This window comes from Dendropsophus ebraccatus, chromosome 10 (genome assembly GCF_027789765.1).
Source record: "Dendropsophus ebraccatus isolate aDenEbr1 chromosome 10, aDenEbr1.pat, whole genome shotgun sequence".
NCBI lineage: Eukaryota > Metazoa > Chordata > Amphibia > Anura > Hylidae > Dendropsophus > Dendropsophus ebraccatus.
Genome location: NC_091463.1, coordinates 22,967,585 through 23,089,480, shown reverse-complemented (window position 1 = coordinate 23,089,480; position 121,896 = coordinate 22,967,585). Strand labels below are relative to the sequence as shown.

Below are 121,896 nucleotides of genomic sequence, written 5' to 3'. Positions count from 1 at the left end.
AAATCTTCCGTCAGAGAATTTAAAACTGGGGGGGGGGGGGGTCAAACCTGTGGCCCTGCAGCTGTTGCACTACTATAATCCCCTTTGAGCCTAAACAGAAGCTTTTGTAGTTTTGAAAGAGCTGGAGGGCCACAGGTTTGACACCTGTGCTTTAAAAGAACACACTACATTGTGTTATACCTAGTGCAGGGTCTGCAGGGGTGGCGCTTGACAGAAATTCAAAGAATCCTTGTTATGCTCCGCCCCCTCAGAGCCTGCACTAGAAGTAACACAGTATAAATTTTGCCTGGACTGTTCCTTTAAAATACCATGTTCAGAGCCGTATGTGCAGTTGGCACTGGGCTAGGGGGGAGACCCAACGACATTATTGTAACTGAAGTTAATGTAACGTTAACTAATACAAACACTCTTTTGCACGTTTATGAGCCTCTCCTACAATAAATGGTTGACTGGTAAAGTTCACACAGCAAATCGGTCGTAAGACCCAGATGTCTTGGTTGTGAACCAAACTTAGGTCACCATAGGGTCCGGGTATTGTAGCTGTAATACAGATGTTAAAATTATTCAGCATTACATTGGCATAGGTATAGTGTGCATGTATGATACGTTTAGCCCTTGCCATACACGTTCTGTATAATAAGGAAGAATATTACCTCTACTATCGTTCCTACCGAGGATATTTTCAGACATCGCTGAAGTGACGTTTAACCCTGTGTTACCTCCTATGGTGTTATATACACAGACTGAATTTGGTCAGGGGGCTTGCTGTAGAGGCATTTGGCATAACAAGGATGGTGAATATGGCACTATACACACATCTGTGTTACTATGCGTTTCCTCCATGTTATGGCACTTTATTAGGAACATACTGGCTTCATTACACTCTGCCCCTTTTTACTCCCACGATCTCCGGTAAAGGCTCAAAGGGACATGTGAGCATAGAGTCTGGAATGACGATGAAAGAAACTTTAAAATGGAACCCAAGGTCCCAGAAAAAGCAAAAGAACAACTTAAAAAAAGTGTTGCTAAATATTATTAAAATAATTATAATACATATTAAAAAAAGAGAAAGTGCCGGTGATGGGTTAGAGTAAGAATGAGTTCAAGAGTGCGGAAGCATCTGGTGACCTAGGAAGGAAGTGTTAATGGGTCAATCCAGCCATCCGACTCCTTCCTATGTAGGTGATGATGGGTCGGTCCAGCCCCATCCTTCTCAGCTGGCCCAGAGGAGGTTAAGTTCGTCATTGATCCTCTGGGTCCTCCTTTCAGGTCCTTTGTTGAACATGGAAGTACTATGGGTGAGTCCAGCCCTCCCCACGTGAAGCCAAGACAAACAAATCTAGCCCCACGCTCATAATATTCCCCTGTTGACGAACGGTTAAGTCTTTTTTCCACCTCTCTTATTGATCTATAAGGAGGGGGGTGTAGTGGATCAATCCTCAAGTGTCTCCTAGAGGGTCCCCAGTCCCATCATTCTCTTCTTCCGTCTCAAGAAGTAAGTCTTTGCAGCTGTAATCTTCTCCTCGACCGGCACGGGACAATGCGCTCACCCAACGACAATGCAGCTCCTCGGTTTCTGGGCTGAAGTAGAAGCTGAGCTGGCTCTGACTGATCTTGAATACATGCTTGCGGTCAGAACGCTCACATTGTTCTGTTGGGGTCACTTCAAAGCCAATCAGAGGGATGCTTCGCTGAGCCTTCACATCCTGTTAGAGAAGATACAAGTCAATATTCTAAAAATATCCATACACATTGTGCTCTGCATTCTCACTACAGTATCCTGGTGCCCACATTATACTGACCTGGGGTGCACCATAGATATAGAGAACCAGGGGCTCATTCTGCGGGATGACAAACCAGCCCTTGTGCCAGCTCTTGGCTCCTTTCTCCATATAATGCATATAACTACACATTACACTGTGCTCTGCCACCACTGATGCCTGTTTCTGCAGGGGCAAACATAATAATAATACACATTATTATACTTAAAGGACATTCCCTCAAAATAGATAACCTAAATGGCCACTCATCTCCAACAAGCTCCCTCCATGTGCCTATGTGATTCATAACAGATCTGTAAGCCATTTTATTAGCCATAAATGTTTCTTTACCCCAGTACAGCAGCTCTAAAATCTTGGCCACTAGGTGTCTCCCTTCCCTGTAATCTGCTGTCCACAGCATGTTGTCATGGGAATTCTGTCTCTAGTAACAGCTAAATGAGACCAAATGACAAGAAATGGGGTGCTCGGCTGCCGTATGCTATGTGCAGGAGAGAAGTAGACTCTAAAAGAGTCTGGTCTGTGCAATTTGAGCCGGTCTGCCTGTTAGAGAAGCAGTTACGTCCCATCCCAGTCACTGACAGGCTAAGCGAGCAATCCATTTTTGGTTGAAAGTGCCTGAAGTGGCTGATGGATTGCCCGCTTGACCAGTCAGGGACTGCAGTGGTGTCCCGCCCCAGTCACTGAATGGCTGAGCGGGCAATCCATCAGCCGTTTGTGATGCTGCAGCAGCAGGAGACTGGCAGGGGCACGTGTAAGTATACATTATTTATTTATTTTTTTATTTATTATCTCACACACACACCCTGCCTGCACAGGATTTCTTTTATTTTTGCCTGGCTTCTCCTTTAAATGTGATCCACTCTACTTCTCAAAAGGTAAATCAAGGCCTCCCTCTCTCCTGTCACAAACCATAAAGTGCAAGACAACAGCTTCTTGTGTTAATACTAGTATTCCTACTATATAGCCACAGTGCTTCAGTGTAATCCCCCTTTGGCTTGTCACCCGCAGTTTAGTCCTTTTCTTTTTTCACTTTCTCACATAGCACCTTGCAAACCCTCTACATACAATCTAGGACTGTTTTGTGTAAATCATCCAACAGCACTGTGCCAGCCTGTTCTGTCCATCAGCAATATGTCATGACACAGCAGTAAGGAGTCTATGTTGTGCTGTAATTGTCCAGAGAAGTAAGGGTAAGGAAGTCCATGTATGTACGGCTGGGGACACATTACGTTTTTGCAATCCGTTTTTTTTTTTTGCAAAAAAAACGGATGCATGTGTGTGCGCATCCATTTTGATCTGTTTTTCCATTGAATCCACTATAATAAAACGGATCAAAATGGATCAGTTTTTTTTAACGGACACAAAAATGAGGTTTTTGTGTATGTTAAAAAAAAATAACGATCCGTTTTAATCCGTTTTTTTTTTAAATATTGGAATTCAATGGAACAACAGATCAAAACGGATGCACACACATGCATCCGTTTTTTCCATCAGTTTTGAAAAAAACGGATGAAAAAAAAAAACAGATTGCAAAAACGTAGTGTGAACCCAGCCTACTACAGGTAAACAGCTCAGCTATTCCCTACAGTGGCCTCATTTATAAACGGGTGTGAAAGCTTCTTGTATGTAACAGACTACATTTCTACCACTGTAGATAAAAGAGTAAAAACTCAGCAGATCCACCATGTACAAATAGCCGAATAGACCATGCGTACCTCTAGGATGGACTTCCTCCTTTGTGGTGTATGGGCATTATACCCAGGACTGGACGCAGAACCATGCAGGGCACTGTAACAATCGACACAAACACGATTTGTTCTGTTATTGTCATAGACGAGTCTGGCTCGAAACTCGGAGCACTTCCCACAGACAACCTGTGATAGAAACAGATGTTATAACTTAAGAATTCAACAGTAAAAAATAACAGTGAAAAAAAAAAGAATTTATCAATCTAGATTGTAAGTAAAGGACTGGAGTCTGCAAGTGTGCCAAAAAGGAAGCAAGATGGCCTGATGTGATAGGGCTGTGAGGTATCCGGCCTTGTATTGTGGGAGGGAGATTGTCTAGGGCACAGATATCAGCCAGAGTGCTGCCATAGACAGTGTTATCAGGCCCATTAATAGTACTATCACAGCCGGCAGAATGGACCTTGTACAGCGCAGTGCCAGCCATCCACAGTAACACCAGTACAGTGTAACAGTATAATCTGTGAGGGCATAGAACAGGCTCATGAATACACCTCTGCTTTCCTGGTACAGTGGTTGGTGTCACAGTCATTAATTTAAAGGGGTATTCCCATCTCAGCAAGTTATGCCCTACCCATAGGATTGGGAATAACAAGCAGATCGCTATAATTCCGACTGTTTTGACCCTGACTGATCCCAATAACTGGAACATAATTGTCCCGGAATGAATGGTGTGAACCACGCCTGGGCTGCCACTGCTCCATTCATTGTCTAAAGGGCCACTGACTGGACATTTCCAAATGTTCTACGGTCTCATAGACAATGAATGAATGAATGAATGAATGAAGTGCTGGCCATGCAGGCACGGTTCACACAATCCATTATGGGGATGATTATGTCCTCAGGATGGTCGGGCCCCCACCAATCTGCTTGCTATCCCTTATCCTGTGAACACTTTTCACAGCAGAACTTACATGGCCGCATGCTTTGCAGTGATGCCTCCTTTTGGTTATAGAGTTGAAAGCTTCTTGGCATTTCATGCACATTGTCACCTCCTTCTCTCGGATTGGAGTGGGGGCTCGCTTGCCCAAGTCTGTGTTCTGTATGACAAATTGAAAAGCGTTATATGACAACCACTTCTATATCACGGACACATACAGTAGCCTAGTGTAATGTTTTTAGACCCTCATGCCCCTGGCTTGATGCTAGTTACCGGTGAGTTTGGTGGAGTCTCTTCATCTTCCCGATGAGTGGAGTTTAGCAGTTTGTAAGTCTCCATTGTCTGCTCATGGCGACTCATTGTAGCTTCAATTGCCTATGAGATAAAAAAATACATATTGGAATATTAATCCGCTTGTCCCTAGCCCTGGATATAAGGCCTAAGAAGCACACAATTCTAAAACCATACAGTATATTCTCACCTGGATCCAATCTTTCTTCTCTTCTTCGGTTCTATAGAAAAAATCAAATTATAAAGAATAAGAAGTCTGGCAGTGGGGTATACCTTGGTTACATAACCATAATAGGCTGGGGTCACAAGCGATGGGCACCTCAATTATAATCTCTATCTAAAATACTAGAGCAAATTGTGCAGCTATTGTCTGGTGAAATTCCAGCGGCCACACCGGAAACTCGACAGATCCCATTAAAGCCAATGGAGTCTAGCATGTGCAATGGATGCATCGGCGCTATTCTTACTGTCCTTCTGCTCCAATGAGGGAGAAGAACAATGGATGAGCCAAGCCTGATTCATATGTGGCATACAGATCTATCCTTAAATCAGTCCTACCTGGCCTGCAGCTCCAGGGAACGCTGTTTCCCAGACACAAGGAACGTCCTGGTGAGGTTGGGACTGCTGCTGTGCTTCAGCTAAGTAGAAAAAGACGACATGTGAGAAGCACTGTATCTTTGGGACAGTATCTCCATATACATCATACATCATACACATACCTCCATCCCCTCCACGTCAATCCTTGCTCTCACACTATACTTCTGACCAATGAGACGCAACTTTGGGACACAGTACAGCAAGCGGTCATTGAACTGTGGACAAGTATATTAGGATACCATTAGAATAATTGACGTTTAATGCTTTAAAACTGTCTCCAACCATTTCTTAGTGATATCTCGCTTTAGGTTGGATAAGTGGTCTTGGATACAAAATAAAATCCCTTCACTAAACTGAGAATGTACGGGTCATGGTGGAGCTCTATGACCTGTATAAAAAGTACAAGACTACTGGTGACTTTGCATCTTACAGTAGTGAGTCCAGCTGGTGCAAAGCTACAACTCTCAGCAGATCCAGAGAGTGAGAGTTGTACTGGAGAGCCACATTGGTTTTAATGCTAACTAGCACATTTCTTACTGCTAGCTAAAGCATTAGGGGCAATGATGATCCTCTATTAACCATTTGCACACTAGACACTCACCAGTATGAGGTATCGGTCCTGGGTGGTCCCGTTCTTTGCCGACAGTTTAAGTATATGTCCCTCTTTGATCAGTTCATTCGTGGGGCTCACAATATCTTCCTCTCCGCCCAAGAGTTCATACACCTTTAAGAGCTTGTGCATCCTTTCCTGCAGGTTAGAGAGAGAAGAGATGATGAGAGAAGTCTTAACCTGGATATCACCAGTCCTCCTGACCTTCCTACTTCACATCATGGTAACCAAGAAGCCTACACAGAGCAATGCATGATTCTGCTCCGTCCTAGGTACCACAGGTTCCAGCATACAGGACTGGCTTCTATATAGTGACACCTCTATATAGGAGAATTTCACAGAATCCAAGTGACTCTTTTAGGATAGAGGAAAAAGTTCTATAGGACTATAGAAGAAGAAAAAAGAATCACTCCTAGGGATCACTCACCATTTTTCTTATAGCTGCATTAGAATGCTCAGCCGCTGTAGCAATAAGATCCAAGGATTCTGCAAGGAGAAAAAGTGAACCTGTAAGATCTGAAACTTACATTGAGGGGAAAAGGCCAATATATATTCTGTCAACTGCTGAAAAACACAACAGGGACAGGACAGGGCTAAATTAGCAGGGTGACCATCCTTTTACTGCACAGTGAGTAGTAGGGTATGCACTCTGCTAACACTAGAGGGCAGTGTGACTCCATCTGAATGTATACAAACTAAGAAGAACACAGGGAAAAAAACTAGAAAAACTAGGGTTCACAGAGGAGGAGAATTCACAATACATAAAAAAAAATAATAATAATAAGGGTGTGCTAAAATTATCATGTAGGAATGGCGCGTTTTATTTCGCCTGGGGCAAAGATTCCGTGATGCCCAACTTCCAAAAATACATACATACAAATACCTGCATGCTGATGTGCATACATGATTCTGTCTCAGCCAAGCGTGCACATTTTTCTCTTTCAGAGAGGATATGGGACTACACTGCTGCCGGGAATACTGTAGTACAACATACCCATATCCATGCTGCATTACACTAACATCTGTTGGGAAAGGGTCATGAGGGCCTCATACACATGAAGTTGTTGGCTGATATTCACCTAATATGTATGGCCAGCTTAAAGGTGCCCTTACATCTTTAAAAGCTGACAGCAATTCTTCCTGAAACCCCATACATATGCACGCTCAGTTTAGATACGCATGCATGTGTTCTAAATAGGGAGAGGGTAATAAGCCTTTGCCAGACATCCCTAGCAATAGCTAAAAGCATTACTGTCACAAAGACATGTTGAAAGTGACATAAGAATAGGTTATTACAGCAATATAAAAATTTTTTTTATAAAGGACTTACGTACCCCTTTAAGGGCCAGTTCACACTAAAGAATCAGCGCTGAATTTTAGCGCCAATTCCTCAAATTCAAAGGAATTTGCGCTCTGCAGTTCACGCAGCGGAATTTCACGCAGAAGATCCGCTTTCCGCCAGAAGAATTTACATGTCCCATTGAATCCCATTAAAATTAATTGAAAAGTGAGTTTCTGCTCTGAAATTTTTCAGCATGGAATACTCACGGAAATTCATTGCAGAATTGGAAAATATGAATTTGATTAAATGAAAAAAAGAATTTGCATGGAATTCCGCCAGAGATGATTCCGGGAGGAAGACTTTCCTTGCGGATTCAGAGCTGATTCCTCAGTGTGATCTGCCCCTAACAGTCCTAAGAATCAAGGATCAGGCACTGAAATCCAACATACATGCCTGATCCTTCTTTCGTCTGATTATCTGCCATCGAAAGACAGTCAGGACATCCCCTATACACATAAGACACTTTACTTGTTCTACCAAAATTGTCATGTTTCGCTGACTGTGTACTATAGCCTTTAAGGGTGCCAAACACAGAGCTTTTTGTAATACTGTTTTTTTTTATTTTTTTTAAATCCAGCTCCAAAAGTGAATTCAGCAGGAAGGAGATGTAGTGGCTCTTTAATATTAAAAAAAAAAATACATTTTGAAGGTATTTGGCTTAAATAACTGAATAAAAGAAATCAGCCAAAGAGTCAACTCATACAGTCGATTTCCATCTACCCCCACCTGTTCTATTAGCCCGGAGGGCAATAAATGGAGGGAAGCGATCAAAAGATTTGGGCTTCAAACAAGACCCTCATGTAGAAGGTAGAGAACCTGTTAAATTCTTATGGGACATGTAGTTCCCCAACATTTAACTAAAGTGAGTGTGGAACGCAGTGAATGCGGAGCCCTGTAGTTAGTAGGACATGTCCATGTGACATACTTTCTGCATCCCTCCGGTCTCTGGAGTCCTCAGACAGTTTCTGGAGGTAATCCTTCAGGAGAAGCTCATAACGTGGAATCCTCTGGACAGGCTCCAGCATGTGGTGTTGTAATGTCAGGTTACCACAGGCCTCCTCCTTCTGAAACACAAAGCATATCAAAGACTGATCACATTGTCTACATGGGCTCCAAGCAATATTCAGAGCACAATCTTTGTGTATAATACAGCCATTCCCTATAGGAGACTAGGGCAGGGAGGTGACTACAGCAGGCTACGGCCTGTTACACAATAGTCCTGCCCCATAGACAACCTATAGATTGGAGTTTAGTATTGTTGGCAGGCTCCAAGGGCAACTGTGGAGGAGTAGGGATAAAAGTACTTATGGAGGATGCATATGACTGGGGGGAGGGGGAGTTATGCATTAGGCTGGTTTCTGGGATACACTTTTGCATCTGTATTCTGGCTACAGGTCCCATCCCAACTTAGTTTACAGACCCCACTAATGATCTACAATCAAGTCTGTAGACATGTGCATGGTCTGCAATTTACTTAGGGTACAAACACACACACACCGTATACGCAGCAGATCTGCAGCAGATTTGATGCTGTGTTCAGTTATATAGATCTAATCTGCTGCATATCGCAGCAGTAAATACGCAGCGTATACGGTGTGTGTGTTTGTACCCTTAATGCGGTATGGCACATACACACATCTGTCACTATAAACACATACATACATGACAATCATGATCAGCAGAAGGCTTCATGCATGTTACTGGTTGATTCATTGGGAAGCTGTCGCATGAAAGGAATGTGTGATGGGTGGGACCTTTCCAATCAACTGGTGTCAGAAAGTTATATAGATTTGTCATTTACTTCTATTTAAAAATCTCAAGCCTTACAGTACTTACCAGCTGCTGTATGCCTTGCAGCAAGTGGTGTATCCTCTCCAATCTGACACACTGCTCTCTGCTGCCACCTCTGTCCATCTCAGGAACTGTCCAGAGCAATAGCAAATCCCCATAGAAAACTTCTGCTCTAGACACTTCCTGTCACAGACAGAGGTGGCAGCAGAGGGCAATGTGTCAGAATACACCACTTCCTGCAGGACATACAGCAGCTGATAAGTACCGGAAGACTTGAGATTTTTTAAAAACAGAAGTAAATTACAAATCTATATCATTTTCTGACATTAGTTAATTAGACAGAAAACATTTTCCCCGGAGTTCCCCTTTAAACCGTCCATCTAAGATGTATAGGGATCTCCAGGGCCTCTCCTGCCTACTCCATAAAGGATAACCAACCTTATAATTGGGTGAAACACTACAACAAAGGGTGAGCTGACAAACTCCTTTTGTTTAACTGACAGATAATGTCGGTGGTGATAGGGGTTGGGCATGATGAAAAATCATCATCCGACACCTTTGTTCTGGGAGAGATAAGCCACAGAGAGAGCTCTCTGGCTGCAGCTTTGCATCTTACCCTTTCCTGTGTATGGGATGGGGGCCATTTGGGACAGATAAGTGTATTTAAAGCGTATGGGACCTTTATAGCCAGAGAAAGCTTGTGTTGGTCACTACGCATAGTCAGTAACCACAGAACTGGACGTTGCTATTGACCACAGAAGAGCAGTGATCCATGGTGGTCACTCATTCACTGCTGGTGCTGTTGCTAGGCAACACCTTGAACAAATTCAGAAGTTTATTAAGGAGTCTTATGGACTTGGGGGGTCTCAAGTCTACATCACAGTTGCATGTATTCTGAAAGGAAAACCAGAAACGCCCTCAGATACATTGCTTTCTATATTTCAGCAAGACAGGAAGTGTGAATAAATTATAGTGTACATGTTATTGTGGGAACGGCAGCTTTGGTTTACAGGGCCTGAGGAATTTGGCCTCACCCACCTACGTGCCGCAGGCCGCCTCTCATGGTCGTCCTTCTAATTATGTGATACGCAGGTGATACTTACCTCATTACCATGTGAGGCGACGGCAAAGAGTGTCGCAGTATGAGGCCGACTGATCATAGAGCAGCCTAAATAACCTGTCCCCGGGACATCCAGCTACACGGGTTAAGAGGAAGTTCACAAGCTCCTCGTCTTTACAAGGAGCCAGAAATTCCTTCTTCCCCCTCCAGTCTCTGCATCTGGTAATTATTGGTCATAAAATAAAAAAGGGAAGAAAACTCCCTCAGCTGCAGCCAGATTTATTAATGCAGCGTGCATCTCATTGTTTGATATGGGGGACCATAGATCATCATGATGGCTTGGCAGAAGACGCTGCGTATGGGCTTTAATACAGACGACTGGTTTGGGCCTTTTTAAATTATATGGAAAAATGTATGATAATTACAGGCAGCCGTCAGGAAAAAACGTAATGAATGTCTAACTCTGCGCAAAACCGGAAAATATTGGGCTGACTACAGTTAAAGGGGTATTCCACTCAAACATAAATTTTCCTATGTTGCTGCCCATGGTAAAACTAACAATTCCTTCCATACTTGTTATTAACTATTTAGTCTCCTTCCCCCAGTTCTGAGCTACTGCTTTCTGCTAAAGACACAAAAATCTGTGTATAAGCTTTTCTGTCAATCTCCTACCCCCCGCCCTTCTGAGACAGCTGGCGTAAACAAGTGTCTGACTGGCTTTATCTGCAACATTGTAGGATGGGAGGATTAATCACAGTGGGTTCATCAGCAACTTGACCTCAGAATAACCTTCCCGGCACTAGGCAGTTGCAGATAAAGCCAGCCAGGGACTTGTTTACACCAGCCATCTCAGAAGGGAGGGGGGAGGAGACGGAGAGAAAGGCTCACACACAAATTTTTGTGTTTTCAGCAGAAAGCAGCAACTCTGAACTGGGGGAAGAAGACTGAATAGAATGTCACCATGGGCAGAAACAGAGTTTAATTTGTAACAGGTTGTCAACGGCATCAGCATGTCTATCACATAGCACAGAGCTAGGAGAGAAGATTCTTAGCACGCACTTCCTCCATCTCATTCTAGCAATTACTTGAGGCTTAAACATCCAGACTCACACCGATTAAAACGTTTGATGTGTTTCTAAAAAGACGTCAAAGTTTTTTAAAGTGACAGTACTCATTTAAGTTCTGCAAACCTCCTTTAAACCCTGAGACCCTAAGAACTTTCCAACAGCGCAAAGCTGGAGCAAAGACATGAAGGTAATGACCAATAATGAAATATTATAACTATAGTGGAACCTCCCTCTAAATATTATTTAAATGGCCACCATGCTGTATATAGTACAAATGGTAATAGCAGATAATCACCAGGAGATGTAAAAGCTGGAGCCATGCTTCATTTCTACAAGTAAGACAAGGCCTTTAATGTTACTTAGGTTGGAGGAAATACACTATTTCTTGAAATCATCTATGGAGTCTATTGATTTGAAAGATTCTGGGAAACATAGTTCTGCAGACTGACCTGCACTTCATGGATGATGCTTTTGAACTGGGATGAGCGCTCCGTCCAAGTGTTCACCAGTTCCATGGCTCTGTCGAAGTTCTTAACATACTCGCCATACATCTTAAGGAATGGAGCCAACTTCTGTAGAATGTCCCCAATACGAGGGTTGCTGTCCCTGAGTGGCAGAAGATATTCAGAGTTTTTAGACTAAGGAATATTGTGTCTCCAGCTACTGAAAAACTACAACTTCCAGTATGCTGCAGGTTTTTGTTTTGCAACAGCTGGAAGGTTGCTTTGTGACAATCACAAAATCTACACTTAGCCCCCATCCTAGTAACTTACCACTCCTGCATGCGTTTCTCCAGTTCAGGAAGAAGGAACTGTTGGTGAAAGCAGTAGATGGAACAGATATTGGAGAAAATGCCCATGACTACTTCACCGGGAAATGAGCCCTTTGTAGTAGCCTCCTCCATAAGCCGAGCGCAGAATACCTGGAATTGAATAGGACCAGTGAATTTGAGATCTCCATCACTATGGTGTCAACGGTGCTGTCAATGGAACACGCTACCTCCAATAAATACTAATCTAAAGGCCTGCATGCACAAAAGCAATCTTAAAAGGACATGCCAATTCATTAAGGGTTAAGTTTTATCGCCTGATATTGTTAGCAGCTTACTCCCCTCTTCCCATTGAGAACATACGCACGCTCATCTATGTTGAGCATGCATGCACAGATATGGAGGAATCAGCGAAAGAAGTGTTTGACTAACTGTTATTGAGTATTGGCTTCACAGACTGGAGATAAGTGGCTTTACAGACATATCATAGCATTTATTCCCAAAAACGTACAAAGGTAAAATCTAAACTTGACTGATCCTTTTTTTCTTCAAAAGGCAAAAGTCAAGAAACCATTGGGCAGTCACCATAAACAGGAAATTTCTGAGGCCTCTGTGGGTAAATGTGCTTCATTGGATTTCTAGGAGCAAACATACATTGGCAACTTTCCAAGATAAGTCAATGTAGAGGTGCCTGCACTTGCCAGTATAGGCAGGAATACATAACTAATAAGCCTACTATGGGCTTCATGGGGGTTAGATACTACTCCTGCTCCCCAATGTGCAATGTGTCTACAGCAGACAAGATAGAGGATGGGAGCCAATGGTGACACTGGTCTTCTTTATGGGAATGGGGATGAACAATTCCTCACCTTGTCCAAGAGATGTAAACGGGACACGTACGCCTTCTCCGTCTGTAGTAACTCATTTGCGATGTTATAAACTTTCTGGCGGGCGGTGAACTGTAAGAAAGTAGTAAGGTAGAAAAAATATTATATATACATATTTTTATGTGTATATACCAAATACCAAAACCAATCAGTTATAATGAGGGTCACATATCCTAGCCATCAGCCACATATAACTTTAGAAGACCATAGATCTCCAGTTTTCATGATACGTGTGATCAGTCGTACATGACCGTCCATCAACCTTATACATCATGTCATAACACAAGGTAATGAAAGTCACTTTGACCTTTTTGACCTGCAGAATCCATCTTTCTTGTAAAAGAAGCCTTATGATAATAAGCTCTGTTATAGAAACGCTCATAACACAATCCCCTATATATAATATGTTATATAGGTTTTTCCATCAAAGTCAAAAGTTTTGATTGGTCGGGGTCTCACTAGAATAAGCTGGGAGAAGCATGATAAATTGCTCTGCCAGATAACATGGCACATGGTAGGCTAAAAGTACTAGAGAGGCCATAAGACTGATGTAGAACTTAGAAGTATATCATCACTGGTTCTTTTACTGATCCACTTTTTGCGTGGGTTGAATCTTTGGTAATTGCCCATGAGTCAGTATATGACCTGACCTCTAGACACAACACTCACAGATAACAGTGCTGGCTCATTCTGCTGAATTAACAAGCTGCTGTGTTGGCGTCAGAGTATCTGATAGAAGGCGGGTTTACTGCCGTACCAGCTTACCCAAGAATGACTGGCACTATAGGTCCTGAGCTCGATGCAGGAGGGTATAAACCAGATCTATTAATATCCAGCCTTATGAGTGTGCCATTCTGTACAGTTCTATAACCCGACATACCTCATTACTCATTCTTTCTAGTGGCCTCTCCTCCGCTATTGTGTTATATGAAGATAAATCACATATCTACATGACTCTCTAATGAGATAAAGGCCTTGAGGGAAGGCATGGCCCTGAGCCCTGTGTTATGCCAGCAGGACCGTGCCCTTGTACTCATACAGGAACTGGTACTATGTGTCTGCATTAGTTGACATGAAGTTCTGCTTTTACATTTGTAAGTGATCGTCATCTCCCAAGATCTGACAAACTGGAGCATTGGGCCCATCATCCATACAACAGGGCCTGCCAACGCTTATATATGGTGCATTAAAGAAGACCAATCTGCTCCCTGACCTGCTTAAGTAACTACTCTACTAGTCTAGAAGATCTTTACATAGAGCTGTGCACTGTACTGTTATTCTGTTACCCCTCCTAGAAATGTTGTATAGCAAATTGACGACTAAGTGTTATGACCCTATTAGGTAGCCCAACAGCAACGTATTTACCACTAGGCACCCGTGGTCCATGCCTAGGGCACCAGGGAGCAGGGGGGGGGACTTTTTCCTAGTCCTAGTCAGTTTTGCCAGTAAATCTGGTGACTTTTTGAGGGGGTAAGGGGGGGGGATATGATCAGGTCTAGTACGGCGGTATTGGTCAGGTCTGGTATGGCTGTGGTAAATGTGATGCCCGGAGCTATTACCGACCAACCTACCAATCCTGTGGAGAGAATTCCCTCAGACAATATGCAGACGGCTCTAATCATTCAGCGTGGAAATTTATGTTTTAAGCAGTTAAAAACCATGAAAATGTGATTCAGACAATGTTTCTACATGTAGAGAAATGCATGTGGCCGAAACCAGGCTCCTCAAGATGGGCGTCTTCAGGTTTAGTGCCTAGGGCAGCAGCAGCTGTTAATACAGCCCTGTAGCCCAACATGCACCCAAAGTGAGTACCATTTTTTTTAAATCTGCACATCTTTAAGAAGCCTATCACAAGGTTTGACTACCATGAGGGAGAGAAGCAAGAAAGATTGTAGGCCCTGTGATACCTTATCCAAGGCCATGTCCCAACACAGTCTGACACTGTCCTATCTGCAGACACACCACATCTGAAGACACTTCAGAAGATTTATTTAATGGTGATTACAAGCAAACATGTCCGGTGGTGGGTTAGTCCTCATTAAAGGGAAACCAAGCTGGTTAGAAGACTCCATCATGCTGCTAGGTTTCCATAAACGCCAGAAACCCTGAGAATTAAGGTAATTTTCTTACCCTCATCCTCAGCGCCATTTTTGTTAAATCTTCAGTTTTATAATTATGTAAATGAGGCGGTTTGGTGCACTGGGGATGTGGGACTACCACTATCAGGGCATAGATCTGCCCTGCCCATCTGCAGTCTCCTTGTGAATTTAGAGGCGGTGTTCAGAAGTCAGGCCCCTCTGGCACTCATCACTGCCGAATAATTATTAGGAGGGGCGGGTGGTGGGGCAGATCAGTGCTGTAGGGCTGTAGTCCCACCCCCAGTGCACCAAACATCCTCATTTACATAATTATGAAACTGAAGATTTAACGAAAATGGCACTGAGGATGCAAGTAAGAGAATAACCTTTGTTCTCAGCATCCAGAGTGTCATGGAAACAACAGCTGGTTTTATTATGGAAGCAGCCATCTTGCCTGATCTGTTTTTACCAACATTTTACAGCAAGCCCCATGGACGTAGGCAACAATAGGCACGGTCCTGATGACATGAATAAGAAACAATGCTCTGTGACCTTTGAAAGGGGCATTATGGACTTTTGTGGAAAAGAAGCATACATATATATGAAAAGATATTTGAATGATATGAATAACTTCCCCTGGGGAAAAGGATTTGCATTGTGGGAAATATTCTCTTTCAGAATTTCCACAATTTTCTAATTCTCAGACAATAACAATCGTGGCATTTAACTCTAATGTCTGAGAAAACCTCCCCGCGGGGAAAATGTAGTGTTATATGGCAGCCATTCAGATGAACGGCTGCCATGTTATAGAGAAATAGATCAAGTCCACCAGAGCGGCTCATGGTTCTGGCTATTAAATAGTGGTGTCTTGAGTGGGAGATCACCCCACCTTTATGATGACCACAGGATACCCCCTAAGGCACAGGATCTCTGTAGGATATAGGGTAGAGGGCAATACTGTATTTGACTATAAGCATTATTAAAAAATAACGATGAGACGTAAAGTTAAGAAAAAAACAAAACACAGTTTCATAGTTTGGAATTAAAAGAAAAAAGTGTAAAGCATTCCAGCCACAATCCAACATGACACATGCTGAGTAGCTGTTTGTATGGCGCAGAACACAATGACCTCATCTTACCTCACATGGATCCAGTCTTCTAGGAGTCAATTCTTCTTCTCCACCACTGCCGTCCTCCATGTCGCTGTCACCCTCAGAGTCCCGAGGCGAGCTGTGTTGTACTGTAATATGAGGGGTCTCCATCTCTTCTCTCCCACCCTCCTCCACCTCTCCAAGGAAGCACATCTCCTCGCTTGTGGATGGAGAACTGATACTGTCAATGCCACTGTCCCTGTTGGCCAGTTTCCCCAAAGAGTCCTGCTCCCCCCTTTCCTCCGCATCGCCGCCTTCTACGACAAGTCTACGTCTTCTCTCCAGGCTGGCCTGTGATGTCTCTGGCTCTAGTAAATCGAGGAGTTTGTTCCCCAGATCTCCCATGCTATAGCCAGGGTGCAGCGAAGGCGAAGGGGTGCTGGTGATTTCAGGGTCAGTGTCGTAGGACGGACTCGTGCGTTCAGCAGGCAGGATGATTGGCTCCCTGGAAAATTGGAGATACTTATTGATCTGGTTGGTAAATAAATCTGCATTTAAATAGCTAGGCCTGACTATCACATCTGCTCTGAGCTGCCAATTGTCTGATCCCTACATCTTGGGCGGATTCTTATGTTAAAAGTAAATTTCTTTCTGCATTACTGACAGCTAGTTATAGATCTCATTTCCATTAATAGAATGATTTAACATCAGTATTGCATTCACTCACCTTTCAAATTTCTCAATCAGGGAGGTAACTGCGGAGGGTGTCCCATCCTTGTTCTCTGGGCGCAGGGGCACCCTTGCAAGGCGGGGATCTGCAGGCAGTGGACGTGAAGGGGGTGGCGGAATATGGCCAGGAGGCCGGGGTCTTCTCACGCTCTGGAGGTGTGGGGGCTTTGGAGGAACTGCACAGGAAGTTGAGAGATAGATGTAAATAAAAGAACATTGCATGACGCAATAGGCATATAGCTGATGCATAATATATATTATACATACACACACACTATATTATGTACCTAAACTGAGAAATTATAGACAAGGGTGTACATACACAGGGGCAACCACTGTATGTGATTGTGATGGGACCAGGGATGATGAAGAGGAGGTGTGAACTTTGAAGGCTGTCCCTGCTTTTCCTGTCTTCAAGGCATAGAAGGAGAATTGTCTGGTTCTCTTGTCCAGCATGACAGGCCCATTCCTGAGATCATTTAACCCTGATTGCAATAAGCAACCCCATAGAAAAGCAATGTAGCAATGTAGCTTTATGGCTGTGGACATCACTGCAGGTTATAAACCTTGTGCACAAAGAAAATCCATATACCCAACCAGTGAAGTGTATTGACGGCTTCTCTATTACTGCTGGCAGGCACAGGAATATAAATGCGCATTTTAAAAGAAGGGACAGCATGCCCTAGATTTTTGTCATTTTACCAGAAATACAGACCCGGAAAAGGCTAGAAGTATTACAGCTTCTTTGATAGAGCTGTCAGGGAGAGCGAAGGGCAGGCCTACTGTTTTTTTCACACTGTATAGAGATATATATCAGGTGGCCCCTGATGATTGCTGCCACTTAGCGATATCTGTCATAAGCAGCCTCCCATAAAGGGGTATTCAAAGTTAAAAGAACCTATCCCCTATCCACAGGATGTGTGATAAGTTCTTGGAATACCCCTATAAAAAAAAGGATATACCAGCTGGTATGTTTTTTTTCCCCCCCCCCCCATTCGAAGGAGACCGCTAGGCAAAGATGAGGCTTTCCTGGCGACCTGGACTCTATTAATACATTAGCTGCATACACTGGGACATGGGCCTCCAAACAACGGCCCTCCAGCTGTTGCAAAGCCACAATTGCCATCACGCCCTGACGGCTAAAGCTTTGGATTTGGCTGTCCAGCAGGGGTGTGGCTAGGATTTATGGGGCCCCATAGCAAAAAAAATGTACAGGCCCCCCCCCACTATATATATCTATATCTATTTGGTAATGTGGCCAATGAATAAAGTCTCTTGTGGCAGAGCAGAGAGCCAATCGCTGCTTGCTCTGTCAGTCCACTGCATTTAACTATAAGGGCCCATTAGGAGTGGTTAAATACATAGGTGCAGGAGCAGACTACCTTCTGTTTAACCCCTTTATGTACTGAAGTGTGTAAGCGACATAAATCTCACCTACATGCAGCAGCACAAAAAAGGGTTAAAAGCAAAAGAGAAGGAGATGGCTCGTGCACTGATAACCCCTGACCTCTGCAGGGCTTAGGAGAACAGAGGTCAGGGGTTATCAGAGCAGTGAAGCAGAGATGGCCTTGTCTTCTGCTTATTAACCCATTTTTATGTTGCAGCATGTAAATGAACTTTGGATCACTTACACAGCAGTACATAAAGGGTTAAGCAGAGGGACACAGGTTGGCTCTTATCTTCCCTGTGCATCCCCGGGCCCCCCTCCTGCAGGGGCCCCATAGCAGCCGCCTACCCTGCCTCTATGGTAGCTACGCCTATGCTGTCCAGGCATGATGGGAAATGTAGTATTGCAACAGCTGGAGGGCCGCAGTTTGGAGACCCATGCACTGGAAGATTCCTCTACATATATAGATCCCATTGGCGATGTGAGCGCAGTCTTGTACCTATAGTACATTAGATGTGTATCCCCCTCTCCCTACAGCATTAACCATAGACCTTGGGCACTTGACACTTAGAGATCTAGTTATCTAAATATTCCCACTTCTCAGAAAAATAATCACAATCCCAAATATAATCTGAAATCATTGCAATGAACTGCAGGGGACGAAAATGCCCTAGAAGTATCAGGCCGGCAGTCTAACTAGATTTAGGGTTTATCCCATTAGTATAATCACATCCTGATGTCGCCCATGTTTAGCAGTCTGTCCCAGAACACAGCTGCCGGAAATGCCTTCATGTGTGACAACCACATCATTTCTCCCTCTTTCTGCAGTATTATACAGTACTGGGTTGCAGCTGCTGCAGAACATCATAATGCAAACTTTTCTGCTAAGAGGGGACATCACATCAGTCTTCAGGTCTCAGATCACATCTGGACGTCACGTTTATGGCTTTTGTTTGTTCCCACTTCCTCTCTACAGATCTATACGGAGCTCACCTTCAGGCTTGGTGTGTGGGGGGCGCCTAGGAGCTGCTGGTTTGGAACTGGGTTGATCTGTAGGGATCCCATTGCAGTCAGCTGGGGTTCCAGGGTCAGATCGCAGACGCTGGGGTTTTTCTGGGTGCACTGAGATGTGAGCTGGCTCCAAGGAGAGGCTCTTAACAAGCGCTGGATTCTTGGGCTGGGGCCCTGAAAGAAAAAAAAAAAAAAAGGATGTGGTAAAAATCCTTAAGCCATGAGGGGGTGAATCACAGACAGGACAGGAGAGAATACAATATTATAAAGCTGGCAAGACTTTTTATACGGCATATAGACATATCCTGCACACAGAAGATAGCACAAGAGAGGAGGAAGTCATTGCCAGCACCTGCCTATCAGTCTGGGAACTATAGCTTATCTTACCACCAGGGCCGTATTTACCACTAGGCACCCGTGGTCCGGTGCCTAGGGCAGCACCTTGCAGGGGGGCAGCACCAGGGAGCAGGGGAAGGAAAAAACTATTTTTTTTGTTTGTTTTTTTTTAGTCTCCCACCTCCTGTTCAGACTTGCCAGTAAATCTGGCGTCTTTTCCAGGGGGGTGGGGAGTATGGTGGTATTGGTCAGGTCTGGTAAGGCCAATCGGTGTGTGAAGATGGGGCGTCTTCAGGTTTAGTGCCTAGGGCAGCAGCAGTTGTTAATACGGCCCTGCTTACCACAGTCCTCTGGGACCTATTCCACGGGACGAATATCGTTCGCATAATCGTTAACTATAAACGATCCAAAAGACCACTATTGCGAAAGACCTAAAATCATTAACCCATTTACATGGAAAGATAATCGTTACTTATGATCGTTCTTGCGGTCGTCTTGTCGTTGCTATTGCGTTCCCACTACTTCGAACGACCGAACAACGTCTTATTCAATGCGAACGATTTGCGAACGAGCAACGATAAAAATAGGTCCAGGTCTTATTAAAGATCAATGATTTCTCCTTCGGTTGTTAGTCGTTAACTGCTATTCAACCGAACGGTTATCGTTTAGATTCGAACAATTTAACGATAATCTGAACGATAATTGTCCCGTGGAATAGGGCCATATGTCTATCCCAGTCCTGTGGGGCCTATAGCTTAGTCTATCCAAGTCCTGTGGGGCCTATAGCTTAGTCTATCCCAGTCCTGTGGGGCCTATAGCTTAGTCTATCCCAGTCCTGTGGGACCTATAGCTGAGCTTATCCCAGTCCTCTGGGACCTATAGCTGAGCTTATCCCAGTCCTCTGGGACCTATAGCTTAGTCTCTCTCAGTCCTGTGGGACCTATAGCTTAGTCTATCCCAGTCCTGTGGGACCTATAGCTTAGTCTATCCCAGTCCTGTGGGACCTATAGCTTAGTCTATCCCAGTCCTGTGGGACCTATAGCTTAGTCTATCCCAGTCCTGTGGGACCTATAGCTTAGTCTATCCCAGTCCTGTGGGACCTATAGCTTAGTCTATCCCAGTCCTGTGGGACCTATAGCTTAGTCTATCCCAGTCCTGTGGGACCTATAGCTTAGTCTATCCCAGTCCTGTGGGACCTATAGCTTAGTCTATCCCAGTCCTGTGGGACCTATAGCTTAGTCTATCCCAGTCCTGTGGGACCTATAGCTTAGTCTATCCCAGTCCTGTGGGACCTATAGCTTAGTCTATCCCAGTCCTGTGGGACCTATAGCTTAGTCTATCCCAGTCCTGTGGGACCTATAGCTTAGTCTATTCCAGTCCTGTGGGACCTTTAGCTTAATCTATCCCAGTCCTGTTGGACCTATAGCTGAGCTTATCCCAGTCCTCTGGGACCTATAGCTTAGTCTATCCCAGTCCTCTGGGACCTATAGCTTAGTCTATCCCAGTCCTCTGGGACCTATAGCTTAGTCTATCCCAGTCCTCTGGGACCTATAGCTTAGTCTATCCCAGTCCTCTGGGACCTATAGCTTAGTCTATCCCAGTCCTCTGGGACCTATAGCTTAGTCTATCCCAGTCCTCTGGGACCTATAGCTTAGTCTATCCCAGTCCTCTGGGACCTATAGCTGAGCTTATCCCAGTCCTCTAGGACCTATAGCTGAGTTTATCCCAGTCATCCTAATTCACAAGTACAATGCTGGAACCACAGTGATCGCTGACACATATAGATATGCATAGCTATATACAAGTCATTCAGGGTCCGTAATGGAAGTTCCTCATGTTTGTCACCTAGTTACGCCAGTGATACCCATCTTTACTGCCAAATTTCATCCATAATTGCTATGTGTAAACGCTACTTAAGTATAGTTTCCATCTAAAACAATAAAACCCAAAATAGGTCATTGAGTTGTTCTCATCATCAAGCTGTTGAAAGTTCTACTCAATGCCTCATTATTATATGCGTCCTCAATGGGGAAGATGGGTGACAACTAATAAGGCTGGGTTGCCACTGTATTAGGGCTGTAATTCGGCATAACAGAAAAACATGTGGCAACATATATCGTGGCCCATTGAGTTTAATGGGGAAATAAAAAGTTATGTTCAGGTACTATACCAAACACTGCAATTTGTAGACTGCTTTCAGTCCTGTCTATAGGATAGGAGATGACAAGCTAATCCATGGGGCCCAACTGCTGGAACACCCACTAATCCCCAGTACAAACATTGCTAAACTTGGTCGGAATCCCACCGATATCCACCTGCAGATAGGGGATAACTCGGGAATACCCTATTGATACGCCCACCGCAATATACATCACCATACCTTTTTGACTATATTTCATTGAACTTACAGCCTGAACGCAGTGCGAATCCAGCCTTAGGCCATTTACAGGCAAGAGTATTTCTATCATTTATGTCAGACTATATAACGGAGCCAATGTTAATCTATGGGGAAGGGGGGCGGCTTTAAAAACTTGAAAAAATAACTTCTAAATTTCAGATCTTTATTGTGGAAGTATATGAATGCGCTTGTGTGAAACAGTCTTTAGTCTGTCATGACAGAGCCCATAAAGGTTGGTACCCAGCTTTCCTAGACCCCAGACTTCCATGTAATACATCCCTACAAAAAGTCACTGTATATGATCATTATATGATGGATATGGCTACGGACATAAACCAACCAATCAGCGCTCTCAGTGGTCATGCTGGGTCCTGCACTGGGCACAAAAGTGTTAATAGTGGTGACCGTCCCCTTTAATTACAGGCCAGGGTTCTTATTGCTGGTGTCAGCGCTTAGAGAGGCTTAATGAGATTTACAATTAGTTTCAAGGGTCACAAAACTTTGGTAGTCCGCCAGTCCCGCCATGGCCAATTGTTTTTCCCCCAACATATAAGGCACATTTATGCCATTCAACCCCACTTAATCCACAAGATATTTTTAACTTTATTTCCTGGTATCTCCGGTATGCTTGCTGCTGCATTTTATTCTTTATGTTCTAGGCACTCCACCTATAACATGTGAGTGCAAGTTATAATTGGCAAAAATTAACCCTTCAGTTCAGTCAGTGACCTATAATGCCATCGACCAGTATATGGTCCAATGTCCCACCGTGCAATAAAAATGAATATATGTTTAAAGGAACACTAACCTCAATGTTGGTTGCTTACAAGTACAAGAAGAAAAAAAAAAAAGCTGCTGCTATCATATCTGCATCTATATGTGAATTCCTCGGGAGGATGTTAGATAAAGCAGTGGTCATGGGGGCAGAGGATTCCAAGACTTCCTGTCAGTAGTTCCAAAGAGTTATCCTTTCAGAGGGCTGATAACAGAGAACAATAGCTGACATTCAGTTGCACGGGGACTGGAGATAACATAAGAGTTTACTGTCTAATTAAAACCAGAGACATTGGTGACTCAAGGGAATCCCATATAGACTGGTTTATACAAGCCATGCTGATGTCATCACCATATAATTGGAGTTGCCGGCGATTAAAGGGTTAATCCCGCATAGACTGGTTTATACTGATGTCATGACAACGTGATCTCGGTATACGGATACTGAATCAAGTCTTCCGATCAGGTTAAATATATATATATATATATATATATATATATATTTTTTTTTTTTTTTTTTGCTTCCTATTTCCCCTATTCTACAGATTTACGGATTTTTTTTTTTTTTAATTTCCATCATATAATTCTTCCTGATTTGTATTCCATGCGGCTTCCTTCCAGTCTAAGGGCCCTATTCCACGGGACGATTATCGTTCAGATTATCGTTAAATCGTTCGAATCTGAACGATAATCGTTCGGTTGAAATGCAGTTAACGATTAACGACCGAACGAGAAATCGTTGATCGTTTAATAAGACCTGGACCTATTTTTATCGTTGCTCGTTCGCAAATCGTTCGCATTGAATAAGACATCGTTCGGTCGTTCTCAATAGATACGAACGCAATAGCGAATAAATAGCGAAGAGAAACGATCGCAATTACGATCATAAGTAACGATTATCGTTCCATGGAAATGAGTGAACGTTTTCAGGTCTTTCGCAATAGCGGTCGTTTGAGATCGTTAATCGTTAACGATTATCCAAACGATAATCGTCCCGTGGAATAGGGCCCTAAGGTTATTTTACCACAGCCAGCGTCTACAGGATACAGATCACCATTAACGACATGGAGTGACTGGGAACATACAAAGTATTTTGGGATTTTTAGGGGAAACCAGAAGTTTCCATGATACTTTCCTTTTGTGTCTGTTTCAGGTAACACGTAATACACGTAAACCCAGTCTGTATCCTAATAGATTTGTATGGTGACAACATAGACTTTCGGTTCTCTATGAATAAAAAATTCAATATCAGACTAACTAATATATATATATATATATATATATATATATATATATATATATATATATAAAAAATCAGGACACTGGTATCCATACACTTCCCTAATACTTCCAGCAGTCTCTATCCACCAGACATCCATATATTGGCTCCAAACTCTATATAAGCATGCAATGAAGAAGCAGGGCCTGGGAGTGACTCCAGATTATACCTTACCAGTTCAGGGTAAATACAGGTTTGGCGTCAGGCCCTTTGGTCTATTCAGCAGCGGTAACGTTGCGGGAAGATGACATACACCATAGAATTTCAGACTAAATCCCCACAGCTCCGCCGCTCATACCTGTCTCCTTGCCATACACCTGGAGTCTCTAAGAAGCTAGACTCAGCAGCTGTTTCTGGCAAGCACTAGAGGAGGGAGTGGTGAGAGGGCAGGAGGTATTCCATAGTGCGAGAGGTTGTGAGTGACAGCGCGGGAGGGTGGGGGTTGTACTGAATGAGCCGAGTAGTTGGGAGATGACAGAGAACAAACACACAGCTGTATGTTTAGCGAGACAAGGGAGCGGAGCCACCGCTGTTAGGCTACGTACACAGAGCAAAAGGAGCGGATTACGCAAGGAAATATTTCCGCCTGAAATCAACTGACACTGAATTCCGAGCAGAATATAAGCAGAATGCAAGCAGAATCCCTGCGTATTCTGCTAGGAAAGTGTTCAGCTCGTAATCAGCTCTTGACAAATTCAGCGCGGAATACTCGAGGAATCCGCGCTGAATCCGCATGCATTCAGCGCTGAAATTCAGCGAGTATTTGGTGAGTAAACTAGACTATACCAGAACATATACTAGAATCCTCCTCCCCCCCCTTTTCCCCATTTCCGCGCTGATTCAGCGAGTAATTTCCGCTTGTATTCCGCTTGTATTCCGCGCTGAATCCGCGCTGAATCCGCGCTGAATCCGCGCTGAAACAGAAAATCAGAGCCCCATTGATTTGTATAGGCTTCCGCTAGCGGAAGAATGAACATGTTCATTCTTCTGGCGGAAAGCGGATTAGTTCAGTGCGGAAATTCCACTGTGTGAACTGCAGAGCAGAATTTCCATTCAACACAATGGAAATTAGCTCTGCACCTATTTTAACGGCTGAAATTTCAGCGCTGATTCAGCGCAGAAATTCAGCTGCTTTTGCTCAGTGGGAACGAGCCCTTAGGCCCCGTTCCCACTGAGCAAAGCTAGCGGAATTCCGCGACGGAATTGTCCGCCGCGGAATGCCGTTAGCCTCCCGCTCATAATGGGACTCTATGGGAGGCGCGCGCTCCTGCCCTGTCCGCGCTGAAGAATGAACATGTTCATTCTTCAGCGCGTATAGAGCAGCAGCGCGCGCCTCCCATAGAGTCCCATTATGAGCGGGAGGCTAACGGCATTCCGCGGCGGACAATTCCGTCGCGGAATTCCGCTAGCTTTGCTCAGTGGGAACGGGGCCTTAGGTCTACCTGCCTGGAGTAACTAAGGTTCACATTACAATATTTTATTTAATTCTACTGTATACAAAAGTGTAGTCTACTATGCTATTATATACAGTATAGCAAAAAATGTAAAGATATAAAAAGCAAAAAAATAAAAAATAAAATTAAATATATATATATATCACAGGATCTGTTCCCACTGTATTTTTGTCAGTATTTTGCAACCAAAACCAGGAGTGGATTGAAAAAACAGAAAGGCTATGTTCTCACACTGTTGAAATTTAGTGGATGCCCGCCATTTAATGACCAATAATTTCTGTTACTTTAAAACAACGGCCGTTATTTGCTGTTAAATGATGACCATCCACTGTGCGAACATAGCCTTTCTGTGTTTTCAATCCACTCCTGGTTTTGGTTGCAAAATGCTGAGCAAAAATACTGTGTGAGAACATAGCCTTATAGGGGTACTCCAGTGTAAATCTTTTTCTTTCAAACCAACTAGTTTCAGAAAGTTATATAGATTTGTAATCTACTTCTATTTAAAAGTTTTCCTATACTTATCAGCTGCTGTATGTCATACAGAAAGTGGTGTATTCTTCACAGTGCTCTCTTATCACTGTTCATGTCAGGGACTGTCCAGAGCAGTAGCCAATCCTCATAGAAAGCCTCTCCTGCTCTGGACAGTTCCTGTCATAAACAGAGGTGGCAGCAGAGAGCACTGTGCCAGACTGGAAAGAGTACACCACTTTCTGCAGGACGTACAGCAGGTGATAGATATGGAAAGACTCAAGATTTTTAAATAGAAGTAAATTACAAATCTATATAACTTTCTGAAACCAGTTGATCTGAATAAAAAATATTTTCACTGGAGTACCCCTTTAAGTGGTATTCCCATTTGTACAACTTATTATCCACAGTATCCACAGAATAGGGCGTAACGTTAGGGTGCCAATTATTGGCCAGGAATGTTGCTAGAAAAGCTCTTTGGGGGACACTCGGCCTGGGTAAGGGTCTGTTCCCACTGAGCAAAAGCGGACGAATTTCAAGCTGCGTATGCCGCTCGACAGTGATCAGCTGAGCAATGGTAAAACGTCCATTCCTCAACTGATCACATCTTTTGTACTGCGGCAAAACCTGTGCGAACAGATGTGGGGCCAAGGATACAGTTATCATTCTAGTGGCCCGGGCGCGCGATTCATCATGCCTTCTAACGACACTGCAAATGAATGCCCAGCTAATCATTGGTTCTCGCAAGGGTGGGTTCACACCTTCCATTCATAAACGGATCAAACCATTTGCATTTGGCTTTAATAAACATATGATTTACATCAGTTTTCCTCAGTCAGCATCTGTTTGTATATCCATTAATATGTCTTCCTGGGTTCTCTCCTATATTGCACATGCTCAGTAAAAAAAAAGGGAGGTTGACGGATAAGGCAGAGTTCACACTGCATTTTAACGTATGCATTTTATGGGGAATAAAACGAATGATAAAAACTGAAGCAGGTGTATGCCAATCCATCAGGATTAGAGATGAGTGAACCGGGTTCGGGTTCGAGTCCATCCAAACCCGAACGTTCGGTATTTGATTAGCTGGGGCTGCTGAACTTGGATAAAGCTCTAAGGTTGTCTGGAAAACATGGATACAGCCAATGACTATATCCATGTTTTCCACATAGCCTTAGGGCTTTATCCAAGTTCAGCAGCCACCGCTAATCAAATGCCGAAAGTTCGGGTTCGGATGGACTCGAGCATGCTCCAGGTTCGCTTATCTTTAATCAGGATCCATTTAACAGTGACTTACATTATTTTAAAAAAAAACTTTAAAACGCATCAATTTTATTTTATTAGCTTACACAAAAACAGGGCTGACCACATTTTTCTGTAACATAGTTAATAAGGTAATAAAAAGAAAAGAGTCCATAAGGTTCAACCTGCAGAAACCGTGTTGATCCAGAGGAAGGCAAAACCCCCTATGAGGCAGATGGCTATTGCCCTAGGGTTGAAAAATTGATACAGTGAAACGTATGCAAAAACGCAGTGTAATCCTAGCCTAACTCGCAGATGGACATGAACGGAAATGCCTTCCGTTTAGATCCGTCATCACTGACTATAATGTAAAAAAAAAAATGGGTGTTCCGTTTTTTTGGAGGGACAAAAAACAGTGGGAACACTGACGGACTTGATGAAAACGGAGCACAATAAGAACCCATTAAAATTATTGAGGGGGGGGGGGGGGGGGGGGTGTGACAGATCCGATAGAGAAAAAGAGAAGCAGAATTGTGGTGGAGTGGTAAACTCTGGTGTGAACACAGCCTAACAGGGACCTTGAAGTAAAAGCTGCCGCACCATTCATTGTGTATGGGGCTGCCGAAGATAGCCAAAAGCTGTATTCATCTATCTCCATTGGCTCCATAGAGAATAAATGGAGCCACAAAACACATGCGTGGCCTGCAGCTCCATCTAGTTGGGATTTTCTGGTTTTTTAAGGGGCTGTGTGTTATATCAGCTGTGTCCACAGGGGCGGGTGTGATATATCTCTCATAAATGTGTTATATATAGGAGGGAGGAGCAAACAACAGGGGGATTTTTTGCGCTTAGCTTTCATTTTACTGAAGCAATATGGGAAATGAAAGCTAAGCACTGATTGGTTGCTATGGGCAACAGGGAGACATCTTGATAAATCTCCCCCTAGGCCCCATGTATAAGAACTAGTTGCTACAGAGTGCTGCTGCCCATGGCAACCACATTCCACCTTTTTTCAGTGCAGGTGGAAGAGGCGATCTGATTGGTTGTCAGACTTTGCTGCAAAAACGATTGTGGCCCAATAAGAAATCTAAATCTGTACCAAAAATTCATCATAGATATAAGTTCTTCAGTAATGTTGAGCGAACTTCAGAAAAGTGTCAAAAGTTGCCATGTGGCCGAAGCCCAACACTCGTCATTCAACTCCTGGCATCTGGAGAAGTTTGATGCCACCCTAGGGCTGTTCGGCCATGTTTTCTGGGACTCCCTAGGGTGACATCCAACTTCTGCAGGCTCCTAAATAACCGCTAGGGGAATACACTTAGGGATCATTTACACATTCCGTATATCCGGAATATACATCCTGTATATACATGAATGATAATGCCTGTATATACGGACTGTGCACGAAACGTGTGAATGACCCCTAAGGCTGTGGCATTTTTTGCCTACTCTAAGTTGGCGCTTTTTTAGGCAGGTTGTGGCTTTTTTCCTCCACTGTTTTTTACACTCTTAAAAAGACGCGTTTATATGCGTGTAGGTTTTTGTAGCACTTACTTGCGTTGCTAATCATTTCGTTCAAACATGATCAATGGGTCACATGATTTGCAATGGAAAAATTTCATAATTGTTTTTTTTTAAGTGTACCTGTCGTTTGTAAAAACTTTTCACATGTCATAAAGACATGTCAAATGTTTTGACTGGTCTGGGTCTGAACACTCTACCAATTGGGAGAACGAGCGTGGTCCTCTCCCGGCTACCTGTCACATGATATCAGTCTCCATAGATTTACATAGGCAGACTGACCATGTGACAGAGCCGGGAGAGGACCGCACTGAGCGCCGACTTCTCCCGGCTCAAAACTTTTGACGTGTCTCTATGACATGAAAAAGGTTTTTACAGACACTTTTCACAGACACTTAAACCAAGAACTTACTTAATACTAAAAATAAACATGCTAAAAGAAATAAGCAAAAAAACCTAAATGCAATAAAATAGGAAAAAGCGTTGCCATTTACAGGGGCAGGTCTTTAATCCGCAAAATAATGTATTTGAAGGAGACCTCATTGTTTAATACTGCGTGCACATGGTGATACTCCCGTGATCGGGATCAGCAGGGATTTACTTTTCAGAAATGTTTTCTCCTTCTGTTCCTTCACTGGAACTACCCCTGTAAGTACACAGCCGGGTGATCATTGTTGGCACGTCCGTCTGACTGGAGCCATCTTCTTGATGTGTAAACCCTATAGGTAGAGGCGGATGTGTGTTTGACGAGGTAATGGGGCAAATAAATACATGTCCCAGTATGTGAACAACACTACTTCCATGAATAGTGATCTGTACAGAGGGTCCCGACTACTACGATAGGGGACAGGTGACAGCACAGAAAAGCCTGATCTCCAGACATAGGACATAATAAAGGAAAAAACACATGGAAAAAAACTGAGAAAAAAAGGGAGGGAGAGCTGGGAAAGGGAGGGACGGCCTTACATTCCTAGTCCATTACCTGTCACTATGAGCCAGACAGCTGCATGTGACGCACGCTTCCTCACCCTGCACACCTGAGACACCGGGACTGTCTGCCTTCACACCTAGCAACCTGCCGGCATAAACCTGTACTGTACAGATACAGTCGGCCATACATAGCTTGGAGGAGCGCCAATATTGTGGCTGTGTCAGGTATTGCAAATCATCTCTACTAAAGTGAGTCAGATCTGCAATACCTAGAACATCCTTTCGACAGGAGTGGCGCTGTTTCTCATAAACCCACTTTTAAAAAGGACCTGTTCCTACTACTGTTCTAGAGTGAGCTAGACAAGTGACATCTAAGCTCCTGGTGCTTTCAGTGCCTGGCGGTGAGAAGACCAACGCGTTTTAGCTCATCATAGGATTAGTAGGATAGCTTATCTGCAGTAGGATTGTCCGAAAATTATGCAACAAATTCATTGACTTATAATGGGCTCTATGGAGCACGACTCTCTTTTTTTTTAACGCAGAGCGAGGGGAGGATGCACTGCAGCTGCAGGTCCTCTCTCCCCCCTCTATTTCCGGTTGGTACAGGTCGGAACACTCAGACATAGATCGATCAAAACTTTTGACATGTCTCTTTCCAGTCTGACACAGTGCTCTCTGCTGCCACCTCTGTCCATGCCAGGAACTGTCCAGAGCAGTATAGGTTTTGTATGGGGATTTGCTACTGCTCTGGACAGTTCCTGACATAGACAGAGGTGGCAGCAGAGAGCACTGTGTCACACTGGAAAGAATACACCACTTCCTGCAGGACATACAGCAGCTGATAAGTACTGTAAGGATTTTTTTAAAACAAATCTGTATACATTTCTTATACTTGTCTACTTAAAAACATTTTGCTTTCTCCAGAGTAACCCTTTAAAGAGGAGGAACAGCCTTTTTTCTGGGAATGACCTCCATTTCTCCCATCATGATCCAACAGACAGAAGCACAGACCTTACATAAGGCTACACATAATGATACGATTCCCCAAGAACAAGCAGCCACAGATTGTCTACAAGCACAGTCACGCATGGCAGTGAAGTTCAGGTGTAAGATGTATATATGGCTCCAGGCTAGATAAGGATTGAGTCTGAACATGGATTTACAATGGGCTACATGTCAGGGCACAATAATATTATTATAGACAATGGGCGACCATGCGGCCGCTATAAAACTGTCAGGCAGATGAACAGGTGACGGTAGTATGACTCCTCCAGGTCAATGCTGCCATTTTCTTGTAGAGATTAGTAGTTGGTCACAGTGGTCGGACCATAATGCCACATTGTATGTAGTCAGAACTGTAACCTATAGAGTTTATAAGGCCAGGTACAAGGTGTCCAGGTGATCCAGTCACAATGGGAATGGTGGACGCAACCATCTGGATCTGTATCATTCTGTGTCCCACCAGGTGCCCTATAGACTGCCAGACATATGGACAATGCGGCATAGCTGCCCCTCTGGTGTGGTTATGTCCGACCAAGGAAAATCTAGACATGTCTGAACCCGGCCTAAGGATTTCTGCAAATATTTCCACCTTGTGTCATCACCGCTGGCATTGTTCTCTGCAGTGGGGGTGTCACAGAACAGGTAAAGGAAAACCCCAAGTGGCACCAAGGAAATGGTCACTGAATACTCCTAGGTTAAAGGGGTATTCCAGTAATTACTGAAGGGCTGGATTCTTAGTTACATGAATACAGGGATATTGAAGAGGTGGATGTGAGACATCATGCAGGAATCTGAAAAAGCTGGGTAGTCGCTGAGATTATACCAGTTGTCACCCAGCTTTCCTAGAGGCAGATGTAAGTAATAGATGAGCTGGAAAGTGTCAGCTGTGCGGAGGGGGAGCCCATGTCAGGGGTTTATAGCTGTATGGGGCGCAGTCCATGGCCGTCAGCAGCAGCAGGAGGGAGGAGGCTCCTTATAAGGAATCTGGAGGAGAAGCTGTTTACTCTGTGCAGGGAATGCAGGACAGTCATGGAACCAGTGCAGACAGGCAGCTGCCCCCCCCCCCCCCCCCCCCCCCATTAACCCTTCCCATGCTGCACTGGACACCACTTCCTTATAATGAGATACATGTGTGTAACACTGGTGTCACCCACAATGAGATACATATGTGTCACAGGATGGAGGAGGGGGGGAGGGGGCAGGGGGGGATCAGGAGCAATACAATTAGGTTATGGCACAACAGGGTGTCCAGCCCATAAAGTGCCAACAACTGGGCACTGCCCCCTGTGCTTTCTCATACCCCCTCCTGACACTACCTGATTTAACCCTTACAGCCCCTCTGTTTGCCCATACCCCCCAAAACTGCCCAATTTAACCCTTTACTTATTTATACTCCTGATTAACCCTTACAACCACCTCTCCTTGCTCATACTGCTGGAACTGCCTGATTTAACCCTTACAGCCCCCTCTCCCTACTCATACCCCTATATACCTGATTTAACCCTTTCAGCCCCCTCTCCTTTATTACCCTCTCCCTACTCATACCCTTATATACCTGATTTAACCCTTTCAGCCCCCTCTCCTTTCTTATTACCCTCTCCCTACTCATACCCTTATATACCTGATGTAACCCTTACAGCCCCCTCTCCCTGCTCATACCCCTATATACCTGATGTAACCCCTTACAGCCCCCTCTCCCTGCTCATACTGCTATATACCTGATGTAACCCTTACAGCCCCCTCTCCCTGCTCATACCCCTATATACCTGATGTAACCCTTACAGCCCCCTCTCCCTGCTCATACCCTTATATACCTGATGTAACCCTTACAGCCCCCTCTCCCTGCTCATACCCCTATATACCTGATGTAACCCTTACAGCCCCCTCTCCCTGCTCATACCCTTATATACCTGATGTAACCCTTACAGCCCCCTCTCCCTGCTCATACCCCTATATACCTGATGTAACCCTTACAGCCCCCTCTCCCTGCTCATACCCCTATATACCTGATGTAACCCTTACAGCCCCCTCTCCCTGCTCATACCCCTATATACCTGATGTAACCCTTACAGCCCCCTCTCCCTGCTCATACCCCTATATACCTGATGTAACCCTTACAGCCCCCTCTCCCTACTCATACCCTTATATACCTGATGTAACCCTTACAGCCCCCTCTCCCTGCTCATACTGCTATATACCTGATGTAACCCTTACAGCCCCCTCTCCCTGCTCATACTGCTATATACCTGATGTAACCCTTACAGCCCCCTCTCCCTGCTCATACTGCTATATACCTGATGTAACCCCTTACAGCCCCCTCTCCCTGCTCATACCCCTATATACCTGATGTAACCCTTACAGCCCCCTCTCCCTGCTCATACCCCTATATACCTGATGTAACCCTTACAGCCCCCTCTCCCTGCTCATACCCCTATATACCTGATGTAACCCTTACAGCCCCCTCTCCCTGCTCATACCCCTATATACCTGATGTAACCCTTACAGCCCCCTCTCCCTGCTCATACCCCTATATACCTGATGTAACCCTTTCAGCCCCCTCTCCCTGCTCATACTGCTATATACCTGATGTAACCCTTACAGCCCCCTCTCCCTGCTCATACTGCTATATACCTGATGTAACCCTTTCAGCCCCCTCTCCCTGCTCATACTGCTATATACCTGATGTAACCCTTTCAGCCCCCTCTCCTTGCTTATACTGCTATATACCTGATGTAACCCTTACAGCCCCCTCTCCCTGCTCATACCCCTATATACCTGATGTAACCCTTACAGCCCCCTCTCCTTTCTGATTACCCTCTCCCTGCTCATACTGCTATATACCTGATGTAACCCTTACAGCCCCCTCTCCCTGCTCATACTGCTATATACCTGATGTAACCCTTACAGCCCCCTCTCCCTGCTCATACTGCTATATACCTGATGTAACCCTTACAGCCCCCTCTCCCTGCTCATACCCTTATATACCTGATGTAACCCTTACAGCCCCCTCTCCCTACTCATACCCCTATATACCTGATGTAACCCTTACAGCCCCCTCTCCCTGCTCATACTGCTATATACCTGATGTAACCCTTACAGCCCCCTCTCCCTGCTCATACTGCTATATACCTGATGTAACCCTTACAGCCCCCTCTCCCTGCTCATACCCCAATATACCTGATGTAACCCTTACAGCCCCCTCTCCCTGCTCATACTGCTATATACCTGATCTAACCTTTACAGCCCCCTCTCCTTTCTTATTACCCTCTCCCTGCTCATACCCCTATATACCTGATGTAACCCTTTCAGCCCCCTCTCCCTGCTCATACCCCTATATACCTGATGTAACCCTTTCAGCCCCCTCTCCCTGCTCATACCCCTATATACCTGATGTAACCCTTACAGCCCCCTCTCCCTGCTCATACTGCTATATACCTGATCTAACCTTTACAGCCCCCTCTCCTTTCTTATTACCCTCTCCCTGCTCATACCCCTATATACCTGATGTAACCCTTTCAGCCCCCTCTCCCTGCTCATACCCCTATATACCTGATGTAACCCTTTCAGCCCCCTCTCCCTGCTCATACCCCTATATACCTGATGTAACCCTTACAGCCCCCTCTCCCTGCTCATACTGCTATATACCTGATGTAACCCTTACAGCCCCCTCTCCCTGCTCATACTGCTATATACCTGATGTAACCCTTACAGCCCCCTCTCCCTGCCTGCAGACCTCCCATAACCCTTTCCTTGCTGCAGCTCTTCTCTCTATTAACCCTGTCCCTGCACAGTGAGCCGCTTTAACCCCTCAATACGCCCCCCCCCCCGTTACTGCCGACTTTTCTACATTAACCCTTTGACTGCCGGCAGGATTGTATTAACCCTGTGGCCACGTGTCCGCGTTGTGCATGAACCCCCCCTCCGCTGCCGTGATTGCCGCCGCACTCCGGGGCCAGACACACAGGCCCGCCCTCCCGGGATGACTCGCCTCCTGGCTCCGCCCACAGCCTGTCTGATCAGAAAACAAGGAAAGTCCCAGGGATCGGCGGAAGTTTATCCGCTGTCCAGCCTGGGGATCGGCCGCACCGAGCTGATGGGAAGAGACGGTGTCCGGTATAAGCGGAGAGGCAGCCCGGGCACGATGGGCGCCGCCGCCCTCCTCCTCCTCCTCCTCCTCCTGCCCGGCTGCTGCAGCTTCAATCTGGACTCGGAGAACCCGCTGGTGCAGTCCGGGCCGGAGGGCAGCTACTTCGGCTTCGCTGTGGACTTCTTCCTCCCAGATGGCAGCTCGTCGTTCCTGCTTATTGGGGCCCCTAAAGCCAACACATCGCAGCCGGCCATCAGCCAAGGGGGGGAGGTGCAGAAGTGCGACTGGAGGAATGCCAAGTGCCAGGCTATTGTCTTCGACTCCACCGGTAATCGATACTATGATATCAATGACCCCATAGAATTCAAGTCCAACCAATGGTTTGGGGCATCCCTAAAGGCCAAAGATGGCAAGATCCTGGCCTGTGCCCCCCTGTATCACTGGAGGACTCAGCAGAGGAAGCCGGAGCGGGAACCCGTTGGGACGTGTTACTTAAAAGATGGAGAAACGATAGTAGAATATGCGCCCTGCAGGTCCAACGCCAAACACGATGCCCAGGAGCAAGGATTCTGCCAGGGCGGATTCAGTGTGGATTTCACCAAGGGCGACCGAGTGCTGCTAGGAGGGCCTGGAAGCTTTTACTGGCAGGGGCAAATCATCTCCGACACCCTGGAGGATATTGTAAAGAGTTACAATCCCAAAATCTACAGCACCACCTATGCCAACCAACTGGCCACACGTGCCGCCAGCCCCCAGTACGATGACAGCTACTTGGGTTACTCGGTGGCGGTCGGGGACTTTAACGGAGACGACATCGAAGACTTTGTATCAGGGATTCCCAGGGCTGCGCGAACGCTGGGCATGGTGTCCATTTACGACGGGCGCAGTATGGCATCGCTGTACAATTTCACCGGTGAACAGATGGCCGCCTACTTTGGCTATTCGGTTGCTACCACTGATATTAATGGAGATGGCCTCGTGGACTTGTTTGTTGGTGCACCTCTTTTCATGGACCGAGGTTCAGATGGTAAACTTCAAGAAGTTGGACAAGTGACTGTTTACACCCAGAGCAAATCTGGCCTCCAGGTCCTGACCAAACTGACTGGGTTCGATCTGTTTTCAAGATTCGGTAGTTCTATTGCCCCGCTGGGCGACTTGGATCAAGATGGTTTCAATGACATTGCGATTGGTGCACCATATGCAGGAGAAACTAAAAGGGGCCTGGTGTACATCTACAATGGCCGAAGCTCCGGAATGAGTACAACACCATCTCAAGTACTCGAAGGTCAGTGGGCATCTAAAACTATGCCGGCAAGTTTCGGGTACTCGCTAAAAGGAGCCACCGATGTTGACGAGAATGGTTACCCCGACCTGGTAGTGGGTGCCTTTGGGGCTGATAAGGCCATACTATACAGATCTAGGCCTGTTATAACTGTGAATGCAGTATTGGAAGTGAACCCGTCACTCCTAAATCCTGATAGTAAGACGTGTAACCTTCCCAGTGGGGTTCCGGTCTCCTGCTTTGATGTAAAATTCTGCCTGAAAGCCAGCAGCAAAGGCAATGTACCCAAAAACCTGGCGTTTAAGGTGGAACTCCTGCTTGACAAGCTGAAGCAGAAGGGGGCTGTAAGACGGGCGCTGTTTCTCCACACAAGGCAGCCCACTCATTCTAAGGACATGACTGTGGTAAATGGTGGCGCCATGCGTTGCGAAGAATTACAGGCATATTTGCGGGACGAGAGTGAGTTTCGAGACAAACTTACGCCCATCACAGTCTTCATGGATTACCAAATGGATTACAAGGCGGCTGCTGATTCATCTGGACTAATGCCAATCCTAAATCAGTTTAACCCTGCCAATCTAACCAAACAGGCCCACATACTGCTGGACTGTGGCGAAGACAATATTTGCAAACCAAACCTCATTTTGTCTGTAGAAAGTGAGCAGAAACAGCTATATATTGGAGATGACAGCCCTCTGACCCTGCTGGTTGATGCCCAGAACCAAGGTGAAGGGGCCTATGAGGCTGAACTTTTTGTCCATATCCCACCCCAAGCTGACTTTATTGGGGTTGTTCGAAAGAATGAATCCTTGTCAAGGTTATCCTGTGCGTTTAAGACAGAGAACCAGACAAGGCTTGTGGTATGTGATCTCGGAAATCCAATGAAAGCCGGTACAAGGGTGGTAGCGGCCTTGCTCTTCAGTGTTCATCAGCTGAACGAGATGGATGACACTGTCAACTTTGACCTCCAGATACAAAGCTCAAACCAATACAACAATACCAGCCCCAAAAAATCATTACAAATAGCTCTGGCCGTGTTGGCAGCAGTTGAAATAAGAGGAGTCTCCACACCAACTGAAGTGTTCCTACCAATCGCCAACTGGGAACCCAAAGAAAACCCAACGAAAGAAGAAGAGGTAGGCCCACTTGTCCAACACATCTTTGAACTTCGAAACAACGGACCCAGCACATTCAGCAAAGCAATCCTCAATATTCAATGGCCTTACATGTACCAAAGCAACACCTTATTATACATTATTCAATATGAAATCGATGGCCCCATGAACTGTACTTCCGATGTTGTTATCAACCCCCTTAACCTGGCACCATCCAGCTCCTTGGCAGATGATATAAAGAATGTCACCCGTAATGAACGCAATCGCCGCGATCTTCCACAGGTGGATGGAGATTTGCAGACCCTGAGGTGCGGAACAGCAAAGTGTCTCAAGATTGAGTGTCACGTGGAACGTGTCGAAAAAGGAAAAAGTGCAATTCTATACATCCGATCGAGACTGTGGACACCAACCTTTATGAACAGTGAGAACCAAAATCATTCCTACTCCCTAAAGTCCTCTGCCGCATTCCAGGTCTTGGAATTCCCGTATAAAAACATGAACCTTCCTGATATAAGCAATTCTACGGAGGTCACTACTAACATTCTATGGGTTAACCAGTCATCCGGGGCCCCGGTACCCATCTGGGTCATAGTACTTGCAGTATTATCAGGTTTGCTGCTTTTGGCTCTGATGGTCTTTATAATGTATAAACTTGGGTTCTTCAAACGTGTACGTCCTCCCCAGGAGGAAATCGAGAGGGAACAGCTTCAGCCTCAAGAAAATGGTGAGGTAGCCACTGATGCGTGAGGCCATCATTCCTTTTCTCTGCGAATGATGTTTGGTGTCAATCATGGAAAATTTTAAATGGCTAGACCAATGTAGTGAGTCATTGAGAACTGAACAAAATGTTTTGTATAGGTAGTTTTTATTAATGGTGGTGGATCCTAGACTGGGCTCCATTCTAATGAATATTGCTTTTCATCATGGCTGACTCCACCATACGTAGGACAGGACCACTCTTCTACGTAATGGTAAAATACAGGTTGTCCATCCCCACTATAGGTTATATTAGATCCTACATATCTCTGAGTTTTGGGGTCAAGGAAAAAAATGTGAATGTTACAAAGTGTTCATGTAGACCAGGCATGTCCAAAGTCCGTCCGGAGGGCCATTTGCGGCCCGCGTTCCGAACTTTTACGGCCCCCCAGGTATCCAGCTTGCTATTATCTGCCTGTGTTATAAAGCATGTAGCATGTAAAATGGTCGGCCCTCGCACATGTTCACTTCATCAAATTTGGCACTCTTCGAAAAAAGTTTGGACATGCCTGATGTAGACGAATGTAAGAACCCCCTACTTCGTTATATAGATGTCGTAGGGTTCTTACCTTGGTCCACTTGCATCCTCATGACTGAACTTTACCTGGCCTACCTTGGTCATATAGCAATGTGGTTATTTTATGTATCTATTGCTGTATTCAACAATACAAATAACTATGCTTAAACATATCCAAGGAGACCAGGTAACATACCTACAGCCATGTGGTCCTCCCTAGGAGAACTATTATGGGAACTGTTAACGTTACATTGCATGAACTTTCCTATGCGCCAGCATTCACATACATCCCAATAACACTGGGATAAATGTTTTACATACTTTGAATACTTTCTATTAGTGGGTGTGATCTGGAGATATATTAACCTCCAAAAGTAACCTTTTTTTTTTTTTTTTAGTTCTGCATCTGTTGTAGCAACAGAAATGGAGTTGTAAAATGGTATTTTTTTTAGGTGGTCCTAAAATATGGATAGTTTGGGGGGGTATACTGGGTGATGCTATTAGAAGGGCCTAAAGTGTTAGTGATTAGAGATACGAAAACCTCTAGGACTCGGGTTCATCCCGAACCCGAGCTCCCTGCATTTGGTGGCTAAAGAGGTTGATGCAGCCCTAAGGCTGATGGGAAATCATGGATACTGCCATAGGCTATAAGCTGTATCCATGTTTTTCTGGACTCCCTAAGGGCTGCATCCAACTTCTTCAGCTACCAAATGCAGAGAATTCAGATTTGGACGAGGTTCGCTCATCACAAATAGTGATCTTTAGAGAGTTGTAACACCAGCCACACACATTAAATAAATGCCATCTGAACCTGCCGATTTCGGTAGCACTTGACAACTGTCTAATGTTTGGCGGCCTCTTGGTGCTGCAGCAATGGAAAACTTTGAGAGAAGGATCAGGCATGTTGGATATGCAATGCCCAATTCTTTTCTTAGGAAGTTATCTGGCAGCGTCTTTTTCCTGATTGAGAATACAATCTGAGGCTGGGTTCACACTATGTATATTTGAGGCTGTATTTGTGAGGCTGTATAGCAACCAAAACCAGGAGTGGATTGAAAACACAGAAAGGCTCTGTTCACATAATGTTGTAATTGAGTGGATGGCCATCATTTAATGGCAAATATTTGCTGTTATTTTAAAACAACGGCTGTGGTATTGAAATAATGGCCGTTATTTACTGTTATATGGCGGCCATCCACTCAATTTCAACATTGTGTGAACAGATCCTTTCTGTGTTTTCAATCCACTCCTGGTTTTGGTTGCTATGAGGACCTGACATGAGGACCAAATACAGCCTCAAATATACATAGTGTGAACCCAGCCTAATATTGTGTATGTGTATTAGGGAATTGGGAGCGATAGCTGTCAGATGAAAAAGGTGCCATCTATAGCCTGAATTTACACTTGGTAAAAACTCTATGGTTGATCAGTCACACTACTGTAGCTTCACGGCTCATGCATATGATATGGCATCTATAGAAGTCTATGGCTCCATACATTTCTGTAATACATGTATGTCGACACCCAAGGCTTCACACAGAGTGCCTACAGCTTAGTATAATGAGCACACTATGGGCACTCCATTTGGCGCTGTACATGCCTCATGCACATCTTGTGCCATGTGAATCAGGCCTAAGGCCTAAATCATACGATTAGATGGAGATGATTTATTACAGAACACTGCTTTATTCAGCCATGGACAACATGCAGTTTTATATAAATTCCCTTAATGTATACACATGGTCTTATCCTGCCTAGTATTAGGATTTTATATATTGCTTGACAATGCCAACAAAGATTTAGCTCATTTTCAGTTTTAATATACTACTAAAATAATATATAAAAAAAATCACAAAAACTAGAAGAAAAACCTTTAAAAATATTAAGTGCACTTTTGACATTTTTTTTTTTTTTTAGATAATTTTTTTTGTAACTAATGAAATATTTGCTGATAGATTTATTGAGCATTTGTGTGACTGGCTTATCACTGCCAAAAGACATTCGGGGGAAAGTCATCCGCAAATAAACTTTTTGATAAAAACCTTTACTTCTTGTAATATGTTACTGTATGGTTACTATAATGCATGTAAAAATGTACGGTGGCAATGGAGAATTCTGCCTTATGGGGTTCTTAGACTGCTCCTTTAAAGGGGTTGTCCAAGCTTAGAAAAACATGGCTTCTTTCTTCATGATACAGCACCTCTCTTGTCTCCAGTATGGGTGTGGGGTTTTGCAGCTCAGTTCTATTGAACTGAATGTAGCTGAATTGTAATACCACACACAACCTCAAGATAGGGGTGGTGCTGTTTTTGCAAGAAGGTAGCTGAGCAGTTTCTAAATCTTGATAACCCCCTTAAAGGACAAAACATGGCTGCTTTAGTGCAAATTGCACCTTACCTGTCCTAAGGTTGTGGGTGGTTTTACAACAGAGCTCCATTCACTTGAATGGAACTGAGCTGCAATAGCACACAGATCCTGAGTGGATTTTTTTTTTCTTTTTTTTTTTTTGGGGGGGGGGGGGCATTGGACTTCCATGATCTTAATTACAAACACCAAACACTTCCATTACCACGGCTCCATTTATTGTCTGTGATAGCTGCCCGGGATAGCTGAGTATAGCACTTGGGTATCTCTGGCAGATGCCATAGAGGATGAATGGAGCATTGACCATTCTATTCTGATGGGAGAGTCAAGTTCCCGTTCTTGAGATCATGGGGGGTGTCCGGGATTGTATGCCCCCCCCCCCCCCGCCCCCCATCCCATCAGGCAGTTATCCCCAGTTGCAACCTATGGACAGGAGTGTTACTCCATGCAGCCATGTCTTTCTAACGCTGTACAACCCTGTGACAATCTAAAAAGACCCAGGGAGGAGAAAGCCTCTCCTGTCTGTACCGTTACTTGCTCTGGGAAACCTAAACTACATAAATGTACCTAAAATGTATTTCATTTAAGGATGGACTTGCCCTTTAATACAGTGTATGTAAATACAAATAGTAGGGTTGCCTATGGTAACCGATGACATGACAACTCATATTTCTAATTTGGAAAGAAACCTAAGTGGTTGCTCTGGGCAACAGCTGCATTATGATTTGGAATGGGTTTTGTGTGAAAAATAGTATAATAACTTATAGGGGTTGTCCATAACAACCAGATTCTTACTGTTTCCCGTGTTCTGGTTGACTGCTATTGACAGCTCCTCTGCTTCTGCTGTGTTAGGCCGAATTCATACGCGAGTGATGTGACCACTTCATCAATGATACGGGTTGTACTGAACCACATTTGGATCACCATAGAACCCCAAAATGATTTAAAAGGGGTAATCATGGATTAGATAAAAAACACACCACCCTTGTCCTCAGGTTGTGTGTGGTATTACAATTCAGCTTCATTTACTTCAATAGGAACAGAGTTCCAAAACCGCACCCAAACTGAGGACAAGAGTCATACCGTTTCTGCAAGAAAATCCCTTTAAGTGGCACCCAAAGGCAGCATTATAGACGTCTAAATCAAGCCTTAGCTTTTCTGCTTACAGTGAACAGTTTTTTTGCCTTGCAAAAGTAGAAAGGAAACTGCAAATGTCATCAGTATTTGTGGTTTTGCAACGTTCTGAGGTCAGCCATGTGCTATGTATAAACGCTGAACATGTAACTTCTAAGAGAAATTTCTTTTCTTTTGTAAATTTTTATATAATGGTACTTTTTTGTTTCGGTTAAAAAAAAAAAATTCTCTAATCTATCATGGCCGACTGCGATTGTTAAATAGCAAACAGCTTGTCATATAGGTGCCAGCATCTGTCTGATCCACTAGATATTGGAAAAGTGAGTTCAGTACCTAATGGGGAAGATATATTAGTTAATTGTTGAAGGGGACCTGTGAAGCCTGCTTGACCCCCCAGGTGAGCTCCTTATACTTACCCCTTCCTCGAAGTCCTGGATCCCGTCCCTCCGCCGAGAAATCCCCGTCGGAAGGCGTGCACGCACTCACCAGAGATGAGTCCGACACCTATAGAGAATGACTGGAGCAGTTATTCTCTATCGGTGTCGGACTCATCTCTGGCACGGGAATGGCTTCCGACGGGGGCTTCTCGGCGGCGGGACGGGGTCCGGGACTGGGACTTCAAAGAAGGGGTAAATATAAGGGGCTTCACCTTGGCAACCGGGGTGACAGGCTTCCTTTAAGGTTTCAATATAATTTCGGAAAAACTTTGCCAAAACTGATCATTTTGGCAGGACCAACTGACTGTCTAGTGTGTACGGGGGCCTCACTACTCTCTCCGACAGATGTTGTCTGGGGAAAGAAGGATTGGGCATGTTGGACTTGTCCGAGAGGATTCTGGCAGTGACTAGCCTCTGCTTTATACATTTCAAATACATGAATGCTTGGCAGAGCCAACCATTCATGTGTAGGGATGAGCACATCTTGAGCATGCTCAAGTCTGATCGTTCAGCATTTGAATACCGTGGCTGAAGAAGTTGGATGCAGCCTATGGCTGTATCCATGTTTTCCCAGACACCCTGGACATCTAACTTCTTCAGCCACTGGTAATCAAATGCCAAACAATCAGACTCTGCTTGAGTTACGCTCATCTCTATTCATGTGTAAAGAGGGATCAGATCATGAAACTAACGCTCGGCCTACGTTTAGATTTTTTTTTTTTCAATATGAAATTTTCCTTCTAAGTGGTTGCCTAGTGAAACAAAAATTTTTTTGTCATAATCTATCCCTTTAAACCCTTGCTTGATCTGTGGCCTCTGTTGAGTATTCCAGGCTCCTTGTATAGACACTTGGCATGTGCCAAAGAAGTTGGCGTGATCTGCCAACAAAAATCCCTCTAACTTAATGTGTTCCTTCCAGACAACAAATACATGAAATCATGTGAACCCCACCTCTGGAAACCTGGGTGACAACTTTTTAGAGTGTTGACGTTAAAAACAAAGAAGTATTTTCTACCTGTGTTTTTTTTTTCCTCATGGGATTGCGCAATTAAAAAGTTCCAGATACCTAAGGCGATATGCAACAATGGCCGATTCTCACTTAAAGTAACATTGCTAGTATTATCTTAGAACAGAGTCTGTCTTAAGCGACTAGTGACGGGGACTGAGCTATCCAGGGGACAGCAGAAACAATGGCTCCTTCAGTGGTTGTTGTTTTTAGAATGTAGGTATACGCCATTTAATCTATTGTTAGCACTATAGCCGGGAAGTATTGGGCAAAGTGCCCTGAAGTGATAGGAATTAGCTGATATACTAATACTCAGTGACTGACATCACCCATTGGATTTTTGTGTGCCCACCCCATCTGTTCATCATGGCTACTGAATTATCGCTTGTGTCTTCTGGATGGAGGACCACAGCGATCCTTAGGGCATGCTCATCTGAATCTTCTCACACACTCTTTGCTGACCTCTAAAACTTGTAAAACTAATGCAGAGGAGTAGACACTGGTGGCAGCCAATCAGAAAGCAGCTCTCACTCTCATACAGGAGGTCAGAAAATGAAAGACATGACCTGATTGGTTGGTTGTAGGGGGGGGGGGGGGTTGATTGGTCTGCTTTAGCTATTACTTTTAAACTTTAGGCTTTATACACTTTTTGTTAGTTTTCACGTCTTTGAATACTGCACTGATTTCCATATATTTTCTTATTGAATGACTGTTTTATAGCGGTTTTGGATAATAGTTACATTCCCTGTGATGCTTGACAATTTGTTTAAAAAAAATTTAAACATTTCAATAAATTTTACACCTAAAACAAGTTGTCACGTCTCTTTGACTTTATTTTTTTTACACTATAAAAAGCGTCGGCTGAAGATCATGACGGCCGGTACTGCAGTATCGGCCAGATGATCTTCATTTGTTCTGAATCGGGATGACGGCGCATTAGTGTGCGCCCGCATCCCAATTCACCATAGCCGACAATGGAGAGTGCGGCCGGAGCCGCACTCTCCATTGTGTTACTTATCAGGCTTGTGTGGCTGCACAGAACTGACATATTCAATGAATAGCGGCCGCACAAAACTGACATGTTTTTTGTGCGGCCACTAGTCATCCCAAACAAAGTGTATACTATATGTTTACACTCCATTTATGATTCCATAGATGTCAGCACAACGTAAGTTTCCCATTAATCACGGCTGCTGTTGTAAATCGGCAACAGCGGCCGTGTTTAATAGGAAACTTACGTTGTGTGAACATACTGTTCCTACTAGGTAAAAAAAAGGGCAAATGAGCATTTTTTCCACCTATTTTTACCTAGTGGGAACATAGCCTCAAGTGAAGCTTTTCTGGATATATGAAGGGATTGCATACAGGACTGCACAATGATAAATGCTCCAGCAATCAAGGGGCGTGTTTCTTTCAAAATTCTATGGGTGCCATTGGAAACACTAGGAGATATCCAGTCTGTTGTTAGTCATGTAACCTAACTGCTTAGATATAGATAAGGGTTAGATATAGATTGGGTTAAGGTGACCTAACACCTTCAAAAACTATTGGCCGTTCCTGTGTTCTCTTTTGGGAAGGGAAAGCAGCAGACAGACAGCTCTGGCAGCTGCTTATCTCTGAGAACAAAGGGGTTGGGAAGTAAAATTCCATCCCACTTGACCCCTATATCAACTGTCAGTGAAGATTCCATACACTTTATACTGGTAGACAAACCCACTGCCATAAGTAAAAAGTGTATGGGGACCTTTACACTCCTGTTGGGTGATATTTTTAGTGGGACTTACAACTGTATGCCACAGAAAACAAAGATTTTTGCTTTTCAATGCAGCAGAGGCTGTGGCATAACGGCTCAACATGTACCAAAAAGACACCCTTTTGTTAACTGCTTAGCTAGTAATAGACATGTTGGGGTCATTATAGGTGGCCCGTTATGGGGTCGTCTACAGAAGCAAATAAGCACCAATCGGTGAGATCGGCATTCGTTTGCAGTGCCTTCACATGGCACAACTAATCAAGCAGTCGGGCCACACAAACTATCCTTGTATCGTTCCTGTGACCATTTAAATACGTTTCTATCGGCCACACACCCCGTTTACACAGGAAGATGTGCAGCCAGTAAACAATGATTTTAACGGTCTCTAAATTCAAGGCTAATGGCCGATACAACAATCTCAAGCACCTTGTTAGCCCACTCAAGGTTACTTAGGTAGACATAACAACTGCTTGAGTGGGTCCGAAGGTCCCTTTGCCACATAAGAAGGTGCTCTTCAGTTTTTTAACACATTTAGCTTTTGGTCTGAAAAGTGAGGCTCAAAACAGATACAGTACTAATATACTGCCCCCTAGTGACAAGAATCTGAACTATGAGCTTCTTGTGTATAAGTATAAATGATGAACGTTCAATTTACAACCCCTTGAAGAAAATTATAGAATCCCCGCACTTAAAAGAACACTCATCTTTTTTTTCCCTTCATAGTAAATCCACAAATTACAGAACATTCTGGCTTCATGGAACAAATAATATTGTGAGTGTCTTCCAGCTATTATCATGTCCAAGACATACTCTACTGACGGAATAAGGAAAGTGTCCACAATTCCTATGTCACCTTGCGCACTGACTGCTAAGGTGATAATCCCGTCTGGGAACAACCACCATCTTCTGCCACACTCTGTCTTGGATTACCATCTTGTGGGAGTTTCACTGACTCTCTTTCTTGTTGGGCGCCATGTTTTCTTGCCATTTGATGGATGTTTCATGAATAGTAGATATTATTGCTATGAGGTAAGTGGGCATTCTAGAATTTTTACCATGGGATGTACACATTTTGCATTGGGGTTAGGTTAAGCCTCTGCAGGCAGTGTGCCATTTCTAAAGGAGAAGCTGATGACCTTTATTATGCCAACTACTGGGATTATGGACCCCCCGGGACATGAACAGGGTTTGATCTGAGCGTTTCCTTTGTGTAACTATAGATCAATAGTACAGAATATAATAATGAACATACAACTCTCTCGGGCAGGGGGTCTCTTTATTGTCTCTCTTGTAGCCCTTAGGCTTCTTCCAGAGTCACTATAGCTCATTATGGCTATTAGCAGAGGAGGGTTGTTATATTGTATACTAATTACATTCTTGCCATTATGACTCAGTAGAAATTACCGTATTTAACATTACAGTCCTTGGAAACAATTCCCGGGGATCAGCCGCTGCAGGCTAGTTGTATATACAAAATCTAACCAGAAACTGCTGTCTACCTCTTCTCAGATGGATTTTACCCAGTTCATACACACATACAGTAGGTCAAAATGCTTATCTATGGTGGGAAGGTTACAGAGGGTCACACTGTAGTCACAAAGCCTCAATGACTACTCCAATACTTGTCTACAAACAAGTAAGTTAGACCACACACAGGAGATAACCGTCAGGAGCAGCTGACCACCAAATGCGAATGATTTTCTCCGATGTATTGAACTTCACATATCAATCCCTTTGTTCTCAGGGAAGACACATGTACTCTTAGCCGAGCTGTGCGTGAATGTATGTGTGTTGCTGAAAAACATAGTTGTGTCCCAAACAAACATTAGACCAGCTTTAAACTGTGATTAAAGGGGTACTCCAGCGAAAATCTTTTTCTTTCAAATCAACTGTTGTCAGAAAGTTACATGGATTTGCAATTTAATTCTATTTAAAACTCTCCAGTTTTCCAGCACTTATCAGCTGCTGTATGTCCTGCAGGAAGTGGTGTATTCTTTCCAGCGTGACACACTGCTCTCTGCTGCCACCTCTGTCCATGACAGGAACTGCCCAGAGCAGTAGAAGTTTTATATGAGGATTTGCTACTGCTCTGGATAGTTCCTGTTTTACACAGAGGTGGCAGCTGAGAGCACTGTGTCAGACTGATAAGAATACACCATTTCCTGTAGGACATACAGCAGCTTATACGTACTGGAAGACTTGGGATTTTAAAATAGAAGTAATTTACAATTCTATATAATTTTCTGAAACCAGTTGATTTGAAAGAAAAAGATTTTTGCCGTAGTACCCCTTTAAGCTCTCATTCACACATTGGTTTTCTCCAGGATCAGTGATGTCCTGGAGACACCATCAGTGTGACAGCATCAGTGATCACCATCAGATTTGCGGATCTGCAAAAACTGAGCAGAGGGTACTAACAGGCCACAGGGTGGAGCCTGTCTGGGGCTTGCTAGGCAATACTTAAAGGGAACCAATCAGCCAAATCGGGCTGATATGGTTTCCTGAACTGCTGTATACAGCTCCTGCAGCACTCGTGGCTTGTATCGGCCGCAGCTGCAGCAGGAGCTGTATACCCGAAAAAAGCAGTTTAATCACCTGGGCGCATGACAGGCAGCTGCGGGGAGGTAGTAATCTGGGCGGCTAGTCACCCATCTCTGCTCGGAGGGATGATTGAAAGGCAGAGAGACCAGTAACAGACCTCTCTGCCTGTCAATCATCCTCTCCGAGCATGCTGACAGACAGAGATGGGTGACAAGACACGGGCGGGGAGCCGCCCAGATGACTACCTTCCTGTCTCTGCCTGTCACGCGCCCAGGGGATTAAAGCCCTTTTTTTCGGGTATACAGCTCCTGCTGCAGCTGTGGCCGGTACGTGCCACGGCTACTGCAGGAGCTGTATACAGCGGTTCAGGGAACCATATCAGCCCGATTGGTTCCCTTTAAGTGAAGAACGGACAGCACACAGACGGTGCATCTGTGTGTCATCCGTTAACAACTGACTCATTGAATTCTATTGGAGTTTCTGTTCTGCAAAAACGGATCATATAAGTGCAGGTCCTACTTTTCAGCGGTCATAAAATGGATGTGTGGAGAACCACACTGAAATCAATGCATCCTGATTCTCCGACAGAAAAAACTGACGTGTGGATGAGGCCTAGACAGACCGTATCCGGCAGCACAGTAATAGAATACAAATGTTAATTTCTAAAGTCTTTATTCCATGACAGCGTGCGGTGGGGGCTTGGAAATTTTTGCAGAAGTTACCCCCCCCCCCCCCCCCCCAAGAGATTCCATTGACATCACTATATTAGAAAATTATTCCTGCAGTAAAACAGTCAGTGTTTTTCAGCATTTTACACGTGTGATCGCATAGGAGTCCTTTGGGGGACCCAATTAAAACTTTTGAAGAGTCAAATGTTGTTCTAGACTGGAGTTGCCCTTTAATTGTACTTTATTGTACAGCAGAGGTTCTCCGCAGGATGGTGCTGGAAACAGCTGGTAGTTTATTTGTTAGAGACAACAAAGTGATTCCAGTCTGTCCAGAGGTAGGTGACACAGGAGCCAGCGGGTCATAGAACGGAGAATGACGGAAAGCTTTGCCTGCTCTGACCCTTCTTTTGAAATTGGGATAAGAGTGTGGAGCAGGGGCGGATTAACTTTACCATAGGCCCCGGGCTGTTCACCAAGCCTGGGCCCCCCCACCCCACTGTAACTATGGCGGCACTAGCCTGGCGTTCATAGTACAGGATAGATAATGTCATGATGTTCTGATTTGTGCAAAATTGCCATAAAAAAACTGTGATTTTTTGCTAATCATGGCGGAAGTGTAGCCAGGAGACAGTACACCACTGAAAGTATAAGTCTTTTTGGGTGGTCATGGGCCCCCCAGGAGCTCAGGGCCCCTGGCTACCGCCCAAAACGCCCCTATTATAATCCACTACTGGTGTGGAGTCACTGGTGGAGATTTTCCTAGAACACAAAACTGAGTAGACTATAGCCATGACAGTGTGAACAAGCCCTAGCTCCTTGCTGTCTTGTTTCCACCAGGTGGCACTGTTTTATAGAGAGGATGTATGGACAATAGGTACTGTATATATGTCCCTTAGGACAGAGATCTACTTATGGTTCTCCAGCTGTCCAAGGAGCTTGTGCAGAATACTTAGGGTCCTATTACACGGAACGATTTTAAACGGTTAACGACTAACGATAAACGATCGCAAACTAGATTGTTTATCGTTAACCTAAAATCGTTCACCATGTTACACAGAACGACGGCCGTTAGTTACGACCATTACTACGATCGTTTACTCCTTCTGATCCCAGCAAAACAATGAACAATGTGCAATTACACTGAACGATTAGTGAAAAAAATGAAGAACTTGAGCGAACGAATGTGGAATTACAGCAAACGATTAACGATAATTTTAGGTTCAGATCAAAATCAACAATCAACGACACACAAACGATTTTTCGATCGTTGCCTGCAATTACACTGAACGATTATCGTTTAAATTTGAACGATATAACGATTTTTCGCACCATAATCGTCCCGTGTAATAGGGCCCTTAGTTTTAGCTGAAGACTATATATGAGTCTCCTCAGCTGCTGCAGAACCTCTAAGCATCCAAATCCAATATTGACTCGCTGATATGATACAACATCGTCCTCTGATAACTGAACAAAGTCTCCTGCTACAACAGGTTTCCTGTGTATTGATCTCAAGGGGCCGGGGTTCTAGGTGGGGGTATGGGGGGGGTGTTTACTTATGTCTCATCCATTGATGAGTAACGTGTTTACTCACATCACGTCTATTGATGTTAAACCGTGTTCTGTAAGCCCGCAAGACTCCCTGAGGGTGGTATTACACGAAGCGATTTTTTTCTATTAACGATTAACGATAAACGATCTCCAACGATCGCAATAGCGGTTGCCTAATAATCGTTCGTTTTACTACACGGAAAGATTATCGGTTATATTGGAGCAACAAAATTCAAGAACACTCCCCTTTCAATTTGCGAATGAACAGGGAACGGCTAACGACATCTTATTCAAACGAACGATGTGCGAACGATGTGTAAAAGACAAACGATAAAAATAGATTCAAAACCTATTAAACGACCAACGACCAATCGTTCGTTGTTTAATCGTTGTCTACTATTACACTTAAAGATAATCGTTCAAATACGACCGATTGAACGATTATTCGAACGATAATCGCTTCGTGTAATACCACCCTAAGGGTAAATGCAGACTAGATGGTTTTGCTGCAGTACTATGTTATGAATATCCATGATTTATCATGATTCTATAATTTCCTCTACACACAATGGAAATCTGCAAACCAGACAATTGCTGCAAATTATCATCAGCAGCAAATGCTGCAGACTGGTGATATGGATTTGCTGCTGAATATGTGAGTACCAAATCTGCTGAGCGTGTCTTTAGGCTTTATGCACTGATTCCCAGAACAGACCTTCCTGTGTTACCTATGGAGGGGGCTACTTTTCCCTCCTAGAACAATAGGGTGTACGGCAGCCTCCCAACTCCTCACCTACAGATGATGTCAGTGGACAGTAGGATCTCTTCTGCTTGACCCTTTCCTTCATGGAAATCATCTGTTGGTAGAGTCAGGAGGCCCTCATGCATCTTATACTATTAGCTGAATCTGGTGGTGGTGGTCTCAGCTGACCTTAAAGGGGTTGTTCACCAATTTTTTTTTCCTTTCAAATCAACTGGTGCCATAAAGTGCCGGAGATTTGTAATTCACTTCTATAAAAAAATCTTAAGTCTTCCAGTACTTATCAGCTGCTGTGTGTCCTGCAGGAAGTGGTGTTTTCTTTCCTGTCTGACACAGTGCTCTCTGTTGCCTCCTCTGTCCATGTCAGGAACTGTCCAGAGCAGCAGCCAATCCCCATAGAAAACCTCTCCTGCTCTCCAGACTGGAAATAATACAACTTCCTGCTGGGCATACAGCAGCTGATAAGTACTGGAAGGCTTGAGATTTTTTTACTAGAATAAATTACAAATCTCTGGCACTTTATGGCAGCAGTTGATTTGAAAGAAATTTTTTTTGGTGCACAAGCCCTTTAAAGGCCCTATTCCACGGAATAGAAGGCAACGATCAGCCGACATTGTTCATGTTGGCTGTTTGTTGCTGTTGTTTGACTTTCAATATGTTGAAAGACAAACGACTGTGAGAGCAGCGATCTGCTGCCCTCGCTCCGTGGAATAGGAACGACGGCAGCAGACCGCCACTATCCTCTATGGGATGTCCGGACGATCTAGTGGGGAATGAGGAGCAAACGGGTGCGGACGGCGCTGTTTGCTCCTCACAGTCGGTCCGTGGAATAGGGCCTTTAGGGTCGATAATTGGCCAAATCAGCCCGATTTGGCTGGTTATCGCTCCGTGAAAATGGAGACAATGATCAGCCGATGATCGGGTCTTAGCTAATCACTGACCGAGACGGGACAGCGTCATGGCCAGTCAGCAGGGTGTGCAGAGACACGGCAGGGGTACATGGGGGGATTGTAGAAAGGTAAGGATAATCTTTATTATTTCTATATAGCGACACCAAAGAACTAGCAAGGGCTGCACGGACATCGCCAAAGATGTCCATGCAGCCCTTGCCGCATGATCATCGAACCATCTAACAGGCTGTGTAAGCGTGTGCTTATTGGCTCATGCTTACCCTGCTCGTTGGGCTGTTTAATACGGCATATAAACTTGTATGGGCACCCTAATATGTGTGTGTGTGTGGGGGGGGGGGGGGAACCTTCTCTTTTACACAGGAATTTGTACAACCAATGACCAATAATTTTTACGATGGGTGAAAATGACCTGATCAGCTGACGAATGAATGTTTGCTTAGTTGTAGCTGACCCTATCACACAGGGCAATATCATTCTATTTTGCCAACAATAGCCCCATGTTCATAGGCCCCTTACTCTCCTCTCCCCAATTAGAACACATGAAACCTCCGCTGAGCCATGATGCACATGCATGGAGGTATTGTGAAAGGAAGCTGTATACTGAACTAGTCTTCAGCCAACAGCTGTCTGTAATGTATGACCAGATTTACCCTCAGGCTGTGTTCACACACTGCAGATTTTGTTGCTGCGACTAAAAATTAGTTCCCTGATGAAACTTACGGAAATCCGTTGTGATGAATGAGACATCTGCTGTGTGTGAATCTAGCCTAAGATGTGTAAACTGGAATTGTAATAAACACTAGGGGGGAAATTATCATTCGTGACTTTTTTACACCTGCACTTTCTACTTTATCGGCATAAGGCCTGATACCGGGTGTGGAAAAGTCACAAATGATGATTTCCCCCGTAGTATTGTCACGTAATGTATGATAAATCTGCACTATTTTGTCATGTGGCTGGATCCTGCAGGTGATCAGCTGATCAATGATCCCCAGCTAGGGGGTTTATGTATTTTCCCACTATGGTCCTAAGTTTTCTGTATTTAATCCTCCTGATATTAATTTACATAAAATTCTATATAAAATACTAAGAAGCGAAGGTTTATGTGTTCCATGTGACGCTCTCTCATCTCTCATCATCTTGTACACGTATAGCAGAGCTGACTTTATCATTGGCAAAACTGGACATCATGTCACGATGAGTTATCCTTGTGTTTACTGCAGACGGACTGGACTTAATAAAGGCGACCAGGATTCTGTGCAGATCTTTATAGCAGCACTGTCTGAAGGTTACAGGTAGGAAAATAAATGTTCCCCTTTAATGAGGGTTGGCTGTAACACAAAACATATGTCCTATAAAAGTCTGCGTGAGAATTGCAACCAGAAAAACTAACCATACACATAAGATTAGAAGGGTAATCCGGGATCATTAAAACATGGCTGCTTCCTTCCAAAAACAGCACCACTCTTGTCCTCAGTCTGTGTATGGTATTGCACCTCAGTGCAAATGAAGTCAATACAGCAGAGTTGTAATACCATGCAGGACCTGAGGACAGGAGGGGAGCTGTTTTTTAACCCTGAATAACCCCTTTAACATTGTCTAAACCTGATTTCAGCACAACCAGCTAGCTATCTAATATGTATTGGGGCCTTCCAACTTTCCTGATCCGGGTAAGAGAACAATCAGCTATGTTGCATTTCAGCAGTCCCATAATTTTATACTCATGGGAGACAAGCCAGTCTGTCAGCAGTTTACTCTTCCTTTCCTATCCCATGCATGCTCGGTCAAGCTGAGAGTGCAAGAGTATGGGCGGGTTCAGGAGAGGACTCTTGGCTGAACAATCTGCACTATAGAACAATCTTAATGGAGATCTCCAGCCGAATCAGTGGGAAGAACATAATAACCAAGTCACACTTACCCGTCCCCATGCCCCTCAGCACAGCATCACCGTCTCTCTTTCAGCCTCTGGTTTTCAGATTCTCCTGGCTTCACGTCCCGGCAACAAGTACCTGCTCAGCCAGTGTGAGACTGCAGCTGTGTCCTGCCTCAGTCACCGACTGGCTGAGCAGACGAGCCGGGACGTGATGTAGCTGCAGGGTCTGTGAGCGGTGATACTACACTGTGGGGGCATGGGGATTAGTAAGTATGACGTCTATGATTTTTAGATTTGGCCGGAGTTTTCCTTTAAATTCTTCCCTATTGGAAAATGTTTCATGCCCCTACAGGGCCGGGCAATTACCAATAGATTGTGGAGGGCTGGCGGATCATGTGAGAAATGACACATTGGGCTCTGCTCCATCTGTAGGTCATGGCTGTGTACAATATAAAAAAGGCCCAGAAGGAAGCAAAGGACAAAAAGTAAAACGCTGTGCAGGTGAAAGGAAGCTAAAATAACACATCACCACTATAGGCCATGAAACCACAACATATTTTTCTTTGAAATGTCATCCTTTGTTTCCCCTCGGTATACCAGCCGTTCAGCTTGCATACCCGTCCCGCCATTTAAGGAAGCCTGCTGCGTCTGGTCGCTGACACGCCACGTCCTTTATCTCCTGCTCTATGGCCTCATGTCTGCTTCCTCTGAGGAACACACTGCATCTGCAGAGCCTGACGTTGTCTTGTATTCTTTATAGAGAGAATGTATGGTGTAGGTGCTGGCATTGACTGAATGGTATCACAGGTCCAATAATGCAATGGCGCTGGCACAAACAAATCATCTTTATACAATGCCAAGGGGCAGCCCACAGGTTGGTCTATGAAGCTACAAGCTGATAATATTGCTGGGGTCCCAGCTTATAAACTAAGGAGGTAGCAGCGCTTGGTAAAGGAGCTGACACATTTTGATAAAGATGACTAACTCTAGCGCTGTGTTGAAGCTGCCATTGGCATGGCTTTACGACGCATGAAAATTTAGGGTAGAATTCACCTTTAAACATACGGACTCCTATAGATGGGTTAAAGAGGACCTGTCACCCCCCCGTGCCGGGGCAGAGCCCTGCCGACCCCTCGGTGGAGACCCTTATACTTACCCCTTGCATGAAGTCCCGCTCCCGAGATATCACTGTTGAAGTCCAGCGCGCGGTCATCAGAGATGAGTCCGACGCTCATAGAGAATGAATGGAGCCATCATTCTCTATGGGCTTCAGACTCATCTCTCATGAGCGCGCGCTGGGCTTCCGGCGGCGATATCTTGGCAACTGGAGTGGGTCCAGGAGCGGTACTTCATGCACAGGGTAAGTATAAGGGTCTCCACCAGGGGGTCGGCAGGGCTCTGCCCCGAAGAGTTTCCTAGGTGGCAAATAGTGATTCAACTAAAGAGTCACAAGGGGGTCTTCCAAAATATTGATAAGTCTGCTTTCTGTCACTCTGAGACATCAAAAAGTTCCTCCAAAACGCCTCATGTTCTTATTATAGAAACATAGAAGATTGTCGGCAGAAAAAGACCACTGGGTCCATCTAGTCTGCCCTTTTAGTATTTCCATTCTTATTATCTTAGGATAGATATTAGTGTATCCAAGGCAGGTTTAAATTTTATTAAATTATTATTATTATTATTTTGGCATCATGTATGAGCCATAGATGTAGTGCTTGTGCAGTTGCCACATGTTTAGTGTCAAGGACAAGTCTCCTTGGTGATAAATGTATGGCTCCTGAAAAGAGCTGTATAGGTTGTATTTCCAGCTATGGACTCCCCCAGTCCTCAAAGGTTATCCTTAGGGGCATGGCAAGAGGTGGTGGTTTCTACAGGAAGAGCAGAAGACAGCTCTCTTCATGAGTGAGTCAAATGGCTGAACATTGCATTACAGTACACTGAATCCAGGACTGGGTCGGGTACAGTACCTGAACCAGGGAGTATTAGCTACATCCCACCCCTGGCTATATGTACATGGAACACAAAACTGTATGCAAGGAGCCTGTGCAGCGTCCCATGGAGTCACTGTGGTTGACATATGTTTGGTCATCTGGCATAGTTTATTATCTGCCTGGTTGGGCTTGATCTAAAATGTTGCTTGCAGCATTTCATGATTTAGCAGGTTGACAGGTGGTCAAATGTCCAACACCATGTCCAATGTAACCAAGAGAGTACTAAAGTGGATGCAGAGTGCAGCACATTCAGCTTACTGCATTTGGTATTATCATTTGGGGTATTACAGGATAATGTGCTGCAGTATAGTACCCGTGTACAGCACATTGGAGACATACAGGGGTACACTATGAGCCCACTTACATGAATGGGTGACATATTACAGATGCATGGTACCATGTATGTGAACCCTCAGGCTATGTTATTTTTAGTAATAGAAGTAGTAGGCTCTCTAGCGTAACTCCCCTTAAATTATCCAAGTTAATATAATAATAAGGGGAGTTACGCTAGAGAGCCTACTACTTCTATTACTCATATTTGCTGGTTCTTGGTGCCAACCAAGTAGTGCACTCGCTGTACACCCCTCTTCCTAACAGTACTGTTAGGTTGAGTTCTTACACTAGAATATTTCACATATGTTATTTTTATGTTTTGTATGCTATAACATTTTTAGGTGTAAGTTTCTACACTGTCATTTGCTGACACAACATTTTAATAGGGGGGTGGAATTATTGCTATGGGAATAAGGGGGGGTAGGGGATAGGTAAGGGTGAGTATAGTGGTTTTAAAGAAAACTGTTTAAAAAATAAACTTTTGACATGTCACACCAAGTTTGGATCTCTAGATATAGCTGGGAGAAGCATGCAGTGTCACACTTCACTCCCCAACTCCCCTTATAATGGAGACCATCTTCTGCCATCAGGGCCGGACTGGGACAAAGCTCTGGCATTTCAGAGCACACAGCTCCACATGCTATTGGGTGCTCGCTTCAAAATCCGGGACAGGTGTCCTGAATTCCTGGAGCACTGGACAGTCCACCACAGGCCTTCTGAGGACCGATACCTCATAACCTGGTGACTCCTAACCCTTACGATTGGGGGAGGGAGTCACCATGCCAGGAGCAAGATGGGACCGGCCCACAGAGGGTACCAGTCCATATGGCATTTGTCCGGAATGCCAGATGGCCAGTCTGCAATGAGTCAGACACACAACAGTACAATTGACTTGCAGATGGTATTCAACTGGGAAAATCTGTGCACTTTCCTCAGCCTGCATGTGGATGTGTGCATTTACCCCTGTACTGCGCCATTTTGATCTGTCATCACGTAATATGGTAGACACAAAAATATGCAAACCCTACGTCAGAATCACCTAACCTGTTACCGAAGATCCCGAGTCTTCAGAGACTTCCTAATGGAGCCCTGCAGACATAACTAATAGACGGATCTACTGCCCCCTGGGAGGGTGAGGAGTGGCGGTGTAATATTTTGGCAGCGCCGCCGATCCTCCGCTTCTCTTGGAAGCTGCAGCTGTGCACTGAATTAATTATTAACTCTTATCTTAATTATTAATCAGGTGATGAGTAATTCTCAGAGATCAGGCAGCGAAGCGAGACGTCTACAGCTTATTTAAGCCTGCCTCACCTCAGCGCCATGTAATTGATGTGCAGGTAAGGATTCTGGGTAATATGGTACAAATTAGTAGGATTACATCTCTGTAATTGAAATAAAAGATCTTATTCCGAAAAAAAAGACAATTGTTATTAGAGAGGTGACAATGTCAGGCCTCAGGCTTATGTACCGCATGACAGGTGGCACTGGTCCATCGGAGGATCCTAGACTAATGGGGTCCACTAGAAGAGACCCGGAAATGTGAATGGGACTGATGACTACTGACACGGCTCAGTGACACTAGTTGCTGTTCTAATAGTATTTATGTTCTAGGTATCCACAGTTAACCATGTCCTATGCACACCATCTATTATCTACATCTATACATGCATCCTAAATTACATCACTGAGGGTTGTGGATTTCATAAACCTTTCATAAAAATCTATGGAAATACATGAGATGACAGCCAAGGAGGCCCCGTGTTGGGATACTTTTGTACAACACATAAAAGGGGGTCCCAAAAATCTATTCATGTCAGCTGGACAACCCTGTTATACAGAAATATTAAAGGGACTGTCCTGTTGATAGGACAGATTCGTCAGGGGATCAGGGCGGATGAGTATTTTTTTTTCTATTTTGTAATGAAAGCAGGCCATACACATGATACTTTGATCAAAGTCCTATGGAATGATTCATATGTGTGATTGTGTCAAACGCATGCCAGACTAAACTAGCAGATCACTGACGTTTCTGCTGTCAGCCATCGCAATTGATCGTAGCATATTTACACGTCGTTTACGGACAATGATCTGCCAAAATCGTCTGTTTTGGCCAACTTTAGGCCCCATACACTTTAGTAAGCTGAACCCACTATTTTAAGGAGACTAGCAGACTGTCTATTGTGTATACAGGCCTACTACATTATCCCTATGGGCTAGAAAAGGATTGGGCATGCTAGATTTTAACAGCCCAATCCTCTTGTTACTGGTAACGGTGTCTAGCAGAGTCTTACCTCTCTTCTCCCCATACAGAACACATGTACGCTCAGATGAGCTGAACATTCATGTACATGGGGTGAACGGAGGTGATAGCTGTTGACAGTTATATAGGCACTAGAGATGAGCGAACCGGGTTCGGGTTCAAGTCGATCCGAACCCGAACGTTCGGTATTTGATTAGCGGGGGCTGCTGAACTTGGATAAGGCTCTAAGGTTGTCTGGAAAACATGGATACAGCCAATGACTATATCCATGTTTTCCACATAGCCTTAGGGCTTTATCCAACTTCAGCAGCCACCGCTAATCAAATGCAGAAAGTTCAGGTTCGGATCGACTCGAGCATGCTCCAGGTTCGCTCATCTCTAAAAGGCACCTTTACACAATTTTATAAAAGTAATCCTTCCACATGGGTACACAAACACTTTACTATGACTGTATTGTCCGTAGGACTAAATGTTTGCATAGGGAAATTAGATACGATTCTTTGAAATGTCGACATGGACAAACATTTTAAGAGGTGGCATTCGGGGAAATCCAATCTTTTTCCAGACTACAGTAAATTTCAAACACATATGTAGGAACAATGCAGGAAATCCTGCAGGGATACAGGACGTGGGGTGCATGCATGCACGTCAATACATTTTTTTTTTTGCTATAGGTTGCTAGAACCTTGGTTAGTAAACATCTACCCGCCTGAACTCAACTTGCCCCGTATCAACTTACCTTTCAGGTTACTCTTATCCATATACATGTCCAGGCGTCAACTGCAACAGGTATAGAGGTGTAAATCTCCTAGGTCTGAGATAGTCCTAGAGGTTTCCAACCATCTCTATAGGTGGATGCTTGAGAAAGCATATAGATTTAGCCATTTACGTGTCTAGGTTGTGCCTAGCTTAAGGGTCATAGACACCCTAGAAAACCATATTCCTCCATAAAGCGGCTATGGACAGACCATTGGGAACATCTTCAGGTGTCCCTCTGCAGCATCAATGGGAACAAATCCTCGGATCTTCTTGACTGATACATGGCTCCATTCCAGATTCTCCTATCCGTCTTCAGCTTAGATTTCCAGATCCCAAAAGTTGAAAGAGTACAGTGCCCTCATACCTCCTGGTGTAAATCCTCTTAGTTCCTTCGCTTTAGTCTTGGATTCTCCATAAGGATACACTTAAAAACTCCCCGAGAAGGTTCCGTTAGGACTCAAGCATGTGATCCGGGACAATCTTCCATGCATCAAATCCAAGAAGAGTAAGTCACCGTCCCTTGACAGCTCGGCAGGCTTCACGTCTAGCTGGCCGGTTGTTAGGAATCTGACAGGGACAGGATATGGGGACATTGGCTTGTATCCCAAAATCTTCCCAGGAATCCTTGGTAGTGCTGGGAATCCAGGAACTCAGTCAGAGAGCTTCCTTCTCCTCCTCTTCTGGCAGGACTCAGCCCCTCTAACAGATTTTTCACTCATTTTTTTTAACCCACTGTAATTTTAGCTGTCTTTAGCCCTCCCCGGCACCACCCCTCCCCATTCAAAATGCATTGCCATGGCTACTAATTGAGGCCTATAGGACCGTGTTAACAAATGAGGGAGCTGCAAGTCTGAAAGGCGGAATCACATCTTCAGAAGGAGGAGGAGGGGGAGAGGAGACCAAAGAGGAGGGATGAAGGAGGAGAGAGGGGAGTGGAATGGAAAGCACACATGAAAATAGAAGAGGAGGAGGGAGCAAGAAAAACCTGGGCAGATCAAAAAAGCAACAAAAAGTCAAACAGAAAAAAAAAAGAATTCAAATTTTCTGGCTGATAAGTTTAACTTAAAATAGGATAAATAAATAAATGAGCAGGTCCCTGTCCCAGGTGATATGGGGAGCGGGCTGACAAGTCTAATGTGACTAATGGAATTGCAAATGACTAAACGAGACAATACAGCCAACCCCATAGACATGGCTTGTCAGACCTGTTCATCCCCATACGCAGCCGGCACAGAATTTGCAATCTATATGTAAATTAAATGTATGTACACTAACAAACCATCTGCAAAGTAGATTATGGGACTAGCAGCCTGGTTGGGTGGGTGACATCATGTGTACGTATAACTACTGAGTCAGTACATAGGTGTAATCATAGCTGCCATAATTCTGTGATTAATCATTATTGCAACGTGGAGCACGCTAGGGTTCGTGGGAAGTAAAGCTGTATTTAAAGTTTGTCGGATCCTCTGATTTTGGTAGGGCAAATTACCGTAGCTTTCAATCCTTTTTGTCCTTGGGGAGATAAACAATGGCCAAAGGTGTCTGGCAGCGGCTCCCCCGACATTCAGAATGCATACACAGTCTTTGAATTATATGGGGGAATTAGAAAGGGCATCATACATCTGATATGTATGGCCAGCTTAAACGCTTCTGTACACCACTAGGACAAACAAGGGTCCTCATAGATTACCCCATTACTGCCCAATACGAGTGCCAAGCCAAGAGGCTTAAAGGGGTTATCCAGCGCTACAAAAAAATGGCCTCTTTCCCCCCTCTCTTGTCTCTAGTTCAGGTGTGGTTTGCAATTAAGCTCCATTCACTTCAATGGAACTGAGTTTGAAACCCCACCCAATCTGGTGACAAGAGAGGGAGGAAAGTGGCCATGTTTTTGTAGCGGTGGATAACACCTTTAATTATTTTTAGTGCAGGACCGCACCAGTGGATGCTGGGTCACTTAGCTACATCATTGGCCACACATCCCGTTTAGGGATCCACTAACAATGATTTTTAGAGCACAAACCCAGCGACCACCTGACCAATGCGGTAATAGTCGTCCCTTTCATGCACAGTGTACAAGGATCTCAATTCATTCATTTAAAGGGGTGTTCCACCTCCACTGACCTCTAGAAAAGGTTTCCTAGTCCCCCAATACAGCATGTGTATGGGGTAGAGTTGCATGGTGTCCTGTCCAAGCGTGTCCTTCTACTCTAGTGTCAGTCCTCACTGTAGTCCTGGTATTATATTCATGAACCAGGATACTCATTTCGGAATCAGAATTTTCTAAAAATACATGTTAGCTCCATTAGCTTTTCCTCTACCAATCCAGAGAACTTCTATCCCTGTGTAGTAAAAATCCCTTCTACTAACCAGTAAATGCTGCAGGGAAGCATGGATAGATTTCCTATTGTTCATGTAAATCTCGTTACTATCACCGCCTGGAGTCCCATGATGCTCCGGGGCTAACAGCCGAACGTTATGGGTGTAATGTGGCTTTGTCTTTACTTTTGAATGGCATCTGCATCTTACCTTTGAACTCTGAGTTGTACGCCCTGCAGCATTGTGGGCCACTGGGTGATAGCAGATATCTTAGCGACTACTACTACTACTATTTTCCACCCTCCTCAATCATTTCAGCAGTGACACTTCCTCTGCTCCCACACACTGCAAGCAGCTACTGCTTTCTGTTATCAGCCACTTGCAATCGATAGTAAATGCCAAAGTCCAACCTTGCAGCTCAGTAAACAGAGAACAGCAGTGTCCTTACATTGTAAATACTAGAAACAGATAGAGGTTTGCTGTGACCAAGTCACACTGTATAGGGCGGTCACATAATGGTCACGGTGTGACGGCCGCCATCTGCTAACAGGCAGCTTTGTGAGAGACAATGACAGCGGCCATAAGGGATGACACTCAGCTTCATAAAGACCCAGAATGGCCTATAAATCTGCATTTGCTCTTTTTATGCTTGCTCTGTCAGCATGGTGTCAGTCTTTACTGTCATACTGGTATTGTATTCATAAAATGGCATGATTAAGATGAGCGAAGCTGCTAATGCAGAATATGGAGTATAATAGGAAGGAAAATAGGATTTCTATCATCCGTTGAGTGCTACATGATCTCCAAGACCCATATAAATCAAGTTAATATCCAGAACCTCAAGCTGCTCCTCTATAGTCCGGGCACAATGAATGTGTTCAGACGGCCATATGTCACAGTCCTGGCTGGAGTCTCAGTCTGTCTGATCTAATATGAACAGGGACAGGCTGTCTTTTTGGGGTATTAGATACAATGTGTGGGTTTGTGCTGTCATAAAATTTACCTTTCATTTATTAGTTGATTAGCACCGTGAGGTGTGACTGTAATAGGTTCATTGCTCTTCTCTGTGCCCACGCAGTCCGTTAGTCCTGAAGATAGGACATAGCTTTATTTTATGGGACAACCCCCTTTAAAGGGGAGATTAAGCCATTTTTTTCCTTTCAAATCAGCTCCTGTGAGAAAAGTATTCAGATATATAATTTAATCTTAAGTCTTCCGGTACTTATCAGCTGCTGTATGTCCTGCAGGAAGTATTTTTTCCAATCTGACACAGTGCTCTCTGCTACCACCTCTGTCTGTGTCAGGAACTGTCCAGAGTAGTATCAAATCCCCGTAGAAAACCTCTACTGCTTTGGACAGTTCTTGACATGGACAGAGAGCACTGTGTCAGACTGGAATACATCACTTCCTGCAGGACATACAGCAGCAAACTGCACTGAACTGGAGACAAGAATCATGTTGTCTCTGGAAGAAAGTGGCCATGTTTTTGAAGTGCTGGACAACCCCTTTAAGAAGTCCCTGTCCATGACCAAACACCATCATCTTCCTATATCTCTATAACCCAAATCTATGATCCATGAATGGCTGTCTACTGGAGGAAGCAATGCAAGCAATTTCCTCCTCCAGCCTATTACCCCCGCACCACTGGGCCTAATCCAATAAACACAACAATCAGCAGCGCTCACTTCCACCTCTCCCAGCTCGTGCCTCTTTATTGAGCGGACTTGTTAATGTATCTGACTAAATGCACTAACACCCAACATTATCCTCAAGACTCGTATCCTATTTCAGCGTCTCCACTACCGGCTCCCTCTGCGGACCTGCGGTTAGAACAACACAACCATCAGATGTTTAATACGCCATTACGTTTAATTGAATCAGCCCACGAAAGTAAATGCCGCCGTTATGGGACTCGCAGCTCCAGTGCTAATCTGCTCAGCGAATGTACAAGAGGTCAAATACAGTCCTGCAGATTGTGCCGATAAGAGTCTGGGAAAAGGTGTTGCCACTGCCCCCAAGACTTCCTTCCCTAATACACAAAGCCTTGTTCCTTTCCCCCCTCGGGCCTGTCATTTCAAAGCATTGTTCTTTATCGGGCTGATCAGCAAGGCCTAGATGGTGGCCGGCACAGGGTATTGATTGGTGCGACCGCAAAGTCAGCAACAAAGGAGGATTCTTTATTTTTGTAGCTGAAGGGAAACTCCACTTTATTTTTCTTAAACTTTTATTGGACCCCTGATGTTCCACAACAAGCACCGTGGCCTCGGCCGCCACACCTACCTGCACACCCTATACAAGAATAGGGAAGAATGTCAGAAAACATTGTAATTCGGACGCCAGCTTTTTCAAATGACAGGCACACACGATGAAAGCAAGACGCCAGGCACAGAAGCGATGGCAGGGGTTGTCCATCCTGACAGCTTGCAGGGCGGTTAAAGGGGTACGCCAGCAAAAATCTCTTCGTTCTCTTTCAAATCAACTGGTTTCAGAAAGTTATATAGATTTGTAATTTACTTCTATTTAAAAAAAAAAAAAATCTCAAGTCTTCCAGTACTTATCAGCTGCTGTATGCCCTGCAGGAAATGTTGTTTTCTTTCCAGTCTAACACAGTGCTCTTTGGTGCCATCTCTGTCCGAGGCAGGAACTGTCCACATAAGGAGAGATTTTCTACGGAGATATGCTACTACTCTGGACAGAGGTGGCAGCAGAGAGCAGTGTGTCATACTGAAAAGAATACAACACTTACTGCAGGACATACAGCAGCTGATAAGTAGTCAAAGACTGGAGATTTTTAAATAGAAGCAAATTACAAGTCTATATAACTTTCTAAAACCAGTTAATTTGAAAGAAAAAGATTTTTGCTGGAGTACTCCTTTAAGCTTTTGAGAAGGTTGGGGGTGCTCATCCCGGAAAGTAATAGCACAAGTCTAGCCTATATTATCACCTATAGTGAGGGACCTACATCAGGAATCTCCACCCACCATAAGGCAGACCATACACATCCGCTTAATATTATTCAAACCTATCTATTTTGGTGGACGACCATTTATCTAATGTACAGAAATAGCAAAATTCAACATCTCTAACTTATGGAGGACGTCCTGTTTTCTTCAAATGGAGTGAACATTGGACAACAGGCATTTCCTGAATAAAAGCATTTAGTTTAAAAAATCGCCAATAGGTGGCGCTGTAGCAGTAGTGGTATTTTATTTGTATGAACTGGGGCTTTTACAGATACATGAGTGATCAGCTATTATTTCTGCAAAGCCTGGTCTCCTTTCTCCCCTTATCTCACCCCATGGGACTTCTGCTAATGTGATTTATTAAATGACCAAGTCTAGCATGACAAACCTGGATCACTGTCAGATCTGAAAGACGGTAGTGATTAAAGGGGTTGTTCACCTTTTTTTTTTTCTTTCAAATCAACTGGTGCCAGAAAGCCCCAGAGATTTGTAATTTACTTCTATTAAATAAATCTGAAGTATTCCAGTACTTATCAGCTGCTGTATGTCCTGCATGACGTGGTATTCTTTCCAGTCTGGAGAGCAGGAGGGGTTTTCATTGGGGATTTGGTACTGCTTTGGACAGTTCCTGACATGGACAGAGGAGGCAACAGAGAGCACCGTGTCTGAGTGGAGAGAATACACCACTTCCTGCAGGACATACAGCAGCTAATAGACTCAAGATTTTTTAATAGAAGTAAATTACAAATTTGATTTCATTTGAAAGAAAAAGATTTTGCTTTAAAGCTGAGAATATGGAATGAAAAGTGTTAAGCTTAAGGGGGACATATTTAACATTTGTAGTGTGATTTTTGTAGCTACAGCGCCACCTATCGTCTACTTTTTGGATATGAATTTTTAGATAATAAATGGAAAGTGAATAATCTGAAGTGCCCAAACCAATGTTGTGACCCATTCCTTCACATGACTGGTGGAGGTCACAGAGGTCAGACCTAAAGATGCTAGATTTGCTTATAATGGTGCATACTCTGGATACTCTTGATCCACTTCCACTGTCTGGATCAGCAGGGTTTCTGGATCACCATGTTTATGGACCCACATTACCCAGCTGTTCTCTATGCAGAAACAGGCCCAGGCCAATGCAAAATATTTTCTACCATTGCTGCCGCCGAATATCTGCTTCTATAACAACTGAGGAAGCCGTCCTGAAGCCTGCTAGATAATAAAGTCTGATGAAGAGAAAAGATCACCTTGCTTTCAACCATCCAAAATTACGCTACAAATCAACTGCGGGAAAAAAACTGAATGTACTCTTCAAGCTCCATTAAGCTTCCATATAATTGGACATGATATAAAGGTGTTCAGTGCCCCGGTATCAATCCATAACTAGTTAGATGTCCTGGTAGGAACGCTATAAAAGCTAGATGACAGCGCTGTGGAAGTTGCATTGCACCTAGTGATGAGCGAATTTGCCAAACGTTGGGGTTTGGCCGAATCCGAACGCCTGGTATTTGATTTCCGGTGGCTGGAGAAGCTGGATGCAGCTGTATCCAGCTTCTCTAGCCGCCGGCAGTAAAATACTGAGTGTTTGGGTTTGGCCGAAGCCAAACGTTTGGCAAGTTTGTTCATATTGCAGGTCAGTTGTAGTACCACAAACGACCTGAGGTCAGGCATGTCAGCCCACCTGATTGGCGCTCTTTTTTGTCCTCGGGGCATGTAAAAGGTCCCGAACAGTATACACAATTCTCTTGCTACTGTTAAGGCAAAATATGGCCATTGGATTAATAGGATTTGACAGATTTAACGTTACAGATCCACATCTATGGTGACTGGCAGAGGGTATTAGGCAGCTTGGATTTAAGCCAGTCTGATCCTTTTATTTACCCTTCAGGATAATTGGCGCCAGTGGTGTCCTATAGCCACTCATCCCTATCATAGAAAATACACGCTCACTCCCCGAGCATACGGAATTTGCATTATTTGGGTGGAGAGCCGTAGAAGTCATCATGAATATTACATGGATCTAGGTCTACAGTGCAGCTGACGTTCACATTTATCACTGCAAATATGCAGAGAAAACATTTTTCGCACTCTGCACATAAATGAAAACAAATGGGAAATAGTCAGCACGATAGATAAAGCTGTGAATTCTGCCTGGATGACTACATTAATCTGCCAGATGACTTCAGCATCAGCAAGGCCTCTACTAACAACTCCGAGAGGGGCAGACAGGTCACACTGGTGCATCATGGTGAAGAATTGAAAATGTCTACTCATAAGGAAAATAAAAGCAGTCTGAGCAGACCTAGGAGAGCAGCCTTTGTGTATGTTACTTCACTCCATGTGTCTGCTCCCCCTACCCCATTTCCTGTCAGGTCCCTCCTCACATTCTTATACAGGGACCTCCTCTACAGCCTGTTACTATATTTAACTCCAGTGCCTATGCCGCTGCTCCAATCCTGACTGTCTGTATCAGGACCTTGTTCCCTCAGGACCACATTTTGCAGCTATATTGCAGATAAAGCTATCTTATCCTGAAGAAGGTGGCTTATGCACCTAGAAACATGGCACCCAATTTTGCGCTGTATCCTACGGTAATCTGTCCGCTCCGGATCTGCAAATAGTGTTATAACTGGTGTAGAGCAGAACTGTAGATTGATATATAGCTGTGCACTAAAGGATTCAGCACATCGAATATTTCATTGATGGAAATGTCTTCTCATTCCAGGCTTAGGAGTCCAGTGGGCGGTGACTGGAAGCTATTTTTAGTACTCTAATCCTAAAAGGGCTGTCAATCACAGTAGAACCACCCACTGGACTCCTGAGCTGAGAATAAGTATAGATTTAGATCACATTTAGATCCCACAAAATGATATATAGATTTGCCAGCTATAACATGCTCCATGAAGATCAGACTACATTTTTAATCTGACCGGTTCCCTTTAAAGGGGTATTTTTATTTTTTATTTAAAGGATAGGTAAAAACAAGCTGGTTGGCAGGCATCCAATCCGCGACCTCCACTGATTCTGCAAATGGAATGGAGCCCATTAAAGATGCCTTGTCTAAGCACTAGATTCAGAAATGTTTGGTGGCCCCATAGAGAATGAACAGGGCAGTGGCCTCACACGTGGTGCGCTCCATACACTCCACTATCTCCATTCATTACGGGGTGCACATTCTTGTTATTTGACTGCAGGGACCCCCACCAATCAGCTTGCTATCGCCTTTCCATAGTATATTTTAAAAGGGATATTACATTCAAACATAAATTTTGATATGTAGCTGCCCATGGTAAGACTAGCAATTCATACTTATTATAATCTATTTAGTCTCTTCCCCCAGTTCTGAACTTCTGGTTTCTGCTGAAATCACAAAAAACTGTGTGTGAGCTTTTCTCTTCATCTCCACTTTCCTCCCTTCTGAGACAGATGATGTAAAAAAGTCCCTGTCAGGCTTTATCTGCAGCATTGTAGCTTCTTTGTAATGCCAGGAGGGTTAAGGTTCTGAGTTCAAGTTGCTAATGAACTCACTGTGATTAATCCTCCCAGCATTACAAAGAAGCTACAATGCTGCAGATAAAGCCTGCCAGGGACTTTTTTTTACATCATCTGTCTCAGAAGGGTAGGGGGAAAGAAGGGGAGAGAGAAAAGCTCACACACAGATTTTTGTGTTTTCAGCAGAAAGCATCAGCTGAGAACTTGGGGAAGGAGACTCAATAGATAATAACAAGTATGGAATAAATTGTTAGTCTCACCATGGGCAGCAACATATAAAAAGTTATGTTTGAGTGGAATACAGGAATACCCTTCAAGACTGGGATGTGAATAAAGGAGATGCAAAAGTAGGAAAAACACCTTTGTCCTGGAGCTTGATAGGACTCAAAGGACTCTCTGTCACATAAGAGACCAGGGTTTGCATACAGGCTCAGAAGTTTCACATTAGACTTTTGCTTTATGTTAATGATTCTTACTTTTTTTTAACCAAAGATTTTTGGTGTGAGGATGTACAGTGTAACCCAAAGCCTTGTCTGCTCAATTATACTGGGAAATGTAGTTTTGCAACAGCTGGAGGGCCACAGGTTCCCCATCCCTGCTCTACGCCATGCATGTTCCCAAAAATGGCCTATGGGGAATAGTTGTCTTCACCAGGTCCAAAAAAGTGACCTAGTTCTGATCATTTGGGGGATCTGAGCAATGGATAATCTATATTTCCCACTGCTCTCTGTCTGCCTTTTTATTTCCAAAAATGTTCCATTACCCAACTACCACACCATTTGGTTATGACCCTAATTCTGAGCTGATCTAGTGAAGTATGTAGATGTTCCTCAGTAAAATCAACAACACATCGACATTACAGTCATTTTCATCTAGATTATCTTTTATTTGCTGCCAATGATCCAAGTTTTTAGATTTAGTCCCTAGTGTCTTTGACCCCAGTAATAGCAGCTGGAGAATACAGCTGGCTCCATATGCTACTATCAACTCAAGGGATATGGCCATTTTACAGCGACTCTGTACCCACAACCTGAGCCCCCCAAACCACTTGTACCTTCAGATAGCTGCTTTTAAGCCAAGATCTGTCCTGGGGTCACAATCCCCACAATCTTGTGAACGATATATATGTGTTAGCTCCAATTCATTCTGATACTGTTGGATAGCTGTTAGGACAAGGAGACACATTGCACCTTTATATATCTGTTTATGCTTCCAGAATGTAGAAAAACGCTTTTACTCTCCAATGGAAAGTCTTAAAGAGGCGTTTCCAAGCTCCTCGTGTGCTGTAAGCTATGATGCCTCCTCACTCCTCCTCCCATATCCGATCCTGTTTGGGGCTCAGCTTACAGTCGATTGTCAATCGAGTAGGGTTAGCAAGGAAGCAGCATAGCTTACAGCACACCAGGAGCTTAGGAACACCTATCTGACACTTTGCATTGGAAAATAAAAGCGTTTTTCTACATTTTGGAAGCACAGACAGATATATGAAAGGTACCATGTGTTTCCTTGTCCTAACAGCTATCTAACAATGTCAGCCGTTTGGAACCTGAATTACAGCTGACAGATTCCCTTTAAATATCCCTGATTTACTAAAATTGACTAATTCAAGACAGAGTAGAGTTAGACTAGACAGTCTACCAATGTACCAGTTTTATCACAGTAACTCAGGCTTTTAATATATCTGGCACATCTTTACATTGCCTTGTCTAAAGGCTGTATTCCACAGGGCCACTAGAGGAGCAAATGAGCGCTGACAGCGAGCGGCGGCAGCGAGCAGGTGAGACCGGTGGGTGGGGTTTGGCGCAGGGGGGTTGCCCGGGTGATCACAAGATCGTCCGGGCAGCCCATGGCATATAGCAGCAGTCTGCTGCCGCTGCTCCTATTCCATGGTGCGACGGCAGCAGATCGTTGCTATATGAGTGGTATGTCGTTCAACATGTTGAAAGACAAACGACTGCAACGATCAGCCAACATCGTTCATGTAGGCTGATCGTTGCCTTCTATTCCACTGGACGATTATCGGCCGAACACCGCCGATTATTCCGCATAATAAGACCTTAAGTTAAGACCAAGTATTATTTGCCACTGATTTAGCAGATTGGTGTTCATTTATAGAGACTATTACATGGCCCTATTATTGATGGTTTGTCTGTGCGACCCCTTAATTCACCAGGAGATGTGCCTCTGACATAAGATGATCAGTCCGCTAACCAATGTTTGCTCCTTTGTTTTCCAGGTACTAGGACACCTTCTCCTCAGCAGTCTCACCCAACTCATCACCACACGGAACAAACAGTGCATATCACTGCTAACAGTGTACAAGGGAGATCAAAACAATTCACAATCTGTCGCTGATGGCATTCTTGCATATGGTATAATGGGGGTGGGGGGGTGGAGGTGCAGAGGTAGCATCACCCAGCCCTGGTGCTTGGGAGGCCCAAAAGCCTTGTACCATATTAGTTGACACCAGTATTATGAATGGTGCATGGTAGGTTGGTCCTTGTTACATATTCCGCCTTTGACTACAATAGTGTATGTGTCGTAAATCTGATCTGACATCCCAGATGAATGCGCAGTACTGACTGTAGCATTTCATGCTTTCCATAAGTCAACATTTTAGTGACCTGAAAAAAATTGCTTACATTATCAAATCCTGCCTGTAGAGGTTACCTTGCAGAAAGAAAACTAATGGCGACCTTGGCGTCTGAGATAATGCCGCAGGTCAACGGTTGCCTATGTGCTTGGCTGCACGCTACTATCTGCTTAGTGCGCTGCCTTATCTCTGCTGTTGCTAGGATACCTTCTAATCGTAGCAGTCATGAGAAGAGCTCGTAGACGGGCATAGCAATAACCCTATATAAATAGGCCCTGATAAAATGCTGTAATAAAGACCTGGGACGCCCTAAGGTGAAGAAGCAGGGGGCATCTCTAAAGGGTCTTTATTTAGCAATGCAGTAATATATAATTCTCTACATTGGATAAAGCAGTCAGAAGTAATCAATGGCAGGCAAAAAAGTGGGAAAAAAATCAATGATAGTGCCCAGTTTCTTCTACTGCCAAGTAAAATTCTATCCAGTCATTGTCTGGCACCATACAATTTTTTTTTTTTTTAAAGTATGGGCTGTTCGGCAGGTGATGCAGTTATTGTCGTAAAAAACTACTTTTAAACCTGAAGCCCTATGTCAAATTGGAGTGGCCTAGAGTATCCACCGCCCCCTCCATCCCTCCTCCCCACCCTCCTTATCACGATTTCTCCTATTCATCACCTGTCTGAACACTGCACAGGTGCCTTAATGATCCAGCACATACGCAGTGTTCAGACAGGTGATGAATAGGAGAAATTTTTCTAGGGGCATTCCTTATGATGAAGAGGGCGTGGAAGAGGGACAAATGGGCATCGCAATCCTAGGCCACACCAATTTGACACAGGGCTGCAAGTTTAAAAGTAATTTTTTAGGACAATAACTGCATCATCTGCCAAACCGAACCCAGGACAGGATTAAAATCAGCTATCTATAGGTACAAATGGTCGCTTTAACAAATAACTGGCTGAGGTGGGCCACCGTTACAGCCAGTGATTGGCTAAGAAGGCATTTCCAGCACCAGTTTCTGAAAAAAAAAACAATTGTGACCCCCTTACGGCTGCTAGTCAAGACCTCACAGGAAATTGTGTAAATATTGTAATTCAATGTTAAAGGATACATATCAATATATACAAAAACAAAATCTCACATATCATAGCAAAGATCAAGTCAGATGTTTTTATCAGTGGGGGGGCCTGGTGCAGAGACCTCCACCAATCGATGAACATGAATGGGCAACAGTGTTATATTCTACAGTTCCATTTACAAGATATGAAACATTATATGGCCGGTCCTTTAGATGGGGGTATCAGATTGACCTATAGAGCCATTCTTGTGGATCAGCACAAGCTTGTGGGGACCACAATGGCCTCTCTTCTTTTTGACAATGTCCAGTCACCCATCTTTATTTGCCTAGGCAGCCATTCTATTCTAGAGTCTGATAAACCTTGATGATCTGTAATGATGGCTTTATTGTTTTTCATCCAGCAAAATATTTGGACGAAGTACCTATTTACCGATAAATTGTTGTGTAATTCTAAGTGCAGCCATCATTTATTTGTCAATGGTCATGAAGGTAGTAATAAAACTCGGTAATAAGTATAAAGATTTTAATAGGAGTCTGTAAGACATAAATATGCGGTGCCTCTATACTTAATGTGTCTGCAAATGCCATTACACACTCCTATAGGTATCTGTGGCCTCAGAACCAGGACAGGGAAAGCGACCTTTGCTGCCAGCTCTGCATTGCTCTATCCAATAACTTTTTATTTCTCGATGTGACATATGGAAAGTATTACTGGAGCAGCCGCAAAGGAAAGAAGAGCTACTTGTGAGCACATTTAGATTCCTGTGTTAAAAAGCTGAGGGAAGCAGTTCTGCAGCAGGCCTGGGGTTACGGGCAGGAACACACCTTCACATTCACAGGCCCCATCAGGGTGCATTTGTGTGCAGAGTTTTTAGAAGTTGTCGCATCTGTTATATGGGAAGCTGCATGCTGCATATAAAGACACAGATTTACTGAAGCTTAGTGTTATCCATGACACAATCTCCATGGTAGCAACCGGCCTTCTAAAGGCTAATAGGAGATTAATTATATAATAATGGTAATTAGAAACCTTACTTAGAAAAAAACATTAGCGGCTTTGATCCTGGGTCCTAGAACTAAGAAGTATAGAGAAAAATAATTGCATTTAGGTAAATTAAAGGGGTACTCAGGAGAAAAAACAGTGGCCCTAATTTTTCAAAGGGTATAAAATATACACTGTGTAAACTGTACACAGCAACCAATCACAGCTCAGCTTTCATTTAACCAGAGCTGAAAGCTCAGCTGTGATTGGTTGCTGTGGGCAGTTTTCACCAGTGTATATTTTACACCCTTTAATAAAATTCACCCCTTGTTTTTAAATAAACTGATGCCAGAAACATACAGATCTGTAAATGACTTTTATCTCAAGCCTTCCTGTACTTATCAGCTGCTGTATGCCCTGCCGGAAGTGTTGTATTCTTTCCACCAGTCTGACACAGCGCTCTCTGCTGCCACCTGTGTCTGTTACAGAAACTGTACAGAGCAGGAGAGGTTTTCTATGGGGTTTTGCTACTGGGCTGGACAGTTCCAGTCATGAACAGAGGTGGCAGTAGAGAGCACTGTGTTATAGACATAGAGCAGTCATTGTCTTAAAAACATAGGGAGATATTTATCAAGCAATTTTATAATAGCTAGACCCTGACTGCTTATTATGGGCACAAAGTCTCATAATCATGCTCAGATCATATACCTGTCTGGGCATGCTGGGAGACAGCCAACCAAGAAGCTTGAGTTTTAACTATTCTCATGACTTGGTGACCATCAGGCTATGCAATGGCTTTATGTAGCAGTCACGCAAACACACTGTATACACATGCTTAAGGTATGTGATTACTGACAGATGTATAATAGTGTGTGATAGTCAAGCAAACAGGCTTCCCCTTTGTAGGCCCAATCTTGAATTTCTATCTCTCTATGTCAGTTCTGTACATAGAAGACAGACAGCCTTATTACAAAGACTATGCACATCTATAATGATGCTGAGCTTTACCACTCAGGACAGAAGGACCCTGTATTTCTTTTCCCCATCATGCCCATCCCATAACCTTGGCACAGTTCTTCAATCTTTTTTGGTTACACTGCAGTTCATCTGGAGTGGTAGCTGAACTCAGAAGTGTTCGGCCCTACAGAGAATGAAGCGCTCTATTAATTGTGAGGAAATGGCCTCACCATTCTTGGGATCGGTGGGGGTTCGGGTGGTCAGACTCCCAGTCAGCAACGTGTTATACTCTTTAGGGGCCTTTAACGCAGGGTAATTATTGTCTGAGCAATCGGCTCATGAAAGAGCAACTGCTCATATGTCAGCTCATCACTGGGATCATTGGGTTGGTCATCCACACATATCACTGTGTAAACAGGTAATGTGTGACCAACAATTACGTAAATGAAGGGCCATATGAATCATCTGGCAATTGTTCATGCAGCCCTAGCCTCACAATCACTAGATAAATGAGCACCGATCTGCTAGATCAGCACATCAGGCAGGGGTCTGCCCATCCTGAAGGACTCTTAGGGCATGTTCACAGTAAATAAGGTGGAATTCCGCGGTAGTGAGTTTCGACTCTCGCCTTGACATGTCAGTTCTTGCACAGAGAGCGGCGGGAGTGGAGGCGTGCAAGCCCTTTCATAGAGAAGCTATGGCACACTGAGGAAGGCGGGATTCCGCATCGGAATGCTCCGCCATGGAATTCTGCCTCATTTACTCAGTGTGAACATACCTTTAGGTTGCAAATTGAAGCCACAACCGATATGAACAGAGCTGTGCCCTGTAAACAAGAACATTATTTATGTATGTAGGGGCCCACCACCTTGAATTTCCTATCTTCCAAGGTGACCAGATCTTTTAGTAGTGTTTCCTCTCAAAGGTTATGCCATTGGAAGTAGTGCAAAGCTGGCAGGAAAACATTTCTGTAAGGTTGGACCACTAGTCACAGTACACCGCAGAGGCTGCCGTCGCTAGAAACTGATGGTTTAAGACAGACCACCATGGCTTGCTGATTCATGTGGATGGACCTCAAAAAGGGATAGGATATGTTCCAACCATGGAAAGACTATTCCGTCTCCATTACTATAATCTACCCCCAGGCCCTGTGATTGCACGATGTACAATGGGAAGTTGCACAGCTGACATAGAAGATATCATTTTAAGCTTTACAAAAACAGACACACTATTTCGAGAAGTTGTTGCAATACATACTGTACATTAGAGCTGAAGTTATTCTCAAGGGGGTAACTAAGGTTATCATAGAAAACATTACTAAATCGTAGAAAAGGTTGGAACAAACTCCAGGCAGATGTAGCTGAGAATTTTATAGTCTTGTGATAAACTCTGTACTAAGAATAGATATGAAATAGTAAAAATGGGCAGAATACACTGTAAAGATTCCTTTACTTCAAGGGTAGTCCAACTGGCGGCCTACCAAGCCTTTCTTGTATCTCCTGGCCTCCTGGAAAGCAACAGAGATCATAGTGGGTGATGGGTTTTCTGACCTTGTTTTACTTCTGTAGCTATATTCAAGAAGGAAGGATGTTGACTGATTAAATCAGCCTTATATAAGGTATGCTGAATTAACACGAAGAGGTTCCCAATTGTGAACATGAGAGCAATGTCTCACTGATGTCAACTGCAAAATGACCCAATTAGACTATGCCCTACAAGGCTGCATTCACACGTTCCGTTTTACAGCCCATTGCTTTCTATTGGGCTATTCAGACGTTCCGTGATTTCATGGATCCGTGATTCGTTCCATTTAAAAATAGGACATAACTCGGAACGGAAGCACGGAACGGATTCCCCATAGAAATCAATGAGATCCGGATGTGACATCAATCAATGTATTTAAAATGCTTTAAAACAGATCCGTGAAGAAACGGACAGAGATGAAAAACTGACTTTTGCACGGATCACGGAGGTAGCTATCAGACCACAACCCCGGACCAGGAAAATTACTGAACGTTTGAAAGCAGATGGTTGTAACCAGTAAATAGAGATGAGCAGAACTCGTCGATCGTTCAGTATTTGCATACTGGTGGCTGAAGAAGTTAGATGCAGCCCTAGGGAGTAAGGGATAAATGGATACAGCCATAGGCCATAGGTTCATGTTTTCTAACTTCTGACACCAAATTCAAATGCTGTAAAACTCAATTTAAGCATGCTCGAGTTGCGCTCATCTTAACCAGTAACCATAAAAGGGGTTATCCAGCACTACAAAAACATGGCCACTTTTTCCAGAGACAACTCAGTTCCACTGAAGTGAAAGGAGCTTAATTGCAAACTGACCTGAACTGAAGACAAGAGTGGTGTTGTGGTGGTGTGAAAGAATGTGGCCATGTTTTTGTAGTGCTGGATAACCCCTTTAAAGGAGACCTCTCACCCAAACACCCGGGGCAGAGCCCGCGCGACACCCCCCCCCCCCCCCCCCCCAGATACTTACCCCATCCTGCAAGCATCCTGCCCCGGGTGCCAGGGTGAAAGGTCTCCTTTAAGTAATTCAGTCAGTATTCTCTCAATATCAGTTTTATTCAGGAAATCAATGGGTTCTAAAAGGGATAAAACATAGACCAACCTTTAAAAAAAGGGGGCTTTTTATGCCCTCAAGTCAGTCTGCCCTCTATTTTCCTAGGATGAAAGTCCAGATAGGTGCCTTCACTATAAAGTCTACTAATAAGTCTTTACAGATATGGTAGACTCTAGCAGCTAGGGAATTACTATGGTGGGAGCATGTAGACGTGAGCCCCTACTGATATATATATGTATATATGTCTAAAAGCTCTTAACACTCGAGGCATGGTTGGGCCAATGAAACTCCGATTTGTGTAATTTTGGATAGCTGGGCCTATTAAATAATCAAGGAATTATTAAGGAGCCAGCATACCAATGCATTCTGATTCTATAGCATTCTTATTGATTTTAATGGAGCTAAAGTCTAAATGCCCAATTGAGATCCTAATTCCCTAAAATCTTGCTGATTTCTTTGCTCAGACATGGTGAAGGGTCCCAATAGTAGCTTGATGAAAACAGATTTGCAATATAAACCTTGCAGCAACAAGATCCTGGCCTCCAGTCTTGCAAGCCTTTTGGTGAAAGAGAAGGGGATAAGGCTTTTCTTCCTACTTGGAGGAGAATCTATGGAGTTGCACAGCTCATTGTGGACATGTACTTTCCTGCAGTCACAGACTCTCTGACTGGCTTTTGGGGTCAGTGCACCATGACACATGCTGCTACATGTTATCTCTATGCTGCAGGGTCACTAGGACAATGTCAGTGATGTGGAAAGTTGGATGAGGGTCTTTGGTAGAGATCATGGGAAAACTACACAACCCTTTAACCTGAAACACAGTTAAGCTATTTAGGGTCAGATGGCTTTAATCCATTACTTATCACAGACCCTCCAAGTGTGCTACTCAGGGTACAATGTCTGTAGGTCAAGTATTCTGCATCAGGCACTAATGGGGGCACCTGACAGCTACATTTGCAAATAGGGCAGATGTAGAATAGGGCAAATAGGGCAAATTTGGGGGTCACACTTTTGAATGAGGCAGTTACAAAGGGTTCATTTGTGGCTGACAGACTTATGGAGGTGTTGGATGAAGCACTTATGGGATATACCTATGGGTAAAGGCCCTATCACACCAAGAGATTATCGGCCATTACTATCGGCCGTTACTACCAATAATCACTTGGCATAATAGCTAGCACAATGTCGGCTGATCCTTGTCTTTCAACATGTTGAAAATGTTTTCTACGATAACAACGGTCTGCTGGCCATAGCTCCATGCAATAGGAGCAGTGGCAGCAGACTGCCACTATCTCCTATGGGCTTCCCAGACAATCTAAGGATCAACCGGGGAGCCCCTCCCACAGCTTCCCGGGGCCCTCCACTTGCTGTTGGCCCATGTAATAGCATCGGCAGCAAGCAGGGAACAAGAAGCATGCAAGCTTTGATCTTACAGGTCAGTGCTCGCTTGCTCCTGCTGATCAACCCATGTAATAGGGGCTTAAGGCAGTTGTTGGGGTTATCGGAGGCTGAAACACTTAGGGGTTACAAGTAAGGGATCGCTTATCTATGGCTGAAGTTCTTATGAAGGCATACTCATGAATAACGTACTTCAGGGATCATGGTGCTCACCTAAAGTTTATAACACTTATAAATAAATTAGCTATGGGACTCATCTGTGGCTTAGATTTTTTTTGGGGGGTGGGGCGCTAGTGTTGTCTATGCGTAAGACTAAATGAGACAGTTATGGGGGAACCCATGTGGATGAGGCAGTTTTAGGACACCCCTATAAATGACACAGTTATGGTGGCCCCCCTATGGATGAGAACGTTTAATGGGGACCGATCTATAGCTAAAGCAATTATTGGGACACCCTTATGGATGAAGCAGTTATGGAGCTCATCTATGGCTAAAACACTTATTGGAGCACCCTTATGAATGATGCAGTTATGGGGCTCATCTAGGTGTGAGTAATGCACTTAGATTGCAAACGGTGATGTTTTGTTTTACTATGATAAAATGGACCCCTTTACATATATTTATTCTACTGCCCCATTAGTCATTGCAGTTTCAGAGACAAGCAATATGGCTGGCACGGCTATCTGAGGCCCCTGAAGTGGTAGTACAGTACATCTTCCCTTACCTGCACCAAGGCATAATTGTGCAGACTTCATTGCTATTTCTAGATATAAAAGCCGCCATTGTGAGCTGAGCCTGTCTCATCACATCCCATCTTTGCAGAGGTTTCTGCTGTATTCTTGAGAACAGAAGAGTGCATCTGCTCTGCTGAGCCCGGCCTTCTTTTAATCTGACAGAGGCAACTGCTGCATTGTCTTTTATCTGGAGATAAAACAAACGGTAAACTATCTGGCAGGATTTATATACCGCCATACATGGCTGTACAAGCACAGCAGACACACAGCTTATCTGATCAGCGGATACACACAGAGATTTTACGCTTTTGTTAAACTGTGGGAAAGTGACGTTAGTAGCAGATCTGTGTCGGAGTCTAATAATAATAATCATCATAAATGTTCCACTAAATTATCAAAAAAGTCTACACTAAATACCAGCACAGTATAATGTTATACACGGTTATGGTCTGGACTCCCTCCCTGCTTCTTGTAATGTTTTCCATTGCCCATTATACCAATGGTGTCAAACCTGCAGCTCTCCAGCTGTTGCAAAACTACAATATCTACAATATCAAAACTACAATATCAGCTTCGGCTGTCCAGGCATGATGGGAGTTGTAGTTGGAGCTGGAGGGTCTACATTAGAGATGAGTCAACCTTGTGACTCTCCCGAACCTGAGCGTGCAACATTTGATTAATGGTGGCTAAAGAAGTTGGATGCAGCCCTAGGAAGTCCTGCAAAACATGGATATGACTATGGCCTATGACTGTAGCCATGTTTTCCAGGTAACCTTAGGGCTGCATCCAACTTCTTCAGCCACCAGTAATCAAATGGCGCATGTTGGGGTTCAGAGTAACCCAAGCGTGTTTGAGGTTCACTCATCTCTACCCTACATCATTGTAAACAGGAGAGTCCCTAAAGATTTGTTTCAGCCGTATAGAAAATGGCACGAGTGTTTATGAAACACTACTATAAAGTAATTTCCAATTAATGTCTCCATTTAGATATCATATACTACTACCATATAGTGCCCATATAACACTGCAGTATGTAGTTCACACAAAACTCATATAAAGCATCCAAATAATACCATTATAAAGTAACTAAATAACTTGCCCACATTTCCCACACCAAGCCACACATAGTATTTTTAATAATACCGCCATACGCAACCTACCAAGACTGTACAGTATCTAAACCACACTCCTGTAAGCTCACACAATGCTGCCATATAGTTCCCATATAATACTGCAATATAATTGATAGGAATTGAGTCTCAGTGCTGCAATACTGTAGTCTATATGGAAAGCTGTATACACAGTATGTGCCCACTTGTGACATGTCTAAGTGAGACTGCATTCCCATTCCCCATGACATCTAATAAATTCTAAATGCAAATATTTTGGATCACGGCCTTGGATCGATAGAGATCCTGCAGCTCACTCCTTAGTTACCATGGCAACCGTAGTAAGTAAATGATAGAGCAGGCGCTCGCTGGGTTTCAGCACATCTTCCAGAAATCTAATGAGGGACCTTGTATGCCTGATCTGAGTTTCACAATTTATTCCCCGTTAGGTATATGGTATTAAGGATAGGGGATAAGTGTCAGATCTCTGTGATTTTAAGAACAGGGACCCGAGTCATGGACAGAGCCTTGGACAGGCGTGCCGTCACTCTATTCATTGTCTATGGAGTACAGATCTTGGCTATCCTCAGCAGCTTCATAGACAGTGAATGGCGAGGCAGTGCACATGTGCAGCTCACATATCTGTTCCAAAAACAGAACTTAGGTCCCTATTTTTCTATCCTGGTGCTCAAGCCCCCTCCCCTAGCAGAAACTAAACTTGTGTTAGAAGGTGCCAGTGATTTGTAATTTACTTCTATCTAAAAATTTCCAGTCTTATAGTACTTATCAGCTGCTGTATGTCCTCCATGAAGTGGTGTATTCTTTCTAATCTGGCAAGCAGGAAAGGTTTTCTATATGGATTTGCTACTGCTCTGGACAGTCCATGTCACATACAGTGGTGGCTGCAGAGAGCACTGTGTCAGACTGGAAAGAAAACACCACTTCCTGCAGGACATACAGCAGCTGATGAGTACTGGAAGAGTACCCATTTAAGCTAGGCATATACAAAGTCACCCTCTTCTTGGTCAACCATATAATGTGTATAAGAGCCTCTCCCTGGGCCTTCCTCCCTCTCTCTAGATGGAATGCATGCAACGCTCAGGAAAGCTGAGTGTCCATTGGTATGGGGGCGATTAGGAGAGATAGCTGTTAGAAAAGATGTGAGGGTCATAAGTCACCCTTTGTTGCAATGTGGACTCCAAAGTCACAAAGAGAGACCCAAACCCGTTTAAGTGGGTACCCATTGGAAAACCAATAAGAGAGGGCCCCATGACCAAGATCAATAGGTCCCCATTATGATGATGGATCTTAGGGCAGAAGGACTTGTTTTTTCTACAGACCCATTCCCTTGACCCTTGGGTCAATTTCCCACCATCTTCTTTGCAAGCTTTACAGTTCCAATGGCTAAGGGATTCCTGGACAAGTTCTCACCACCAACCAGAGCCCCATAGCAGCTGCATAGGCCTCCTTTATGGCACGACCAGTCTCTCCATCGCCCAGGGCCAGTGGCAGTCACTGCCGCCATCGCTGTATCTAAACACTCTGCCCAAGGCAATGTATTTTGTACATATCCCCCCTGACTCAGTAGCCCCCAGGTTATGGCCCTTGGTTCTGTATGCCCTTGTTAGTGCTATGGTTTCAGTTCTAACAGGACATTATACCAATACCATAACCCCTCAGCAATAGCATTTACAGCGCAGTATCAGCTCGGATCCATTATGCAGGTCGTACAGCAGGATATTCAATTTAAGGTAGAATTTCTCTCTAAAACAAAGGCTTTCGCTTCATCTTGTCAGTGTTTCTCAGATAAGACTGAATCCCTCAGCAGGTGACAGTAAGAATTTCCTTGCACCAAACAGATATGAAATGGCTGCTATTTACCGTCACACAGCTTGGCGATTCTAGATATAATCGTGTCTCCGCTATTTTGGCTCTGGCTGCTGAGGATCTGAAATCAAAGCAAATAAAAAAAAAAGCCAAGTCGTCTCCCAGAGGGGAAGCATAGGTTCCCGAAATAGCAGGCGAAAATTACAGGGCAGCTCGTAGAGATGTTAGCGTCAGCGGGCACACTACACACAGCCGCCTGCCTGCCCGGCTCTGCTGTGCCAGCACGTGCTCCTCTAATCAGCTGAATCCAAATGAATGGAAGGTTCACTACAGCGCCCGGCCATTGACACTGCATAATAAACCGTCTACACTGCATGACAAGCAGAGGAGGTGTGAGACTGAAATGCGTCAATCACATTATTTAATCAGGTCTCTATAGAGATAGGGGTCATGCACACTACTGTATTACAGCTCTGTACAACCTCCAGCTGTAATATGGTGCCTAGATAATTTGTTTAAAAAAACCCTTAGATCTGGTACAATTGTGTCCCATCTGCACGATCCTCTGTGAGCAGAATACATCTGCAGTGAAATATAAAGTATACTAAAAAGCCACAGAACTTTATTTATATTAGACCAGACAGAGATGGGGCCAAATCAGAAGGATAGATTGTCACTTGCATCCTCTATTGGATCAGCAGGATATGGTTCGGGATTATTTGCGTCTGATGACCGGTCAGGCTGTGGCCGCCCTCCCTGCGTGACCGCTCGTGCTGTGATGTGGCCGGTATGGGCTCTCTGTGGTTAGCACTGCTGGGAGTTTGTATGATTTTTGCAGTGTTTGCGATGGTTTCCTCCAGTTTCCTCCCACAATCCAAAAACATACTTAAAAACTGGCCCCAGACTGCCGGTTCTGAACACGGCTATAGAATACACTGCTACTACGCTATATAAATTAGGTTTTGTCCACATCTCGTTTTGCACATATGTGTAAGATGTACCTCTGATGTGTCCTCAAGCCCCTATGTATGTAAGCCAAAAGGCATTTTTTTGGCTGGTCCACTTTGAGGCTGAGTTCACACACAGTATATTTCAGGCAGTATTTGGTCCTCATGTCAGGTCCTCATAGCAACCAAAACCAGGAGTGGATTGAAAGCACAGAAAGGCTCTGTCCACACAATGTTGTAATTGAATGGATGGCCGTCATTTAATGGCAAATATTTGCTGTTATCTTAAAACAACGGCCGTTGTATTGAAATAATGGCAGTTATTTACCGTTATATGGCGGCCATCCACTCAAGTTCAACATTGTGTGAACAGAGCCTTTCTGTGTTTTTAATCCACTCCTGGTTTTGGTTGCTATGAGGACCTGACATGAGGACCAAATACTGCCTGAAATATACTGTGTGTGAACCCAGCCTGAGTCAACATAACTTTTTTTTCCCTCTAAGCTTTCTTACATAAAGGCACAATATTAGTTTTTTTTCCTCAAAATGGGATCCTATGGATTAACATGTCACATCCTTCCATTTGATCTATACATTGTCAGCTCTATATCTGCAATAGAAGCTCACAACGAGATGTGAACCAACAATGCATATATGAACCTAGCCTAAGGCCCTGCTAGAGGAGTCTGGCAGCGGCTTTTCTGCTACCTCCAAATCTAGAATAAATGCACATTTGGGTATTGGAAGAGATAGCTTTATATTTGGCAAATGAAGGCAGTACTTTTCCTGAAACAGAGACAGAAGGAGGTTTGGTTTACGCAAAGCCTGGATGTTTTAGAAAGGGATCGGTGGGGCATAACATGTCCTGCACTTTGAGATTGATGCGTTAGTGTGATAGGTGGCATCCATGCCAATGCAAACTGATATGCCACTCAAGGAGTGTGGTATGTTGACATCCTATAGGCTCTCAAGGGGTGGCCACCATTGTATTAGGGCACTGCACATTATTGAGATGAGCTCCTTGCTAGCAGAGTCATCGTCATTAGTGGAGCGCCTGCTCTGGCCAGAATAAATATTACATAGTTGTCCATTCATCTGGCCACACATGGCTTACCCAGGCGATGGCAGCTGATCACTGTGGACTAAAGAAGCAGGACCCAGAAATCTTTAAATGTCTGTATTTAATATCAACCTAAGACGTGTACAGGAATGGCCTTGGTTTTCAAATCTTCATCCTACAAGTTACTGAAAGAGACGTCTCACCCACAGGCCGGCCCGGTGGAGAGTTGCCACATCTTCCTGCAGTGTCTGGGCTCAGCATAGACCACAAGAGACCAGAAATCCTTACTCCAGCGGGTTTGCTGACTCCTTGTCCAGATGTTTCCAGCCCACGCTATATAAACACAGCCCGGCCTGAACAATGCAGCTCTCAATGAAGACCTTCTCTCTGACACAGATGAGTGGTCACGTACGTATACTCCAAAATTTCCAGCAGTGGCTGCAACTCACCGGGAAAATGCATAGATTGCACGGATATTACTAGCCGCAAACATACAGATGGATGCGAGGGCAGGATGAATGCCCAAGGGTGCATGGAAGAAGGCAATCACATAAAAGCAACCAGACAGATGTGGCCTGAAATGATGATGAGATGTAATGAAATGGCGGTATACTGCTCAGTATTGATCGGTTGTTGGATAATTCTTTACATTTAATTAATGGTGGAAATCCCAGTAGTTCAATACAGTGCAAGTATTAATAATGAACACATAGAGATGACGTGGGTATGGATGCCACCCAAGAACTAAAAACGCAACGCCAAGTGACCCCTACTGTGAAGGAGACACCAGGTTATCGTGATGCAAGAGAGATGCACTATATTCAGACTAAATGGAGACAACTATGGAACAACTTTTGCTCTTCACATCTAGTTGCATCAGAGGGGATAAGGGGATGAAAAGTTGGTGTTGGTTACTTAGAGACCCCAGTGTTGCAATGTAATTTGGTCCACCTGAAGGTATGATAATTTGGACCCAACTTCCAGCTATATATGGAGGGATTGGGATATATAGGTGTCGGTCATGCTAAAGACCTCCAGTGATGCAATGTAATTCCTTCGGTGCACCTTAGGGTATGATTATTTGGGCCCAAGCTCCAGCTCTACAGAACATGTAAACATCCCATCACAGGATTGATCATACATCCCCATCACAAGATGTATCATCAATAAGATCTAAAAGGTTATTGATAAATCATCCAATAAGAAATAGACCGGAGTTGATAGTCAGCTCCAAATGGGTCTGTCTTCTGCTGGGCATTTTGGCCCATTACTGTGTCAGGGTCTGGGCCAAGAATACAAAAAAAAAAGCTACATAGGTAGTTTGATAATATCCAGTATGACCAATATAAGAGACCATAATTATCAAGCCATGTAATAGGCTCAGTAAGCAAGCACCGATTAACAAGATCAGCACTGTTTTACTCAGCTGGTCTGGTTGTGTAAAACAGCCCTAAAGCCTTATTCACATGTCTGCAGTGCTTCCATAGTGCTCCACAATTCACAGAGCACTGCTTTGAAGACAGTGATCCGTGCCGCAATTGTGGGTCCACACTTGGACTTATCTTTTTTTTTCAGTATAGTTCACGGCCCCATAAGCATGTACGGCTGTGTGAACATAGCCATTGAAATGCATGGGTCCTAATTTTAGAAAGTAGGACACGTGAATATGGCCTAAGACTGTAATTTCATAGGCTAGTCTTAAATATATCCCTGCCCATGTGCTGTCACACTGGATTTACCAAGAGGTGCCCCCTTCTTGATAAGTCCAAAGACTCCTGAGGCTCCACGTATGTGACTTTTTGTTGATACATGCCAGGCACACACTTTAAAGGGGTTATCCGCAGAGCAGAAAAAGGTCCTACCTGTCTTGTGTTATGTCATGTGTTATGACAAGGAGACACATAGTACCTTTCACATATATGTATGTGCTTCCACAGTCCCAAGCAGGGAGGGGGAACAAGGAACAAGGAGGTGTTACAGCTTGCATTACAGCTTAAATTAATCACTGTCATCCACACGTCACGTTTACACGGGGTGATGTATGGTCAATAACAATGATTTAAATGGCCGCACAAAAGATCCAATCAGCTGACAAGCATCTGCTCATCCGCTGGCTCATCTCTAGGAACACTCATCGACCCGTGTATAAGGGCCTTTACTTCTGAGACTTGTAGGAAGTTGTAAAGTACTAATCTCCCAAGGGAAGTGTATTCTCAGCAGTGTTCTCATAAAACGAAGGCTCTTGAAAAGAAAGGGGAAATAAACCCTTGTTATAATAGGAGGCCCATTTCAAACTTTGCTATGGGGCCCCCGTTCTTCTAATTATATTTAACCATTTATATCTATTCCTAAGCCTGCTGGGTGACAACCGATATGGCCGCCATTATAGCTCCCACAGGGGTTATTATCCAGCTTTCTCAGGCCCCTGAACACTACATGTGTCTTATTTTGCTCTGATACATCACTAGACAGTATAAGGACCCAGGCAGTAGTGGTCAGAATGCTCACACTGGATGTCACCCAGCTTTCCCAAAAGCGGATACAACTAAGAAACATCTGAAGAGCATTTCTGACCATATTATGATGTTTTCTTTTCATCTTTTTATCTTGCATTCCCAGGCAAGTTCGTGTCCTGTCGATAATCTCCTAATAAAACAATCTTTTCCAGCCCAAGGAAATCTGGGGTCTCAGCTCTTGGAAAATGTAACGGATTTGCTGGAAATGTTTCCTCTGCAGATGGTCGCTATTATTTACATTGGAATGCGCAGAAGGTAGTCGGCCCATGTGGGCATTGCAGGTGTTGTGTCATAAGGGGGGTGGAGGAGGAAAGGTCCCCCGTCCCCCTCTCATCCAAAATCATTGCATATAATGGCTGATCCCATATAGATGACAGGACAGGAAGAATATCTATAACCTGCTTTACTGGACTGGTGGGACCAAATTCTGCAGGTGGGCCACACAGACTATCATGTGGGTGGCCGTCATTATTTGTTATTAGGATTTTCAGAATAACACAGCTTGGGGATATGATCCTGTACCGGGGGTGGCTGTAATATAATTGGCCGCATAGCATGATGCAATCTGGAATGCGACCGTGTCCGGAAATGTCAGCAAACAACTTTTCCTTGTGTATCCATTTCCTATAAGTGAATATTTGAGGTTAGGACGCCTTTAGGACAAACCCTGACTGTAGATCCGGTCACTGTTACTAGTAATTTTACTGACATTGGGGGCGACATCTGATACGGCTGTATTATGTAAGGTAGGAGCAATCCCAAATAATAATAATAAAAATGCATACAACAGAATTAGATGTGTAATGTAAGTATACCCATCCAATGACTCCCCAAGGCCAACCATTTGACACCAATTGAGTTATTGGGTTGTCTAGTCACTGAATCCCGATGTCAGGCGGATTCATTCACTTATTGCAAAAGGAAGTATCTCCAGTATGGATGAGTCCGACCTATTTTGTATGCAATGTATCTATGCATTAGCTGAGCTAGAGCTGGAACAGACATACAGGGGGGGAGGAGATGCCACCAATACTGTATCTATGATTATGTCTTCCACATAGTAATGAGATGCTGACAACCACAGCTTACAGCTTGTTAGTTGCACTGCACCAATACTTAAGAAGTCATAAGATTTCAATGCAGTACAACAAGAAATAACCATATCTCACTCTATATGGATTCAATTGCATTCTTATTATTCTTTACAAAAATGCATTTTTCTGCATTTTAATGAGGCTGCAGTACCACCAACGTCCTGTATGTGGTGTTGTGTGCAACCTATGAAAAAAATGCAAATATTTGACACTTTCAACTATCATTACCGGTTCTATCTGCATTTTATACACTAATATAGGTTGGGTACAAGCTATACTATTCCATATTATAAAATACACATTAAAAAGGATTCAGTATAACGACTTGCAATGTGCGGTTCACTCACCATCATTCTGAAGTACATGGGTGCCAGGACTGGGCGCAGGCCCCCCAATATGATATGAGAAGCGTCTAGCTTGGAACTGCTTGGCATAGGATCCAGGCTCGTCTCTGGTGCTGGATGGGGGATAGGTGTATGCAGTGCTCCTGGGTCTGTTTACCTGCATGTTTGCAGGGTAGAGGGGACAGGCCTGCGTCCCTTTAACTGCCAGCTCACCCTCTCCCCTCTGACCATATGGGAAGCCAGGAGAGGTGTCTGGCTGCACAGACATAAAGAGGCTCCAGGCATTGGTATAAGAACATGGACAAGTAGCAGTACCCTATATTGCACAACAGCACAATATCACTTCTATGAATCCTCTCCTTATGCCAGATGAGCTGTGATGAAATCTCAATTTAACCATCCATATGTTTGATTTTTTTCCACCTCCCTCCTCCAAAAAAACTGCAGTATTTTTGTAATCCAAGGTGCTGTATCAGCAGGGGAAGCCACTGTGGAATCGAGGAGATACTGCAGTATGACTGCACCGCCAGAGCCTGGCTATGGGATCTTCTCTAATCCTATATTATAGGACGGTGCTCCTCAGCAAATCCTGGAGGGGCTCTGTCCATGGTTCACCGTCCTCCCACTGGTTTTCCTAGGTTTCAGTCTGATTGCTAATCCATCACTCCCGCTGTTCTTCTGCAAGGAGCAGATTGCTTGCCTTAAGGAAGGTCAGCTTCTGTGTGAATTAATTCCTTGTCCTGAGATGTCCTTAAATCCTCTGCGGCACCGCTTCCTAAAAACAGCAGTAGAGCCGGGTGATACCTGTCTCCTTTCCCTCCCGGCTGTGCCAGCACCCTTGGGTGCACAATCATGCCTTGTGTTCCATGCAGACGAGCCACCTACACACCTCGCTCAGCCTCACTCTATCATTTCTTTTGTTCTCCCTGCCTTTGCTAGTGATGCTTTTGGCTTCCACATACCCTCCTGCCTTCAGTTTTTTCTTCCCTTCTCTTCCCTTTTTTTCTCTCTGTGTATGTGAAATCTGACTCTCTTTCCTTGCCGTTGGATTTCACGTCAGATGTATTTAAAATCTGGTCTGGATTTTCCCCTCACACATGGTTTACCCACCCCCCATCTCACTGGAATACTGTCCTTTGCTTTTTCATGACTTATGCTGCATCCTGTCTTATAGTCCTATTAACCCATTGGTGCCTACACTCCTGGATCTAGAATTGCAGAGGGTCTTGGCGCAGTAAAATAAGATCAATTCCTTCTCCGGTCCTCTGTGTAAGGCAGCAGGCATGGATAGAAGGTACCGAATAGAAAAATCCACAATATATTATAAAGGGTTAACACCTGCTGCTGTTACGCCTGACGGATCTACAATTCATTGATCACTACTCAGCTTACAAGCGCGGGGTTAATTTTAAAGCCGAGTCTAGCTTGGCCACAGGTCTATACCACCTGTCACTGGCGCACATTACTGACCTTTTGCCTCTTCTGGTACCTTCACCCCATTGTCTTCTTCCCTAAATTCTCTTTATGTCTTATTGTAGCAGGTGATCCCTTGAGGCTAGATTAGGCTGCATTACCTGTCAGAATGTAATTTATAGCAAAATTACGATACAGTTTATCGAGGGAATTCAAGATGAAACTCCAACAAATAACCACAGACAAGAGGTAAAAATATGCGTTGCTACACCATATATTAATGTTACACCATATATTAATGTTACACCATATATTAATGTTACACCATATATTAACGTTACGCCATATATTAAACATACATTGGGACCCTGATTTACACTGTAACACTTGACTTAGGGTTGCATCTATTGTGATTGTCAGCTACGCCTACACCAGCTGGGCCTCGCTTATACTTGGATGACTGCTTGGCCCCAATAGCCCCTCCCCCGTACACATCTGACCCCATTCCAGTCCCTTATTTTCTTGCCAAAACTACCTTGTGTTCTACCAATAAGACTCTACCTTAACACCTTACCCTTCACTAGCCCCAAGCTACATCTTAGCTTTCATCTTCGGTCCTTACTTATTTATTCACGATCTCTAATAACCCCCTCTCAACCAGGCATAGTTGGCAGTGACCCTGTTATGGTTCCTTACAAGTTCCCTGCATTTATCACGCTAAGGGTAAGTTGAAATGGTGTTTGTCCTCTCCATTCAGCATATATGTCGACAAGCGGTGTATAGCAGTATACTGACAGCGGGTCCATCGAGTTAAATAGGACGAAAGTAGTCAACTGGAAGCAGCCTTAGACCACTTTGCAATCATACATGTTTAAAGGGGAACGCCAGTGAATTTTTTTTTCTTTTAAATCAACTGGTTTCAGGAAGTTATATTGATTTATAAATTACTTCTATTTAAAAATCTCCAGTCTTCCAGTACTTATCAGTTGCTGTACGTCCTACAGGAAGTGGTGGATTCTTTCCAGTCTGACACAGTGCTCTCTGCTGACATCTCTGTCTGAGACAGGATCTGTCCAGAGCAGCAGCAAATCCCCATAGAAAACCTCCCCTGCTTTGTACAGTTCCTGACATGGACAGAGGTGGCAGCAGAGAGCACTGTGTCAGACTGGAAAGAATACACCACTTCCTTCAGGACATACAGAGGCTGATAAGTACTGGAACACTGGAAATTTTTAAATAGAAGTAAATTAAAAATCTTTATAACTTTCTGAAACCAGTTGATTTGAAAAAAAAATATATTTTGCCAGAGTACCCCTTGAACTTGCAGGACTAAAAAGGGTGACGGTGTGCTTTTCAGTCACATACTGTATGTGTTGAGAAAATGGGACAATTGTGGCACTTTCAGTCCGCTGTCTATACAATGCTGTATATGATGCCATCCCTTTTTGACAGGATGACAATGTATATGCCGAATGGACAGAACATGATGTGAACTTACCCTAACATGATAAATACTAAGTGCTGTTTGAAGGTTAGGTATTCGCTCCTGATATAGTACAAAATATTTCCATTCAGTAAAGCACCATATTCAATTGGTCTTCTAGTTAGGGAGGCTCTTGTACTCTGCTGGTTTCCCCTAAAGATTTACACCTGGGTAAGAAGGTAATATCCATTTCCGATATTGATAATTATTGGTGGAGATTGTGGCGGTGTCACTTAACAAACCCAGACACAGTAAGGAGTAGTTTGTATAGAGTGGTGGTTATATTTGCAAGCTGCCACCCTGTGTAACTCTATAGAATAGGAACCCTCAGAGCATTGTATAATGTTAGCTATGGTGTAACAGCTGCAGTCTACAGCAGTGCACTGTATAGTACAGATTTCCCTAGACTGCAGCTGTAGCTCGATATGAAGACACAGTCGTATTGTGATGAACTGGTGGCGTCCAACTCTACCCACTAAATGGACCATAAGACTGCCCTCAGGCTGCCTCCACCTTCTCCAGATACAAGGAGTCAAATGGGGACCGTTCAGGTTGGGAGAAGTTGCCGAACCTGGACACTTTCATGAAGTTTACTCAACACTAGTGGCGGCATATAATCTAACTAAAAACTGTAATGTTTTGACCAGTGCCAATGACTCTTACATCGATATGCATCATCGCCTTTTGCCAGTGCCCCATGTCGTACCACTAGTCCTTGTACATTCACGGTGTGTAAATGTAGATTCCATATGCAGGTTGTGAGCAAACATGACTTGTTTGTGGTTCAGTGTTGGTGCCATATAAACAGTACCACTTTTACAGCTAGAAAAACAAGTATGTGCTTCAGTAGTGAAAGGAAAGCACTGTGCTCCTGTCCCACAGGTACAATATCCCCTGCTAGCTAATAGTATGTTGTCTTTCACAGTGTATACACAAACAATGGTCTCTTAGGGGGTGGTCTGGTAGGGACAGCCCTAATGTATATACAGTAATATTACAGAGCAAGGGCATGCTGGATGGTATACCAAACTTCTGAATGGGCTCCTGTCTTTGAGCAAGGGCCCCTACCTAGATCAGAGCCCTCAAGTCAGACCGCAGACAAGACCAGGGCCTGAAAGAGTGGGGCCTGTGGAACTGTACTTAAAGGAAATCTGTCATCACTAACATGCTGCCTAAATTACAAGTCATCAGGGAGGTCCCCGGTGACTTCTCTTTTCTCTTCCAGCCTTGATTTATAGATCTCCACCTATATCCAAACAGGAAAAGCCCGGTGGGGTGGGGAGAAGCTGCCAGGGACCACCTCAATGACTGTTCCCTGGAAGGATCCATGGACATGTCCAAGTGGTGTGCATGAAGGCTCTATAGTGACACATGGAGTCCCAACAGTTCTAGACTACTAGGGGTGACACTTTATGCTGCCTCCGAGGCACTATTTTCTTTGATTTTTCTAGCAATTTTAATATTGGCCTTTGTATAAAGTTAGAGGGATAAGAAAGTGCAGTACGGGCCAATAGCAGTCTATGGCCTCAATATTATGGATCTATGCAACCCACTCGTTTGCATGGGCCCTTAAAGGAGAAGTCCTGCGAAATTTTTTATTGAAGTATTGTATTGCCCCCCAAAAGTTATACAAATCACCAATATACACTTATTACGGGAAATGCACATAAATTGCTTTTTTCCCTGCACTAACTACTGCATCAAGGCTTCACTTCCTGGATGAAATGGTGATGTCACGACCTGACTCCCAGAGCTGTGTGGGCTGTGGCCGCTGGAGAGGATGATGGCAGAGAGATGCTCAGTGTCCCTCCAGTGTCCTGTGTCCCTCAGTGTCCCCCTGCCATCATCCTCTCCAGCAGCCACAGCCCGCAGAGCTCTGGGAGTCGGGTCGTGACATCACCATTTTATCCAGGAAGTGACATCACCATTTTATCCAGGAAGTGAAGCCTTGATGCAGTAGTAAGTGCAGGGAAAAATGCAATTTATGTGCATTTCTCATAATAAGGTGTATATTGGTGATTTGTATAACTTTTGGGGGGCAATACAATACTTAAAAAAAAAATTTCCGCTGGACTTCTCCTTTAAGTCCTCATCACAGATAGGGGGTTATGATACTTCTAGAAGGGGATGCCCAAGTATTATACTCATTTTGCCTGTAGTGCCCCCGCAGGAAAAATAAAGCATAGCAATGCACCCATCCAAATCAATAGATGTGATTCACTGTCTAGTGCAGATGACCCCACAGTCCACCGGTGTCCAGGGCTGATAAGGAAGAAACAGACATGTTATCATTTATGAGACATGAAGTGGGAGGCATGACTAAAAGGGAGATGAGACACTGCTTACCAGCAGATGCAGAACCCAAGTGTGTAACAGCTGTAGCACTTCAGAGCATGATATGTGGGAGAGACGGGCATATATCACCATGGAAATCTCACATCTATATGCACACCTTTCAAGACAGTGACACTCATCACATCACAGTCATCGCTCATATCTGAAAAGTAAGAGAACAAAGGAATGAATAGAAAGCAGAATGCACAGGATAATAAATTGCAGATCCTCTATCTGCAAGAAATACCTGGGTGAAGGTACAATGGAACCTGTCCAGAGCAGCAGACAACCTGGTGGTCTAGTACAGTGGTACCTCGGTTCTCGAACTTAGGGTAATTGGTTCTGAAAGGCAGCCTGAGAACCAAGCAGTGTCTTCCCATTGGAATTAATGTAAATGTGTTTAATTGGTTCCAGCACCGACCAATAATTACCTACAGTACCCATATATTACATAGAAAAGTGCCCAGTATAATCACTACAGTACATTACAGAACAGCACTATACTATACAGGACATTATACACAGGAAACATTCAACAAAGCCAGCAATTATAGGACAGTAGTCACCAACTCCTCACTCATCCTTTACTGTATACAGTCTCCCCACCCCAGCACTGTAAAGGGTGGGAGATGGTGGTGCACTGACTGTACTACTACTATGCTGTATATGCACTCCAGCAGTCTTATACAGTACTGTACAGGATGGGAGATGGTGGTGCACTGACTGTACTACTACTGTACTGTATATGCACTCCAGAAGTTTTATACAGTACTGTACAGGATGGGAGATGGTGGTGCACTGACTGTAATACTACTGTACTGTATATGCACTCCAGCAGTCTTATACAGTACTGGACAGGATGGGAGATGGTGGTGCACTGACTGTACTACTACTGTACTATATATGCACTCCAGCAATCTTATACAGTACTGTACAGGATGGGAGATGGTGGTGCACTGACTGTACTACTACTGTACTGTATATGCACTCCAGAAGTTTTATACAGTACTGTACAGGATGGGAGATGGTGGTGCACTGACTGTACTACTACTGTACTGTATATGCACTCCAGAAGTTTTATACAGTACTGAACAGGATGGGAGATGGTGGTGCACTGAGTGTACTACTACTGTACTGTATATGCACTCCAGCAGTGTTATACAGTACAGGATGGGAGATGGTGGTGCACTGACTGTGCAACTACTGTACTGTATATGCACTCCAGCAGTCTTATACAGTACAGGATGGGAGATGGTGGTGCACTGACTGTGCAACTACTGTACTGTATATGCACTCCAGCAGTCTTATACAGTACTGTACAGGATGGGAGATGGTGGTGCACTGACTGTGCTACTACTGTACTGTATATGCACTCCAGCAGTGTTATACTGTACTGTATGTGAAGCCTCACCAGTGCTAAGCTCATCAGATACAACCCACCATCCATGCTCGCAAAAATGTTTTTCAAAGTACTTCAAAGTTGGTTTAGTTCCTGCTGCTCTTACCTGGCTTTCTTGTGGTTCCCCGGTTTATCCCACCAAAGCAGTATATACCATTGAGGCAGACTTTGTAGCTTCTATGGGGTCCTTGGAGAGCCCCGATCTACTTTACCCCTTTGAGTAGTAAAAATTAATTTATGGGTCTCCTCTTCTCTTTAAAAGGACCACCTTGCTAGACAAAAAAGTGAGGGGTATTGGTCCCATAAGGGTCCAGGCCCTCTTGTCCTGGGTGACAATATCTGGCACCATTATGGGCCTGGTTTTGATGTTTGCTATGGGGCCTCCTCTCTTTGTTGTACGCCTACTTCCATTAGGACCCTTTATTTCTATAATGTTATAGGCTTAACATTGCCTATTACACAGGTAGATGTATGGCTGATGAACAAGAATTTTTTTTGTACCTACCAAAGAAAAAAGTTTGGTCTATGAGCTGATTGCTAGGCCTAATAATAATGATTAATGGGGTAATAATCACCCCAAGATTCTCATAACAACCCCTTGTTCTGTTAACAACCTCCTTAAAGGTGGCTATCTAGATATAAAAAAACAGGTACTTTCTTGCAAAAACAGCACCACCCCTGTCCTCAGGTTGTGTGTGGGATTACAGTTCAGCTCCATTTACTCTAATGGAACTGAGCTGCAAAAGCCACCTTATTTTACAGAGGTACAGAGATCTAATTCCCCATTACACTAGACATACTCCTGTAGCATCTAGAGGGTTAAAATAAGCCTCATTCCAGATGATTCTCTCACAACAGAGGCAATGGTAAATGAGCCGGAAGGAAAGCGCACTGACAGCTTCTGTCAGCCTGTGTGTGGTCATTTTCTGCCTATTGTGGTGGAGCCAAATCAGATATTTCTTTCATTGCTCAGACATCAGAGTAGCATAATCCCTCCACTTATAAAGTTATATTTAAAGGGCAATATCCCCAAAACTGCCTCTAATGCCCCCTTCTGCCTCCTATCCCTTTTATGTGTGCAGTGAAGGAATAGATTGCCGACCCTGGTTAGGAGATGCTCTGGGCCCAAAACTAATACGAAGATACACAGCAACTCTGAAAGTTGAATCAGAGACCTCCTTACACACATGCAGCTGCTGTAGTAGATTTGTTGCGGCCAAATCTGCAAGAGAAATATAGATAAAAGAAGATATATGGAAAGAGATATATATAAAAGAGATATATGCAACACATGAATGACCCCTAAATATTGTTCAGTGAACTTCACTGAAAGTTCAGGTTCAAAAACGTTTGTCCGAACCTGAACGCTCTGCATTTGACTCCCAGCGGCTGGAAATGTTGGACGTTTTCTGACAGGCCTAGGGCGGCATCCAACTTCTCCAGACGCTAGGAGTCAAATGCAGAGCGTTCAGTTCTGAAAAGTTTGCTCATACATATTCCCTGACCAGCAAAGTTTTCTTGACTGTTTGCCCTCTATTATTCACTGGGTGCCAATGGCTGTATGGTCATGTTTATTTTTTTGCCTTCTTTCCCTCTACCTTTCCTCTGTGTCTCTGCTGGGACAGCTCAATCCTTATTACCCCCATCACTCCATTTTGTCTGTCCTCTGCCAAGATTTGCACAAAATTCTTTCAGTAATGCACAAGTATGTGCTGCACATGGCAGGCCATCCTTACTCGTGCCAGGGTGACCTACACGCCAGTGAAAAGAGGATAATAGAGACGGGATTGTGCTCCCTGAAATCAGGAAATTACAAAACAAGGATGTAGTATTGCAACACTTTGGACACGCTGTGACTTTAAGTGGAAGATCTGCTGTTCCCAACCAGTGTTCCGGCATCCTACACAATGCGTCCTGTTCTGTCTCCTCATCACATCATAAATTGGCCAAATAACATAAGGGTGGTGTCAGGGTCCGGGACTACGCTTTCCCCTCCGGATCATCCTTTTATGAATGCTAATAACTTGGGAATGTCCTTTCAGCACCAGTCATGTTACAGTAACTACTATGTAAGAGTTTACAGTAATAGAAACACAATGAGACCAACCCCCCCCATTCATGTACAAGTGTGAAACTTATGTGCCAACTCACGACTTCCCAGACTCTGGAATTGTATATATATCTGTCAGGTAGTATGTGACATATCTCCTAATCTCACATACTTATATGCCAAGTGGCCTAGATATGAAGTGATACATACCATAGGGGAATAAGTGGCCGCATGTTTTTGGTACAACAGCTATCATTCCACTATGGTATTCCACTATGGTTCAGGATCCTCAATGTTATTTCAGTTCATACATAGCAAAGAACTGTGTTGCCAGCAGGAATGATGTGTTGTGCCAAGTGACAAACTCAACGCTGCTGCGTCTATAACATTAAAAGCCAAACAAAGCAGAAAGATCTGTTCATCATTATGTTAAAGACACTGAGGCTGCTAATGCAAGGAAATATCCTGAATTATAACTGTATTACAGCTTTCCCACAAGACATAAATAGGATCATCATTTCCTGTTTTCGCCCCAAACACGTTCCCCCGCTTTTAGTGGAACAAGAAGAGAATCCCTGGAATCTCTAAATAAAGCTCATCTTCCAGGCACGAGTCCCTGGGTCCCATGACCGCTCCATGTTGTCACATCTCTTGTATTGACCTGTGAATTCCACAAGCTTCCACGTATCTGCTGCTTGCACAACTTGTAGTCCTGGCTTCACACATCGCATGACGCAATCTGTGCCCAAAACATGACATCATAAAGTAGGGCATACAGAAAAAAAAACTATTCATGATCATGTTACAGAAACTACAACCTGAGGTTCCTGCAGGGCATGCTGGGAGATATAGTTTAGACTACAGAATAATGGTCCTGGCCTCACCTCTAGTGTTTACCTGTTAGCTCTTTTATAGGGCTGTTACAATGTTTGAGCACCTACACTTCCGGTCGATAGGTCAAACATAGTCATATACCCCTATTATTGAACTGTGACTTCAGGTTCCTTATCTTGTGGCCAATAGGAGAGTGACTGCTATGCTCTGGAGGACCTGTCCTACTTTAAACAGAGAATCCATGTGTAACGCTACATTTTCCCTCTGGGGGTGCTGCAGGTTTTGAAACAGTGAGATCCATATAACGTTACACTGCTATTCTGACAACGCAATTGTGTGGCCAAAAATCAGTATGGTTGGATCACACTGCATTGCATCACACTGTCAGAAGGTCCATATTTAGGCTATGTTCACACTACGTAAAAAACAAATAACAGCCGTTGTTTGTGCAAGTACGGCCGTTGTTATGAAATACGGCAGTTTTTTTTACGTAGTGTGAACCCGGCCTTAAAGGGATTATCTGTGATTTGGATAAACATGGCTGCATTCTTCCAAAAACAGCGCCACAGCTGTCCTTGGGAGGTGTGATATTACAACTCGGCTCAATTTACTTCAAATTGAGGACAAGAGTGGCACTATTTTTGGAAGAAAGCAGCTGAGTCAAGGATAACCCCTCTAAGACTCAGTGAAGCTTTAGCAATTAGTTGCTGAACAAGCAAAAACTCATTCATTTGTAGACTGCATCCTTTATTGTGGGCAAAATAATCATGCTTCATCGGCAGCATATCTCCCAATGTAAACAGGATATATACCGACTGTAATGAAAATGAACGGCCAAATCAGCGATCACTTCACGAAACTGCCCCATGTAAAATGTAATGGTGCAGATTTGATGCTGTGTTCAGTTATTTAGATCAAATGCAGAAAATCCGCTGTGGTACGGTGTGTGTAAGGCTACCCTAAAGGGTTATTTCGCTCAAAAATAGCTTTAGATATATTGCTGCCCATTGTGAGACTAACAATTCCTTCCATACTTGTTATTAACTATTCAGTCTTCTTCCCTCCGTTCTGAGCTGCTGCATTCTGCTGAAAATCCAGAAATCTGTGTTTGAGCCTTTCTCCCCCTTCTCCCTTCTAAGATAGCTGATGTAAACAATTCCCTGGCAGGCTTTATCTGCAACTTTGTAATGCTGGGAGGGTTATTCTGAGGCCAACTAGCTAATGAGCTTACTGTGATTACACCTCCTGGCATTAGAAAGAAGCTACAATGTGGCAGATAAAGCCAGTCATGGACTTGTTTACATTAGCCGTCTCAAAAGGGAGGGGGGAGACAGAAAGAAAAGCTCACACGCAGAATTTTGTGTTTTCAGCAGAAAGCAGCAACTCAGAACTGGGGGAAGGAGACTTAATAGATAATAAGAAGTGTAGAAGGAATTGTCAGGGGACTATTACACGGGCCAATGGAGGCCCAATCATAACTAGATCATTGCTCGTTTACTGGGCCTATTACACGTCCCAATAATCGTTTAACAAGGGCTGCACAGACATCGTTACCGATGCAGCCCTGGCTTAAACTTTATACATTACCTGTCAATGCTCCAGGGCTCCTCTTAGGTCTGCTTATTTCCGAATCCCGCACGCTGCAGCTTCAGAGCGGCGTGTCTCAGCTGACAGGCTGCTCTGCCAATCCCTGGCCGCGGCGGTCTTTATCAGTGATTGGCTAAGCGGCCTGTCAGCTCAGACAGGCCGCTCTGAAGCTGCAGCGCGTGAACCGGAAAGAAGCAGCCCTGGAGCAAATGTTTGCAAATCATCAGCCGCCGCCAAGCATGGCTATTGCATGTCGGTGCCTGACGATTATAGGTCCAAACCTAAATCAACGATCAGCTGATCTTTGTCATTGGCAGATCGTTGTGTCTATTACACGGACTGATAAACCAATACAGACGATTATAGTTCCGTGTAATAGGCCCTTAGTCTCACCATGGTCAGCAACAGGTGAAAAGTTATGTTCGAGTGGAATACCCCTTTAATGCTGACCGATGGGCCTTACAGCACTATGATTTTTGCATTGTCAATGATCCCTGGTATTAGGTAAGGACTGTCTTATGCAGAGAACCTAACAATATACAGTGGTGCCTTGGATTACAAGCATAATGGGTTCCGGGACTGAGCTTGTAATCCAAATCCACTCTTAAACCAAAGCAAATTTTCCCATAAGAAATCATAGAAATGCACACAATTGGTTCCACATCCCAAAATTAATAATTTATTATTCTAAATAACATGTAAAACAGCAGAATATGTGTTATTATAAGTTATTGCACAGTAATGGAGAGGATGGGAAACACCAGGACTGACAGAGACTGCAGGAAGCATGAGCAGGGCAGATGTGGGCACATACATGCAGCACTCTCTGTCTGGGGGGAGAGGGGTATGAAGACCTATGAAGAGATTACCTCCACCGTCCTGTCCCCTGATGCAAGCCCCAGCCTGAAGTGGATCTGCTATGATTTGGAAGGTGAGGGAGACTTCCTGGGTCACTGTAGACCGCGCTATGCAGACCATGCCCCCCTTCCACTCGCGCTCCCATCCAGTACTGGGAGCTCTTAAACCAAAGCAATGCTCTTAAACCGAGTGTTTAAACACGCCTGGGATAAACATACATCTATCCTAATAGGTCATATTAGAAACCCTGTGATGGGTCGTTCATGCAATGAATGGACAGTCTGAATCCTCTAAGGGAAAAGCTATGTCCTGCATGCCAACCGTTCCAAACCAGGCACCAACAGAGACAATTCTGTACAAGCCACTCGTAAAAGTGGGCGATTTGTGGGTCTTACCATTGCACCTATTGCAGGGCGTCCGTAAGTAGTGCCTGTTCCTCTGGGTTTTGGGCTTTTAGTTCTGCACTTCCTGTCTGAGCACTTGCTCTGTTATATAATTCCCACAATGCATTGCTTTCCCTCAGCACTTCGTAACAGTCCAACTACAGCATTACTGCCAGTTCCCCACCCAAAGCTTCTGCAGAACATCTCATCTCACTGCAGCCTAGTGCATTGAGGTTGCAGCGCCTGCTGCATTTGTTTCCTGTCTGCTCTTTCTGTACCATACTGTAAACACTCTGACTAAATGTCCCAATAAAGATATATATGTATCTGAGTATATGACAGAGAGATGGTCATGTAGTCTGTAGGGGCCGGTCAGAGATGGTGACATCACTCAGGGCAGGGGCGAAGCTAGGATTCATGGGGCCCCATAGCAAAAAACTGTGTGAGCCCCCCCCCCCTCCCCTACACACACACACACACACACACATATATATATATATTATATACACATACTCGGTGATGTGGCCCAAAAAAAAATTCTCTTGTGGCCAGAGGCAGAATCCTATGGTTATATACATAGGTGCAGGAGCAGACTACCTTTTGCTTAACCCTTTATTTACTGCAGTGTGTAAGTGACCCAGTGTTCTCTTACATTCTTACATGCTGCAACGCAAAAAAGGTTTAATACAGAAGACAAAGGTCAGAGGTCAGAGGTTATCAGAGTAGTCAGGCAGAGAGCTAATTGTCTTCTGTATTAACTCTTTTTTTGTTTTGCAGCATGTTAGAGAACACTGGGTCACTTACACACTGCAGTAAATAAGGGGTTAAGCAAAAGGACACAGGAGGCTCTTATCTTCCCTGGGCCCCCTCCCTCCACGGGCCCTATAGCAACCGCCTTCCCTGCCTCTATGGTAGCTACGCCACTGACTCAGGGGCTGGGGCTAGAGGTCAGATACATCAGAAGATAATACATTGTCTATTGAGGTGTCAGGGAGCTGGAGACAACACACATTATGTAGTCCTTCTATTTTCTACTTTCTGTAAGGGGTGAGTCATGTAAAAGTGATAACACTCTATTATTAAGTTATATATTTTGAGGCAATAGTTTTAATATAATTAAAATATTTTCTGTTATCGGAATATTCCTTTATAATTGAACATTCCCTCCAGTTGTGGACCCAAAATATTTAAAAAACTTATACATAGACTCCACCTTTTTGCCAGCCTATAGTAACAGCTCTCTACTGCTAATAAAAAAGTAATCTTTGCCAAAATTTAGAATATACCCAAAGCCATTTGTAATGCAAACTACAGATTACAATTGACCTATGGCTGAAAAACAAATCCAACACAGTAGATAATACGGCCTCAGTTGGCATCAGTAACTAAAGCACTCGACAAACAATGCCCGGCTGTGGGTAGAGCCCCTCTAAATGGTGTGCTAATATCTGTAGTGATTTATAATACCTCTTCTGGCTCCCCACTTTTACATTTCCTTCTTTGCCCTGCTGCTTTTCTTTTCCCTGCCATTTATTTTAGTTAACATAATAATTTTCTCGCAGCGTGGAGCCCTTACGGAAGGGTTGGTTCAGAAAAGGCTGCGCTGGTAGAAATTACAGGGCTCGCTCTGCCAGCCACACCTCTGGCTGTTTTACCAGTTGGAAGCTGGTTCCATTCTTGCCAATCAGAGTAGTGAAAATATACAATTTCTACAGGAAATAATCAGAATTCCAGAACTTGGGTGGAATCCCATTCATAGTAAGGAGGGACTTTTTTGTATTTCTAATAACCATGCTACTAGCTATTAGCTCCTAAAGGCAGATTTCTAGGAAACTCAATATTGGTAGGCAGTGGCAAAATACTAAATATTACATTATATGGTTTATGAGGACATTATGGGGGAGGGGAGGTCCCTCAGATGACGAGCCCCCTTCTATATGGTTGATTAAAGAGTGATCATATACTTGTATACTGAGGATGGCCATTTCCCATCTACTAACAACTTCCCTCATCAAAATCTGCTGTTTGATGGGAGGAGGATTCTGAAAGATTGTGACTGTCGTTTATATGAACATTTGACATATCAGAAGTTTAGATCCGTTGGGGGTCTAAAGGTCCCTTAGACTTTGATCTGCCAAAAACGCAGCGTCCAGCAAATGGGGCTGTCCAGAACTACCACTGACTGATGATGTCGGTGGTGATAGGGGTCGGCCGTGAGGGAAAATCGCGGCTGAATCCATTGTATAGAGAGACATAAGCCGCAGCGAGAGTGCTGAGATCCCCGATCATTAGATATAGCTGGGTGAAGCACATGGCTGTGCCCTGGACTCCCTGGTACCAGACACGGCACCACGCCAGGGAATGCCTACACCTAACAATCTGAAGGGGTCTTAGTAATGAAATCCTGATAGATCTAAACTTCTAAAACGTCAAAAGTTATATAAATGACAGTAACACTTTGTTGTATAGATTTGTCATTTACTTCTGTTTAAAAATCTGTAGTCTTTCCAGTACTTATTCGCTGCTGTATGTCATGCAGGAAATGTCTTATTTTCAGTCTGACACAGTGCTCTCTGCTGACATCTCTGGCCGAGACAGGAACTGTACAGAGCAGCAGCAAATCCCCATGTTTCTAAACATGTTAACTATGCTGTTGGCACTAAAGTCAGTGCTTGTAGACTTTGTTTTTTGTAAGGGTATGTGCACACTGAGGAAAAGGCGAGGAATTAGGTGAGGAATTGAAGAGGAATTTCAGCTTGAAATTCCCCCCATAAAATATGTACAGAGCAAAGTCTGCTCTGTTGTTCACACTGCAGAATTTCCTGCTGTAGATCTGCTAGAGGAATCCTATAGAAGTCAATGGGGGGGCTTAAATTCTGCTTGAATTCTGCCTGAAAACTTTCTGCTTCAATTCCTCAAGAATTGCTTAATGTGCACATACACTAATTTGTTCTTAAAAAAACTAATAAAAACATTGAACCAGAAAACCTCTCCTGCTCTGGACAGTTCCTGTCTCGGCCAGAGATGTCACCAGAGAGCACTGTGTCAGACTGAACATAAAACAACATTTCCTGCATGACATGTAGTAGCTAATAAGTACGGGAAGACCTGAGATTTTTTTTAATAGAATTAAATTGCAAATCTATGTAACTTTCTGACACCTGTTGATTTGAAAGAACTTTTAATATGTTGCTGCCCTGGCACAGAACATAACAAACAGGCCAGTATTATGATTATTATTTACATTTAAAGTGCCCTTGGTTTCAGAGCCCTAGTTCTACCTTTCCATGCTCCCCTAGTTTCCTTCTACATCATCTTTAGGTCCCAGCTGAACAATCCCGCCTTCACTTCCGGAGCAGAAGTGTACTTTATGTCTTTTTCGGTTCCTGGCTGAACGATCACACCTCTACTTCAGAGATTGACTCATCTCGGCAGTGACAGCCCACTCAGCCAATCACTGACTGAGATGGGACATCGCCATGATCTGTGATTGGCTGAGCGGGCTGTCACTGCAGAGACGAGTCCATCTCGAGAGTGGAGGTGGGATGGTTTAGCCAGGACCAGAAGAAGACTTAAGACTCTGGGGGAGTGTGGAGAGGTAAGAATAGCCTGTTCGCTATGCTCTGAGCCAGGGAAGCACCATATTAAAAGTTTATTTCTTTAGTGGCAAGACTGATCTTCACCATTGGGTGAATCATGAAGATGGCAGCTGTAAGAAAGAGCTTAAAAAAAAAAAAAAAAAGGACTGTACATATACATGATGATATATGCTTTTTGGTGCTCATTTGGCCCTAGTATATGTATAGAGGTTACATGTCTTCCTTTTACTAAGTGCTAAGCAGTTCACCATTTACTGACTTTCGGATAAGCTTGTGCTTGTACACAGCAGCCAATCTCAACAGGACGAGCTGCAGCATAAAGCAAGGAGGAGAAGTAGAGTAATAGTTATTTATGGCCCCACAACTACCAACAGACCAAGCAAGAGTCAAATAAATTTTTTTTTTTTTTTTTAATAAAAAAGCAGCCAATACTGAACAAAAAAAATCACCTTCCCTAATCTTTTTTAAAGTGATGCGGCTTCATTGCAGATAGCTCCTAAGTGAAAAATGGTAAGGCCAATATGGCTGCACGGAGCCCTTTTACAAAGCAATAAAGCAGATGTGCTGGCCCAGTCCTATACACTAGTAATGTCAGAATGCCATTAGAAAGGACATTTAGCAAATAGTGATAAATAAATAATTTTGTATAGCATTGCAGCTGTCCTTGGTAGCCGCTCAGGAGCTCCTGGTGACAGGTGGATCCAACAAGTGCTGCCACAAAATCTGATACCAAGACAGTGGCATTGTTCTGCAGCGAGGAGGTCAATTACCCTTTCATTATGTCCATTATGGCTCTAATGAGTCCAAGAGAATTGGAGAACGTGAGGAAACCCATGCAAGATCAAAGCACCATTCAAACCAAACCGCATACAGATGTTATCCTGGTCATGTTTAATCCTCTGTCCACAATGAATAGCACAGGGTGACAGCAGATTTAAAGGCTGAAGTTCCCCCATTGGAGGGAGCTGAATATGTGCATAGCTCCCCTGGTGCTGGTTGGTACTTGCTTTCCCTGGAAAATCATGCCATGTAACACGGTTTTTACTTGTAGCTCATTTGCAACCAGAAGGTGCCAAAAATGTCTCTCCGTTCGATCCACGTTGCTTCTAGGTCCATCCACTCCCCCCACCAAACAGGACCAAGATCATGTGATCCATGTCTCTCATCGTGGGCCTGACTTGCTGTAATCGTTTAGCAAGGGCAGCCCTTGCCCAAACAGTTGAAACTTCACCTGTCTATGTTCCTGGTCTTCTCCTGCGCACTGTGGCTTCAGAGTGGCCTGTGTGAGCTGATGGGCTGCCCTGAAGCCATAGCGCACGGTGTTGGGATGCATACAGAGCGCAGAAGAAGACCGGGAGTGTGGACAGATGAAGTATTTACTGTTTGGGCAATCATCAGCCATTGCTGTAGCGATGTAGGGTTGGCGGCCCATGATTTTAGGTCTGGGCTTAAATAAACGTTGTTGTTTATTACATAAATCTGTGTAAGCTGTGTAATAGGGCCCTTAGATACGTCAGCAATGCAAGACATGCCTTTGTCTCCATCACTAAGTCACAAGACATGGGGGGATTTATGAAGACCGGCATACAAGTACGCCGGTCTTATATTAGGCCCCGCCATCTATATTAGTACGCCGGTCTTATATTAGGCCTGCGAGTAGGCGTAAATCATGATAAATGACGCGCCCCCTCCCCCCAAGCTCCCCCAGCCCGTCCCGCCCATCGGGCGTGTGGGGCATACGGGAGGTGTAAGCCAGGGAGAAGGGGCGAATCTGCACCTTCTCCCTGGCGTACGCCTCGGGCATATCTTTCATAAATGTCCTCCATGATGTTCATGCTCTCAAACAGCTCCAACTAATAGCTAAACATCATTTGTAGCACCAATCCAGCTACTTGGGCTTGACAAATGTGCGTTCAAAAGCGGTTTTCCATGAATCATGATCGGTGAGTGTGTGTGTGTGTGTGTGTGTGTGTCTGTCTGATGTTGCTACCCAGTGTGTCCCTGACTAATTGACTAATTAGTATCACATTGATTGTCTCGTATATTTCAGGTAATCACTGTGTTCCATGTTGCAATTTAGCTAGCTAGATACATAGCTATCCATCCATAGGACAATACAACGATAGATGCATAAATACATAGATAGATGCATATGCATAAATAGATAAATGCTGAGGATTTTTCTATCTATCGATCTATGTATCCATCCATCCATAGAACGATAAATAGATGCATAGATACATGGTTAGATGCATAGACAGATGATAGATAGATAGATAGATAGATAGATAGATAGATAGATAGATAGATAGATAGATGCATAGATATATTTGTATATATGCATCTATCTATTGTTCTATGGATGGATAAATAGATAAATGCATAGAAAGATAGATTCTGTACATCTATCTATCTATGGATCTATCGTAGATAGATGGATAGATAACATTATCCTGGAGACTATGTGGATCCGATGGAGGGAGGTTTTTGGCACTTTCTGGTTGCAAATGTAGTAAGGCAAAACGAAACACAGCAGTCACTGAGCTCAGGGAGATGAAGGTTATAAATCATATAGACAAGTCTATATAACGTGCCATGGACATTAAAAGAATCAGTAATTATCTACATACAGAGTCTCCCTTTAAACCCTGTTTTAGCTTTTTCAGCTATTTGCTCTATAATTTTTCTTTTGTGGACGAGATGGGCTAGCCTTCGCTCACACATTCCTCAAAAAGCCATGGACAATGTCTCTTTAGTGTTGTGTCTATACAGGTACCTCCAGAATATGTTGGCGCCATATTAATAAAATTATTATTTAGGACATCCATGGCCTTTTAGGTGTCCTTCCTTGGATCCCTTTTAGCGGGTACTAACCACTACATTCTAATTCAGAGGTGGGGAACCTCCGGCCCGCGGGCCGCATCCGGCCCCTGACACCTCCGGATGCGGCCCGCGGCACCCCTGTGACATGCGCTGCTCTGGAGGAGAAGGAGCCGGCATTCACAGCTTCCTCCTGTGTCTGTGACAGTTACGAGACACAGGAGGACGCTGTGTATGCCGGCTCCTTCTCCTCCAGAGCGGCACACGTCTTCTACGGTTTGCGGCTCTCCTGTCATGTGCGCCGCGGTGGTGAGGCAGGAGCCGGCATACACAGCATCTTCCTGTGTCTGTGCCGGCTCTTTCCCCAACAGAGCGGCGCACGTCTTGTGACTCCTGCGGGCCGCGCGCGATGACGTCATTTCACCGTGCGCCGTCTGCAGGAGAAGACCGGCACAGAAGAGAGGAGGGAGAAGAGGACCTGGATAGCGTGTGAGCGGAGGAAAGGTGAGTGGGATGTTTATTTTTTTTTTATTTGGGGCAGGCACTGGGGATTAACTAGGCCACCAGGGACATGACTGGGGGGGATGGGGGGGTTAAGAAGGCCACCAGGGACCTGACTGGGGGGTTAAGAAGGCCACCAGGGACCTGACTGGGAGGTTAAGAAGGCCACCAGGGACCTGACTGGGGGGTTAACTAGGCCACCAGGGACATGACTGAGGGGGTTAAAAAGGCCACCAGGGACATGACTGAGGGGGTTAAGAAGGCCACCAGGGACATGACTGAGGGGGTTAAGAAGGCCACCAGGGACATGACTGAGGGGATTAAGAAGGCCACCAGGGACATGACTGGGGGGTTAACTAGGCCACCAGGGACATGACTGGGGGGGTTAACTAGGCCACCAGGGACATGACTGAGGGGGTTAAGAAGGCCACCAGGGACATGACTGAGGGGATTAAGAAGGCCACCAGGGACATGACTGGGGGGTTAACTAGGCCACCAGGGACATGACTGGGGGGGTTAACTAGGCCACCAGGGACATGACTGAGGGGTTAACTAGGCCACCAGGGACATGACTGAGGGGGTTAAGAAGGCCACCAGGGACATGACTGAGGGGGTTAAGAAGGCCACCAGGGACATGACTGAGGGGATTAACTAGGCTACCAGGGACATGACTGGGGGGTTAACTAGGCTACCAGGGACATGACTGGGGGGTTAACTAGGCTACCAGGGACATGACTGGGGGGTTAACTATGCTACCAGGGACATGACTGGGGGGTTAACTAGGCTACCAGGAACATGACGGGGGGCTGACTAGGCTACCAGGGACATGACTGGGGGGTTATCTAGGCTACCAGGGACATGACTGAGGGGCTAAACTAGGCTACCACGGACATCACAGAGGGGCTTAACTAGGCTACCAGGGACATGACTGGGGGGATTAACTATGCTAGCAGGGACATGACTGGGGGGATTAACTAGGCCTACCAGAGGCATCATTGGGTGTGAGGGGGGGGGGGGGTAATTAGGCTACCAGGGACATGACTGGGGGGTTAACTCAGGCTACAGGGTATCACTAAGGATTCACATCAGGTACAAGGGGCATCACAGGGGGTTAACTACAATAGCAGGGGCATTAGGGGAACAATACTTTGCCTTGCCCCGGGTGCTGCAAACCCACGCTACCCTGCTGCGCACGGTATGCGGCCCTCGAATGATTTTATAAATGCCCGACCGGCCCTCGACATGGAAAAGGTTCCCCACCCCTGTTCTAAACAGTCCTAAGGCCCCCTGTTCTGGAGAGGCTCAGACGTTGGCGTCTTGACATCACAATTTGGTCAAATTTGCTTAGATCCTTAGGCACCATTGGCATCTGATAATTCATGTTATTCACTTTAGCTCTCAGCAGCGTTAATGTTATGGCTAATGATAATCAATACAACTACTAAGTGAAGCGCTAATACTATGTTGTATTTTACCTATACATGTATACATCAACTGAGCCAGGAAGACAAGCAGCCTCCAGATTACCAACTACATGTGTATTAGAAAATTTCAATATAAGGACAAGAGTTTGATATTCACTATTTCGTTGGGTCCATGAACCATAGATACCTTCCTGCTTGGCACCTGACAGCATGATAACACAATAACTTCTGGCGTCTTCCCATCTCCATACAAACACACAACCATCACACATCCTTAAAGCAACTCTGTACCCACAATCTGACCCCCCCCCCAAACCACTTGTACCTTCAGATAGCTGCTTTTAATCCAAGATCTGTCCTGGGGTCCGTTCGGCAGGTGATGCAGTTATTGTGCTAAAAAACAACTTTTAAACATATAACTTTTAAACATTGCACTTAACATTGCCTTAACAATCCAGCCCATGTGCCGGGCTGACACAGGTGGGGAATAGGAGACAATCTGCCTTGGACATTCTTAATGATGAAGATGATGGGGAGGAGGGACAGAGAGAGTGTGCCAGCCTAATGCATACACAATCTAGGCCACGCCCATTGGACACGGGGCTGCAAGTTTAAAAGTTGTTTTTTAGGACAATAACTGCATCACCTGCCGAACGGACCCCAGGACAGATCTTGGATTAAAAGCAGCTATCCGAAGGTACAAGCGGTTTGGGGGGTGTCAGATTGTAGGTACAGAGTCGCTTTAAAAAGCCATCCCTTGACCCTACCTCCTTATCCAGCTACCGCCCCATCTCACTTCTCCCCTTTGCCTCAAAACTCCTGGAACAACATGTCTACCATAAACTATCCTCCCACTTCTCATCCAACTCGCTTTTTGACTCCCTGCCATCTGGCTTCCACCCCCACCACTTCACAGAAACTGCCTTAACCAAAGTGTCCAATGACCTGCTAACTGCAAAAGCCTCACGCCAATATTCTGTGCTCCTTCTCCTTGACCTATCTTCTTCCTTCGACACAGTTGACCATTCTCTCCTCTTACAAATTCTTTCCTCCCTTGGCGTTACTTGCTCAGCCCTCTCCTGGATCTCCTCTTACCTCTCCAACTGCACTTTCAGTGTCTCCCACTTCCATACCACCTCCTCCCCTTACTGTTGGTGTTCCCCAAGGCTCTGCACTCAGGTCTCTCCTCTTCTCCATCTATACCTCTGGCCTGGGACATATCATAGAATCCCACGGCTTCAGGTACCACCTCTACGCTGATGACACTCAGATATACCTCTCTGGTCTGGATGTCACCTCTTTGCTATCCAGGATTCCAGAGTGTCTATCGGCCATATCTTCCCTCTTCTCCTCCCGCTTTCTAATGCTCAACATGGACAAAACAGAACTGATCATCTTTTCCCCATCCCGCTCTACCCCGCCGTCTAATCTGTCAATACTATCAATGGCTGCTCTCTGTCCCCTGTCCCCCAAGTCCACTGCCTTGGGGCCACTTTTGATTCTGCTCTGTCTTTTAAACCACATATTAAGGCCCAGAATCCGCTCTTTTCTCACCCCTGACTCCACAAAACTGCTGGTACATGCTCTCATTATCTCCTGCTTGGACTACTGTAATATCCTCCTCTCTGGCCTTCCATCTAACTCCCTTGCTCCCCTCCAGTCTATCCTTAACTCGCTCTGGAACTCACTACCCTGACACATCCGGCTCTCATCAACCATCAAGTCCTTCAAAAGTAACCTGAAAACCCATCTCTTCAAACAAGGCTACAACCTATAATAATTCTGCATCACACTTGACTGGCTGCACTTTACCTCCTGTTTCTCTTCCATTGTAAGCCCTCGCGGGCAGGGTCCTCTTCCCCATGTACCAGTCTGCCATTTGCCTGCATGTAATGTGTTTTGATCTTGTATTGTTCCTGTTTGTTACCCCTATCTATTGTATAGCGCTCTGGAATTAAGGGCGCTTTATAAATAAATAATAATAATAATACAAACCCCAATTTCCTTATTAAGCCCCTATTACACAGGGCGATGGAGAGGAGCAAATGAGCACTCTCAGCGCTCACTTGCTCCTCGTTCCCCGCTCGCTACCGTCGCTATTACACGCGTCGGCAGCGAGCGGATGAGTGCAGGGGGGGCCGCGGTGAGCTGCTGGGGGGGTTGCCTAGATGATCGCTAGATTTTCCGGGCAACCCATAGAAGTTAGCAGCGGTCTGCTGCCGCCGCTCCTATTCCACAGAACTGCTATCCTGGTCGTTTGTCTATCAACATGTTGAAAGACAACAATCAGCCGACATCGTTCATGTTAGCTGATCGTTGTCTTTTATTACACAAGACGATTATAGGCCGCAATGGCCGATAATCGTTTCGTCTAATAGGGCCTTTAGTCAGTGGAATCTATTGTTCACAGTGGGCGCAGTACTTTACTGGAAGCCGCAGATGTGAGCATATACCAAGACCAGATAAATCCTATGTCACTGGGCATCTGTGGGAGACTCACTTGTTCCCTGTGGAGGATGGGGCCCAGTGGTGGGTTTCACAAGCCCAGACTAAACCCACCTATCACGTCTTTTTGTTACAGGGTTATAGAGACACAGTCAAGTCCACCAAGTAATAATACATGGTGCTGGGCTCCAGACTAAAAGGACAGCAGCTTACACCGAATCCAGGACATAGACAAGGCTGGAAAAAAATAAAGTGAACCTATTCTCTGTGCGGTGGTAATGAGCTCCCATAGATGAGAGCGGTGATTATAACATCCTGCGGCTTCTGTCCTCCAGATGAGCTGACGGCTGAGGCCGGGTAGACTGTGTGTCTGCACAACTCCCATCCAGCTGTGAAGAAGATTAAACGGCAGCGTGAACCAAACCCTTCTAAACACATCGCATTGCGGCCAGAGGATGCGGTCACGTTATAAAAGGTCTGCTTGGAATTTTTTTCAGACCAAGAAAACAAATGCACGTACAGGACGCATGGCGATTTTTGGCAATATGCATCAGGCAGGAGGTGCAGTTTTGGAGCGAGAATGCAATATCAGTTTGGCTGATGCTCTGTATGGAAATTATTGAGCTGCCTTTGTAACTGTGCCATAGACTTATAAAGTGATCATAGCCAGCAAGGTCAAAGGGGAGTCCTGTGCATGCAATGAATCATGGGATGTGGTTTATGCTGGATGTCACAGTCAACATGGTTAGCAAAACCCCATGTCACCTCACTTAGATGAGACCTACATGGTATGGAGTCTATAAGGAAAAAAAAGGGTCTGGTAGGTCAGATGGACTTCCCCATGGTTGTGTAGTGTGACCCAGCACAGGGCTCCGCCAAACTACAGACATCATATAATTAAGGGGTGACAGAGGGGGTCTCTTTCCTGGCAAGATGGAACCTGATTACATCCTATGATAGGGGAATAGGTGACAGTGGAAGGGAAAAGAAGTGAGAAGAGATGAAAACATAATGAAGGTATATGGCATGGGACTGGGGGATTTGTATAGGGGCTAGATCAGTGTCTAAGTAGTATTTGGCTTTAACCTAGACCCATTCAAAAGTTAAAAGGAATATCAAGGAAAACATGGCCACTTTCTTCCAGAAACAGCACCACACCTGTCATCAGTTTGTGTGTGGTATTGCAGTTCAGTTGCATTGAAGTGAAGGAAGTTGAATTACATAGAAACATAGAATATTGTCTGGAGAAAAAGACCACTGGGTCCATCTAGTCTACCATTTTAGTATTTCCCTTCTTATTAGATATATGTTTATACCAGACAGGTTTGCTTTCTGATATTGTAGATTTACCAACCACATCTGCTGGAAGTTTGTTCCAAGCATCTACTACTCTTTTAGTAAAGTAATATTTTCTCACGTTGCTTCTGATTTTTCCCCCAACTAACTTCTCACATGTCCTCTTGTTCTTTAGTTGTTTTTTTTCTAAAAACACTTCCCTCCTGAACCTCATTTAGTTCTTTAACATATTTATAGGGGTACTCCAGTGAAAATATTTTTCTTTCAAATCAACTGGTTTCAGAAAGTTATATAGATTTGTAGTTTACTTCTATTTAAAAATCTTAGGTTTTCCCATACTTATCAGCTGCTGTATGTCCTGCAGGAAGTGTTGTTTCCAGTCTGACACAGGGCTCTCTGCTGCCACCTCTGTCCACAGAAAGAGAGGTCTTTTATGGGGATTTGCTACTGCTCTGGACAGTTCCTTACATGGACAGAGGTGGCAGCAGAGACTGCAAAGAATGCACCACTTCCTGCAGGACATACAGCAGCTGACAAGCACTGGAAGACTGGAGATTTTTTTTAATAGAAGTAATTTACAAATCTATATAACTTTCTGAAACCAGTTGATTTAAAAGAAAAAGAAAATCGCTGAAGTACCCATTTCAAGGTTTCTATCATGTGTAATACCCCACACAGACAGGTATGATGCTGTTTCTGAAAGAAAGCTGATTTTTTTTTTCTAATCTTAGATAACCCCTTCAAGGGAGTATCCTTACTTTAGCCCATAATGTCCCACCTCTGTGACCTCAGACACGCTAGATGGACAATATATAGAAGAGCCTGTGTATTTCCTCTGCTCTATCCACTGTAGTCTATTGGACTCTTTACATGACCATCTCTCCCCACTGCCTCCAGGCAAGGTAACTCACAGATGGATGATGGATACAGGACACACTGACAGCTGTCGGTGCAGGTCATCAGAAAAGCGGTGGGGTTGGGACTTGTGTAACCGGCCCTTAGGTAGACCATACCTGAACTGATGCAACTTATTAAAATTCATGGTGAATCCTTGGAGAAATGCTGGCTACATGGAGTTCAGCTCTATAAGTGGGAACAGCAGATAAAGTTTCCTCCACATCGCTGGTGCGGTGACCTTGGCTTTACCGCGATCTTCATCATTGTTTTCACTCTTGCCTTCTATTTTCTAAGACAAAATAATAATAAAAACAAATTAACATAAAATCCAGATTCTAAGATTTTTATTTATTTTTATCTGCCAACTGTCACTGAACGGCTGCCAAGTGCGCCCGGCTGTTCACCACAGACGCCACTCTGAGCTGCTTTTGTGTTGCTTGAATCAGTGCTGCCACCTTGTGTCTGCAGTAAGCATTTGCAGGCGTGTGTCAAATTTGAAACATCCAAATGTTACTTATTTTGTTACCTATGACGTTTCTTCCTTCAGGTACATTATTGAGAAGGTCTTGAAAGAAAACAAAGCAATGATTACACTGTGTCCATTCATATTAGTGGGTTATCTGTGTAATACAGGACAGGTCCTCCCTGTAACCTAATGGTTTCTAAACTCAAATACCCCTTCGGATTATTATTCTGTATCTGGGCCACGAGACAAAGATTTTAGATATTAGATGGTGCGATCTACTGCATAACAGGTCAATATCATCCCATGTAATAGGACTAGCAATCAGCCAATGAATAAGCTAACGTATAATAGGGCCCTTAGCTTGTTCAGAAAGCCAATAAAACACTAAGCAATGCTTGGAACCTATAGAAATCTATACACACAGGCATTCTTCTATACTCACCTGTAAATGAGGTATAGGACACAGAGAACTGGAGTATCCTACAATGGCGCCATAACCATGAACTAAAAACTGTCCAACAGCTGTAAGAAAGCAAGAAAACAGTGAAGTTCACATTTTTCTGTCTTTAAAAAGGTTATCTAGGGTTATAAAAAAAATAGCTGCTTTCTTCAGAAACAGCACCACTCTTGTATTTAGGCTGGGTGTGGTATTGCAGCAGCTCAGCACAACTGAAGTGACTGGGGTCGAGCGGTAATACCACATGCAACCTGAGGAGAGGTGTGGCTCTGGTTCTGGAAAAGAGGCAGCATATTTTACTAATCCTGAATAACCCTTTTAAAGTGAATGTACCATCAGACCCGGGCTGAAGCACTGGAGGCAGGCTGACCCACCCCCAGTGGGAGGAAACCCCTCTGCCCCTCTATGATTCGGCTCCATTGATTCTAATGGAGTAGTATCATAGAGGAGCGAGGGTTTCCTCCCACTGGGGTTGGGTTGGCCTGCCTCCAGTGCTTCAGCCCTGGCCTGATGGTACATTCCCTTTAAAGGGGTACTCCAGGGGGGGGGGGGGCACTTTCTTGCTGGGACCGGGGAGGAGGTGGATGAGGGAAAAGACGTTCACTCACCTCCCCGGTTCCAGCGGCGGGTCCAGCATTGCGGCGCTCCGGTGGCCGGTTCCCGGCCGCTTCCGTGTGTCTGACGCAGGCCCGAGACGTGACGTCTCAGGTCCACTCAGCCACTCAGTGAAGGAGGCGGGATCCGTTTTAAGTCCGCTAAGATCCCGCCTCCTTCACTGACTAGCTGAGCGGACCTGAGACGTATCGTCTCGGGCTTGCGTCAGACACCCGGAAGCGGCCGGCAACCGGCCACCGGAGCGCCGCAATGCAGGACCCGCCGCTGGTCCCAGCAAAAAAAGTGCCCCCCCCTGCTGGAGTGCCCCTTTAAAGTGATATGGTCACACCCCTTACTCTATGTGCAGTTCTCTGCACCACCCACAAGCTGCACTATGATATATACCTGTGTAAAACTTGTCTGTGTCTTCTTTCTGCTCTAAAATCACTTCATTTCATCGATGCACAGTGTTACCTAGGCCGGGCTTCATGAGAGTTGGGCCCTCTCCCTGCCTAAGTGACACTGTCCACAGATAAAATTAAGTGATTTTAGATATACAAGTTTTACACAGGTATATACCAAATGTGCAGCTTGTGGATGGTGCAGAGTACTGCACATAGTGTGTGTGTGGGGGGAGACAATATCACTTTAAAGGGGCCACTTTCCCCCTACTGTTGTCTCTAGTTTGGGTGGGGTTTTGAAACAGTTCCATTGAAGTAAATGGAGCTTAATTGTAAACTGCACCTGAACTGGAGACAACAGTAGGGGAAAAAGTGGCCATGTTTTTGCAGCACTGGATAACCCCTTTAAAGAGAACTCAACATCGCTTTCATGTGTTCCAATAGGGACAGATTCCAAGTCATGTGATCCTTTGATTCCAATTAAAGAATGTGATCAGAAATAGCCTATCATAACTGCTCCACAGTAAACTGGGCCCTGGGCCCATATAATAACAACATTCAATAAACAGGCTGTTTAGCCATTGGCTGTCTGGACATGCTGGGAGTTGTTGTGTTACAGCAGCCAAAAAAAAACCCCAGAACTTGAGCTAAACAATGACTTTGATCGCCCTGTATGAAGATCACAATGCTGCCTTGAAACACAGGTATCTAATGGAGCTGCGGGGGAGCGGTGTCGGAGATTAGATTTTTTTTCTCATATGAAGGCAGTATTCAGGGGGACAAAGGGACTTATATACTATACAGTGGCAGAGTGGGGCCTATCTACTATACAGGGGCAGAGAGGGGGTCTATGTACTATACAGGGGCAGAGAGGGGGCCTATGTACTATAGAGGGGCACAGAGGGGGCCTATGTACTATAGAGGGGCACAGAGGGACCCATCTACTATATAGGGACAGAGAGGGGGTCTATGTACTATACAGGGGCAGAGAGGGGGCCTATGTACTATAGAGGGGCACAGAGGGACCCATCTACTATATAGGGGCAGAGAGGGGGCCTATCTACTATACAGGGGCAGATAGGGAGCCTACTTATAGATTCACAGAATAGGCCTATATACTACACTGAGGCACAGAGGAAGCCTAACTACTATACAGGGCCAGGCAAAGGGTGGTCTAATGGTATACAGGTTGCAGAGAAGGAAAAGGCATAACTATTATACAGGGTCGCAGATGTGGCCTAATAATAGTATACACTTTGACAAGAGGGGGGCCTAACTATTTATACAGGGGCAAGGGGTTGTATTACTATATGGGAGCACATGGGTGCATACGAATCCACTGATTAGCCACTTACCTCCTCTTACTGGCGCTGGTTACCTGACGCTTGTAAGGGCCACCGTCAAATTCAATCTTATAAAAAATATGCAACTAACTATTTAGCAGCACTGGTGGCGTTCCTCTGCCTGCCCGCTAGATTAGGTATGCTTATGCGTAAGTGGTCATGAGCCAGTGGACCGTACGGTAACGCTCCTAAACAGTTAATTTGCATATTTTTATAAGATTGAAGTATACAAAAATGGTGGCACTTACAAGCACCAGGAGACCGGCACCAGCAAGAGGAGCCAAGTGGCTGCCAGTATGCACAAACCTGCTGATAGTTTCCCTTAAGGATAGCAGGCATTGGCCGGTGTAGTGGTTATGGTATGGCGGTATTATTTGTACCATGTATAGTATTATTAGCAATGTTGGTCTTGGTATATTGGAGTTAGTAATGTGTATGGGGATGATAGTTTTTCCTTGTACACTGGTGTTATTCCATTATTTACAGTGTTATTATATAATTATTATTATTATTATTATTAATTATTATTATTATAATATTATTATATAATTATTCCATTATTTTATTATATACAGTGTTATCATACATAGAGAATTGTTTTACCAATGGTAATGTTATATATGTTTATTGTTTTCAGTATATACTCTATTAGTGCCAGTGCTGGAATATCAGCTCTGCCTCTATGACCCTTTAGGGTCCATTTACACAGAAAGATTATCTGCCAAAGATTTGAAGCCAAAGCCAGAAACAGACTATAAACAGGACTGAGATTTCTCCTCTTTTCAAATCCATTCCTGGCTTTGGCTTCAAATCTTTGGCAGATAATCTGTGTAAACGCACCATTAGCTGCTATCATAAAGGAGGAATTACACTGATAGTTCATGAAAAAATTATTTAAAATAAATTGGTGCCAGAGATTTGTAATTTACTTCTATTATAAAATCTCTATACAGAAGCTGATAAGTACTGGAAGATACAGCTCTGTATTTAGCACAGAGATCATGCACCAGTGCTTACCTCCCAGGATAACCTGTGGCAGCCCCTAATAAAGCCGCAGACAAATCGCACCAATATTTTGTTTGCATAAGAAGACCTATCACTCTATGTAACCTCCGTGTGCTCAGGCACCACATTATTCCATTTCCAGCATGCCTCGCCTCCATCTCCGTAGTCCCACCTCCAACTACACGTCTCTTCTCCGCTTTACGACACCTCCCTTTACGGCAGCGGCCGGACTATCCCACACTCAACATGTCGCGGCGCAGTAAGTCTCCGTGTCACTTAAGATGTCACACTGTCCCGGTCCGGACTGTCACTTATCTCCCTCACTGTGTTTCCCTCTGCAGAACATCGACGAACGGGGAAAGGAGCCGGAAAACAACAGGTATAACGACAGCCCCAAACGTTCAGGCACAGGAGCTGTGGCGGAGTGGGGCATGTCGGGAGTTGTAGTTCCTGTAGCTTCTCGCTGAAGCCGTTACAGTGTAGTCTGAACTACAAATCCCGGCATGAAGTAGGAAGCACGTGCGCTCAGCTGGGAGAGAAAATGTGGATGTATGTTGTGTATGGGGAGCTGTGGTCTCGACTTGTACCTGTTCATATGCTGTGTGTCAGGCTTTTGTAAGACTACAGTTCCCTTCATGCCCTGACATACCACTGTGTTAAAGGGAAAGGGGACTACAACTCCCAGCATAACCTGACACATACCACTGTCTTAAAGGGAAAGGGGACTACAACTTCCAGCATAACCTGACATACCACTGTCTTAAAGGGAAAGGGGACTACAACTCCCAGCATAACCTGACATACCACTGTCTTAAAGGGAAAGGGGACTACAACTCCCAGCATAACCTGACATACCACTGTCTTAAAGGGAAAGGGGACTACAACTCCCAGCATAACCTGACATACCACTGTCTTAAAGGGAAAGGGGACTACAACTCCCAGCATAACCTGACATACCACTGTCTTAAAGGGAAAGGGGACTACAACTCCCAGCATAACCTGAGATACCACTGTCTTAAAGGGAAAGGGGACTACAACTCCCAGCATAACCTGACATACCACTGTCTTAAAGGGAAAGGGGACTACAACTCCCAGCATAACCTGACATACCACTGTCTTAAAGGGAAAGGGGACTACAACTCCCAGCATAACTTGACATACCACTGTCTTAAAGGGAAAGGGGACTACAACTCCCAGCATAACCTGACATACCACTGTCTTAAAGGGAAAGGGGACTACAACTTCCAGCATAACCTGACATACCACTGTCTTAAAGGGAAAGGGGACTACAACTTCAAGCATAACCTGACATACCACTGTCTTAAAGGGAAAGGGGACTACAACTCCCAGCATAACCTGACATACCACTGTCTTAAAGGGAAAGGGGACTACAACTCCCAGCATAACTTGACATACCACTGTCTTAAAGGGAAAGGGGACTACAACTCCCAGCATAACCTGACATACCACTGTCTTAAAGGGAAAGGGGACTACAACTCCCAGCATAACCTGACATACCACTGTCTTAAAGGGGACTACAACTCCCAGCATAACCTGGCATACCACTGTCTTAAAGGGAAAGGGGACTACAGCCCCCAGCATGCCCTGATATAATGCTCTCTTAAAGGGAAAGTTCTTAGGTTTGCCTATATTTACACGTTACTGTCATGTTCAGTTTTTTTTTTGTTTTTTTTTTTGCTGCAATTTCAGAAAAATTGTTGCAAGAAATATTCTGTCATGACCGCAATGTGTGGATAAACCAGTGAGTGAGTGAACACTTTCCCCCTTTGCTATAAGTTGCTTGTATGCAAAAAGAAGGACAATGTATGTGAACCAGTGATACTGTACATACAAACGCTCAATAGACATTTCTTACACTGGGGCTGGTTGTCTCCAAAGGACGCTGAATTGTCAGGTGGGGCACCCTATTTTCCTCAGGGCATTTGTTATCTACATAAAGATGGTGGTACACCTTAGATCAGGGATGGGTAACCTTCAGCCCTCCAGCTGTTGCAAAACTACAATTCCCATCACGCCTGGACAGCCGAAGCTTTAGCTTTGGCTGTCCAAACATGATGGTAATTGTAGTTTTGCAACAGCTGGAGGGCCGAAGGTTCCCCATCCCTGCCTTAGATCAGGGATGGGTAACTTGCGGCCCCCCAGCTGTTGAAAAACTACAATTCCCATAATACCTGGGCAGCTAAAGCTTTGGCTATTCAGGTATTATGGGAATTGTAGTTAGATCACACATGAAATACTGTGTACAGCTTTGGGCACCTGTATATAAGAAGCATGAATGGACAGTACAGAGATCTTTGTAGTGATCTTTTTATACCTAGACCTGTAACCATGACAAGGGGGTAACTTCTATGTCTAGAGGAAAGAAGGTTTCACCATTGGCACAGACTGGGATTCTTTACTGTAAAAGCAGTGAGAACTCTCTGCCACATGTTGTTGTTATGGATGATTCATTAAACAACCAATCAACGCAATGATATGGTTGTCATCTGCACAGTATACAGTAGAGCTACTCTGCAGCTCCCTGAGCATACCAACCTCATCTGCATCAGTGGCTTTACATGGGGGGAAAAGGAGTTTTATTCCGGCACACAAGGCCTGTAGTGGGGCAGCAACTAGTCATCTGGGTGGAGAGCTGCCCATGACTAGTCACAGCTCTCTAATGGGTCTTTATGTCAGTCAATCATCCTTGCAGAGCGCACTGACGGGCAGAGAGATCCGCCCAGATGACTAGTTGCCGTCCCTCTCCTGGCCTCACACGCCGGAATAAAACTCAAAAACTACCGCTGCAAATGTGGCTGGTGGCCTCAGGGAGCTGCACACCAGAGCTATACTGTGCAGCTGGGAACCATAGCAGCACAATCACGCTGATTGGTTCCCTTTGGCTACAAACACATGAACCGGATCCGCTGGGGATCCCTTCCTGTTGGTTTCTATGACAGGACATACTTGCAGTGGGATTGACATCCCGCTGCGAGTATGTAAGTAACAGCCCTGTTAACCCCCGGCTGGACGTCCCTGTCAGCCAATCAGTGCGGAGCAGGTAATGTATTCGCATCGAGAAATCCGCCTTCCACTGGATCCACACAGTAGATGGTCTTGATGGGAGGAACATCTAGAGAGCAGCAGGTTTCCCATCATTGCATTAGATTAAAAGGGTACTCCAGCGGGGGGACACTTTTTTGCTGGGACCGGGGAGGAGGTGGCCGAGGGAAAAGACGTCCACTCACCTCCCCGGTTCCAGTGGCGGGTCCCGCATCGCGGCGCTCCGGTTCCCGGCCGCTTCCGGGTGCCTGACGCGGGCCCGAGACGATACGTCTCAGGTCCGCTCAGCCACGCTCAGACGTCTTTTCCCTCAGCCACCTCCTCCCCGATCCCAGCAAAAAAGTGCCCCCTGCTGGAGTATCCCTTTAATATCTCTGGTAGTATGGTTCTGTCCTGACTCTAACCTGATGGCTGATGTCCGGGTTAAAGAAACATCAGATGTGTTGGATTTCATTATGCCAGATCCTGTTCTTACAGAAGTTAAGCTGCTGTCTGATGCTTGTGGCAGCGGCTTATTCCCCCTATTTCCTTTGAGAACACATGCATACCCAACCAAGCCAAGTGTGGATTTGAAAGCAAAGGAATAGATGATCAACAGCTAGCTAAGATGTATGGCGACCTTTCTCTCAGTAACTGCAATGTATGAATAAGGACATAGGTACATTGTGCAGGACTAAGTTACTTCATATTCATTTTTCAACGCCTTCTCTGGTTTGGCAGGGGGACAACCCACTGAATGCTGGGAAAAATGTCAAGAAAGATCCTGGAGTCCCAAATCTGTCACACTTCAAAGAACAGGCAAAAAGGGAGGCAGAGCAGAAGAGAAAAAGGGTGAGTGTAAGAATAATTTTTTTTTGTGACTGTCGCAGAGCATCGCCATTCTCCAACATTATGTGCGACATTGCATCATCTTCTGGTCCTATGGCTAAAGTACATAAGAAGCCGCAGTGCTGTTAGTTCAGTGCAGCCGTGTTATGCATGTAAAATTGCCTGCAAGAAATGCTCTGAATCTCTAATTTTATTACAGATCAGTGTGTCTTCCAACATATAACACTTATCTGTACTAGACTTGAGCAAACTTTGAGCATGCTTTACTTTAATTGAACCCGAGCATGCAGCATTTGATTACCGGTGGCTGCTTAAAGTGACTGTACCACCAGGCCCAGGCTGAAGCACTGGAGGCGGGCCGACCCACCCTTAGTGGGAAGAAACTCCAGCCCCTCCATGACGTGACTCCATTAGAATCAATGGAACCCTATCATAGGGGGGAGGGGGTTTCCTCCCACTAAGGGTGCGTCGGCACGCCTCCAGTGCTTCAGACTGGGTCTGGTGGTACAGTCACTTTAAGTTGGATGCAGCCCTAGGGAGTCCTGGAAAACATGGATATGGCCTATTGCTCAACTCTAGTCTCTACTTAATGGGAACCTGTTATTACTTTTATGCTGCCTGAACCACACCAGAATTGTGATCATACTGTGGGTCAGGCTCCATTGTTGCCGTTTTCTAGCCTTTTCTAAAATTATTAAGATAAGAAGGATAGAGACGCAAGTGACATGTACAATGTATATGCTGATGGATTATCTTGCTTCTTTGCAGGTGGAAGAAATGAGAGCAAAACAAAAAGATGCCAGGCAAAAAGAGCTGGCAAAGAGAAGAAGCTTGGACACGTTTCAGAATGATGTGCTGAGGCGGCAGAGGGAGTTTGAGCAGAAGGTCATTGTCAGTAGACATTTCAGAGCTAGGACACTTATAAGCTCATAAGCTGACCATCATTGTCTTCTGAACACTTGTTTTGCCAACATTTATCCCTCCTGATACCCTCATGCACATGCACACTCAAATCTGTATTTTTTTTTTAAGAAAGCGGGGAAGGGGAACCTTTGGCCCTCCAGCTGTTGCAAAACTACAATTCCCATCATGCCTGGACAGCCAAAGGCTGGGCATAAGGTTCCCCATCCCTGTGGTAGAGGCAAGGAAGCTGCTGCCAGCTTATCTGCCAAAACACAAAAGTAAGGATGATCCGAACCTGCCGAGGTTCGGGTTCGTAAGAACCCGAACGCTCGGCATCAGATTCCCGCTGTCTGGCCGCTCCGTGCAGTGGGTGGATACAGCGGGAGGACCGCCTGGAAAACTTGGATACAGCCTATGGCTATGGCTGTATCCCAGTTTTCCAGGCGGTCCTCCCGCTGTATCCACCCTCTCCACGGAGCGGGCAGACAGTGGGAATCATTGCCGAGAGTTCGGGTTCATACGAACCCGAACCTCGGCAGGTTCGGACCATCCCTAAACAAAAGGATCAGACCATTAAAATACAAAACACCTCATCCTTCTCTCACCCCCCACAGTCACCCAGTCCCTCTGAAATCGTTGGGTTTGGATGACACATATCTGTTATGCATGACCAGCCGGTTTTAGCTGGTCTGATGCTGATATCCACACCCCATAGCCAGTGAACATGATGGAGTATGTGGCTCCTTTCTTCCTTGGTCAAGGTAGACATGGGACACACATCTGTCCTCTAACAGTGTGATATATTGATGTTTTCCCCTTGCAGGTATTAATTTGTAACCTTTTTTAGTGTGTTTCCTGGAGATATAAACTGCATGACTGATCCACTGTATGTATTGTACCAGTGATATG

The 121,896-nt window shown here is 44.4% G+C and overlaps 3 protein-coding genes and 2 long non-coding RNA genes across 6 annotated transcripts in view; 2 read left to right on the top strand and 3 right to left on the bottom strand.

Annotated features, from left to right (window-relative positions):
• Nucleotides 1-1,261: 1,261 nt before the first annotated feature.
• On the bottom strand, nucleotides 1,262-87,568 carry FGD1 (FYVE, RhoGEF and PH domain containing 1). Of its 2 annotated transcripts, none has more exons than XM_069942753.1 (18): nucleotides 86,608-87,568; nucleotides 19,099-19,290; nucleotides 16,717-16,894; nucleotides 16,038-16,494; nucleotides 12,803-12,892; nucleotides 11,938-12,086; nucleotides 11,614-11,770; nucleotides 8,172-8,310; nucleotides 6,332-6,390; nucleotides 5,896-6,042; nucleotides 5,417-5,509; nucleotides 5,256-5,335; nucleotides 4,888-4,918; nucleotides 4,680-4,781; nucleotides 4,441-4,566; nucleotides 3,497-3,655; nucleotides 1,803-1,946; nucleotides 1,262-1,706 (listed from the first exon to the last, which is right to left on the bottom strand). In XM_069942753.1, the coding sequence occupies exons 1-18, from the start codon at nucleotides 86,870-86,872 to the stop codon at nucleotides 1,440-1,442; spliced, it is 2,835 nt and encodes a 944-aa protein (XP_069798854.1). In that variant the 5' UTR covers nucleotides 86,873-87,568; the 3' UTR covers nucleotides 1,262-1,439. The 2 variants fall into 2 exon arrangements, with proteins under 2 accessions (XP_069798854.1, XP_069798855.1); XM_069942754.1 differs by lacking the exon at nucleotides 86,608-87,568 and adding an exon at nucleotides 58,596-59,446.
• On the top strand, nucleotides 34,485-38,079 carry ITGAV (integrin subunit alpha V). Its single transcript, XM_069986124.1, has one exon. It carries the CDS (start codon nucleotides 34,500-34,502, stop codon nucleotides 37,749-37,751), a length of 3,252 nt encoding a protein of 1,083 aa, XP_069842225.1. The 5' UTR covers nucleotides 34,485-34,499; the 3' UTR covers nucleotides 37,752-38,079.
• Nucleotides 74,140-79,055, bottom strand: LOC138765734 (uncharacterized). Its single transcript, XR_011358628.1, has 3 exons — nucleotides 78,868-79,055; nucleotides 77,698-77,894; nucleotides 74,140-74,504 (listed from the first exon to the last, which is right to left on the bottom strand). It is a non-coding gene; the product is annotated as an uncharacterized lncRNA (long non-coding RNA).
• Nucleotides 87,569-111,869: 24,301 nt separating the features above from the next.
• LOC138765733 (uncharacterized) lies at nucleotides 111,870-116,638 on the bottom strand. The gene is made up of 3 exons (XR_011358627.1): nucleotides 116,366-116,638; nucleotides 112,836-112,915; nucleotides 111,870-112,216 (listed from the first exon to the last, which is right to left on the bottom strand). It is a non-coding gene; the product is annotated as an uncharacterized lncRNA (long non-coding RNA).
• GNL3L (G protein nucleolar 3 like) overlaps nucleotides 116,381-121,896 on the top strand; it is a 16,257-nt gene continuing 10,741 nt past the window's right edge. The window contains exons 1-4 of the mRNA XM_069942756.1: nucleotides 116,381-116,452; nucleotides 116,535-116,572; nucleotides 119,977-120,087; nucleotides 120,853-120,969. Of these exons, the coding sequence (XP_069798857.1) occupies nucleotides 116,440-116,452; nucleotides 116,535-116,572; nucleotides 119,977-120,087; nucleotides 120,853-120,969 (279 nt within the window). The 5' untranslated portion in view covers nucleotides 116,381-116,439. The remainder of the gene's footprint in view (nucleotides 116,453-116,534; nucleotides 116,573-119,976; nucleotides 120,088-120,852; nucleotides 120,970-121,896) is intronic.

Excerpts from the sequence above, each read along its gene's own strand:
- ITGAV (XM_069986124.1), top strand. The coding sequence starts at position 34,500 with ATGACTCGCCTCCTGGCTCCGCCCACAGCCTGTCTGATCAGAAAACAA.
- FGD1 (XM_069942753.1), bottom strand. The coding sequence starts at position 86,872 with ATGTCTGTGCAGCCAGACACCTCTCCTGGCTTCCCATATGGTCAGAGG. Across the intron at positions 12,893-16,037 it reads GAAGACTGGATCCATGTGAG|TTCACCGCCCGCCAGAAAGT; the intron begins GTAAGATGAGGT and ends ACTTTCTTACAG. Across the intron at positions 11,771-11,937 it reads GAGAAACGCATGCAGGAGTG|GGACAGCAACCCTCGTATTG; the intron begins GTAAGTTACTAG and ends TCTGCCACTCAG.